Source organism: Panthera leo, chromosome E1 (genome assembly GCF_018350215.1).
Source record: "Panthera leo isolate Ple1 chromosome E1, P.leo_Ple1_pat1.1, whole genome shotgun sequence".
Taxonomy (NCBI): domain Eukaryota; kingdom Metazoa; phylum Chordata; class Mammalia; order Carnivora; family Felidae; genus Panthera; species Panthera leo.
This window is the reverse complement of record NC_056692.1, coordinates 43,968,798-44,073,198: the sequence shown is the minus strand read 5'-3', so window position 1 is coordinate 44,073,198 and position 104,401 is coordinate 43,968,798. Positions and strand designations below refer to the sequence as shown.

At 51.8% G+C, this 104,401-nt stretch overlaps 1 protein-coding gene and 1 long non-coding RNA gene across 2 annotated transcripts; one reads left to right on the top strand and one right to left on the bottom strand.

The window, feature by feature from the left end:
- Positions 1 to 2,831: 2,831 nt before the first annotated feature.
- On the bottom strand, positions 2,832 to 99,499 carry MAPT (microtubule associated protein tau). Its single transcript, XM_042916189.1, is given in 17 exon segments — positions 2,832 to 3,041; positions 3,043 to 3,132; positions 6,273 to 6,385; positions 7,840 to 7,921; positions 11,309 to 11,401; positions 21,100 to 21,365; positions 23,669 to 23,722; positions 25,244 to 25,376; positions 26,383 to 26,580; positions 29,183 to 29,238; positions 31,905 to 32,694; positions 36,438 to 36,439; positions 37,440 to 37,505; positions 41,277 to 41,363; positions 43,883 to 43,969; positions 48,303 to 48,461; positions 99,428 to 99,499. Coding segments are annotated over 16 exon segments (2,385 nt in total). The 5' UTR covers positions 48,445 to 48,461; positions 99,428 to 99,499; the 3' UTR covers positions 2,832 to 2,915.
- Positions 73,186 to 76,741, top strand: LOC122206736. Its single transcript, XR_006196566.1, has 2 exons — positions 73,186 to 73,354; positions 76,343 to 76,741. It is a non-coding gene; the product is annotated as an uncharacterized LOC122206736 (long non-coding RNA).
- Positions 99,500 to 104,401: the final 4,902 nt, after the last annotated feature.

Here is a 104,401-nt window from a genome sequence, read left to right as displayed (position 1 = left end):
GGCAAGTGCAGACAGAGGCGCAGCCGGAGTCCGTGGCAACGCTGCGGGGCCGCGTCTCTAAGAGCTACCAACTTCGAACCACAGTTCCCTTCCCTTCCTCAGAACCCTTCTAAGCAGCTGGGACTCCAAGCGGCAGAGAGCCTCACGGCGGGTTAGTTCTGGGCCCGGATGACTCCTTGCACGGAAAGCTCGAGCTGCAAACGAAGCCGCCAGCCCTAGAGAGGCGGCCTGGACGCCCACCAGCCCGCAGGGGTGCCTTAAACGGTGCCCAAACTGGAAGTGGCAGAACTGGGCCTGAGGTCGCTGAATTTCTTTAAAATGGCGATTTTCCACAAAGGCTGTCTCCTCTCCCCGTGGCAGCAGACGGGGCTTGTGCAAGGTCGGCGGGGGTCCCCACCAAGGCTCTGGGAACGGCGTCTCCTGACTTGTCACCCTGCTGCAGTCAGGCAGCGCGGGCCCCCGGGGCTCATCCGGGGCGGCCAGTCCATCCAAGCCCTGCTGTGGCTGGAGGGCGCTTGGTAGGGAGGCTGGGGCTCCCCTTCCAGGGGGACAGCTTGCAGTGGGACCCCAGGCCTCTCCCTGGCTGGTCCTGGGTTCCTTTCTCTTGTGACACAGGGTGTCGTAAGACCCTCGTGGCTGCTGGGGGCTTCTGGCTGTGACTGAGAGGGCCATCTCCTCGCTGCAGACCAGGCCGGCCACAAGATCCACCTCTCTCTGCCCCCACAAAGGGAAGTCCCAGCGGGGTGGCAAGGGGGCGCCGTAGCTTCTGCCCCAGGATCCTGTCCCAGTCCTGTGCTCTGGGCCTTCCTCCAAGCTGAAGGTTCTCCAATGTCAGAACCTGGTCCCAGATGCCCCGGAAGCCTTTCAGATCAGGAGGCTGTGACCAGGTAGAGCCACACCGGCCACCCAGAGCCAAGCCCCCCGTGTGGGAGGGAGAGACATCTAGGACCCCCGTGGGGTGGGTTAGAAACCTCTTCACAAGCATTTCAAGATACATGCGTCCTTTTTTTTTTTTTTTTTAAACCTTTTCATTATCAAAGTCACTCTGGTGAATCCAAGCATAAACAGACAAATCAGACTACAACGCGACAGGGTGCAGACGGGGAGGGAAAGGTGACGTCTATGTATATGTTCAGCTGCTCCAGCAGGACAGACAGCACTGCTTCCAGCTGGGACGGGGGGTGGCGGGGGAGGGGTGGGGGGGGGGGGGAACCATTTCCGAGGGGCGTGCTCCCCTCCCGGGGTATGCAGGGCTGAGCGCTGGCGGGGCTCTCGGAGAGGCTGGCAGTCACAAGCTCGGGTGGAATCGGGGCACAGAGTGTGGCCCTGCCCCAGGGGCCTTGCCTGCCTGACCTGCTGCCGCCTCTGGACCCAGGACGGCCGACCTGCTGCCAGCTCAACTCAGGAAGGGGACCAGGCCTTCTGGGAGGAAAAGGCTCTCCAAGTAGAAACAAGGCCAAAACATCCCGGGTCATTGCTGAGCCCACCCTGGCTCACGTCTGCGAGGAGAGGTGGGGGTAAGGGACGGAGTACGGTCATCAGGTTCATCGTGAGGGGACACACCGGTCGGGTGAGTTATAACTTAAACCAAGGGACCGAGATCTCACCTTGTGCCTGGGTTTTGCCTTCGCTCAGACACCCCTCTATTTGAGAGCAGGTGCCTCCTGCGTCTGAACAACGTCCAGTGCTGAGAAAGGGGCGTGGTGAGGCTGGGAACTTGGGACAGTGTGACATCGTGAGGGGGACAGGCAGTGACTGGGCTCCGCACAGCAGACACATGGGCATGGTGGGGGGAGGGAGGACAGGTGGCTGCAGTGGCCACGGGAGGGACAGGAGGCTCAGGACCCACCTCCCAGACCCCAGCACGCTCCAGGGATGCCAGAGGCCCAGGCTTGGGAACAGGCGGATGCCCCCAAGAGGCACGAGTCCTTACAAAGAGAACTGGTTTAGCCCTAAAGTCCCAGAACTGTGAGGTGGCCAAAATCGTGGCTGCAGTTCCAACCTTGAGAACTCAGTAAAACAGGGTTTCCGTGGGGCCCCCACCCTGCGGGGAGGGAGAAAGAGGCCAGCGCTCGGGACGTCAAGGTCAGTCTTCTCCGAGGAAGCGATCCACAGGGTGCCCCCCTCCCGCCAACCGACCACCTCCTCCCGCCAACCGGAGCCTTTCTCCCACGGGCCGCCCGCGGGGACGGTGGCACACGGGCCCCGCGGCGGACCCCGGGCCACCGAGCACGGGGAGGCCGCCTGGCACGAGCGAGCTGTGGGCGGCCGAGGCGGTCTGCCCTTCCCGCTGTCCTTCCAGGCAGAGAGCAGTGGCTCCCCGCCCACCCCCCATCACCCACTCCCACACTGTCCCTTCTGCCCTCTCCCTCCCCCCCTTCCCCTGCCTCAGCCTCTCCCGGGCTCCTCCCCCAACCCCCACCACAAAGTTGACATCCGCCCCCCGCGGCTCCCACACGGCACCCGGTTTCAAATCCGTTGCTGCTGCCGCTGCCTCTGTGACACCCCCAGGACAGGGCAGAGCAGGGGCGCCCGCAGTCCCTTGAGATAACCCAGAAGCAGCTCGCAGAGCCTCTCCTCCCTCTTCTAGGCGGAGGGGGAAAAAAAAAGAATCAAAAGTAATTGCCCGAGGAAATGGTGGGTGTGGTCGTCTTTTTAAACGTTTTTAAAAATATTTTATTATCGCCAGCCCACGCATCAATTTGGAAAGCTGGAATTTGCTCTTTTTCCCGTCACTGATTTTGAAGTCCCGAGCCAGGGCCGAGCGACAAAAGCAGGTTAAAGTGATTAACCGATTAACCGATCTGTGAGGAGCAGCTGGGGGAGGGCAGAGGGCGAAGGGCCAGATCATTATTCTTTTTTTTTCCACACTCTCTCTCTTCTCTCCACGATTACTGACCGCCCCGGGGGCCTGATCACAAACCCTGCTTGGCCAGGGAGGCGGACACTTCGTCGGCTAGCGTGGCGAGCTGGGGCGAGTCTACCATGTCGATGCTGCCCGTGGAGGACACGTTGCTGAGGTGCCGCGGAGACGTGTCCCCCGGACACCACGGGCGACTTGTACACGATCTCCGCCCCGTGGTCTGTCTTGGCTTTGGCGTTCTCGCGGAAGGTCAGCTTGTGGGTTTCGATCTGCGAGAGAGGAGGTAGTTGGGGGGGAGGGGAGGAGGGGTGGATTAAGCCATAGGAAGGGGAGCAAGCCCTGCCTGCCCCCCCCCCCCAACCACCGGGGGCTGCGGGGACCGTGGTCTGGTCTGGCCACCGTCCCGGAGTGAACACCTGCACGCAGGTCCTCCAGTGCCTGCCTGCCGGTCACCCGCGTCCCTTCTCCAGACACAGTGAGCATCGCTCGTTTCCTGTGCACCCTTGCAGAGATAGCCCACACGTGTGGGATAGAAATGTATATTTAATAGGCGCTTCACACTTTGGTTCTTAGACTTAATACCTTCCGTTACCAGTACTTGCTTCCCTGATGCTTGTTGAGGGCTGTGTGGTACTTCATCGCCATGCACCAAAATGTATCTATTCCCCTATCGATGGAAACTCAGGGTGTTCTAGCATGTGCTATCACAAATGACGCCGTGTATGAATATAGCCCTGTGTGCACGTCATTTCACACACGTGTAACCGTATCCTAGGAGCGGAATGGCTGGTAGGTCAAAAGACATGTGCGTTTTATCTTAATAGATATCATCAAACTGCACGGGGCGCCTGGGTGGCTCAGTCATTAAGCATCTGACTTCGGCTCAAGTCATGAGCTCACAGTCCATGAGTTCGAGTCACGCATGGGGTGAGCTCGAGCCCCGCTCCGGGTAACACATGAGCCCGGGGGAGGCCCCGCTTCTCTCTCTGTCTCTGCCCCTCGCTTACTGGTGCCCTCTCTCTAAAAAAAAAAATATTACCCAATTGCAAAGTAAAGCATGAGGGAGAAGCTGGAGATGATTAAGGGACATCCCCAGAGCCACTGCCGTCCAGCCGTGAGCCACACACACTCCTCCCCTTCGCCTTTGACTGAGGGCTTTGGAGGTGGCAGCAAAGCGTGAACCGCCCTGGAAGGTGTGCTAGAAACGATGGTGCCATAAAGTCCTTTTTCAAGGAGAGAAACAATGACCGGGCCAGGAGCCCAGAGGCACTTAGCTCCAGAGGATGCCCACGACACTCAGAAAGCCTGTGTCGCAGATGTGAGCAGTTCATAAGAGCTCCTGACGAGCCCGGAAGTGACGGGCAGGAATTCTCTCCTTTTTTTGGGTCCTAAGACCTTTGTGCATCTGGCGAAGCCAGAAAGATAGACACAAGAGGGCATGCGCTCAGCGACCCACAAGCGTTCTGCACAAACTCGGGAGTCCGTGGACCCCGGCTGAGAAGCCCCCGTTGCGGTGGGGGGGGGGGGGGCTTGGACGTGGCTATAAGTCCCCAAATCTCCCAAACTGAAGGGCGCTCTGGAGACGGGGGTCCTGCACTCCACCGCTTGTTAGAGCTTCCTGCCCATCACGGAGGAAGTGGGGGACTAGATAGGCGGGGACACTCTGGGGTCAGGACAGTGTCTTCTGAGTGGTGGGCAGGGCCAGGCCCACCCTTTCTCAGCCAGCACAGAGGTGAATTAAAACAGAAGTTCACACTCTGGCTTGACTCTAAGTCACGTTCTTAGCTGGTTACAAAGTACCAGGAACCTTCCAGAACACCATCTCCTTTGGGTTTCAGCACCACCCGGGGATGTGGATATTTCGGTCCCATGTTGCTGAGGGAGAAACGAGCTGAGAGCACTTGCCCGGCCTGCCCAGGTCCCACCTCCAAGCAGAGTCAAGCCCAGAGCTTTGCTCAGGACATAGAAGCTTCCAGAGACGGGCAGAGACCTTCCTTCACCCAGGGAATTGCCGATGCCCAGGCCTTAAACCAGGGAGGCGGTCAGGTGACAGAAGCTAGAAGAGCCACCGGGCTTTTGCAGAGAACCTTCTCCACAACCTCAGAGAACTGGGCCCTGCCTCACTTCCCTTGAAGCGCGCGGCCTCCCGGCCCCTCTTTTACCAGGGACCAGGCACTGAGATGATATTTCTGCACCTTGGAAGCCCAGTCTGGGGAACCGGGTCCACCCTGCTGTCCGGGGTGGGGGTGGGGGGGGGTGACAGGGGGTGCTGCGGGGAGCCAGAGAGCGCAAGGCCATCCAAGGGCGTGAGTACCCCGCCCTCCGCGCCCCGGCCTTCGGGGAGCTCGTCCGTGGTCAGGTTTGTCCTGAGGTCTCAGTCTGCGGCCTCTGCTTGAAGTAAGACCACACCAGCCAGTGCTTCTCCAGAACCGCCCCCTTGGGCTTTGGCCTCACACGCGGCACGGGGCCTGTCCGTTCAGAATGAACGGTGTGACGGCTGCCACTTCCAACCAGCTGGGCCACTTTGGCCAGTGCCCTTTCTCACGCTGGGTCGGGTCTCAGAGTCTGTGCCCATTCTGGGACGCCCCTTCTCCTTCCACCACCCCTCTGTCAGCTGCTGGGGGGCACTGCAAACTGGAAAATGAGCCACTTCCAGAAGTTCACGGCCGCTGGAGTGGGTGGGAACCCCCCAGAGAGCGCTTTGGCTGTGTTTCTGCAGAAAAGAAGTACGGCCCTAAGACCACATCCTGTGATGCGCCCGGAGGGAGCCTGCTCAGGGCCACAAGCCCCGGCTTCCCCTTCCCCCAGCTCCCACGGCGAGACCCGAGGACTCCAGAGACCGCCCGGATCGCCGAGGCCCGGGGTCCAGCAGCCGTCCCCGTGGACGATTCTGTGACCGACAGGCAGGGGCTCTGCGGGAATCTGGATTTCAGCATGACCGTTTTGCTCTGGCTGCCTGGTGACCCACTTACAAAATCAGGTTACGCTCCCTTTACTCGCTCTGGCACGCTGGGGCTGGCTTTGGGGATGGATGGCCACTTCCTTCCGTGGACGCTTGCCAACCACAGGGCCGACCGCCGTCACGGAGGACAGCAGCGCTCACCTTTCCGGGCATGAAAGCATCACCTGGGGGCTTTACAAACTCCAGGTGCCCAGGCTGCACCTGAGACCAATCAGAATCTCCAGGTGGGGTCTGGGCATCAAATCTGGCAAGGCTCCCAGGTGACAGCAACGGCCGGCGAAGGTGGCTCACCCGATGAGTCCTGGGGGTCGCTGAGAATCCACAGGAAGCCAATTAGTTCGGGCCCCTCAGCTTTCCTTCTCTGGAAAACCGGACCGGGTTCGTGCACCCCACTCCATTAACAGCCGTGTCTAAATGCGGCCTCCTCCCCACCCCGCCCCCTTGTACCTTTTTATTCCCTCCACCAGGGACGTGGGTGATGTTATCCAGGGACCCGATCTTCGACTGGACTCTGTCCTTGAAGTCCAGCTTCTCAGATTTTACCTCCACCTGGCCGCCTCCTGGAACACAACACACACGGGGGCACCAGGCCTTGAAGGAGGGCCAAGCAAGCCATTCCAAGTAGACCCCAATCCTTCGGAGTAGACGAGACGGTCCTTCATTTAGAAGGTAGTCTGGGCCCAGGTAAGAGCCCTTCCCAAGGGCTGGACAACAGTTTGCTCTCTAACCAAGGTGTGCGTCAGTATTGGCTCAACAAATCCTTCCTCCTTCGTTCATGCAAAGGTCAATGACAACTCAGGGTAGGAGAAAAGATTCTAAATTCTAAAGTGGTCGGCTTCCAAAGAGTGAAGTCTCTCTCGGTCAACATCCTGTAAAGCCACAGCCCTGCAAGGCCTCGGAACGAAACTAAATGGCAAAATGCACCCTAACGAAGGAAGGGCCCTGACCCCTCCCCCTCCTCGGACACTAGGTGCCGCACCCGAGCGTGGGAGCCGCGGCCAGAGAGGGAGACAGACAGACATCCTTCCCTTCTGGGGAAGGATAAGGCCGCCCAAGAAAGCTGCTCATGGCGGGAATGGTGGCACAGCTGAGGGACGGTTTTCGCTGGGAGAGACCAGACTCCCACAACAAGTGTAAGGGAAGCCGGAACGGGATGAGAGACGATCCGGACTACGTCTCTGCCAGCCCTGTCTCCCCACAGGAATGCTTGAGCAAGTACGGATTCAGCTCCGAACCGGGCCCACGGCAGAAGTCCCCACTCTGGACCCCTGGACAGGAGTTAGAATCTAGATCTACGCTGGCCGCCTCCTGGAACAGTGCGGTAGCCACCAGCCCCATGCGGCTACTTAAATTTTAATTAGGTACAATTAGCTCATTTTGTCCACTGCGCTGGCCACATTTTCAGGGCTCAGTAGCCACGTGTGGTTGGGGGCCACCACACTGGACGGAGCAGGTCTAGAACATTTCCATCAGCGCAGAGAGATCTCCAGATAGCTCTGATTTTCTTGTGGTGTGGGAAGGGGAGCGGGGAGGGAAGCATGGCAGAGCTCCAACGGCATTTACTGTCGAAACAAAGTCACGGCCGGAGCTTGGCAATGGCTGGCGCAGGCGGTGACGTGTCCCCTGTGTGGGCTGGGAACCAAACTGGAACATCCACAAGCCAGCCTTCGGGAGCCAGATCAGGCCTGTCCCCGGCTCTAGAGGCTCTGTGCAGCCTGCTTGGAGAACCAGGTTAGGGCTTAGGACCCGCCCCCCCTCCCCTCCCCCTCCCCGCCCCCCCCTCCCCTCCCCCTCCCCCCCCCCCCCCCCCGTCACGTTGGCTGGGCCAGCATGGCGCCCTGCTCAGGAGTGAGATGGGACAGCCACCCCTCCCAGGGCCCAGCAAGTTCCACCTTCGATGCTCCCCTCGTCAGCCCATCCCATCAATCCTTCCCAGCCACTTCAGGAGAAGGCACCACCCAGTCCCGTCCCGCACCTCCCCCCGCCGACCTTCCCCGCCTTCTGCAAGGGCTACCTGGCTTATGATGGATGTTGCCTAGCGAGCCACACTTGGAGGTCACCTTGCTCAGGTCCACTGGTTTGTACACTATTTGCACCTGGAGGCGGGAGAGGACGAGGGAGAGACAGAGAATAAAACAGGATGATTTAATTACGGGTGTAACCCCACGAAGAGCAGCCGTGTAAGTCCAGGCCCTGCTTGGACGGTGTTTCCTGTCCGCCGCGAGGAAGGCACCCGGTCATGGTGGGAAAATGTGTTGTTGGACTTCCGCCAGCCCTGCCCCAGGGGAGGTGGGTCTTCAGAGAATGACTGTGGGATTGAAGTGCCCTCGGTCCCACAGGGGGAAAACAGGGATATTTGTCACTGTGCAGGGCCCACACCGTTCGTTTAAAAGAGTCACTGTTTCCTGAGCTGAAAGTGACACTGCATTCGGTGGGGACAAAGAAAGGAGGGATCCATAGGATCCATTTGTACCGCACTTGGACAATCTTGTTGGACAAGCCAGAAAGCCACATCTGCTGGTCCTCAAAGAGGAGCGGGCAGAGTGGGGTCGGTGGGGGCGCTTCCTCCCAGGAGAGGCTCCCACAAAGCCCAGCACCGCAGCAAGTGTGGGGACCTTCGGCAAGCAGCACCCACAGCGGTTTGGCAGCTTGGAGGTAAGAGCCAGCTGGCACCTGGACAACACAGCGTCCTAGACATTTCGGTTCTCGAGCTCAAGGAGCAAAGCGACAGCAGGAGACGGGCAGACGGCACAGAGGACCCAGCAGGTCAGTCCCCGAGAGATGGAGCACAGCTCGGACACACACAGGGCTCAGAACCGGCCCGGGGCCCAGCACGCAGCTTGGCCACACTGCCCACTGCCCACCCTCCCGAGGGGAATGACAGCCGCTGAGCGCCCCACCGATCTCAGCTCAAGAACCGACTCCCTGGAGGGGATCCCCCACAGGGACCCCTGCATCGGCAGACGGGTTTTCTGGAGGAAGCCTCTAGAAAGCCGTGTCTGTGAGGGGGTCCCTGGATGGTCACTGAGGGACGCTTCCCAGGGCCTCCAGCAACCACCCGTGTGAGGCCACAAGAGGCCAGTCACCACGGAGTGGGAGCCCGGAGTTACCCAGGAGAGAGATGGCCTCCAGCCAGAGAGCCAGACAAAAAAGGAGGGAGATCTACTTCTGTCTAAATCACCTGGAACAATTCCAAATGATTTTAGTTAATTAAAATCATGCTGGCGTTTGCCACTTCTTGATGGAGAGTTGACCGAGGTCAACAGGCGCCCTTGGCCTGTGTCTGTGGAGTGAGGCAAGGGGAGCGCCCACGTGTGGCAGCCGGCGCCCGTGCAGGTGGACGGGACAGGGGTGAACGGTCCTGAGGGAACAGGGTCTGGGAGACAGCGCGCTGAGAGGCAGGGAAGGGGCCACGGGAGCTCCTCCTGGCACGAGAGAGAGGGAAGTAAATTCTGTGACCCAGACTTCCCTCTTTCCCCTCAGCCCGGATGAGGTAACCTGGGGAAAGGAGGGTGTGCAGAAGGAGGCAGAGGGGACAGGACTGCCTGAGGGTAGGAGCCAGGGCAGGGGCGGCAGGAGGAGTGGAGGCCCGGGGAGGGAGGAGGCCAGGCCTGGAGTGGAGCCCAGAGCCCGCGGGAGGCAGGGAGGATCCCAAGGTGGACAAGGGAGCTGGGCCTGCCAGCTGGGACATCCCCTCCAGGCTAGGGAAGGGAGGGCCACAAGCCAGAGGCCGGAGGGCCCAGGCCAGGGGTCTAGCACCCCCAAAACACCTGGCTCAAGTGCCCAGAACCCCCAGCCGCCTTCCACCAGGAGAAGAGCTTTCTGTGAAGGTTCCTACTGCAAACCAGCAGTGGCCACGCTCCAAGGACAATGCTCAGGGCCAGCCTGAGATATCCCGCGGCTCTTTGCCAGGTCACATAGGTTAGCCGGAGGCGGGCAGAGAGGGCGGGAGCACAGGAGGTGCCCTCGAGGAAGTCCCCTCATGTCCTGGGCACTGCCATCAGCAGTGGGAATGTACTGTCTGCCCCGAGCTCACGCCTGAAGCTACCTCTGGACCCCACAGCCCAGGCCCCACCAGCACGGCCTCCTGCCGGCCGACCAGACAGGAGTTAAACCAGAGAACAGGCCTTGCTCCTCCGGCCAGAGCCAAGGTCTGCAATAGTGATACCAGAGATCCAGGCGGAGCTAACACAGCAACCAGCACTCTGCGCGGAGCCCACGGTTGTGGGTCAGGGTGGGGGGTGGTCCCCACACCTTCCCCTTCCTTCTGGTAGCAGCGGGACAGGAGAGCAGGGTTGGGGACACAGAGGAAAACGCTGAGCAGACACTGGTGAGGAAGCGTTACGGAAGCGCCATGCAGCTCAGGGCGGGAGACAGACTCACATTGCAAGAATAAACCTCGGGGCTGGGCGCAGAGGTGCGGGCCCAGGCTGGGCACGTTCTGGAGAGACAGCCCGCCTGGGGCTACCACTGTCCCCCGCCCCCTGCCACCCTCCTGGCTGCCAGCCAGGAGCAAGGCACCTGCTCTCAGAAACCGTCCCCCCAGCCGGGGGTGGACCTCAAAGGGCTCGACCCTCCCACTTTGATGCGTTTAAATGTGGTTTCCAGTCAACCCAGAGGCTGGGGTAGGGGCCGCAGAGAAGGGGGGCCCGGCCGCAGGAGGCCCAGTCCGTACCCACGGTGAGTGACCACGGAGTGGCCGGGAGGGGAACAGCAGAGCTGATGGAGTGGGTAGGTGAGAGGTGAGGATGCCAGCCCCAAACCTCAAGGACTCCCCCACTAGGGACACCAGGCGTCCCCACGACATTTGGAGGGAGCCTAACGTAAAAGGGTCCAAGGCAGCATTTCTCTGTCAACTCCCAAGCGCCGCAGGCAGGGTCCCCTGTGCACTTTTGGGGGCTATTTTTCCCCTGAAGCCTCTGCCAGGAGAGGGGCCGGTTTTACACCTGAGCCGAGGCTTGGGGATCTGCTCGTCCCTCGCAGATGCAGGAGACAAACACGAGCAGGGACTGGACTTTTCCTGCTCTGAGTGAGGACAGCAAAACATCGCGTCTGCTCATCAGAACGGACGTGCCAGCCGTCCACAGGGCTGTCCGTCCACGGGGGATGAGGGGACAGAGCCCAGTCTCAGACGCTGCCCCTTTCCTCCCAACCTCAAACGGGCGGCGGGGCTCCCAGGAGCCCGTGCCGGGCGGTGGGGGGGGGGTGGACCCCGGGTATTATGCCGTGAGGACCTGGCCTCCAGGTTTGGGCCAGAGAGAGGCTCAGCCATCCTCCTGTTCTGCAGAGGCCGGGGGCCCCACAGGTGCTGGGGTCCCACCCCTCCTAGAACCGTGGACACGGGTGCAGGGAGCCTGGGGGGCACAGACTCTGCCCCCGAGGACGGTTTATTCTCTGCAATGTCTCGCAAGTATATATTCTCATGCCGCTTGTTACAAACCAGAACCACGGAACGGGCCCAGGGAAAGTGTGACGATACTCACACTGCCGCCTCCTGGCACGTGTTTGATATTATCCTTTGAGCCACACTTGGACTGGACGTTGCTAAGATCCAGCTTCTTATTAATTATCTGCACCTTTGACAGCCAGAAAAAAGGATGAATGTCACATCAGGCCCAGATGCACCTGCTCTGCCCTGACACACTCCGCTTCCTGCCTTGAGGGCGGGGACCAGGCTCCAGGCGGAGGGCAGGAGGTCTGAGTCACAGCTTCCAGGCAGCCCCCCCCCAGGAAGGCGGTTCCGGAACCGTGAGTGACTGCGGGCAGGGCCGGGCTCCACCTCACCGAGCTGGGTTTGCAAAGCACAGCCACTGGGAGGCAGCTCTTCCCTTCACCAAAGGGCTGCACCACGGAGGCCCCCCAGAGGGCACATCTGAGGCCTGGAAACTGCAGCTGAGCGGCCGCCAGGCTGGGCCGGAGCGAGGTGTGCTCGATGACGTGTTTAAATGAATGAATAAAAAGTGCCATCTGTGTCCTCGTTCGCACACCCACCAGGCCCGCCAGAACGTCCGCGAGACCTTTCTGTGGCTGTGCTCAAGCCTGTGGGCACTGCAATTACATACAGCTAGATCTCCCTCTATTTTAATCCCAGACCCCACCCAGACCTAGAATTAGAATCTCGGTCTCCCCTTGGTGCTTCGGCCGCACGGCGAGGTTTGGGGATCGCTGCCATCACGGGGAAGAGACACAGATGACTCTGGAGAAGAAGGATCCAGACACCCCTCCACGTGAGGGCTTTGCCACCTGGAAGGCAGGGTAGGTGCCTGACCTTCTATCCATCGGCTCGCCCTTGTCCACAAGGCCGCCAGGGGCTTAAAGGGAAGCGGGCACATGTTCCTGAGGAGCTGTGGTCCAGAAAGCTGTGGTCCCCCTGTGTTTCTAAGAGGCTTCTCTCTCCAGGCACCAGGGAGGCGGTGCGGGGTATCACTGTTTTAGCGGTGATTTTTTACCCCATTTGTCTAACAACGGAAATGCACAGACGACCGCGGCACAGAGGAGAGCTGAAAAACCTCCCGGTTACCTCTGCTGGGGCTGGGCGACCTCTTTATCACAGGTGTCTTGCCCCCAGGTGCTCCCTGCTTGTAAACTGTGCCTTAGTTTCCCATTCATCGCTGATAACAGCGGCCAACTGGATTTCCCGATTAAGAGCCAGCGTTGCTCTCTGAAATTGTGGCAATGGCACCGAGATCTCAGTGTGGCCAGGCGGGGCCGTTGCTCCAGAGATGCAGGATCCGTGAGGACGGCTGTGGCTGGGGGTCGGAGCCCTGGCCCGGCTCCTGCGGGTAGAAGGGTCCCAAACTCTGACCCAGGAGCCACAGTCAGCCATCAAGGGTGCCACAGGTCCTCGCAAAATGGGGAAATGAGGACGTGATAGCAAAATTTTGTCCATCCTACTTTTTGGTGTGAAAATGGCCTTTCCTTTATTAAATTATTAGTTATTAAGTTACATTGATAGTAGGCCATATTTAGCATTTTAAGATGTCCTTAGCCTGACGGAATAAAGACAGAGTAATCTTCTCTCAGACCCCATCCCTTTTTTTTTCCCTTCGTTTTACTGGTCTGGATCTAAAAACCTGGTAAGCACATATCTAACCCCCCATTTTTTCTTTCCTTCTTTTAAAATTTTTAATGTTTATTTTTTGAGAGAGAGAAAGAGACAGCACGAGCAGGGGAGGGGCAGAGAGAGAGGGAGACAGAGAATCCGAAGCAGGCTCCAGGCTCTGAGCTCTCAGCACAGAGCCCAGCGTGGGGATCTCACTCACAGACTGTGAGATCATGACTTGAGCTGAAGTCAGACACTCAACCCACTGAGCCACCCAGGTGCCCCCTAACCTCCCTTTTCCATTTTCTTTTATGTTCCTTTAAAATAAAAAGCTATGGGGGAGCCTAGGTGGCTCAGTGGGTTGAGTGTCTGGGTCTTGATTTCAGCTCTGGTCATGATCCCAGGGTCGTGGGATCGAGCCCTGCCTCAGTGTGGACCCTGCTTGGGATCCTTGGGATTCTCTCTCTCCTTCTCTCTCTGCCCTTCTCCCCTACTCTCATGTTCTCTCTCTCTCTCTCTCTCAAAAAATAAAAATAAATAAAATGAAAAGCTATGTATTTTTCATTAGAAAAGTAACATAACATTATGATTTTGAAAAATAGTTTAAACAAAGCAAAAAACGGTTTTCCTGCCACCCTACCACAACCACAATTTCATTTTGTGATATTCCCTTGAAGTCACACATATATAAATAAAACTACCATCATGTACATATAAATGGTGGTAATTACTTACATACAATAATGTATCTTGCTTTATCAAGTAACATCCATCTCCTAAGCATCTGCCTTGTCTACAGTCATCAGAAGGATTATTCTGGGCACCTGGGTGGCTCAGCCGGTTAAGCGTCTCACTTCCACTCAGGTCATGATCTCACGGTTCATGGGTCCGAGCCCTGCGTCAGGCTCCATGCTGACAGCTCAGAGCCTGGAGCTGCTTTGGATTGATTCTATGTCTCCCTCTCTCTCTGCCCCTTCCCCGCCTGTGCTGTCTCTCTCTCTCTCTCTCTGTCTCAAAAATAAGTAAATATTTTAAAAACTTTGTTACGAAATAATAGGTCCTATTCCATTTTGTGATATCTGTGTGATCAGACATTTGTATCGATTCCATTTTAAATAGCAGAAACAGCCTCACCACAAATATCCTTCTGCAAGGAGCTCTTTCCATATTATGGATTATTTCATAGCAGAGTCCCAGAAGTAGAATTTCTGGGTCAAAGTAATAAATACTCTAAAAATTCTCCGTACACCTCTGCAAGCAGCTTCCTGAAGGGGCTGGATCACTCTACCCTGTGAGCACCGCTGAGAAAGTCCGTTTCACTGCACAGCTCCCAGCATCAGGCATGTAAAGAATCGGTTTGCTTTCTTTGACTTAAATAAATGGGGTTGCATCGTTGGCTTATTCTGCATTTTTTTTTTTTATTACAGAGTTGCTCCTTTGCCCCCCTTTTGCTCATAGGTGACTTTTTTCCTACAAATGTTTACATCTTTATATATTCAAAGTCTTCCTTTGTCTTCTCTTCTCTGTTGTTTGTTTTAAAGTATACGTATTTTGAGGAGGAGACAGAGCACTGCGAGCAGGGGAGGGGCAGAGAGAGAAGGAGACAGAATCCCAAGCAGGCTCCGCCCTGTCAGTGCAGAGCCCGATGTGGGGCTCGAACTCTGGAACCGTGAGATCATGGCCTGAGATCGCGAGTGGGATGTGCAAGTGACTGAGCCACCCAGGGGCCCCTCTTCTGTGTTTTTAAACGTAAACACCACCCTCATCTGGGGTGAACGCGTTGGGAGAATATCTAACTCCACCTCATCCTTCGCACCTGCCGTGCCCCTAACTTAGTGACGAGGAGGCCATTTGAGGCCCCGGGAGGTTAAGTAACCTTCTCAACTCAGTGGTACAACCACAGGCTACCTACCTACCTTCGTGACAACAAAGTTTCGCCCCAGCGGTCCTTAAGCCGGGGTTCTCATACACCAAGTACAAACAACACTCTCTTGTGAGCCTCAAAATTCTCTCCTGCCAGCAAGGGGCTGCAGGGACAGTGCCTCGGCCCCGGCCTGTGCTGGGGCAGCAAATGGAACAGGCTTTCCCACACTGCTTCTTAAGGAGCTACCGCCGCCCTCTGCATAGTATCTTTGAATCCCGTCGGGCCACCCTCAGATTTTAAGGAGTGGGACATGAACTCCTTCTGTGGGGATCATTTTTTACTCATCACTTTCCACTGGATAAGTCCCAGAAGCAGACTTTGCCTTTCACAAAGGAATTGGAGCTGTTTAGTATTAGAAAACACACGCAAACACACGAAATAGTAGAACAACAAAATTAAAAGGATAATGGTAAAAGAAGCAGAGGTCATCAGGACTGACAATTAGACACCATTACATTTAACTCCGAGCTTCCTGGAAGCCAAAGCAAAAAGGGAAACTCGATGGGCTACCTAACTCTCCTTATCTGACAATAAAAACCAGTTTTTCAAGGAAGATAACATTATTTTCTGAACTAATCCATTTAAAGAAATTCATCAAATGAAGCAAGTGACATTAAGCAATAATAAGATCTGCAATATACACACAATTTTTTTTTTAATGTGGCTTTTTCTTATTCCAGTCCCACACCAAAAGAAAAAAAGGGCAGCAAGTTTTTTTGTGGGATTTGGCAATAGACGAAGCAGACCTGAATTACTGTTAGTCGTCAAATTAAGTCAACACCCTTTACAGAATGTTAGATTTACGGAAGGGGGATAAAACAATTGGCATTACGAAACTGAAATCCTGAAACTTAATTTCTCAGCTAGAACAATATGTGTGATATTGACCCTCAGCCCTGGGCAGACACTGAAAATCCTCATCAAAGGACAGAACAATGTTTTCGAGGCTCCAAATTTTGATCTCGGGGACTCACAGTCAAGGGAGAATTTCCTGTGGTCAGGGTTTGATCCTAGAGGAGAGGCTGGGGTGGAGGGTGACTAAAGGACATGAAGCTGTCCCAAACCCTCACTGGGCCTTGATCTGATTCCGTCTGAGCTCAGAGCTCTCAAGATGCTCCAGATGGCCCAGTCCTCCCCCAGGAGCTCCCAGGCTGGCCCAGTGTCCACTGGCTGCCCCCGGAAAGGCCTGTCTCCAGCATGGCCTGGTGCTTGCTGGGCCCATCTTGGCTCCACTAGGGTCAACATACCCAGTGCATCTTTAAAATGATGGGATTTATACAAGATTGTTCAGAAAGATGCCATGTGCAGGGGGAGATGCCCAGAAGGTCAGGAAATTGCAGGGCTGTCCCAGGGGAGGGTCCCAGCCCTGTTCTGCAGGACCTGGCACCCTAGCTCAGGTTTAGCTTAGTTATAGCTGGTCCTGACCCAGGAGAGGCAGACTACCCCAGGTACAAATTGACTTAATTTAGTCCACGTAAAGGTCTGACATGTCTGTTTTTTTTAAAAACAACAAAAAATTTTTTTTAAACATTTGTTCATTTTTTGAGAGAGAGAGTGAGACACAGAGTATGAGCTGGGGAGGGGCAGAGAGAGAGGGAGACAGAATCTGAAGCAGGCTCCAGGCTCTCAGCTGTCAGCACAGAGCCCGAGGTGGGGCCCGAACCCACGAACTGTGAGATGATGACCTGAGCCGAAGTCGGACGCTTAACGGACTGAGCCACCCTTGTGCCCCTAGACGTGTCTGCTTTTTAAAATGAGAACTGGGGCTTTGTCACTGACTATAATGAATTTTAAAGATACAGACTTCAGTTCTCCAGGATGGAGACAGACACAGCATTCTGTCGTCATCTTGTGGTTGCCTGGAATATTGCAGCCCAAGGCTTGCAAGGCCCTTCAGCTCCTGCAGGTTTCGGTCCTGCCTGGCCGATCCCAGCCACTGGCCTGAACATCCTCAGAGAACGTGACTTTAGCTCCATCTGCTCAGAACCAACCAGACCACCCCATGTTCGGGCCCCCGTGCCCTTTTCCTGCCATGGCTTTGTAATCCTTTCCCACCCTTGGCAGCCACGGGCACTGCCTTGGTTCTCCAGAGCAGGCAGCCTTGGCCCTGAGTGAGCTCCTCCTCTCCCACCCTGGGCGGTCCCTGGGGCCCCTGTGCTTCCCACTGACACAGAAGGGCTGCTGAGGGCTCTCCGCGGTGTTGCCTTAACCTTGCTGGGCCCTCACCCGCCCGGTTATTCAACTCTGATTCTCCCAACCTCAGTCCCCAGGACCCACTGACCATGGAGCCTGAGGCTGGCTCCCTGCGGGCAGTGCCCTCCTCCTTCTCTGTCCTCTCCTGTCCTGTCAGGGCAAACTCCCAGCTGGTTCACCGCAGACCCAGCAGGGACCTCCCTCTATCGGCTGGCAACCCCCCTTAGCTCTTGTGTAAAGGAACAAAACTCCAGCCTAAACCCATGTGCCCCTGGCCACCCCAGCCCTGTCACTTCTAGTTTTATTCTGCTTTTGGTCTGAACATCTCCAGGGTGTAGTTTCTCACTGTCTTCCTTCGGCCCATGTGCCTGGCACTCAAAGACCAAAACGGGCCTGTCCTGTCTTTTCTGACTTGCTGGTGACATATCACATTGCGGGGGACAGTCCATAACACAGGTGACCCTCAGTGATGCTGGTCAAGTGACCCTCAGTGTGGTGACATTCAACCCTCACTGTGGGGGACCCTCAGTGGTGTGGGTTTAATTTAATTCCTGGTATTTAAAAATTTCCCCTTTCAGTTACATGGACTTTCTATGTCCTTCTGTTTTTCTTTTAATGTGGGCTGGGACAAACAGGGCTGGGACAAACCCAGGGCGGGGCTGCAGGACACAGGGGCTGGCCTGGGTGGGGAACAAGCCTACCGAGGCAGGTGAAGGGAATCTGAAAACAGGGTCAGGACTGAAAGGAAAACCCAGCCATCAGATCCAGGGTGCACAGGAGACCCTAGTAGTGGGGGTTGAGGCCAGAGGCCTGCAGGTTAAGAATCTGGGGACACTGGGCCTCAGCTTGCACATTGGGAACATCTGGGGAGACTCCCCGGGAGATTCTAATGGGGCGGGGGAAGGCTCTGGCACCAAGATTTTTCAAACAACCGACCCTCCAGCCCTCAGGTGATCCTCTGGCAGTCAGGCGGATGGGCTGCTCCCCCAGGGAGCTCTATGCTTGTCTGCGTGGCTGGCCTGCCTTCCCTTCTCCCCCAGCCCCTGGTGGATTCAGCTGGTTCTGTTAAAGTGGCCAAGTGCTTAACTGCGATTTCAAAAATAATTTCGTTCTGGGGCGACTGGGTGGCTCAGTCCATGGAGTGTCCGACTTCAGCTCAGGTCACGATCTCACAGTCCGTGAGTTTGAGCCCCATGTCTGGCTCTGCGCTGACAGCTCAGAGCCTGGAACCTGCTTCAGATTCTGTGTCTCCCTCTCTCTCTGCCTCTCCCGGGCCTGTGCTCTCACGCACACGCTCTCAATAAATAAACGTTAAAAAAAATAATTCCATTCCGGACTCTTCAAGCAATACCTGCTCACAACAGCAAATCGTGAAAACAGAGCAAAGTACAGAGCAGTAAACAGGTGTTTTGCATTTTTTTTCCAACCACTGATTTACATCAATCCTCTGCGGTTTTCAGTCTCTGCAGGTTTACAAACTGAACCCTTTACCTCCTCCTCCTTCGGTGTGAGCATCTATGCAGGGAGCTGCGTTGTTCTTCAGACTCACAGCGCTGACCTTTTTGCAGCGTAAACACCCACAGAACTTGCTGCATGCAGGACACTGTGGGACGCCACAGGGCCCCCAAAGGTCTCAAGGAGACCTCAGGAGACCTGCAGTCGGGGCCTTTTAGAGGCCTTCTCCGTGGATCCCATGTGCCTTCTTCTTTCCTGTTTCTTTTCCCTTCATTTCCCCGGGAGATTAGTGTTGCTCTTTGTCATGGCTGAAGGTTTCTTTGTTTCAGAAAAATTTCCGGGTTTTCCATGGGATTTAAGAGAAGCTGTTACTCCTCCCTTTGCCACTTTCCTGCCTCCTCCCCCAAAGAGTCCTGGATAGTTGCCCTCTCCCCTTTAACCCTTCGGTAGACGTGGACAGCTTGGTGCCTGCGCCCCAAATTGGGAGCATTTCCACCCTGAGCATTGGTCGCTGGCTCCCTTCCACTAGACTCCTCTTCCCCCACAGACGGGGCAGTCCTGGGTGCAAGGGGCAGATTCCGGCCCTGGAAGGGTCTCGAGTGGGACATGCTCAGCCCCGGCCCCGAGTTCTCTGCAGAGCTGCTGGAGCCAGGCCAGGAGCACCCACGCTTTCCAAGCCCATGTCGGAGGAACTCAGGGCTGGTGGGGGTGCAGCCTGAGCTGGTGGGGGTACAGCCTGGGCTGATGCAGGTGCAGCCTGGGGCCAGCAGGAAGAGGTGAGTGTTTGCTGCTGTGTGACAGCCCTCAGGCTGGAGATGCTGATGGTGACAGTTTCTCTCTTGCAGTGACGAGTCATTGTGAGATGCTGGTCACAGCCACCATCTTCTTGTAGGTGCAGGACTGGCCGTGTGGGTGTTTTGTTTTTCCTTTTTCAAAGCGAGGAGCAAACGGTCACTTTATGCCGTGAGAACAGGGCACACACACCAGACGCTGTCGGCGCTGAGGGGCCTGTGCGACCACCAGTGGCCAACACCCCACCACCTCGGAAACACTGTTCCTGCAGATCCCTCTGCCGAGAACCTCCCGGAGGGGCCAACTTCAAGTCAACACCCCGGCTGCCCCAGCTTCCAGCCCCTTCTGGAAGGAGATGGGCATCTTTACAAGGAGCAGCCAAGGCAAACACTGCAGAAAAGTAAACACGGGAAGTAAACAAGGCCAACTCTGTGGACCAAAGACCAGTGGCCATGAGACCCAGGGCTTTACCCGGGGAGGCACCCAGGCCTCCCCACTGGGCAGGACTCTACAGCCCCGGCATGGGAAAGGCCAGGGGGAGGCCCTCAGGCTCCATGGGGACCAAGGCACAGGATTTCAATTAAGGCACCAACATGGACAGAAAGCCCTGAGACGCCCTCCCCTCACGGTGACCCAGACGCCAGCCAAGAGCGATAAATAACGTCAATACTGCAAAGGCCCCCGCTGTGGGGGAGGCGCATGGTTCTAACTAAAAGGGAAACATTGGTTCCGGATGCCGTAATGCTCCCCCAGCACAACCAGAGGCTCGTCACCCCCAAGACGGCCCAAGCCCAGGAGGCCAAACACATCTGTGCTCCTAAGAGCGGAGTCGTGGTCCTCTGTCCCCCATACGTGCCACCTCTTCTCCCTTCTCCACTCCCCTTCCTGGTGCTGGAGGGGGAGACAGGCTGTTACGGGCCGACCCGTGTCCCCCAAAATTCATATGCTGATGTCTTAACTCACAGTGCCTCAGAATGCGACTGTATTTGGAGATGACGTCTTTAAAGAGATGGGCCCCTATCCAATATGACTGGTGTCCTTCCAGGAAGGAGAGACTGGGACACAGAGGCACCAGAGAAAAGACCACGTGAGGACACGAGAAGGCGGCCATCCACCAGCCAAGCAGAGACCTCATAAAACACCGGTCCTGCCGATAACCTTGATCTTGGTATTCTGGCCTCCAGAACTGTGAGGAAATAAACCTCTGTTATATAAGCTGCCCAGCCTGTGGTATTTTCTACGTCAGCCTTAGGACACTCATACAATGGGGGGCAGGGACATGAAGAGGAGGAAGGGGGTCCAGGTCAGTCCCTATCTCCCACCACCTCACGCCCTTGGACGCTCACGTCTCTCCACCTTTAGGAAACCCAAAGATTTCATGAGCGCCCACTGGCTCTGAAGAATTGCTTGTTCCAAATGGCACTCCAAATTTCCTCAGAACTGAGGATTTGAGAGAAACCTAACCTAACGTCTAACGGATGCCAGAGGCACTCACCTGTAGACTGCTTGCATCATGTTCTAAATATAAGGTTGGGGAACCTCTGCGGGTGCCTCCACTTTGAGAACCCCCAGGCTTTACCCCATGGAGAGACAACCAACCCTGTCGTCTCAGATACTGTCCTGTCAGCACAGACCCAAACAGGAAAGGAAAGAACCAGTACTTTCCCTCCCCTGAGCAGGGAGAGCACTCACGGCTTGGTGGGGACGCCCAAACAGAATGGAACCATGACGTGCCGTCTTTCCTTGAAGAGATCCGGGAGGGATTGGGGTGCCATGTGAGGTGAGAGTCACTGTGGGGGGCACCCACACACCTTCTCCTGGTTGTCCTGGGACGGGCACACACCCAGCCGGCCTCTGAGCGCCCTTACCTTCCCGCCTCCTGGCTGGTGCTTCAGGTTTTCGGTGGAGCCGATCTTGGATCTGACATTCTTCAGGTCTGGCATGGGGACGGGGGCCGTCTGCAGGCGGCTCTTGGCTGAAGATGGCGACTTGGGTGGAGTGCGGACCACCGCCACCTTCTTGGGCTCCCGGGTCGGCGGGGTCGGCAGGGACGGGGTGCGGGAGCGGCTGCCGGGGGTGCCCGGGGAGCCGGGGCTGCTGTAGCCGCTGCGATCCCCAGATTTCCCAGATTCACCTGGAGAGAGAGGAGGGGGTGAGCCCAGTGCTTGGGGTGGGTGGGAGCCAGCAAAGGCCCGGGGAGGGGGGGCTGCCTGTCCTGAGGGCCCACTCCCAGACTCAGAGCCAGTTAGGCAGGTGGGAACAAGGCCAGAAGCTCAGCTAAACCAGCAGGAGGCTGTCCTTGCTCTCATTTCTAGAGAAATGTCTCTTCCTCTGGGCCTTGTTGCTTAGGGACCGAGATTCCCTGTTTCCCAGAGAAGCAAGAGAGTGGTCACCAAGGACCACCCAGTAGCCTTCCCCGAGGGGACCATCTCTGCCCCACGGCCCTGGAGTCAAGAGATAGATTCCAACACGCTGTGTGGTCCCAGACAAGTCATGTTCCCTCTCAGAGCTCAGGGGCCTCGACTCAAACAGGGAGAGAATTATAATGCCGCAGTGAGGGGCGCCAGGCACGGATGCCTGTAGATGTGCTTTGTAAAACTAGCACAATTCTACATGGCCCTTCCCTGAGTAAGGGTGACACGGTGACAGGACCAGGGGGGTGCCCTTGTCTGGGTCTATTAGACCCTTTGCCCACTGGGTGGCTTCTAAGCTGTTCAGCAAGTTCAAAGCCTCTATCCCAGCAGGCCCCTGTGCACACTCCCTGACTCCTCTGTGGTGAGTGGGGTCGATGAATGTACGCCTGCTTCGTGGCCACCCATCTCTAGCTCTCCAGACAAGCCATGCTGCCTCGTGCCGCCGTGCCCTCCCCAACAGCTCCTTCCCGCGCTGCGCCCATGCACGGTGATCCCTGCACCTTTGCAAACTTTTAGGAAGGCTGCTGGGACTGTTCTCTCCCCGACAGACTCAGTCCCGGGCTCCCTAGCAGCTTCCCCCCTGCACTTCCCATGCCCCTGTCCATTCCATAGTTACTATTCCCCCTGCCCCATGAAGCAGTGGTTCTCCAAGTGTGGCCCAGGGGCCCCTGCATCAGAACGTCCAGAGCCTCGAGTCAGAAATGAGACCCGTAGGATGCAGATCCCTGGGCCCGTCCAGACCTGGCATGACGGAGCCTCCTGGGCTGAAGGCCTGCACTATGGGTTCTTCCCAAGCTCCCAGGAGAATTCCTTCTTCTTCTTCTTCTTCTTTTTTTTTAATGTTTAGTTATTTTTGAGAGACAGAGAGAGCCCCCACTCGTGGGGGAGGGGCAGAGAGAGGGAGACAGAATCCGAAGCAGGCTCCAGGCTCTGAGCTGTCAGCACAGGGCCACACATGGGGCTTGAACTCGTGAACCACGAGATCATGACCTGAACTGAAGTGGGACGCTCAACCCAGTGAGCCACCCACCCAGGTGTCCCCCAAGCTCCCTGGGGACTCCTGAGCACAATGGAGTCTGACAGCCATGGGGCTGAATGCTGTGCCGGTGTGAGGGCCCGGCTCCCCTCAGCTTTGGGGGTGTCTGGGCTCTACGGCCGCCTCCAAGCTTCCCAGATCCCTTGGCCCCTTGCGCCAGGAACCTTCTGTACCAAACAGGGACCTGTAGGCTCCAGCCTGGAGAAGGACGGCTCTTGGTTGGAAGCACCATGTGGCAGCAAAAAGGCGACTTCTCCCATCAAAAGGACAGCCACCCCCATTTTTTTGAGTTTGAATTTCCACATCTGTTGGATGTTCCTAACGTCGTCAAGCTCTGGCAACAGGACAGATGAAGCTTTTTTTTTCTCCTTTTCCACATGGGGAAACAACAGACAGGGCCTCCGCTCCAGGTTCAGCCCCCTGCCCCGCCCCCCGCCCCCCAACCCGGCCTCCAGGCACACAGGCTGATCACTGGGCTTGGTGTTAGTTACAAACCCTTTCTGCGCCACGTAATTGCACATTGACCCTGAGCAAGCCACTCAGCCTCCTAAACCTGTATTCCCATCTGGAAAATGGGGAGAGCAGTCACAGCCCACAGTGCTGATTCGAAGGCTGGATGTAGTAACAGGGGGGAGTGTTTAATACATGTGTGTTTAATAAATGCCCGCAGGAATTTCACACCTAAACCTTGGTCCAAGCTTCCAGCACCCACCAGCAGCTGGAGACACATGCTCCCTGCCCCCACCAAAGCCTTAGCTGGAGTAAACGAGAACACGCAGGAATAAAAAGGCCCATCAGACAGACACGTCTGCATATGCCACACACGAGGAGCAGGAGCTCTGACGGTTCTGCGTTCAGGTTCAACGTGTGAAACGCACGTTTCAGAAGCAGGTCCTCTCCCCTCCGCTCTAATAACCTAAGCCAGCAAATGGCCACACACGAAAAGCAAAGTGCCCCACGGGGCACTCAAAGCGGCCTCAGAATTACCTCGCTCAGATTTTGCCCCTGCAGGGGGTGGTTTTCTCTGCACTTGCTTGGTAGCTTAAAAAGAAAAATCCACAGGAAGCCTCATTATAATGAAGCTTAAACAGGGCCTCAGTGAGCTCTTCATGCTGTAGGCACCAGCCATGCCCAGCCAGGCCAGACGGCGGAAGCGACCCGGGCAGGGAATGTGTTCAGGGAGCAGGGGTCCCCACTGGCAGGAGACAGGGCGAGGTGGCCCGCAGGGGAGATGTGCGCACCAGGAAGCTGCCACCCAAAAGCAGGTAAGACCCGAAGAGAAATGCATGTTCCCAGCTGTGTGAGTCAACTAGTTTAAGGCCAAGTAAAGAAAAGCAGGATCAAAATCACTTTCAAAATCCAATCACAATTCTGTGAATTACCCTTGTTATCAAATGAATTACATCCAAGGAGAAACAACCAATGCATGTTAATGAGCAGCCGTCCTCTTAGGCACCACCCCAGGGCAAAGCAGGCAAACACCACAGCAAAAACACACACACACACACACACCGAGGGCTCCGAGCTCCCTGCCTGGGCCAGCGCAGGGCGGAGAGACCACTGACCAGTCCAGGCCTCTCGAGACCCGTACAACATCCACAGGCCCCTGAGCACCTCCCTAAAGCCAACGCAGGCCAGATGCCCCTTGAATTGTGCAGAATCCAAACCCAGTTGCCTGGGACAGACCCCCGGGGGCTGGGGGAGAGGGGGGCTCAGCCTGGCTGTCTCCCATCCCCCAAAGAAGGCAACTCTACACTTTATAGCACCACTAGGAGCAGAATCGCTCCCTGCCTGGTTCCCCAAACTAACTGGGTTTACTCACACGGGCACGGGGGATCGGGCAGCGGGCAGGTGCGCTGCCAAAGGGCCCACCCCCAGCAAGTTCAAGTGTAAAAGGGCCACACCCAATGTGAGGTCACCCATAGTGGGCTATCCAACCTATCCAGAGACACGGAGCCACACGTCTCACTAGGGGGCTGAAAAACACCTCCTGGGGGCCCGGGACTTGGGGGTTAGAGAACCTTAGCCAATCTCCTTTCCTGCCACTGTTTTATTTTTTTAATTTTTTTTGACGTTTATTCATTTTTTGGTAGAGACAGAGCATGAGTGCAGGAGGGGCAGAGAGAGAGGGAGACACAGGATCCGAAGCAGGCTCCAGGCTCTGAACTGATAGCACAGAGCCCGACGCGGGGCTCAAACTCACAAACCTCGAGATCATGACCTGAACCGAAGTCGGACGCCCAACCGACCGAGCCACCCAGGTGTCCCATTGTGCCACTGTTAATCACACGGCTGCATTCTCCTCATGCTTAAAGTGAGCTGCTTAGACTTATTCATGCAAATTCTTAGGGTCTTGATTTCTTCACTGATCAAAAGTGGGGATTCAATGATCTACCTCGGAAAATTGTCAAAAGGATTACAAAGAAAATGAGCATCTGGCGGTTAGTGAACTGTAGGTGCCCGTCAGCTACCAGAAGTGGCTAACTGTCAGGGGCCTTCGGAGAGGAGGAGGGCACGTGCTGACAGCTGCCCCTGACGTGGATTCCAGAATGTTCTTCTTACCGGTGCCCGGTGGGGTCTTTGGGGAGGGCGTGGTTTTCGCTGGAATCCTGGTGGCATTGGCCTGGCCTTTCTGGCCTGGAGGGGCCGCTCCCCGGGGTGTGGCGATCTTCGTTCCAGCTTTACCGTCCGCCCCCTGTGAACCGAAGCACGGCACAGTGGTTTTTACGATCGGGGAAGGTTACTATCACCTAGAGTCAGTGCCAGTCCCACTCAACCTCCTCGATTCAAAATGAGGCTAAGATCCAAAACGACCCTTCGCCTACTAGGATGCGACAAATGTCTTCTACAGTCTCATGGGTTTGCCGGTACACCAACCCACAGCCCCACCCAAACGCCACATGCCCTGACTACCATTTTCCACAACAGGCATCAGCATGAGTTGTGCTAATGTGTTCTATAAAAAACACAACAGGGCTTATAGTGAGGATCAAGCTCTTTATCCGCCCAGGGCCCATCATGGGCAGGACACTCCTATATGGACAGCCACTTTCTGATTCTCCGTAGGGATTTATTTATCTGACTGATGGTGGTTGGTTTCACCAGAGAGCCGCGGAGACACCGATGAACCTGACCTCGAGCGCTAACAGAGCTAGGTCATTGTTTTCTTCTCTCCCAAACAGCCCTCAGGTTTCAGTGACTCCTGAGTGTGCTGAGAGCCTTTGGCGGGGTGAACCCCAGCACCAATCAGCCCACCGGCCAAAGGTCGAGAGCCCCCAGGCACAGCCTGCTGACTGCGGGCAGTTACTGGCTTTGACCTTGACACATAACGCAAACTCAAAAAAGAAATGGACATTCACCAAAGACCACAAGACGGTTCAGCAGAGGAGTGACCTTGTGGGACAGGCATTGCTGTGTCCAACCCAAATGCGGGCAATCTGGAAGCTCTCTCCGGTGCCAAAGGGTGGGGATTTTCAAATCAGGGTCCCATGGGGTGCTGTGGGGGCTGCTCTGAGGGACTAACGGAAGCGGAGAAAAATGGTGCCACGCCCCCCTTTCCCCTTTCAACCAGACTTGTCTTTGCTCTACACGGTGCTTCCAGGTAAGAGTTTATCCGAAGGAAGGTCTTTGTGGCTAAAAACAACACACATCTGAAAACCATATGAGAGCAGCCTGATTCTTTTCAAAGGCGGTTTCCTTACCTTGACTTTCATCTCCTTTGCTCCAGAACTGCCAGTTCGGGGTGTGACAGAAGAGACGTGTTTAGGAGAGGAAGATGACTCTGGGCACACGGCAGGGCTGGAGGGTTTGATCAAAGGGTCTGAGCTACCAGGAGTGGGGCGTTTGGGGCTAAGGCAAGGCCTATTTTTCAGGGTTTTAGCAGAGGAAGGTGTGGATGTCTTAAACATAAACATAAATAAAATCAAAATAAAAGTCAGCACATGGGGGAGGGGAACAAACTGAAAAAGGACAGTAACTAAAAATAAACATGGCAGGTCATGGTTTAAAGCAGTGATCTCCAAACTGTGTGGATCACGTACCCTTATCCACCCTTCTCGTCCCTAAGAACAGAAAGCGGCCACACACCCTAACGTCCTCATACTTATTTATCGATGAAATATGTATACTATGATGCCAACACAGGATGTACATTAAAAAACTTATGTATGACAGAACTTTTAAACGAGAAGAGGAGAAAAAAAAACTCAATGGAAGTTCTAGAATGTTCTTTAGCCCACTGGATCTTCTTGGGCCGCCCCCCACCACCCCCACTTTGGAGACCACTGGTTTAAAGGTGTTTCATGCCCAAAGAGTTAATGGAGATTGCCAAAGCATATGATTCTTAGGGTGTTTTTCAAGAAAACATCCCCAATGTGTCATAGGTCAGAAGGGCCCCACTTTCTGCTAAATTCCAGGTGAGGAACTCATGCCGGCCTGCTAACCCTTGGCCGCCTTCTGCCACACTGAGAGTATCATGCTTGCTAAAATCACGATTGTGCTTGCTCCAAGTCTTAAAGATTCTGTCTCATACCTCAGGTCACACACACACACACACACACACACACACACACACACTTTCTGATTAACGACTCAAACAAAACGTATCTTAACACTATCTGGCGAATCTTCATCTGGCCAGTGTTCACTCTTGAACACACTCTACCTAAGGATACAGCCTGGTCAGTGGAGCAGATGACCTCACGGACGGAGCTGCCCCTTGGAGGAGAGGGAAACTGATTGACGATTGCTTGTCCTAACTGGCTCTGGGGTACTCTGACTGGGAAGCTTGGTCGCCTGGAGGAGGTGAGCTGGGAGGAGGAGGGGTCACACCTTCAGGCATAAAACCCAGAGGCCTAGTCCAGATGTGTTTCAGAGAGGAAGTCAGAACTACCAAGCAGGGTCCTGACCACAGACCTCATTAGGCTTCTCGGTTGTGTTTCCTCATTGGCCTTGGACCCCCATCCCCCCAAATGGCTGAGGCCCTCTGTGCCAGCCAGCCATGGTGAGGAGGCGGCCTGAGGGGTGGGGAAAGGTGTGGGGGGAGGGACACAGGCCGAGGTCCTGGAGCTGGTGACAAGGAAGGTTGCGTACTCCTCCTTCTCCAGCTGCACAAGCCCCCTTCTGCCAACAGCACTCCCCACCTGGCCAAGGTTCCTGAAAGAACTGACCCTTCGGTGTCCAGGGTGGGGATGTCTTACCCAAGTGTGCAAATGCATGAAGAAAGGAACGCATGCACGCATGAGGCTGGGATTCCCCTAATGTGCATCACGACTGCCTAAGAGCTACGGCCTAGGGCAGCACCCAGCTGCCTCATCAGGGGGTCTGGTGATGGCAAACCCTGACTTCCTACAGGGCAGGCAAAACACATGCCACCCAACTCCCAGGGCTACACTCGGCATCTGAAGACCCCATCGAGGCTCTGGGACAAGTTAGGACTCAGACGCTTCAGGCAGAATTTATACTGGAAATTTTAGATGCCTTTAAGAAAACTAAGTCTTCACCCAGAGCCACAGGGGGATTTTCCTGGGGAAACCTTACTGTCCAGTGACAGGAGAATTTTCCAGGATGCAAAGTCATTAAGGGAGGAAACTACAACTGACAGAAAGCCCTGAGAAAGCCAGCATGGCCGTGGATGCATTTTTGGTGGGAGCAGGAGCTTCATTCACGGTTCCTCGGGTTGGTTTCTGAAGACCGACCAAAGCTTACGTCAAACTGGCCCCATGGCAAGATTTCAAGATGGCGTCTACTGCACCACGTGTCCACTTAGCATTTAGGGCGTGTATCGGGTTTCCCTCTTCGACTATCCTTCCCAGCGTCCGTCAGCCCCTCCTGGCACTCCACACCAACCAACCAACCCATCTGCTTAGAGTTCTGAAAGCATGCATCATTTCCTCATGCTTCCGGGTTTTGCTGTGCTGTTCCCACTCCTCAGAATGCTGCTCCCACCTCTGCCTTGGCAACCCTCCTTTACCTTTCCTTCACGGCCTACCTCACTGGTCCTCTTTTCTTGGGCTTTTCCAGAACCCTCCACCTTAGGTGAGAGGTCACTTCCTTGATCAACACTCCCTCAGCCACCTGAGTAAATGATATTCTCTATACACCTTAAATATGTGTGTGTGTGTGTGTGTGTGTGTGTGTGTGTGTGTACATATATGTTTGCTGATCCTAGATTTGCAGTGGGTAGTGTAAGATTCAAACTTTACTGCAGAAAATTCAAATGTATCTTCGTTTACTGTGAACATCGCATTTCAATTCTGCTAATAGCATTGCAGTTAGGAGCTCTTACTCATGAACCTGCCGACCGCCCTTCCCTGGCAGAAGCATCAAAATGGATAAATGCTGGACCTTGAAAAGTTTGCATGAAACTACAAAGCACTTTTAATGACAGTCATCCTTCAGCGGCAGATGCTCTGTACGTGTTACATATACAAATTAATTCAGACAAGCATGGCTTCTCGATAGACTGGATGTTGGCAGAGGCTCACGGTTTCATCAGCTTACCTTGGCTTTTTTGTCATCAGCTCCCGTCCCATCTCTGCCTTTACTGACCATGCGAGCTGATAAGATACAAAATGAGAATGTAAGTTACCCCCATTTGCACAGCTCCCAGAAAGAGCCGGACGTAGTCAACGCTGATTTCTTGGGATCAGTGCCACGTGTTTGGTTCAGCTGGGCTTGGTGGGCATTCAGTTGATTTTCTTTCCCCTTCAATCTGCCTCTCGTTGTTAGTATCAACACAGCGCACTGGGGTCATTGCTTGGAGCAGGCTGGCCGAGGGTGGGGACATGCAGAGGGGGCGCAGTGAAAACTTGTTCCAGGCACACGCGGACACGGGGGCAATCAGGATCGGAGACAGCGCAGACCCATCTCACGGGCTCCTTTCCTGTCTTAGCCGGGGTCAACCTCCTCCAGCGGGGACCACCTCCATGCCAAGGAGGGGCATGTGGAGGCCCCAGGGCCACAGATGGGGAAGCTCAGCTATGCTCCGACCCCCACACACTCATGCTGTCACCCAAGGGTCAGGGTAAGTGAGTTGTCTGCCCAGAGCCTGTCCCTCACTAATGGAGGCTACAGTCGCCAGCCCCAGCTGCCCCCTGACAAGCCCACTCCACACCAGCCCGGGAAGGTCTTACTGCCACCTACAGGCCCTCCCAAGGGGAGGAAAATTTCCATTGTCCAATGGAAATCCTTGCCATTTCCCCAAATTAGCTACAAACTAGTTACTGTCGAACATCTTAGCAGATCATCTCTGGAGTTTGGAAACAAACCACTGCCGGCTTCTGTGTGTAAAAGCCGCACCCCTTGGTGAAACCACACGTCCACCAGCACCATCTCTAACCCATCTTTTCCTTCGGTTGACGTTCTTTGTTGACAATTGATGATAGATTTTCATCTTTGGTTTCAATATCATAGTCCCCCTGCCAAAAGGTCAATGGGGTCTCTTGGAGGTTCACACTGGCTACTGGAGCCTGGATTTCTAGAGTGACCCGAACCGATGATCTAGCCCAGAGATGTGCACAACGTACTGCTCAGCAGCACCACTGGGACAGGTTGAAAAAACACAGATTCCTGGGCCCACCCAAGACTCGTAAGCTTAAGGCGGGGCTTAGGAATATTCGTTTTCATAAGAGACCCAGGTAGACCGGATTCACACTTTTGCCCAAATCAACCACGGCCACCATGTCACAACAAAAGCAGCTGCTAGATATGCACTTCCCAAATTGGGTGCTACTGAACGGGTCCTCTTCCAGGAGATGTTAGCAGGTGGGATCACATAAATTTGGGAAATCCATACTCTGTATCTTTCTCAGAGGGTCATAATGTGCAACTGAGTATTAAAGGTTCTGACAAGTCCTGTAGCAGCAAACCTCGCTTCACTTGGCTTAGCCTGTTTTTCCCAGACTAATTGGACCATGGAACTCTTTTTCCCCTGGATACATCTATCGATAGCCAGTGTTCATAAAACACCATTTCAGGAAACGCTCTTATAATCTGCCGCATCACAGGTATTTGTCCCCTAGTATTTTGGAATTTAGGATATTTTAAAATAAGATATATGATTTCTTTTTTTGGTCTTCAACTTTAACACAGGTTCCTTTATCTACAACATTTCTAAGTTCTCTTGACAAGTAAAATCTAATAAAAATCGAATAGAAGTTTGCAATGGATGGCTCAAGTAACACCCATTTCTGAGCCCTCCAAACACGCGAGAGGTCCTAAAGGTATGAATGCGCCCAACTTGTAGCCTGGAGGCCTCCTCTGGCCTCCTTGTCTTCCTGACAGGACACATAGACCCCAACATGGGGGAACCTCCCCTCCCACCTCTCCGGCTCCCCAAGGGCTGCTCTGGTAGAGTGGGCTGGGGCTGAGGCCCCTGAAATCCCAGCACAGGGTTCCCTGGGCTCTGCTGAGGGCGGGGGAGGAAAAGAAGATTCGGGACAGGGTTCCCGGGACAGGTTGTTTCTGCTCATTGTCTCCCCTGCCACAAGGCAGGGCGGGTAGAGGTGGGGGCTGTTAAACCGAAGGCTCAGCACAGGCTCTCGGCTGCCCCCAAATCCTCATACGTGTGTCATGTGCTGTATGTGATGTGTTGTCCGCTGACAAGAGCAGCACAGGCCAGGCTCAAGGCCTCTGTGCCTCTGGGCTCAGAGAACCTTCCAGAAGGTGCTGTGCTGACCAGGGAAGAGTGTGACGTGCACAGCAGACCCGCCCGGATTGTGAATGTGGCTCTGTCACTTACTGCTTGGTGGCCCTCAGCAAGTTACGTTCCCTCTCTGAGCCTCACTTTCCTCATTTGCAGAGCGGGGCTCCTTATGCCCCCTTGGAAGGGCTGGGAGGGTTCTAGACAACGAATTTAGGGCACATAAGTGAACCGGCTGTTATCCGCCCTGGGGAGGGCGGCATGCCGACCAGCTGGGGGCTGGAGGACCGTTGTAATTCAAGTGGCCAGAGAAACGAACGGGGCGGAAAGCGCTGGGCGGGTGTTGGTGACATGCAACATGGCGGGCAAGCGTGAGAGCAGCACGTGCTACCAGAGCCTGAGGGGCAGGAGGAGGCCACGGGAGGGTGCGCAGCAGTGCCCGGCTGGTCGGTTGAGTGGTTCTCTCTGGGAACCTCGGAAGCAGCAGGACTCAAGGAAGGGCCGGAAGCTTGGTGGCAGTGCCCGCAGCCTGGGTGGCACACGAGGTCACCAGGAAGGAGCGAAGGAGCCCAAGACACAGACCTTTGAGTTGAGGGACCCGGCTGATGGGCTTCCCTGGCAGAACAGCTGCAGGCTGCTTTTCGGACGGTTCTGGAAGGTCCGACTTTTTTGTGTCCTCTCCCTCAGAAGGGCCCTGGGGCTCTTCCTCCTCTCCAGGGGGGCCGGGAAGTGCAGCCCCTTCCAAATCCACCTCTGAACGTGCCTGTTCCTTCTGCACGTTGGCTTTGATTTCCACGTGGAAGGTGAACCCGGGGGGCGTGTCCTGCCCTTCCGCCGTGGGCCCTGCACCGGGCCTGGGGGGCTCTGAGGCCTCGATCTCTGTGGAAACTTGGGAGAGGAAATCGACAGGGAGGCGGATGGCACCCTCAGCTGCGAAGCCGGACAAGCCAGTGGCTCCTCTGGAAACTGTCTGGGGGGGTGGCCCGCCTCGGACTGGGGAGCTCTGCAGACCTGGGGCGACGTGGGAGCGAGGGGAGTCCTGGGGCGAGGACTCGTCCACATCGCGGTCTTCATCGACATCCTTGCCCCCCCGCCTCTCTTTGCCATGGTCCCCCTTCAGAGGTGGCCCCTCCTGGCGCAGATCTCCCACAAGCTGGTACTCCAGTGGTTCCACGTCATGACGACTTCCCTCTGTGTCCTCTGGTTCTGTCCCTGAAGGCTGCTGTGTGGCCTCCCTTGGGCCATGAGGCAGGATGGGGGCCCCAGGCACGTGCTGGCGGGGCAGACCTGGGGTGCCCAGGTCGGCGGCCTCACCTCTCTGGTGCCCTGGCTCCCCAAGGAGGATCTCCTGCACAACCTTGACACTCCCAGGCTCCGTCTGGAGATACCCAGGGGAGGCGGGCTTCGGAAAGGCCAGACCCTCCTCGACCCCATCCCCTGGTTTTGGTCCCCACTCCTGGTGGGGCTCCTGAGGGCCACCTGTTGGCGAAGGCGGTTGGCAGACGGGATGATGCTGGGAATGGTGGGAGACCACTAGGACAGGGGCCTCTGGCTGTTTCTCCCCCACAGGCAGCACGGAGGCCCCGGAAGCTTCTCTGCCGTGGTCAGGCTGATCCTGAGAGCTAAACACATTGGCCAAGGGCCTCGAAGGTACCTCCCTCTGCTGGCTGGAAACTCTCAACTCCTCTGGGTTTGAAGAGGCAGCAATGGCAAATGGTTGGCAAGGATGCATTAATTGTTTAAGAGAAGGAACGCGCTCTTGAAATAAGAAAAGGACGTTTAAACAGCATCACGAGGCCAACTAACAAAGAACGAGGAATGCGGGCTCTGGGCTCATCTTTGTTGTTTTTCTTTGCTCAGAATGAAAGCTCTATTGGCTTACCTAACACTGACTCATTGGGTGACACTGGGTGAGCACCTCCCCTCTCTGCGCCTCAGTTTTCTCATCTGCAATAGGGGTGCTGGACCTGGTGACCTCTACGGCCCCGCTGACACCAGCATTATCCCTCTGTCGCCGGCTCTGGGCGGCCTCGGAGCACGTCAGCATCCAGGGCTGCCTTGTGCTGAATCCACTAGGCCACAGAAGCTTCTCCTTCTCTCCAGGGACACTGAGCTTCCTGAAGATTCTGGCCTCTAGACAGGACCTGGCTTGAGTGCCCCAAGGATCTCTTTTTCCTCCCTCTCTCTGTGTTTCCCCTTTTTGCACAATGAAACCAGCGGGTGCCCCTAAACCAACCCAGCCTCAAGCTCCACGCTCTGATAGATTTGGAAAATCCAAAATTTATCATCGTCAGGAACCGTAAGTTTCCTATACACAGAAGCACAATTCAGATTTATCTGGCTCGTGGGTCAAGTACGGGCCTTTTGCATAAGGTGCAGCAGACCACTGTGGCCGTAAAGGGTCCTGCGTGACAAAGACATCGCCAGCCCGTGAGACCACCGCATTCACATGGTCACACAGCTGGCGGTTGGTGGAGGTCACGTCACCCTTTCTGGCTCATCCCGGTGGCGTTCACGCGAACCCTCCTTAAAGAACCTGACCGTGTACTAAGGACAGGAGAGTCATGCTCTGTGGTACTCCTAATAAACATCCTTTTTTTTTTTAATTCCCACCCTTTAATCCTCCCATCTGGTTCCAGCAGGACAAGCCATACAATTCCTCTAAACGAAACCTAGAACCCCAAAGATTCGGGGGACTGGAAGAGCTGAGGGGAGGGTGGTGGAGAATACATGTGCGCACACAGGCGTGCGGTTGTGGACGCACTGCTAACACATGCCCGCCTTCTCTCCCCACCCGGGCAGAGTCTGTAGCTGCCTGTTGGCTCGCCTCCACCCCCACCCTGACACCAGGGCCTCGTGATCACGATCTCATTCATTTCCTGTTCCTGCCATCAACCACGGTGCCTGCCACATAGCGATGACCAACAACGGAATGCTGCCTGGTGAACTGCTGTCAGGAAAATAGGCTCATTTCTGCTTTCTGCAGGGTCTGCAGCACCTCACTGGGACCGTTGGTCAGCCGCTGGGAAGAAGAGCCCAAATGACAGAGACGCAGGGACCAGACAACCTGAGCAGGTGCCTCAGCACCATGGCTTCTCAGCAACCAACCAGCTCAACAGACCAGAGGCCGAGGCAGATGCTAGTCTTTACACCTCCTAGACGAGCCATGCATCCTTGCCTTCTGGAAAAAGCTTTCCTCCCAGAGCTTTCTAGAAGTTGCTCTCGGTCAGGACGTTACTGTACTCTAACAGACTGTAAGACCTGGAATGACCTTCATTAAAAAAGAGACAAAGGAGGGGGGTGCCTGGGTGGCTCAGTCGGTTGCACGTCTGACTCTTGGTTTCCGCTCAGGTCACGATCTCATGGTTCATGGGATTGAGCCCCGAATCGGGCTCCGTGCTGACAGTGCTTGGAGCCTGCTTGGGAGTCTCTCTCTCTCTCTCTCTCTCTCTCCCCCTCTATCTCTGACCTTCCTCCATTCACGTGCTCTCTCTCTCAAAATAAATGAATAAACATTAAAAAAATAGAAAAAGGCCCCCAAACATAAATAGTGAACACGTCTTGAAAAGTCATCAATATTTGATTGTACCGTGTGTGCGTATTGACTGAACCGATCATCGTGCAACTTATATTTCTGGAGGAAGGAGTGAGGCTGGGAGAATATTCTATTCAGTTCCTAGAATACTATGAAGTGCTCAGTAAGTAATAAACATAGCAATCATCTTGCAGCGGGGGGGGGGGGGGCGGTGGTCCAAGGTAAATAATATTGGGCAAACAGTGTGCAGGCCTCAGGACTCTGGATAAACTTTCCCCCCACATCCCTGTCAGGAGGCCTGGTCTTCATGACACAGGAGAAAGGTCTACCCCTCCGTGTGACAGGACGTGGGTAAGGCCTTCCCTTATCTGATACTCTGCTTCCTGCAGTGCCGTCCTAAAACGTCCTTGTCTGGCAGGTATTCATGAACATGGGCTACCAGAGGCCTTCTTTCTGCAGCAGAAACTGCAAGGATAAGATGTAATAACTATGCTTTTGTTAGATGGCTCTTTCTAAATCTGAAAATCGACTACAGGCCTTTAGCAAATAAAGTGTGTTTGTGGATCACGAGCATGTCCGATTTCGCTGGAGGGAACAGGGCTCATCAATTTGGACCAGTAGTCCTAAGGTAGAAACCACGTTTTCCAGATCTGGTGCTAACTTCCCACTGCAAATGTCTACCTGGTGTTCATCTTCATAGCTACATGATTCTAGGCCACTGATGGGAAAAAATGTAAAAATTGAGTGAGCACAGGGGCACCTGAGTGGCTCAGCTGGTTAAACATCTCACTTTGGCTCAGGTCATGACCTCGTGGTTCATGGGTTTGAGCCCTGTGTCGAGCTCTATGCTGACAGCTCAGAGCCTGGAGCCTGCTTCAGATTCTGTGTCTCCCTCTCTCTGCCCCTCCCCCCCCTTCTCACACTCTGTCTGTCTCTCTCTCAAAAATAAATCAACATTTAAAAATTTTTTTTAAAAATTTGAGTGAGCATGAAAACAAAGTTTCCACAAAAGATGTTGGCCTGATCTTTTCATCGCATGGAATATGTTGCAGGGACATGAAGACCTAGCCTGTAATAAATATTTGTAGAAAAAACTCAAATCCACTTCTATGGAAATAAATGGTCATTTCCAGTGGTTATAAAAGCCTCTCATTTCACCTAAGCTTGAAAATCATGACCTGAAAGAAACAGGTGGCAGGGTTCTAGTTATTTAACACACAGACTGGGGTTCTTCCTTACACTGATTATCCCTTCTAATATTTTCTGAAGCTCTCTGTGAGTCTAAGAGTGAAAACACACCTCTCCATGCTATGAGAAATGAGGTTAGCCCACTATGGGGCAATGAACAGGCGCCTGAGTGGCTCAGGGGGTTAAGTGTCTGACTTTGGCTCAGATCATGATATCATGGCTCGTGGGTTCGAGCTCTGTGCTGACAGCTCGACCCTGGAGCCCGCCAGAGCCCGGAGCTTGCTTCAGATTCTGTCTTTCTCTGCCCCTCCCCTGCTCATGCATACTAGTATTCTCTCTCAAAAATAAATACACATTAAAAAAAAAAAAACCAACAACCCTCAATGAAACACTTCTTTGGGCCCAGAGTCTTCCTAAAGCCAGATGGCCCCAATGCCAGCACTAGATGTTGGACAAATCCCGTATCACTTTCTGGAGAGAAAAAAAGTGTCTTTCTAGCTCTCTGGCAGTCTAGAAAGTTCCACATGATACAGTAGACTCTCCAGTTCATCGATGCAGCAGGTGATAGAAAATGAACCTAGTGCCATATTATATCAGAGGTCTCTATTTCCTGAGATAAGGAATTTTTTCTTTTTAAGTTTTTTTTAATGTTTATTTATTTTCGAGAGAGAGAGAAATAGAGAGTGAGTGGGGGCAGAGAGAGAGGGAGACACAGAATCTGAAGTAGGCTCCAGGCTCTGAGCTGTCAGCACAGATCCCGATGTGGGCTCGAACTCACAGACCAAGAGATCATAACCTGAGCTGAAGTCGGATGCTTAACCCACTGAGCCACCCAGGCACCCTGATAAGGAATCTTTAATATAAAATTAAGTTCTTAAAACATTTGGGCTAAATGATTACAGAAAGTTGGTTTCCTTGAACACAGTTTTGGTCCCTGAGAAGAAAATCATAATAAGGTCTGAATGTTGCACAGGAGAAAGTTAAAAAGAAATTGCTTGGTGGAGATATGGTTGAGGCCTTGCTCCTGGGACAGGGCCAGAGGGCAGCCTGAGGAGAAAATCACCTATCATTCACATGTGAGTTTCTGTTGGACACTCTTTCTTGACTCCCCAGGCTGGACAGGGCCAGCCTCTCTCAGGACACTAAATACCTTAGGAATAACTCAGAAACAGTGTTAGGAAAAAAAAAAAAAACAGAGGTGTGTGTGTGTGTGTGTGTGTGTGTGTGTCTAGAGTTCTTTCTATGTCTGATTAGCCCATCTTTGATAAGAACCTCCTGGACCCATGAATTAGGGCCCAGGTGCGAGTTTTCTTTGCAGGGTAGAACCCATCTGAATGCTGCCATCTCCCTTCTCCTGACCCCCAGGTTGTGGCAGGCGATTCTAGCCCACTGACCTTGAGTCACATGTCCGGCAGCTTGGTCTTCCAGGTTGGGGGTGTCTCCAATGCCTGCTTCTTCAGCTGGTTTATGTGTCAACAAATGAAGAAGATATAAGCAAAAACAGTTATTGTTTGCCAGAAACCAAGTTCTTTGCATCTTCCAGTATTTTTCTGAAAACATTCAGGAAAGGCACATCTTACGAGTAAGTACCAAGGGGCTGAACCTCTGGCTTTTTGCAAATATTATTGCTGGGGATGTCTACAAAAGCAGGTTACTAAATGAACCCCACCGTACCCACACACTTTGCAGGTGACCATGATCCTGTAGGAAAGACCTTCTCCACAGTGGGCCCAGGGTCCTGAGTGCCCCACTCAACAAAGACACGCAGGGTGGGTGAGGTCAGAGAAGCAGTTTACCGCTCAACCATCACCATGGGAACCACCACCGAACGGCAGGTGCACTCCCAGCCCAGCCAGTGCTCTGGGGGCGCTCAGGGTGCAGGAAAGCACTAGGCATGCGCTGTGGAGTCAGGCTGGGGTTCGCATCCAGGCACTGCCATTTACTTAACCTCTCAGAGCCTCTGTTTCCTCACCTAGACCCCCAAGGTGATGAAAACGGCTTGTCTCGGAGGATGACGGTGAAAACGAGAATTTGAATGACTGTGTTTAGTGAGATGCCGGGCGTATGGGAAGTGCCCCACAGCTGTGCAGGTTCTTTTCTCCAAACTACTGGGCAAACCCCTGTAACCACCTGCCAGGAGTAGTTGCCACCTGGTTAGGAGGAGGCCGGGAGTGAGCAGCGTCTAGGGTGTCTTGGGCTCACCCCAAATGAAGAAGATCACATCATCAACAGTGACAAAATCAGTAAGCTTTACTGCAATGCCAATTTCTGCGCAGTGAAAAATCAGGACATTGCTCCAGGACAACAGATACAATTGTGTAGAAGAGAGTTTATAAAGCAAGTTGGTGCACACATTGACGTGCACTTGCCTCACGATGCCAGAAGAACCAACATGCATGCCCTGATGGATGGAGACAGGGAAACCACCACCCCTAAGAAATGCCTACAAGTTGCTGGCTGGGCCACGAGTCTTTTCTCCCAGACCTGAGATGGTTACGATTTCATGCCTAAAACAGAAATGCCAAGTCACCAGCTCAGGCCTGCCGTGGAGGGCATGGAGGAGGGAAAAGAAAGATTCTCTGGGTCGCTGGACAGCTGCACGATGGCCTTATAAACACCTGGCCCTCTGGCTGTCCTAGAACAGCGGCTGTGAGGGCCGTGAGGGGACTGGCAGTGGGCTCCCCAACTACCAGATCATAAACACGACCTTGCTCTGGGGCCCCCGCAAGCTGACACTGTGCCACCCACGAGGTCAAACAGTGACAGCTTCAAGCACAGATTTTGTCTGAGTTTCTGACGAGGCTGCGGTAGAAAGGTTCAGAGTGACAGCAGGTCCAGCTAAGTGGCATAGAGTCCTGGAGACGGAGAACACGGGGAAGGGGTGGGGGACACATGGGAATGACATCACTGCCGTGGCACTGGGAGGTCACTGCACTCACACGCGGGTGCAGAATTGCAATATCCTGGCCCCGGTGCATGTCAGACACTGGAGGCTGCTGATAACCCTGATGCCCCCTCACTCCCCAGTTCCCAGCAAGGGAAGTGCTCAGAGAGGCCAAAGGGAGGAGGTAGGGTGTGTGGCCGTGGCTGGACCATCACATCACTACACGGGCTTTCCGCATCCCTGAAGCCCCAAGAGGCAGGGGCTCCCATCCCAGCAAGGCAAGGATTCCTGCTGTGGGGCGGCCACACTGCATCCCCAGTAGGCCTCAAAGGAGAAGTTTCAAGAATGTAAGACACCTAACCAAGGACGACACTAGGTTACACATCATCCAGGTCAACAGCTGAAAAAAAGCCCCCCGAATCTAAATCCTCCCTATCTCGTTGAGGATGTAAAGGGTGGAGAGGGTGGCTTGGGAGCGTGGAGGACGGGCTGCATGGCCACCACCCACCTCAGCCCCAAAGGGAGGGTTTCAAGGCACCACTCGGAGACACTTGGTGCGTATCCCCTGTGGTTAGCGACACGGCGGACCGCTGTCAGAATCCCACCTGGGAAAACCAGAGGAGAGATGGGCTGGCCCCGCTTTGGGGGCGGAGCGAAGGGTGTGGCTGCAGCCCTGTGGTCAGTCTGCACACCCCAAGTTTGCTTGGGCAAAGCATGCCCTTGTGTTTCCCACGGACCCGATATGGACACAGGGAGGCAGCAGCGTGGAGGCGCCTTGGACCATGGCCGGTGGGCTGCCCATAGAAACAAGCCAACTTCAGCAGAAGGCTGGAGGGGATCTGCAGATTCCAAGGGGCTGAAGAGAGCAAAGTGCCTGCTGGAATCAAGGACAGAGGGAGGGACTTTTGGGGGATGACTGGGATGGAGGAGTCTGGAAGGATTCCAAACAGGTGCCCACAAAAGAAAGAGTCGACGTTAAACGCTGCAGAGAGCGTGAAGCCGTGCCCAGTAGTGCTGATCCAGGACGAACTTTCCTGCCTCCCGTCCCCTCCACCTCCCCAGCCCCAAAGTGGGGGGCTGCAACCCTGAATGAGCTTGGGCTACTGGATGGGACCAGACATTCTAACCGGCACTCGCAAACTGTGTTTTGCGACGAGACTAAGGTACTTTTGATCGCCTAGCAGTGATGAAAAAGTCAGAAGCGGGCTACAGTTTTCACCCTGGAGGGGAAGGGCTCTCCCACTGAGTAAACTATACAGGCACAGGGGTGGGGGTGGGGTACAAAAATCAGGTTATCCAAGAACTCATCGTTGTTCAGCCTTCAAACGACCTTCACTGTCAAGGACGAGGGCCATCCAGCTTCAAGAACACGCCTCCAAGACCAACTCACAAAGCAGAAACAGTTCTGAGGAGTGGAGGGAGGGGCGGTTGCCGCTGGACCTCTGCATGGGGGTTCTCAACGAATGGAGCCCCGAGAAAAAGCTGCAGTTTCCCAAAAAGCTGCCGTGAGCACCGTCTTCAGGAAGGAAACAAGACTCCTGTCTGGGGATGTTTTCCCCATTCTCCAGTGCTGGTGACATCCTGTCTGGAACTCTTCTGCACATCTTCTTCAGTGCCCTCCCAATCCAGAAGCCAACAGCTGAGCGTTTACATAAGCGCAAAGAACGCTACCAGAAGGGGACGGCGGCCAGAGCTCTGGGCTGAGCGAGCCGTTTCCTAAGGGTCCCAGGGGGCTGGAGGCCACCACCATTTCTGGTAGGTGCCCTGTCTGTGCGACCCCCATCATCTGTGCTGACAGGACAGTCTCGTCACGCCTCTTCGATGCAGATACGTTGAAAAAGCTAGTTCTAGAAATGGATGCTAGGTCACACTGCTGAGCTCCCTAGGGGCTGTCCCATTAAGATCCTCCAAAGGCGTGGGTCAGTCATGAGACCTTGCCACACGCTTGGGTGCCCCAGGCGGTAAACTGTCTGTTAGGAGGTGACCCTGTCACTGGGCAGAGCCCCAGCAGGAAGGTGGACTGAGCCCAGGGATGATCTACCACCAGCCTGCCTCGGAGGACCCTGCAGAGAGCTTGGAGCTGTTGTGCCGGCTGAGATGGAGGGAGAAGCTAGACGGAATCCAGAAGATCCTCCCTCCTCTGGGAGGCTGGCGGGCAGCCACGGAAGCCATCGGCCATCAAGGCACCAAGATTGGAATGACCCAAGATTCCCAGAAACCGGGAGTCCTCCCACGTTGCTGCCTCGCTGGGAGACAGCATAACCCCTATTCGCACCCACTCCTCCTTGCAGGGCGGCCGGGCACCCGGCCAGGGCCGCCTCCACCCAGCCATGAGAGTCACCCTCACCTGTGGTTCCTTCTGGGATCTCCGTGTGGGGCTGAGCGGCCGCCTGCTCGCCGGGGGCTCCCTCATCCACTAAGGGCGCTGTCGCGTCTGGAAACCGAGAGTTGCCTTAAGGAGGCTAGGAAAGCCAGGCCAAGCCCCTCACCTTACTTCTCGAGTGGGAGCAGGCAGGGGCGGGGAGGCAGGAGGGGACTCGGCGGCATGCAAAAAGCAACACCACAAAGCAACACCCAGAGCCGCGCCCCTGCCTGATGTTTCCCCAGGAAGCACATGAATATCTTGCTTGGTGGCACCGCCTCATGAGATGCCCAGGCCATCTGCCGGGGACAGCCCCCGTGTGGACGCTGCAGCAGAAGAGACTGCCGGGGACGGGCCCAGGTGTTTTAAAGAGGAAATGTCTAAAATCAGATGGCCGTGAGGCTTTGAGCAAGACCTTTGCCTTTTGGGCCTCAGTTTCCTCATCTGCAAAATGGGAATATCATTGCCAGGTGACCTTCAAGTTCTCGTCCAGCTCTAAGCCCCCTGTCCTGTGAGTCCGTGACCCACGGTTAAAAGCACAGACTCCCCCAGGTGGCAATGAACAGGCTGGTCCCGTCCAGAGCTGGGTGCTTGACAACAGGCTTAACAGATGGTCCACCTGCAGAGCAGAGGCCACAGGTAAAAACCCACCACCAGGAGCTGCTGTCAGCCTCTCATCAAGGTGAGCACCTTCCAATTCAGCACTCCTCCCCAAGCAGTGCCCTGGCATACGCCCAGGCTGTTCCAGGCAGACATAAGGAGTTGTCAGCTTTGAAAGCTTTCCAAGAGTCCGAGTCAATTTAGTCAAATGGAATCCATTTTAATCACGGTCGTCTCGGGAGCAGGCGGAGCCGCCTGGCCAAGCCCAGCCCCAGCAGAGTCCCCTTCCTCGTGGGGAGGGAGTGGAAACTCTCGGGGCCCACACATGTACAGGATCCAGAGTGCAGCAAGCCTTGGTTGGAAGATTCTTCCAGAATAATGTTGACGGGGCCACTGACAACCATGATTTAGGAGGCTGCTATGAAGTCTGGCATTAGTGTTTGACGACCTCAGGGAGGTAGCAACTTGCAAAACTGTCCTAACCAGATCAGCGGGAAATGTCTTGCATCAGCAGCTCTAAGAAGGAGCACAAAGAGCCCTTGGCCTGGGTATTCTCTTCACTGGGCTGAGAACCTGGGGGGGGGGGGGGGGCGCCGGGGTGGGGGCAGGGCCACACCTACTTTCTCCCCCACAGATGGTCCCTTACACCAAGCAATTGGCAGGCACTTTCTCAATTCATTCAAAGGTGGACACTTGGGGAGATGCCGGGACACGTTCTCGTCTTGTGACAGCCTCCAAAGTCATGGGCAGAGCCAGGAGGAGGAGAGTACTGAGAAGAGAACCATGAACCTCCCTGGGGATGAATGGGGGGGGGGGGAATGGAAGGGCAGATACCTCAGACTGGTTACTTAAGAGCCATTCTCAATGCCCTTATCCCTTGATTTCTCCTACTTATGAGTCTGGAAAGCAAAACGCTCCATGTTCCGGCCTCCCCCTTATAGCCAGGCGTGGCCATGAGACTCAGCTCTGGCCAATGAGACATAAGCAGAAGTCGGCTAGGCGGGGCTTGCAGGAAAACTGCTTTCCTAATAAAAAGGAAACACATTTGATTTCAGGGCCCTTTTAGCCATGCTTTGCTACTTTCCTCTTGCTTGGAAGGCAGATGTGATGCTTGGAAGTGCAGCAGCCATCTTGTAACCACGAGGCAATAAGCCAACCATTACAGATGGCAGAAGATAAAGACAGAAGAGCACTGATCACGCTGGAGACCTGCTGCCATCCAGACATGTTATTAAGTGAGACCAACAAACCTCTTCATATCTGGGCCCCAGCTAGTTTGGTTTTCCATTACCTAAAACCAAATGCAGTGTTGACTGACTCAGAAGGGAAGCAAGAAAAGGTGGTCAAAATCAGGACCAAGGAGCAATTCAGGAAATACATGAGGAGCTTTGTAATAACCTAGACACCAAACGTCTAGAGAGGACAGGTCAGAAGGCGTGCTGGAACGCACACCTCGGCCAAGGTCCAGAGTCCTGGACCATGCCGAGAGCCCAAGAAATGAAGGATACTAAACCAGATCAGTCCCAAAGTATGAGCTTGGAGATGTGCACCGACCCGCCCCCTCTCTCACCCAAATGGCTGCACTGGGACCTGGTGGCTCATGAGAGAAGAGCAAGGGGGGCGGGGGCTTCTGAAGGAGTGTGGGGTGGGGGGACAGCTGCCACGGAGCAGGGGCTTTGTGGAGCTCTGCTCGGGCCCCGCTCGGCCACAGACCCAGCCTCTCCAAACGCGGCTGCCTCAAAGCACACACACGATGAAGGTGCCCAAACACGGCACTGGAGAGCGAGGCACCAAAGCAGGGCTTGGCTCCCGTGACATTCCCGGGCCTGAGCCCGTCCTGCAAAGCACCGAACAAGCATGGCCGTCAGCCAGCGGGAGAGGCAGCAGCGGACGCAGCCGGGAAGGGTGGCACGCGGGGCTCAAAGCACGGCTAAGCGCAGGCTGGAGGCACGGAGGAGCTGTGTCAGTGAGGCAAGGAGAGGAGGGCCCACCTTCTGCCGTCGGCGTGCTCTTAGCATCCGAGGTTTCAGAGCCCGGTTCCTCAGATCCATCATCAGCGGGGGTCTGCAGGGGAGACTCTGGAACATACACAATGAGCCCCTCAGAACGGCTGCCGCTCCCCACCCCTCCTTCCGCCTGCAGGAGGAAATGGGGAGCAGTGTCTTTCGGAGCCGAAAACCACCCAGCGCGGGACCCAGATGGATGGGGCGTGGCCACGTGATAAAGTCACAAGGGGGACCAACCCCACCCCCATCCCAACACGACGGTGTCCCCACAGCAGGGTCATCAGGCCAAGATGCAGGTGCTCGTTCCCGGACAAGAGGAGAAACTGCCTTTTAATCAGCCCGCGGTTTCAGCAGAGGCTCGGCTCTCATGCCGACAAAAGGGCAGCTGACACTACGAAGCCCGCTGCTGCGTCTTTCCTGACCGAGAGAGGCTCATGGGAGAGCGCAACCCTTCATCGACGACAGGTAGAACGCCCGGAAACCCACTCCGATCCAACTCCTTCCTCTGAAAAGGGCAGACGCAGTGCCTTCTAACTGGACGTCGGATCGTGTGTCTGGACTTCACCCAGCTCGTTTCCTAGAAAGATCTCCAAGTACTGACCAGCAGGACTGGAGTCGCACCTGAAACGTCAGCCACAGTTACCTACGGAGACAACTGCCCTTTCAGAATCCGAAGCCAAGGAGGCTCTGATGGAGCCCGGGAAAGCCACTCCACCTGGGGGTGAGGGCAGGGTCTGCGGGGCTGGCCTGTGTACAAAGCAGAACCCCAAGACGAGAAAGGGCAAGCGGTGTGCCACTGCACTGAGAGATCCGACACCCACTGCTAAAATGCCGCCAGTGGATACCCAGCCCTGGGGGCGACCATCCGGCCAAAGAAGGACTAATTCTAAACAGATTTCCAGCACACGCACAGCTCCCTGGTCCTGGGGCTTACACAAACCTGCAAACTGCCTCAAGAAGGCTTTGGACAAATGGCGAGAAAGCATCTGCAGACTGTGTGCTGGGTCTTGTTATTACTAACCAGGCTTGACTGTCAGAGCACAAGAGCATATGGAGAGCGCCCCAAGCATGCTTGTCTCCCTAGCAGCCCCTCCCCCACTCTGTCCTGGGGCCTGCCATCCTTATCATTTGAATTAGCCTTATTAAATTTCTTGGAGGGACAGAAAGAAGGAGGAAGAAGCCTTTTCCAAACGTCTTATCTAGAAGATCTAACAAGTTAACCCTTAAACACCTTTTAATTCCTTAGGGTGCATTCCTCTATCAGTTAACCACCTGTCACCTCACCCACCTGGAAGCTCTTGGCTGTATCCAGTCCTTGTCCAACTTTGAGCCTCCACATAGATACTCTTTGTTCTAGTATTTTCTACGTGGTTTCTTGTCATGATTCCAAATAGTCTGTCACTTATCTAAAATGTTGCTAGTAAAGTGACACAGCTTCTGCCAAGTTATACCGCTCACGCCCCATGTAGAAATACCTCCTAAATCCTTAGAAGCAAGAACAAATTTGATGGGAGTGATGGAAATCTCTTAAGTATCACTTGCTTTCTTGGGAAGTATACTCTTTAGGTAAGCAAACTATCTACAAATGTTTCCCTTTCACAGCAGTGACAAAAAGGCTAGCAACTTAAAATCTGCGCACACACACACACACACACACATATCATATATCATATATTTGTTTTAGCACAGAACTTCTGATCGTGTTTTATGTTAAAGAATTGAGCAGTTTTAGCAAACATACCTTAGACAACTCTGAGACACAAAATAACTTGCAAACTCGTTCTAACTTTACAAATTGAATTTCATTTCTCCCCCCAAAAATATGAATGGTAAAAAACACTTTTTTTTCCTTTTTTTTTTAACGAACTTTTTACTTAAGAACAGTTTTAGATTTATAGAAAAAAAATTGCAAAGCTACTACAGAGAATATACCCCACACCAAGTTTCCCCAGTTATTAACATCCTATACTATTAGGTATATTTGTGGCAACACTGTATGTATTTTAAATTTAATTTTTAATACCAGCCTACCCTAAACAGAATGTCACTGGCATAATTCACACCAGGCAGAATTCTAAGTTGGATTCCACCCATGAGGGTTTAATAACGGAAGTTCCAAGGGGACCTGGCTGAGTGACAAGGGGCAAAACAGATGACAAGGAGCTGAAGATGTCCCTCTGATGGGGCAGCACCGCCTATCAGCCCTTGACCTCAGAGAGGAAACTCCACTTGTCATCTGTCAACCGGGGAAAGTGACATCTGCCCTCAGCAGTTGTGAGCATCGCCTGAGACGCTGGTGGTGAAGGCCTTTGCAATCCTAGAGTTCTAGAAAAATGCCCCGATTACCATTTTAAGGAAGTTCCCTTATAAGCAGGGTGGCCATAAACTTTATCACCCAAATTGGGACACTTGACCGTGGAAGCGGCAATGGTCATCATGACCCAGAACAGAGACTTGCACGTGGATGTGTGGGCTCAGGTCCTCAGAAGAAGGAGCTCTCAGGGCCCCAATGAGGGGGTCAAGGGGTCAGGGGATCAGGGAACAAGGCAAATGTTGGCTCCCACCCCAAGCTGCCTCAGCCAGGTAGGGCTGCAGGGAGAAAGCGGAGTGCCACTAACCTTTGGGATCGAGGTCCTGGGGGCCAGTACCCTTCATTCCATATGGCTGGGGTCGGGGTGGGGAGAGGAAATGGAAAGGGGCTGTAGAGCCACGGGGGTGGAGGGGGACAGCAGGGGAAAGAAAATCAAGGCAAGAAGAGAAAGAGGGAAGGAGGAAAAGGAGACCGTGGGAGAGGAGGAGACGGTGTGCGGGGGTGGGGGGAACGGAGTGGGGGACAAAGGGAGGAAGGGCAGCCAGCAGGACTCAAAGGAGAAAGCAGATTTCCTCACTGCCCTCCATGGGAGCTGCACCTTAGCAGCTCTGGCTGGAGCCAGGCTATGGCCTGGGAGAGGTAAGGACGAACATTTCTCACCACCATTTGGAGCCTGACACCCAGAGGGCAGATCTGGCCCCCTGGGCCACTTGGCTGGTGTGGGTATTTCCCCCCACTCCCCTCCCCCAGCACCTGGGGCTGGGAGGCCCCAAGAAGGCCAGAGGGCAGCCTCTGAGCTCCCCAGGACAGTATATCCACTCTTCCTTTACCAGCCAGGAGCCCACCTGTCTGATTCCCAGGTTTCTCTGACTCCTACGCTCTCTGCTTCAACAGAGAGACAGAAGTTGCCTTTGAAACCAGGCCCCACAATGAGTCCTACGAGCAGGGACTATCATTCCTCCTGCTCCCCCAACCCAGGGGTCCTCCTGGTGACCCTACCTCCTGCAGGGAACCTTCCCAGACAGATGCACCCAGAAGAGCACCCTTCCCACTTTGGAGCCCCACCGCCTCCAGCCACTGCTCCACACCTCAGGGTGCAAAGTATTTTTTATTATTTTTAGCACTGAAAGAGAATAGCAGGCTGTTTGCTATTTTGTCTCCTCAGGAATGGGTCTGGAGGGCAGGAATGGAGGTCTTCTTACACTGGGTACCACTTGGCAATGACAGAGAGGACAGCATGAGAAGCAGTAGAGAGGGCTTGGTGCCCTCCATGGGACTTCCCAAACTCCGTGGACATGAAACACAGGTGTTTGGTGGGGGAGAGGAGGAGGTCGAGAAAACTTGGCCCAAAGACTGTATTATAGAATATCTAGGGGTTTAGGGGCGCCCGGGTGGCTCAGTCGGTTAAGGGCCCGGCTCAGGTCACGATCTCACAGTTCATCAGTTCAAGCCCTGTGTCGGGCTCTGCGCTGACAGCAAGGAGCCTGCGTGGCATTCTCTCCTTCTCCCTCTCTCTTTATGCCCCTCCCCGACTTGTGCACTCTTGCGCTCTCTCTCTGAAAATAAATAACTAAACTTAAAAATAAAACAAAGAATATTTAGAGGTTTAGAGGATCCAGTTTGTTAGTATAGGTACAGCAGGAATCTCAGCGCTGACCTTGCTGAAAGAGGGCCCAGACAGGCTCTTAAGGAGGAGATAAAAATAACATACAAAGCCCAGTATTTTTCATGTTCATGAATGCTGCTGATCTAAAGGTGAGTAGATTGGGCTAAAGACTCAAGAGAGCACCGGGTATAAATCAGACTGACAGGCCCCTTGCAATCTTGGTCATGCCACTGTCCACACACGTGTCAGACTCTTCTTTGGAAGGGTACATTTTCAAACGGCCTCACATTTTGAGTTATCTTGGCCCTTTCAAATTATGAGGCTTCACTCTACTGACAACCCAACACAATCAAGTATTTAAAATCCCTTTCAAGAGCTTGTTGTTTCGGGCCAGCCCCTTCCTGACAAGCAGGTTGGCGGCCACCCACCCACGCCAACCCCGCCCCGCCCCCCAGGCACCTGTTGCGCATGCGTGGCTGCGCACTCACCTTTCAAGCCCTGGTCCACGTCACCCTCGTGGTCTTGCATTAGGGTGTAGCTCCCCTGAGAGGGGAGGTCTTTCCTCTCCCCCATCCCGTACGTCCCAGCGTGATCATCCATCACGGTGAAGTCCTGGCGGGGTTCAGCCATCCTGGGTCAAGGCCCACCTGGGGAAGGGAGATGGGAGGATGAGGGCGGGCAAGCTGAGCTGAGGGGTCGAAGCGCTAGGGGGATGGGGGTAGGGGCGGGGAGAGAGGGCCCACCTCCCGGGGCAGACAGATCTCCGCCCCCCATCCCCTCCCCGAGGGATGCCAACCTCATCCGCCGCGCCCGTTACGCGTATGTGCACTTTTAATTCACCTGCATCACATCAGTTCATACTCAGAACCACCAGGTGGGCAGGTTCCCGGGCCTGGCTCGTGATGCCCAGCACTCTTTCCACTTCATTAAAATACAAATGCTGCCCACTAGTAGCTTGCTTACTTATTTATTTTTCTTCCCATTAAAATGTAAGGCCCATCAGGAGAGGGGCGCCATCAGCAAGTGAGGAAAATGACGCACAGAGACGCAATGGGATCATTCCATCACGAGGCAACAGCGAGGCAAACCGACTCTTGACCCTTGTCCAGCCTCCCCCACCCGGAGGTCAGGGCTGGGCCTCCACTCACCTCAGGGTCCCCCACCAGACCTCTCGGGTGTGCGTTCTTGGGGGTCGGGCTCAGAAGTCCCTAACAGCACCATGCACACACATGCACACATCGCCCCCTAGAGCCCCAGCAGGAGACAGTACTTCACGTCCACAGAACCGCACTAGAAAGTCATTTGCTCATACTCTGTTCTCATCTTTATTGAGAATATTTAGTTCTTTATTTTAAAAGTAATTCATAACTGTGAATTCTAGATTTTTGAGTATGCCATTTTGTTCTGGTTCATCCATCCTACTTTGGCTTATTCCATTTTTTTTTTTTCATCTTTATCTCTGTAATTTGAGTCTCCTCTTTTTGTGATCTTCCTTTTAAACTTTTTATTTTTAGGTGATCTCTACGCTTAACATGGGGCTTGAATTCATGACTCCGAGATCAAGAGTCACATGCTCTAGTGACTGAGCCAGCCAGGTGCCCCGATATTGTTCTTTTAAATTACTTATGCTATTATTATTTTTTAAATGTTATTTATTTTGAGAGAGAGAGAGATAGTGCACAGCCCAAACTCACCAACCATGAGATCATGACCTGAGCCGAAGTCAGACTCTTAACCACTGAGCCACCCAGGTGCCCACAAAATGAATTCTTTAAAAAAAAAAAAAAAAGAATGAGCTTAGCAGGACCTCTGCTGGGGGTGGGGAGAGGGTGGGTGGCCTGGCCCCACTTAGGCAGCTACCTCCTGTAGAAAAGGGGCATCTTTTCTTTCCATTCTGACTGGGGACACTGTCCCTCAGACAGCTCATGGCAAAGGCTTCCAAGACTGAGGTTCTCCAAATCTCTGGTGTCTCCCCAAGGGTGAGCAGGACTTTAGTTTGGGGAGATCAAAGTCCCTGTTCATCCTTCAAGGCTTAGGATTTAGGGGTGATATTTTCCACCCTTAGATATCCTAATGGTCTGTTTCCCTTAGAAAGCCTCCAAACATCAGAACCCCTCTTCTAAGAGGGACTAGTTCCATTATCTGAGGAAACTATTGCTCCTCACTCAGCTCTAGGAAATAGCATCTTCCTCCCTGGTGGAGCCTCTCGGAGCGTCCCCGGTCACCGCCCAATGGCTCATCCCCAAGACTGGTCCATGAGTCACTCCATCTGGCTGAGTCACCAGATGCCTCACCCTGGAGCAGTGGGATCGCCCCAGAAGCTCAAGGCCTCCCAGACTGGCTAGAGACACTGGCCCAGGTGAGCCAGGCCAGCCAACTCAGGGCACCTTGTTCAACCTGCAGCTAAAGATTTAGGGAAGGCTGAGAAGTTAAGTGAGCTTCATGGTTTTGCTCTTTAGATTTGATCAATTCCTTTCAATGACCAAGCTTCCCCTCCTGAAACATGGTGGATGGAGGTATACAAGTAAAACTCTGATGTATTGGTTTCCTCTTTTTTTCTTTTTTTAATATTTATTTATTATTGAGAGACAGAGAGACACAGAGCGTGAGCAGGGGAGGGGCAGAGAGGGGGGAGACACAGAATCCGAAGCAGGCTCCAGGCTCTGAGCTGTCAGCACAGAGCCTGACGCAGGGCTCAAACCCACGAGCTGTGAGATCATGACCTGAGCCGAAGTCGGACACAACCAACTGAGCCTCCCAAGTGCCCCTGTTTGACCTTCTTGCATGTTTTCTCTTCCAGGTGTCCTTTAGAACATTTTTTCTCAAATTCTCAAAATTCCATTGGGATTTGGGGCTTATATTTTGTGCCAAAATGATAACAATTGCTCTCTTCAGAATATTTAGCGTTCCTACCCAAAAGCATAGTGTTTGTCTTCCCGATTATTCTGGTTCCCAAATCTCTCTGGGTGGAGGTAAGGGGGTGTCATTTGCATTTTTCTGGTGCTGAGCTCACTCTCGACGTCTTGCTGTCCTTTGTGCTGCCTTTGTGAACAGGACCCTTGCCCTCATTGTGCTGACAACTCATGAAGGGCTCTGGGTTTCCTCAGTGGAGGTGACCAGGCCACCGTTCCAATGCTGGAACTGGCCCCGAAGTGATGGGTTCCCCTCGACGTCTCCAGGGGAATAAACGGGAGAAGCATTTTCTGGGCCTCGATCAGACAGATGCCATCTCTTAGCAGAAAATCTCTCATCAATGAGCTTGTGAAAAGAAGCTGGAAGAATTCAGCAGGGTTTGCAGGAGAAGAATGCAAGGGTGAGGGAGGGCATTCTACTCTTTTCCCTACTCTTGAGGTCAGTTTGCCCCCAATTCAGTGGCTGCTCATATTTTAATGTTTATTGTGTATTTATTTTTGAGAGAGAGCGTGGGGGAGGGGCAGAGAGAGAGGGAGACAGTGGATCTGAAGCAGGCTTTGCGCTGACAGCAGAGAGCCCGATGCGGGGCTCAAACCCACGAACTGTCAGATAGTGAGCCATCATCGAGCTGAAGCCGGACACTCAACCGACTGAGACACCCAGGTGGTCCTGTTGCTCATATTTTAAAATCACAGGTTTTAGAGAAAGCGGTTCTTTCAAAGGAGCCTGGGAGGCGTGAGACACCAGGGACCCACACGCACTAGAGCTCGCCACATTCAGCTCCTGGCTAAGTCGAGAAGTCCCAAAGCCCACCTTCCACTTATGCCCTGAACAGACGGGCTCGCTGACTAAAGTTCTCTTCTTCCAATAAATGGTACCGCCACACATCCCAGCCCTAAGACTTGCAGCCAAGGACAGCAGACTGAAAACACGAAAATAAGCACAACCCCCGAGGTGGGGACACAGCCCAGACGAGACATGGTCACCACCCCACGGATCCCTGTAATCTAAGAGGGACACACAGACAGGAAAATAAACACACTGGGAGCTGTTTTCTTAAGGCTGCACTCTGCTTTCTTATTCTTCTAAATCAACCAATTCCCACCACCCCACCACCCCCGCCCTCATTTCCTACCTCCTGTTTTCCCCGGCAGTGACTTAAAGGCAGTGGGGTGGGAGGTAGGGAAGAAATTGTAGGAAAGGCACAAATGTTGAGTTAAACCTGGAAACTAAAAGGGGCCACTTTTTTTTTTTAAGTTGATTTATTTTGAGAGAGAGAGGGAGGCGCAGCAAGAGAAGGAGAAAGAGAATCCCAGAATCCCTGAATCCAATCAGGGCTGCGGTTACTCAGTCTTTTTTTTTCTGTTTTCTTTTGATTGAGGAGAAAGTCACACAACAGAAAATTAACCATTATATATATATATATACTTTAATTTGTTTAATGTTTATTTTTAACAGAGAGAGAAACAGAATGCAAGCAGGGGAGGGACAGAGAGAGAGAGACACACACACACACAGAATCCAAAGCAGGCTCCAGGCTCTGAGCTGTCAGCACAGAGCCCGACGCAGGGCTTGAGCTCACGAACCACAAGATCATGACCTGAGCCGAAGTCAGACGCTGAACCGACTGAGCCACCCAGGCGCCCCCCAAATTAACCATTTTAAAGTGAACAGTCCAGTGGCATTTAGTACATTCACAGGGTTGTGCAACCATCATCTCTTACTAGCTGTGCCCACGAAGCGGTTTCTCTTGAACCCCCTACCCCCACCCCCTGCCAGGCACCAATCTGCTTTCTGTCTCCATGGATTACCCTTGTTGGATATTTCAGATAACTGAAATCATTTAATATGTGGCCTTTTTGTGACAGGTTTCTTCCACTTAGCCTAATGTTTTCAGGACGCCTTCATGTTGTGGCTCGTGCTGGGGCTTCATTCCTTAATAAGATTCCGTTGTACGGACATAACACATTGTGTTTACCCATTTATCCTTTGATGGATGCTTGCAGTCTTTTAATAAATTACAAGTTCGGAAACAAGCTAACACGGAATTTTTGTTGTGACTTTTATCGGATAATGGTGAAATTGGGGTGGAGGGAGGAGAAGGGTGTGGGCAGGAAGGGGGGATGGTAGAAGAAAGAGAAGGGCAGGGCCCCCCAGGCAATCTTCAACTTCTTCCTCATTTCACCAAGGCTGGGCCCCCATGGGGCACAGGGATGTGTAGGTGAGACCCCGGGTCCCTTTTGCTCCCAAAGAATAGGGCCTCCGCAGGCCGCAAGACGGAGCAAATTTTCTGCCCGGCAGAATTCACGTCTTCTATGCAGCTTACCTGAAGAGGTACCTTTGTTTTCTGAGCCTCCTAGGCTGCCCTTTGAGGTGTCCGGTGGTGGATGAGGGAACCCCAGGCACCTAGTCCAGATGAAAGGTGACCTCTGAAACACCGCCAGGGGGCCCTGCTCACTATTTGGAGCTCATCTGCTGTCTTCCTGGACATTTCTCCATGACGACATCGAGGCTCGCTACAAACCTGAGAGGTGGGCAGGACCCAAATCCGAGACAGGTAAAGGGCCCCCAGAGACTAAATGACTTGCCCAAGACCACTGAGGCAGCCTGGGACCTTACTTAGATTCGAATACCGCTCCCTCAGCCCTGCTGCCCTCTGGGACGTGGACTCCTGGCAGTTCTGATGCCTCCTTCCGCTCCCCACCCAGGTCTTTCCTCCTGTACGGTTCCCCCGGGGGTCTGTAGGTTTCTTCTGACCTAGGGTAGTCTTCACCTGATGTAGAGGAGGACGAAATGGCCTTCCTGTGCCTACTGCCATCCTTCCTATTCTTCCTCATTTTCTTACCCACAGCAATGCAGTTTGGTTATCAGCAACTCAGGTTCTAGAAAGCTCCTTGGATAAGCCAGGGCCACACTGGACACCCTTGTGGCAGCTTTGGAGTATTAATAGCATCTATTTATGTGAGCCCTGTCTATAAGCCAGTCACAGGGGCTTCAGAGAGAGGGAGAGTTTCTCTGTAATACAACCACCTCATGAGAGGAATCATTGTCTCCACTCCCTGGACGAGGAAGCAGGCTCAGAGGTTCTGTAACCTGTTGAGGGTCACACAGCAAGCAAGGGGCAGAGCAGGGTCTGAACTTTGATCTTTTGATGATAAAGCCCATCTCGAGGCTACTATATCTTACTGGTTCCTACTGGTGCCTTCCCAAGTCTAAAGAGCACAACCCTTTTCTCCTCCCCTCCAGGACTGGGCGAAATGACGCTGTCCGGGCTGGAGTAAGAGCAGAGGGCAGCCCTGGCTCTCCATGTTCAGGGCTGGCAGACTCACTACCCGATCCCAACCGAGCTTTGAGTCTGAATCTCACCTCCGCGAGCGCACCTCAAGGGCAGGGGTGTTTCAGGCCAAGCAGCAGCCTCGCTAGGGGGCAGCAGACGCCTGGCGGGCGGCGGGCTTCTCCCGGAGCAATGACCGCAGGCCCCGCCGGGGTGCCTGCCGTGACTCAGCGGAAAGCGGAATCGCCCGTCCTGTTCCCTGGCTCCGTTCAGACAAAGGGTGATAGCCCCTGGACCCCCTCGGCTTAAAAATCCCACACTGCCATTAGAGAGTGGTGACAATGCACAATTTTGCAAATATGCTGAAAACACTGAATTGTACGTTTTAAAGGGGGAATTTCACCGCGGCACCGTAGGTATTTCAATAAAGCTGCCATTAAAAAAACAAATACCCTAAATGGACCTCTTCTCTCAGATAGCTGAAAGATCAAGTAGAGATAATTTAGAATCTAAAAATAACCTTCCAGTGAACTTTGTTCCTCAAGGTTATTTTTGGCTCCTGCATCCCATTTTTCCTTTGCTCTGGTCCCTTTTTTGTACCATCAGGAAGGAGCCAGTGCACTAGGGTGGAAAACAGGATCCCTCATAATGACAGGAGCCGTGTTTCAAGTGTCTCCAGGTATTGACTTATTTAATTCATACACCCGTCTCTTATTACGCCTACTTCTGCAGATGGGGAAATTAAGGCACAGGGAGGTTGAGTAAGTTGCCTAAGGTCTCAGAGTAGGCATGTAATGGAGTCAGGGTTCAAAGCCCAGGTGGCCTGGCACGGAGTCTCACCTCCTTAAGCGGTCTGTTAACGGAGACTAAATCCAGCAGTGATTGAGATCCCAGATTAGGAATACCAGGACACTCGCTCAACTAAATTAAACCTTTCACTTCCCTTGAAAATTGCCTCTTTGGGGGGGGGGTGCCTGGGTGGCTCAGTCAGTTAAGTGTCTGCCTCTCGATCTCGGCTCAGGTCACGATCTCACCGTTTGTGAGTTCAAGCCCTGCATCAGGCTGATAGCACATTGCCTGCTTGGAATTCTCTCTCCTTCTCTCCTTCTCTCTCTGTCCTTCCCCCTCCTGTGCTGTCTCTCAAAATAAATAAATAAGCTCTTAAAAATTAAAATAAACATTTTTTTTAAAAGAAAATTTCCTCTTTGCATTTACACTCTATTCTTTAGTGCTTATGGTCCAACTGTTTTACTTTAAGACAGAGATTAGTGAAAGGGCAATGCATCCCCATCTCATGGGTTGAGTGAGGTGAAGTCTGGGTCCCAAGTCATTAGGAAATCCCTCTACTCAGGAAGCAAGGAGCCAACTGTACCCAAAGGAAGAGAAAGAGTCTCAAGGGCTTGAATCAACGCGCCCTTCAGGCTGACTCCTGGCAACCATGATGCTTCAGAGGCCCTTCGCTAACAGCCAGTCCCAACTGTGAGGGTCTGAGGGGCCGCGTCTCCTTTTGTGTCGCCTTCACCTCCCCTGCCCCCCATGGGTGGTGCCCAGCACAGAGACAGGCACAGGGAAGTCCTCACTTGCAGGAGGGTAAGACGACATGGCTCCTCCCTCAGAGAAGCGCTAAAATGTGAGCTCATGGTCACATCATAGCACAGCGTGCCACAGAATGTTCTAGAACCAAATTTGAACAATAGTAAAAAATACCCAGATTTTAAGCATAACTGCCAAATTAAGAGGAGAGAGGATAAAGGAGCTCACAGTGAGGGAAGACTTAGGTTGGTAAGAAGAAAATGGAATAATCCTGGGCGTCCATCCAAAGAGAACAATCAACAGTTGTATGAAAGCATGAATGAAGGCTGCTTTCTGGGGGGTGGTGGTGCTGCTGTGCACACACAATGTGTCATGGCTGATGTCAGCTGGCTAATGTCCACCATCGTAAGAAAATTCACAGATTGTCTGAGAGGACAATCTTAGTGTTAAGCTTAAGGCTTCTGTTTTATTTCATTTTATTTTGCTCACTAAAGCCTTCTCTCCTCCTTTGTAACGGCTGGTATAGTGAAATGGGGCTGTAACATCTGGCTGGGTGATGTGTCAGGCTTGGGTGGCCTTTGTTTACAGAAACGCAGTCTCTTTCCCTCCAACCCCCTTTCTGGTAAGTTTTCGATCAGCCTTCAATGAGGACAGTGCTGTCGTGTGACATCCCAATGGGTGGTAGAGACAGGCTGCTGAGCCTCTGTCCTGTTCAGGAACTGCCAGTGTCCCTGGCCACCACTTTAATTCTACCTGAGATGAATCCCCTGAACTCAGAGCACCAAATGGATAAGGAAGAGTTTCTTCTGATGTCAGAGCCAAAAAAATCAGAGCAAAAAAAATTGTTTTTCTTGGGAAAACCACTCAATCTTTAGAGAGAGAGAGAGAGGGAGAGAGAGAATGCATTGTTTTATAAAAGTGATTCATAGTCATCATTAAAAAGTTAAATACAAGAATGTAAAAGAATAAAGCAAAATAGCCACTTTTAACATTGTTAGGGAACTTCCTTGCGGACACCTCTCCTGTGCATACATAGAATTTTCCCTAAATGAGACTATGCTCTATAGCCTATTTTATTCACTTAATATGCTGTATTAATAAGCTTTATTTCTGGTTGATCTTTAGTGGATATAATCTGTAGCATCACAGCTGTGTCTGCCTCCCAGCTCCAACAGGCAGCAAACAGTCTACAAACCAACACAAGATTACACTTAAAAAGTGCTGAGGCGGGGGAAACTTTGACCCCCCCCCCCCCACTTTTTTTAGCCATCCATAATCATCCCTTAGGAAGAATGGGTATTTCTAGAGCCAGGCACTGTTTACACATTTTTATCTCATTTAGTCCTCCCCACAACCTATGTGAAGTAGGGAACGTTATTATCTTATCTCCCTTTTACGTATTGAGGCTCAGTTGCTCAGGCTGGGGAGTAGGGGAGGCCGCACGTGGCTTTGAATGTGTAGTCCTAGCCCTCACTGGGTGGGTATGACATTGGGTGGGTCTCTGGAGACCTCCACCAGGAACCATGAAGCTCCACCGCACAGTCCTGATGTAGGAGGAACCGCCCCAACTACACCTTTGCGAGGTGCACGCGTCCAATCTTAGCTCCATTTTGCAGCTGGGGAAACTGAGACACAGAGAGGCTGAGGCTGAGGGACCTCCAATGGACCTAGAAATCGTGGCAGAGCTGGGGACAGACAGAGTCTGGTGTGTGGCCATTTGCTGGAAAGCTCAGCTCAGGAATGGGAAGTCGGCTGGTATCGAGCACCAGAACTGACCCCAGGCAGGGTAGAGTGGTGTCTCAGACAGGAAGACGTGGCCACATCTGATGAATGGGACTCCTCAGTCAGGCTCTTGCCTCAGCAGCGCCTCGGGTGCCAGGAAGCCTCTCAGAGGCACCCTGGGGCCATGTGCCAAAGAGCATCATGGGTTCTGAAATGCACCTGCTGCACCATTAGCCATTACTGGCACTGATGGATGGCACTCTGGCTGCCCCTTTCTCAAGGCGCTTTGAGAACACTGCCCGGCCTCACCCTCACAGCAGGGTTTGGGGAGGCAGCCTCCACCCTGCCCCCTCTACTCTAAGCCCAAATGTGAGCCTGGAGGATGCTTTGCTTCGCCGCCCACCCTGGGGCTCTCCATGAAGCAAGGTCTCCCGATCTTAAGATGCTATCTTTGTGTCTCCCCGACAGGTGCACCTAGAGGCCGCTCAACCCCAACTCCTTTTGTGACACACACCGAGTCCAACTTGATCAGTTGAATGAATGGCTGGACTCCCTGAGCCCATGGCTTCTGAGATGCAGGCATCAGCTCCAATCTTCTTGAGGGACGCTTGTTCTCAGCTGAGAGCTCTCCATGGATTTGGGTGGAAAGGACACCTGGTGTGGAGTCAAAAGCCCTGGGTTCGAGGCTGAGTAGGGACCACTAGCTGGTTGACACTGGGCCAGTCATTTGCCCTCTCGGTACCACGGCTTCTTCATTTGGAACGTGGGTATGATGATACCTGTCTCACAGGGTGGCTGTGAAGGTCAATGGAAACATGCCTGAGAGAGAGCACTTTAGTGAACTGTTCTGGACTCATGTAAGATGCTGTTGTCATGACAGGTGAGTTATGAACAGGAGAAGGTACCTGAAGACCTGAGAAAGAGGAGGCTTAGCCTGAAGGGATAAGATAAGGGGCCAATGTGAGGGCCTTGGGCCGTGCCTCTGCCCTGAAGGAGGGGGAATAATGGCCCAAAGAGGGGAGAGGCAGTGTCGGAGCAGCCCGGGGAGAAGAGGAAGAACGAAGGAGGCCTTCCGGAAAGGTCTCAGAAGTGGTGGAGAGAAGGTAAATGTCAAAAGTAGAACGAGGGGGTCTGTGCCCCCCACTCCTCCCCGTGCAGGTGCCCCGACAATGACAGACAGGCTCAGAGAGGGCGTGCAAACCCTTCGGCACCAAGTCTCAGCTTGCTGGGAGCAGGGTCCAGGGGTGGGGTGGGAGGCCGGAGTTTGCCGGGACATTTCATTAGATGGGAGCCACAGAGGAGAAAGGGAGGCAAGAGAAGAATGAAGGAGGAAAGGCAGTCGTTTTTAAGATATTTTCATCTCTACTGCTTGAGTCTGAGGACATCTCTGAAAGACGCGGGGGAGAGGAAGGTGGCGGGAGGCTGTTGCTAATTAGCAGTTGTCCCTCAGTAATGAGCAGCCTGAGCTCAGCGCCGTCCCGGAAGGGCGCAAGAACCACACGCTAGAAATGCCACACCTGGGCAGGCACGCCATCCCTGACTTCCTCCCTTGACAAAGGTGCCCTGACACGGCATCAGGGCCAGAGTCAACGACAGTGTGGTACAGGGGCGTCAAGCACGAGCACACACACTAGGGCCAGGCTGCCACTTACCAGCTGGGTGGCCTTGGATGAGTCACTCAACCTCTCAGAGCCTCCACTGCCTTGTCCATGAAATGTGGGGTTTAAGTGAGTTAATGTGTCAGGTGCTTAGGACCATCACTGGCTCCTGGACAACACTACGTAAGCTCCACCTGTGGTTATTATCATGACAACCTTATCACCCATTAATTTAGCCAAACCTTTCTGTATCCTGTTTGTATTTTCAGACTAAACAGTCTTCATAGGGCACAGAGCCCCACCCCACTTTAGATCTAACGACACGTGGTGCCCCTTGGCCCTCCCGATGCAGCCTCTGGCCAGCCAGGGCAGATGGCGTACCCAGTGAGATCATCCCCTGGTCCCGTGACGCCTGGAGACAGGGCCAAAATCATGTCCTGGAGCACCCTGCATGAAGCTGACTCCTTTGTAAGAGGGATGGGGGAGAGGAACACAGAGGCATGGAGAGAATTCCACCTTGTAATACCAAGTAAAAAAAAGTAGCTTTAGAAATGTGCTTGTGCAGAATTTTTACAAACAACAACAACAAAAATAACACACACACACACACACACACACACATATATATGCATACAAGAAGTCCTAAAGGCTATGTGCTGAACAGAGGTCTTCTCTGGAAAGGGAAGTGGAATTAGGGAGACTTTCTCTCATTGGTCTACATTTGTGTTTTATTTTTTATTTTTTTAACATTTATTTATTTTTGAGAGACAGAGTGTGAGTAGGGGAAGGGCAGAGAGAGAAGGAAACACAGAATCTGAAGCAGGCTCCCAGCTCTGCACTGACAGCAGCGAGCCTGGTGCGCGGCTCAAACCCGCGAACTGTGCGATGGTGACCTGAGCTGAAGTCGGACGCTTAACCGACTGGGCCACCCAGGCACCCCTACATTTGTGTTTTATTATACTGTTTTATAGACGTATATTAGGTTTATAATCTGATAAAAAGCAACAAATACCATCCCATTTTGGCAATGCAAACCATCCTTGTAACAGCCAAGGATTTTCCCACAGTGCACTTCTCCTTCGATTCAAATATCACGAATTGCCTGCAGCCACGGGCAAGGCTGGAAGGATGAGGTAGCCAAGACACTTAACATTGATTCTAGGCATTGGGGCCACTTTGTGATCGATCATGGAGACAGAGGCTGTTGAGGGTGACATGTGCATGTGGGGCTCTGACTTGAGGCCGTAGAAGCATCACCAAAGGCGCCTGACAGGGGTGAAGGCCTATGGGGCCAGTGGGGACCCCTGGATGGGAAAGGCTAATCAATGCTGGGAGGAAGGTAATGAGACCAAGAGGTCAGGTTTGCTAACAGCTGATGTGTAGTCTTTCAGGGACACTTTTTTTTTTTTAATGTTTATTTATTTTTGAGAGAGAGAGAGAGAGAGAGAATCCCAAGCAGGCAAGCAGGCTCTGAGCTGTCAGCACAGAGCCTGACACGGGACTCAAACCCACGAACTGTGAGATCATGACCTGAGCCAAAGTCAGACACGTAACCGACTAAGCCACCCAGGCGCCCCTGAGGTACGCACTTAATGCGTATGACTCCATGTTATCAGCGTGAAGCAAGAAAGAAGTACAAAAAACTTAGACACATAATGGGAAATAAATTCTACATGGGAAATGAGGAAACACCATACCTTGGGGGTGTAAGCCAAGGGGAGACCCTGAACGCCTGTTGGTCATAAGCGGGAGGCATTCATGTGACTCAGTGCTGTCTCCCCTGCCTGTATCTGAGCTGCTGTTGGGTCTTCCCAGGGTCTCAGGAATTACCATCAGCATCAACATCTTAAAGGAATACCGTAAACCACTGAATTGTAACTTTCAATAGGCAAATTTTATGGTCTGTGAGTTATTATCTTAATAAAGATGTTTTTAAAACATTGCAAAAGAGGCTCGAAATTAAGCTTATTTTCTTTTCCTAAATCGAAAAATACAGATGCCCTTCTGCTGTGGGCGGGGAGTTGGAGCCCTGGGCCTGAACGGCTCGAAAGTGGTTCACTCCGAGGACCGAGGACCGTCTGAGATTAAGACGCTTGCACACAAACCTCTTCTCTTCTGGGCAATCTGGCTTTGGCTCAGATCCAACCCCCGGGGCAAGTTTTTCTGTGATAAAACAAACCACAGAGGTGGCTTTGCAATCAGAAGCTTTCACTTCTTCTGTGGGAAGAGCAGAGGTCCTGGCCTTGGTCGGAGCAGGGGTTGTGGCTCCCCACAGTGCAGAGGGGGGGCCCAGGAAAAAAACGCTGGGCCACAGGGCACCGCCCCAGGTGGGTGGGCCAGCAGGGCGTGGCAGGTGAAGACACCTTAGCGGGGGAGGCGCAAGGTCACATCCATTAAAACACAGAACTGGCTACGCGCAGGGAAAGGAGGGAAAATGGATGGGAAGAAACAGACTGCTCACCCGGAAGGCTGTTTTGCCACAGAGATGGGCCTGTCAGAGGCCCTCCGAGCCAGCAGGCCCGGGCTGTATTCACCATTTTGTCCTCCCAAAGCTCAGGGTGTGCAGATGCCGACAGAGGCAGGGATCGCTGAGGAGGGGCTCGTGCACGCACGTGCACGTACACACACACACACACACACACACACACACACACACACACATCCGATGTCTTGGGGAAGGGGAAACACCACGACGCCCTCACTTCTGAAGCCTTCACCACACATGTCCCTGACCCCACATCTGTGGGATTAAGCTGGAAACCTCCACGTTCCTGAGACACAGGTAGGGATCCTATGACCTCCCTCCACTCCACATTTGGTCCGGCATTCACCGTCATACTTGTCCCCTCATACTCTAATTGTACCCTGTTAGACTCCCCATTAGAGGTTCTCGGAGGGTGGAGACTCCTGCACTTGTCTTTTTAAACCACGGTAAACAGCTCAGTTCTTAGTGCGGTGCTCGGTATACGGGCTAGGTGCTCCACATACCTTCACAGATCGACGTAGGAAAGAATGCGCACTGAAACCCACACGGCACACTTTGTCAAACGGCATGTGCCGCCCTCACCACGCCACTCTCTCTCATGTCCGGGCCTTTGTGCGTGCTCGTCTCCCAGCCAGGAAAGCCTTCTACTTGCCCTCCCCTGCGTCTGGCTAACTCCCACTCAAGCTCTAGAAGCCCTTCCTGGCGCCGCCAGATGCCCTCAAGTGTGCCCCAGTAAACGCCTGTTGCACGGTGTTGTGATTCTCTGGTTATTTGGCACTGGTCCAGGAGGGTTAATGCCTTGAGGGTGGGAGGGCTGTGCCACCTTCTTCACCACTGTGGCTTCAGCGCCTGGCCCACACCCGGCCCAAAGAAGGTCCTCACTAAACTGGAGAACCAATGAGTGTGTGGGGCAGGGAGATGGGTTTTGGTGGGATGGAGGGGGGAGATGGGGCAACATGAACTGCTTCTCAAGCTCACAGCTCATGCTGTCTTGCAAATCTGACAGCCAGCCTGTTCCCTCGTACGGGCCACCCAGCCCCCTAACAGCCGTACCTCTGACAGCCCCCAGGAGAGAATGTTCCCCTGTGATCGTGATCGGGGAAGGAACTCAAAATCTCCCCACCCCTTTGTAAACCTCAAGTGACCAAAATGAATGGGATATAACTGCTATGTCAGCTGGGTGTCGGGCTTAACCAGGAATGACCTTAAGTTTGTCATCGTTGTCATCAAGGTCTCTCCTATTTTTGTTCCTTCTCCCCCTCCCCCCAAAGCAGACCTTGTTCTCCAGGCATTTGTCTGGGAGCCCCTGCTTGGCCAGGACAGATTCATATAATTCTGGGTTCTCAAGCTTGGAATGGACCTTAAAAAAGAGGCCCTCGGGACACCTGGGTGGCTCAGTCGGTTAAGCGGCCGACTTCGGCTCAGGTCATGATCTCAGGGTTCGTGAGTTCAAGTCCACGTCGGGCTCTGTGCTGACAGCTCGGAGCCTGGAGCCTGCTTCGGATTCTGTGTCTCCCCCTCTCTGCCCCTCCCCAGCTGGCACTCTGTCTCTGTCTCTCTAAAAAATAAATAAATGTTAAAGAAAAATTTAAAAAAGAAAGGAAGGAAGGAAGAAGAAAGAAAGAGCCCCTCTATGGCACAGAGAGGTGAAGTGACTTGCCCAAGGTCACACAGCTAGTCAGCACTGAAGCCAGGATACAAACCTAAGTCAGGGGGACATTTCAATGAGGATACCCCAAGTAAGGCAGAAAACCACTGTTTTCCATAACATCAAACCCATGTGTTTGATACTACAGGTCAGATGCTATTCTGTTTACTTAAAAAATACCACGTCTTTGCTATACAGGCTATCTTTGCCCATGTCATAGATTTTACTTTTCACTGTTCTCTTTGAATCCCCGTCACAATTCTAGGACATCAATCTGTGTTTCCTGTCAGGGAGGAGAGAGATGATCTGATTCCTTCAGGCTATACCAACAACGAACAAAAATACGACAAAGTAAGTTCACTGCATACAGATCACTGAATGTGCTTCTTTTTACCGAAGAGAGATAAGGACATCAGAATCCGAAATATGCTCAGAGGGAACATGTCATGTCAAGAGAAGCTGTCACCAATGCAGGCCATGCATGAAGTCCACAGCTCTTCTCACATGTGGCCCTGGGGACATTTTGGGAGTAGATGCTCTGTCACTGGGTGCCTGGGGGCTCAGGATGAAGCCACATCATATGATTATCTAAGAACTTGTCACCCTGTCACCCACAGTTCTCAGTTCAAGAGAAAGAGCAGAGTAATTAGAAACCATGTAGAAGACTGTTTACGATTAAACAGCTCTGTGATTTCCTTTTCATTCTTGTGGCTTATTGTGTGGACAGCATTTTCCAGGGAGCCATGAAATGTGCACTTGTAAGTAATATCCAAGGGATCAAGAGTGTCTAAACACCTGAAGCCAGTGATTAAAGGCTTGTTTTAGGTGAAAAAAATATAAAATTAGTTAAGATGCTGTAACAGGATACAAACGGAACTGATTTTACTTAGAAAAACCTCGTTAAAAAAAAAAGTACAATGTGACCAAAGGTATTATCAAGTATAATTTGGATTATTTGTACCCTAATTTAGATACTTATCCCTAGGGGCGGTGGTTCAGTCAGTTAAGCCACCAACTCCAACTCTGACCAACTTCGGCTCAGGTCACGATCTCGAGGTTCATGGGTTCGAGCCCTGCATCGGCTCTGTGCTGACAGCTCAGAGCCTGGAGCCTGCTTCGGATTCTGTGTCTCCTTCTCTCTCTCTGCCCCTCCTCTGCTCTCTCTCTCTCTCTCAAAAATAAACATTAAAAAAACTAAAAAAAAAGATACTTATCCCACGTCTTCCAGATCTGGTTTGAAAAGATTAATTATTAAATCTTTTTCTCTTAGGTAAAATTATGCATTTGCCTTTAGTTAATGTGGTAGGCAATAATGGCCTCTCAAAGATGTTCAATGTCCTAATCCCCGGAACCTACGAATCTGTTAATTTTACGTGGCAAAAGGGAAGTAAGAAGGTAGATGGAATTAAGATTGTTGCCCAGCTGAGCTTAAAATAGAGCGCTGATCCTAGATTATCCGGGTGGGCCCAGTGTAATCGCAAGGGTCCTTCCTCGTGGAAGATGGAGGGAGGAGAGTCGGCGTCAGAGTGATGTGACATGAGAAAGACTCAGCTGGTCGTCACCAGCTTTGAAGATGGATGGGGCCATGAGCCAAGAAATGTAAACAGCTCCAGGAGCTGGGAAAGGCAAGAAAGCAAACCTCCCCTAGATTCTCCAGAAAGGTGTGCAGTGCCGTCAACACCTTGATTTTAGCCCAGTGAGAGCTGCGTCAGACTTCTGACCTCCAGAACCGTCAGATAAACGTCTGTGTTGGTTTAAGGCACTATGTTGGTAGCAGTCAGTTACCCGAGCAAACAGACAAGTAAGTCTGCTCACTCATATGGACTGGTACTTTAACGACAACTGGATTTGGGGGAAAGGAAGGAAAGAAATGGACTGGGACAGCCCATCTGCCATGTGCCGGCATCATGGGAGACCCTGAAGTACGTGCCACACTCAGTCTCCCCCAGCCTCCAGTGAGGTAGGTATTAACAGCGCCATTGTTGACGGCTCTGAATCTCCAAGAGGTTAAGGCGCTTGTCTGAGGCTCCCCCTGCTACAGTGGCAAAGCCTGGGTGTGAACAAGTCTGCTTGCCTCCAAATCAGTTTCTATTTGATGGCATGGCCTTCCTCCACTCAAGCTTAATGATGCAAAAAGCCCACAGGGCTTGCTCTGTCCCACTGAGCACCAGGAGAACCCCAGAATGGTGGCTCTCCACCTGCCCTGCCGGGCCCCCTCCTCCCTTCTCTCCCATATGCCAGCAGGGTTGGGGAGCAGGCCAGAGGTGCAAGAGAGCTCCTCCCCACAGCTCTGGCCCTTCTATGGCCCCAGCCTCTGGACCATCCATTGGAGGGGCCACAAACAAAGTAGTACATTGCCTCTTGGTCTGTGGTGGAGGAAGGAAATAAATCAGGCGGGGAGTCTGACCCAGGAACTGCACTGATGACGGCTAACCAATGTGCTCTCATATCCCGTATGTATCTGCAGACTAGGAGTGGGCCCTTGCAGGAGGAGGGATCTTTTCCCACTGTGGATGGTGAGATGTATGGAAGAGACCTCTTCTCCCAGGTGGGAGGAAATGGGGTGGGAGTCACCCCTCTGGGCTTCTCACACTGATTGCCACACAGCCCAGGCTTGCATATTCTGTGTGCTGAAATGGCACTCGTGGCTCTCACAGCGTTCTGGGTGTTCCGTGAACACACCTGGGCTTAGTTCAAAACAGGAGTCTGCTTTGGGAGCTGTCCAGATGTGGGTAGCTAATGATGTGATGGGGGGGAGGGCCTTTTCCTAATCAAAGGATAGAATCCTGTTAATTAAGAGTAATGCTTTGTGCTTAAAAGGCGCAAGTTCAGACACACCCATTAGTCTCTTCGCTTAAGATCACTTTTAAATCAAAGCAGCCACACTGAGGTTGTAGGAAGCCTCTATTATTAACAGGCAGAGAGAAATGGGCTCCTAAGTGAGAGGCTCGCCAATCACCGCACCGTGGAGGGAGGCTTGGGGGCTGATTGAGGCATGTCAGCTGTGTACTGAAGTTTATAGCAGCTTTCTGTGCACACATGCATTACTGATGCTGTGCTTAGAGGCTGTATGTGTGTGTGGTGGGGTACCATGCCCATGCCTGTGCACACATGCCCTCCATTACTGAAGGCAGCCCCAGGATACCTTATGGGCAGCAGAACAGGCCAGGCAGGGAGAGGATGATATAAACAGGACAGAGCAACCCCGGTGGCCTGGCCTTGGCTGAGCAGCTGGGGGGACTGCAGGGACTAGGTCAGCCAGCAGATTATGGGGAAGGCACGTACCAGCCCCCACCAGAGACCCAGAAAAAGGAGCAGATGTGGTTCCTGCCCTTTGGTGTATTCAGTCTGGCCAAGGAGAAACATATACAAATACCAAACGACACAGGGATAGTTTCAGAGCAAAGCGACCCCATGCGCAACTCCATTCTCGGAATGCTGCCTACCACGTGCAAAGGCTCCAGGCTGGACAAAGGGATGGACGGCGTGCTCCCTGCTCTCTCAGATGTGGTTTGGGAGGGAAGACAAAAAGATAACCACAGTCTCAGACCAGAAGAGAGAAGGCAGATTGGCTTGTCCCCCAAGAGTCGGATTCTGTGAGCTAAGTATGGCGAACTTGGGCTAAGACTTGAAAGGAGAGCAGGCCCAGAGCAACAAACCCCTTCTTCTTGGCTGGAGAGGGTGGTGACAGGGTCATTATCAGTCAAAGGGATCATCTCCAGGCAAAGGGGCACCTCTGGTCAAGAGGGTGATGGTTGAGAGGCAAGACGTTTTGGAGAAGCCCAGATCAGAAAGACTTAAGGCCAGGTGCCAGCTAAAGGCCCCGAGCCAACGTCCAGGAGAACAGTTCCCTGTGCAGCCAGAGCACCCAACAAGCTCTCTCTGTGACGGTCCTGTTTGCTGGAAATTAACAAAGAATGAAGAGCGTTCTTCCTGCAGGTTTGGTTCCGGGGCTGGTAGTGGAGCTGCTAATTCTTGCAGAGTGCAAATTCCTGCACTGCCTGAGTTCCGGGGGGTAAGTAAACTGGCCCTGGCCGTGTGCCCTCCTCTGACCGCCTTTCAAGGGTGATCCTTGAACCAGAAGCAGTGGCAGGTTACATAATTAAGCTTGAAGAGGTCCTGGCCAGAGCTTCCTCATTAGAAAAGGTTGCAGCAGCATAAAGCCTTGCGAGGGAAAGGAGGGCTTGGGGAGGGAAGAAGAGGGGAACAGATGGGGTGGGGACTGAGGGAGGAGGCAGCATCACAGCACCCAGGAGGGGATGCCTGGCATCTCCTGAGGCAATGGAAAGGCCTCTTTGGAGGGATAATTCTCAGTACACCATTAGCTGTCAGAGTCAGCAGACAGACCACAGTCAATTTTCAAATGCCAGTGACAGGCTCCTGGATACAGCAGCCCTCTCCAGAGACGTCTGCCCTAGAAGGCTGTAACTGCAGGCAGTTCCTTCCGCAGTCACTGTCCAGCCAGAGGACAAAAATGTGCATGCTTATCTGAACAGAAGTGTTCCCTTTGCTTTTCCCAATTATTAACCCGTGGTTGTTAAACAGCTTGAAGGATCAGAGGTCCTTCTAGGAGGAGAGAAACTCAAAAAGGCGTTCCGCTCAGAGTCCACCTTCTGTCTGGTAAGAAGGTTATTCGACTCTGCAGATGAGGCAACAGAGAAGCTACGCAAGTTGCCCAAAGACACCCAGCTAGTCGACAGCAAAGGAAGACAAGAAATCAGCCTCCTAGAGCAGATGGAGGCACATGGTGCCAGAAAGCAGGTTTCCATTCTCCAGAGAACTGATGACTTTACAACAGTGTGGTCACATGCTCAAGTCCCTGCCTGCTCATAGGCTGACCAGTCTCTAGCCAATGGCGGTCAGCCAGCAAAAGTCTAGTGACCGAAGCACCAGCAGGGGGCACACTCTCAACCGTATGGCTGATGGTATCATTTGGGCAACTGTCCAAGAAAAGTGTTCTTTTAAATTAATTTAAAACCCACAGTATAAACTACTCTCGGAAAAGAAGAATAAATTCATGCATCATTTAGATCCAACACACTCCTTTTAAATATTCTAATGACCACTAATGACTGTATTTTAAGGAAACAAACCAATAATGCAAAATGTAAACCAATAATGACTGAATTTCTGAATTCAGTCAATTGATTGTGAATGGCTGGAGAGATCATTCCTCCTAAGAAAAACCTGCAGGAATGTAGTTCAAACCCATTGCTCACTTCAACCTTCTCAAACCTAACCTGTTCTGGTTTATCTATTCGTTTTTTTGTTTTTTTTTTTTTAAGGCAGTAAATATAACAGAGCAAAAGTTCCACGAGAAGACATTTTAAGGTGCAGATACACTTGAGAGCACTGGGAGAGGGAACCCTCAAGCCAGAGTGGCTTCTTCCTGTCCAGGAAGAAGGTCAAGGGACCTGGGATCTGGCAAGTGGCCTTATCTTCCCCAAACAAACAAGGCTTTGCCTCAGTTTCCTCAGTCCTAGGAGGACTGTCCGCAAAGTTCTATAATCTCCCTTTGGCTCCACCAGGACAAGGGGCTGGAGTACAATGTGGGGACCAAGGGTGAGGTGGAGAAAGTGGCTGCCACACGGCAAGGTAATAAAGGGGTGGACTGTCTGTAGAGAATCCAAAATCAATAATAAAACCGACTAACAGCCAGCCTGGTTTTATGAGCGTCATGTGCCTAGAATCCTAAACGGTATTTGTGCTAAAATACTCCTCCTCAAAAATGTGTTCTTGGTCTCTAAGTTATAAACAATCGGTGTCATTGCCGGTGAGTGTTAATAACACGTATGTAAGGTTTACATTAGCACTTTAAAAAACGTACCCTTTAGGAAACCTGGTTTTCTCCATAGAAGTCACTTGGAGAACTCCCAGGTACATAATTGGCCCCAACATATGTGGAGTTGGCTCCACACGGTTGTTGCAAGAGAAAGTTCTTAACAGTTCAGAATTGTGAGCTTGCTTCAGGCACCATTTGTAGCTTCAGTCTCAGTGAGACAGCACGTTCCTGCATTTAGGAAGTAGGTTGTAAGCGTGAACCAAGGTAGTTTGGCCACCTAGGAGCTCACTTACTTTAATGCTGTCCTTTCGTGGGGCCACATGGAGATTTTTATTTGTGTTTAAAATTTAAAAGAGCGACACTGAGTGTGAACTGCCAAGTGTAATATTTGTGCTTGGTAAGTACAACTTTTACTCACACGTGATATATTTTACTGAGTCTGAATAATATATTTCAAATGGAAATGTCTTCTTTTTTAATTGTTGAGTTATCGTGTTTAAAACTAAAAAAATTAAGCAGTAAAGCAGTACATCCGTGGTATGATTTAGTGGTTGCTAAATTACAGGCAACTTCTGTAGATGTCTCACTTTCATGAAAATTCACTTATTAGTAACTGAACAGTGATTTACATAAATTATCATTATATCAGGCTGCAACCAACAATCAAACTTCCGTAGATATAATAACAGTTTAATAAGTACTTGTGCTTTTTTTCCTATTTTGTACCATAATATTTACTTTTCTTTTTTCTAATTGTGGCATAATTATATGTATGGAGTTCAGTCAGAGAAACAATTTCTTATTTCTGTTTCTTTTCTGGCCATTATTACTACCATTTCATTTCAGGGTTATTTCTGAAGATCATTCTGTGATATAAAGGAGGGGAAAGTGAAGTGACAAGGTGCCTAGCAGCTCATACCACCGTTCTGCAAAGTGGCTTGTGATGGGTGAGCAAACCCCTTCCACAATCGGCCAGGCTCAACCATCCACAGATCTGCAAGAGAATGAAGGTTAATTTTTCCCTGAACCACCAATTTCCCTGCTAATGTGCAATACTCCATGTAAAACTCAACGATGTGAAGGTTCATGAAGACTTCTCAGGGCCAGGGATGAGAAACCTGAGCAGGGCCCACAGAGGGTGGTGCTGCATTGGGGTCTGGCCCTTGCCCAGCCCCGAAACCAGAGGCCACCCTCACAGCAGCCAGAGCATGTGCTCCCTGTAGCCATGACCTACTTCCCGGTCTCCCAGCGGGGGAACCGGGCAGGCATGACAAAGCAAAATTAAGCAAATTTGGAGTGGGCTCATGCCAGAAAAGCTTCTAACAGTATTTACCTTTTTCTAGGGACAGGAGGCAGGTGTCCCAAAAAGAGGAAGAGTCTGATCTTGGAAATTAAAAAATTGACCAGAGGGAAATGGAAAGAACACAGGCTTTGAAGATGAAAGACCTGGGTTCAAATTCTGATTCTGCAATTTACTGGCTGTGTGATCTTGGGCAAGCGACTTAACCATTCTGAGCCTCAGTTTCCTCATTTGTAATGTGAGTCTATAACCCCACCTTTAAAGGCTGTGCTGAGATGAAGCAAAATTGTGTCTGTCTTCTGATACCTGAGACCATCTCAGCTCTCCTACGTAGTTTTCAACAATGACATAAAATACTCTCCAGGGACAGAGCCAAAACCTCATGGGGCTTAGGCGCCCCTCTGCCTGCCCTGCCTCAGGGCTGCCTTGGTGGTCAGGCACAAGGATTTCTCTATGCAGAGTACGCCACACTTTTTCCAGAAAGGAACTTAGCTTGCCAGAGGGTGGACAGCTTGCCAGCAGGGGCTGGGCACCCATTACCAGTTCCCCTGGGAGTGTGTGCTTCAGAGATCTGTAGCAGCCAACATTGGCCAGGTATTCCTGACATTTAAATAAACACGTGCAGGGTGCCTGGGTGGCTCAGTCAGTTGGGCGTCCGACTCCTGATTTCGGCTCAGGTCACGATCTCACGGTCATGGGATCTAGCCCTACATTAGGCTCCGTGGTGACAGTATGGAACCTGCTTAGGATTCTCTCCCTCTCCCTCTCCCCCACTCATGTTCTCTCTCTCTGAAAATAAAATAAATAAACATAAAAACTTTTTAATAAACACATGCAAACTGTGGGTAGTGAAGAATAAGTCATCTTAACCCCCTGTACTTAGAAGTAAGGGGACCGGATGGCAGGTAGGAGAGAGTAATAAGGAAAGAAGAAAGGCCTAAGCAGTGATTTAAAAAGTAATGGAGATTTTGTTTTTGACTGATGGTGGAGCTAATATTTATTGCAATCCTTTACTGCTTATTTGTGCCCCACTCACCTACAGTAACTTTCCTGGTCTGTACAATGGGTATAATCATACCCTTCCCAGGCACTGAGCCTGCCCCATGTAAGGTGCATAATAAAGCTTGGCTGAAGCGAAATATGAAATTAACATATTGTTACCTAGGAAAATATCTTTCCCATCCTGGTTTTTTTGTTTGTTTTATTTTAGAGAGTGGGGGAAGAGGGGCAAAGGGAGAGAGAATCTTAAATGGGCTCCTCATGGAGCATGGAGCCTGACACGGGGCTCAATCCCATGACTCTGGGATCATAACCTAAGCTGAAATCGAGTCAGATGCTCAACCAACTGAGCAGAGGATTCCCTACAGTGCTTTAAAAATATACCTGCTAATGGCTGGACCCACCCTAGTGATTAGGATTCAACTGGCCTGGGGTAGGGCCTGGGCATCATGTTTTAAAAGCTCCTCAGATGAATCTCATGTGTAGTTAGGTTGGCAACCAGGGTGCAGGTGCTGGGGCCACAGCCCTGAGTGACACAGACACGTCCTTGCTCTTGTGAAGGCACCATTGAGGGAGACAGTGGACAATCAAGTGAGACAAGTGTCACAAGAAAGGCCAGAAGGTCACAGGAGCATAGAAGGGGCACCTGGGTGGCCTGGGGGGTGGGAGAAAACTTCCCTGAGGAAGCGATGCATATGCAGAGGCCTGAGGGATACGGGTAACTTAGCAAGGTGAAGAGAGTGCCAGGGAAGAACATTCCACACAGAGGGGAGACGAGATGCAAAGGCCCCAAGGCAGGAGGCTGCAGAAAATTTTCAATTACCTAAAAGATGACCCATAAGGCTGGAAGATGAGGGAAGCAGTGGCGCCTAATGTGTGAAGCTACTGGAATTTGGGACTTGTTTGTCACTGCAGCATCATCCTGGCCTTGCTGACTGATACAGAGGTTATAACAGAAAGACAGAGGGCCAAGTCCAGCCTGGATTCAGCTAGGAGGGTGGGCACGTTGGGAGAATGTGGAGGTGCCAACCATGTTGAGGATGCTTTAAGAACAATCTGGCTGGAAGAGGAGAAGCCAGCTAGGATGGCCAGCCAGGCACCCCTGGATAGCAGTATTTTTAAGCCTCTCTATACAGCCTGCCAAACTGCCTCCTGCCACTAGCATCGTATGGGGCAGACCTGAGTAAATGCTATCTCTGAACGGGGGCAGGGACCGAGGGCCGCAGGCAGAGGGAGGTGCGGCCCTGGAGGAGAGGATCCCCACCTCTCAGAGCTTCTCGTTCTGCCTGGCCCACGGCAGGCACTGAAATGGTCACTGCATGCATAAACAAATCTACAAACATGTATGTCTGCACTCCTATCACATGTCCAACACAAGGGACAAGGAGAGAGGAGGAAAAGAAAAAGCAAGGCATCATGGGATGAAAGGCACTAATGGGGTGTGCAGGAGTCACAATTAAATTCGCCCACATACAACGCAGCAAGTTTTCTTAGGAAAATCTGACCCCCTCTTGCACTGAGGTCTGGAGATCGGCCTCCTCTGCAGGCCAGTCTCGATCTGATTCAATTCCAAAATCCAGGCAGCTAGGAAGATGCAGGGGGGACACTGGGTGTGTTATGAAGTGCCGGTCCCCAAGTGTTGCCCAGGGAAGGGCGGCAACATTACCTAAGGAAACAGGGAGGGCTCTCGCAGCTGCTTCTCTGCCCAGGAGCCGGTGGACAAAGAGCGGACCTCTGCCACAGAGATGAAGGCAGTTCCCGGGCCCAGCAGTGGGACGTGCTGTCACTCCATTGGGATGATTTTCCATAAGCGACTCCTGGTTGTTACTTGGATTCTAAACCGGCAGGAGCAGCCCCTACGGGCAGGGATGGGCTGAGCGGGGGCTGCAAGGGGGCTATGGGTGCACAAAGGTCTACAGGCGGGATGGAACTGACACATCCGTCCTGCGGGCCCCAGGGGCTGTGTGGCCAGGGATGGAGGGAGGGCATGACGTCACAGTCACCCTGGCAGAAAAGCCAGGTCTGTGAGGTCATGGAGCTCTGGGGCCCTTCTCCCCTGCCTTGGGCACTGTGTTTTGTTTTGTTTTGTTTTTGCTTTTGCTTTTTGGTGTTTTTTGCCTTCAAAGAGGAAGGAATGGATGAACAGGCAAGAGAAGAACAGAGGGGAGGAGGCTGGGAAGCCAGCCCACCACTCTCCCCGTATTTGGGAGTCGATACGCCCTCCTCCACTCCCCGTGACCCTTGCTAGTGAGGATGGACTGAGCAAAGGAGCCTTCAGAGTCACAGGTGACTGAAGCTCATGTGGCCCTGTACTGGCATCTGAAGGGGCTTTGGAGATTCCAGACTTTGTGCACTTGATGGGGCCACAGAGGAGGCTATGTCTTGAGGTCACTGTCAAGGACTGGGGCGGGGTGGGGCGGGGGGTGTTCTCTCTCCTCTTCCTGCAGATTTGCATAGGCCTGTCTCACACTGGATTTCAAGGCAGACAGGGCTTAGTTGTGAAATGCAAAAAAGGGGACTTGTGAATTCCAGAGAATGTACTGAAGGATCTTTTAAATCCAAACACTCAGCTACCACTTGCTATGTACAAGTCTCTTTTCTAAGCACATTATAAACCCAAATTCACTTAATTCTTTTCACAGCCCTATGAAGTGGGTATTGTTATTTTTACACCAATTTTATAAATAAGGAAACTCAGGCACAGAGAGGTCGAGCAACCTGCCCAAGCTCATACATACAGCTAGGACATAGCAGGGCTGGGATTTGAACCCAGGCATTCGGCTCAAGTGTGTGCGTAAAAGCTCACTGCCATGTGAGAAGAACTGTAGGACAAGTTGTTTCCCAGAAGTGAGAGTGGAGTTCCACTTCCTCACCGGTTTGTATCATTCAAGAAGAGGACTATTCCTAAAGACTAAAGTGGGTAGGTCAATGTTCCACGCGGTGGTGACAGTGGCTGAGTCAATGAACAGCTGCGGTTTCCTTAGGTGCTGCAGAGGTGAGAGAAGATTTTAATGAGAAAAACTCAGATTCCCTTTTATGAGAGGAAACCAGAACCACACAGAGCCCTGGAGGTAGGTTGGCCCCCAGCATTCCCTCAGTGCCCATAAGCAAAGCTGCGACAGTCAGACCACATCCAGCTGCCTGTCCCCTGGAGCTGTCTCAAGAGTAAACACTATGGAACTTCTGGGCTAAATCGGCCACAGAGGGGCAATTCTCTCCTGATGGCTCTGGGGACCAGTCCTAGCCTGGTCTGACATCCTGGTGGGGATCCAGTCCCAACATCATTCTCATCTCTGACCCACATTCCCATCCCATGCTCAGTGAAAATCCCTGAGTCATGATAGAGGACAACCAATGCTGGAGAGAAGCCTTCAGGTAACACCTGCTCCAGGCGTCCTCTCTTGTAAGAGAACAGTATGTCAAGACGCCTCAATATAATAACACCTTTACCATACATATAAAACTAATTTATAAAACCCCTGTGTGTGTGTGTGTGTGTGTGTGTGTTTCTTCCCTAGCCAGACTCAGTTTCTCATGGGCCAGGACTGAGTGGTTCCAAGTAGCCTAGTGCCTGGCACATAGTAGGCCTTCAACTGGACGTGCTGAACGTTTTTAGACTTTTAGACACCTTGGCTGGGAGTTTTGATAAAACGTCCCTTAGTTAAAAGACAGCATCCAACAAGTATCAGATCAATGGAACCCTCGAAGAGCAAAACATAAGGCCTTCGGATCGGGAGGCTGAGTCGTCCAGGGTCAGTCATGATATTGCCCAGAGACAGGACTCGGGAGTATCCGTCAGCAAAAACCATTTGCTGAGGGTCATGGGCTCAGGTGCTTTGGACCTCCTTAAGGGGAATCTTCAGTCCCTGCTCCTCCCTTCCAATAGAATGGCACCAGAATACCCCAAAGTAGACAAAGGGCTGGCCTCTGCCACAGAGATGAAGGCAGTTCCCAGCCCCAGCACTCTGCAGTGGGATCTGCTGTCACTCCTTTGGAAATGACTTTCCATAAGCGACTCCTGGTTGTCACCCCAATTCCAAACTGGCAGGAGCAGGACCATATGATATGCTTCTCCCAAGCTCTCAAAATCCCCATCTCAGGAAGTTCTTCCTGCTGTCTAGCTTGAATCCTTCCAGATACAGTTTAAACCAGACAAACATCCCATGAGTATATTAGTTTTAAATCTTCTAAGTTAGTAACTCACACTTGAAAATGTGACATTCAATTGAAATACAGTTTCTTTTTTGACATTTATTCATTTTTGAGAGATAGAGAGAGCTTGAGTGGGAGAGGGGCAGAGAGAGAGAGAAAGAGAGAGAGAGAATCTGAAGCAGGCTCCAGGCTCTGAGTTGTCAGCACAGAGCCTGAAGAGGGGCTTGAACCCATGAACTGTAAGATCATGACCTGAGCTGAAGTCAGATGCTTAATTGACTGAGCCACCCAGGTGCCCTTCTTCTTCTTCTTCTTCTTCTTCTTCTTCTTCTTCTTCTTCTTCTTCTTCTTTTTGTTAAAGTTGCTAAGAGAGTAGATCTTTTTTTTTTTTTTAAGATTTTATTTCTAGGTAATCTCCACCCCCAACGTGGGTCTTGAACTCACAATCCCAAGATCAAGAGTCACATGCTCTACTGACTGAGCCAGCCACGTGCCCTGATATCTTCCTCCAAAGTACAATTTCTGATTTATCTTGAGAAGTTGGAATGATCTGGCCATACTGGAGGCGCACTCCCACACGACACTATCATTGGCTGAGGCCTCCCGAGTGCCACTCCTGTGTGGGCATTTGGTGACCTGCTTCTTGTCTGGGCTCTTCACACCTTGTCCCTCGGGGCACCAAGCAATTCATTGTCACCCACTTACCTAAGCAATCATGGACCCCCTCTGATTTCCCTCCAAGCCCAGTGACCCCAGGCCAGGCACAGTGCTTCCTCCAAGGTCTTCCGTCCAGAGGGGGTTGCTTTTTTTCGTTTTAATGTTTTTATTTATTGTTGAGAGACAGACAAGAGACAGAGTGCGAGCAGAGGAGGGGCAGAGAAAGAGGGAGACAGAGAATCCGAAGCAGGCTCCAGCCTCTGAGCTGTCAGCACAGAGCCCGACGCGGTCATGACCTGAGCTAAAGTTGGGTGCTTCCCCGACTAAGCCACCCAGGCGCTGCCCAGAGGGGGTTGTTACGGGAAGGAGGGCTGAGTGTCCTGAACTCTCAGAGCTGGCTGGTGTGCACTGAGAAGAGTAAGCGGCCTCCATGCTCTGACCCAGCTGACCCAGTTTGTCTTACAGGACACACTCCCAAAACGGATGCCAGGGCATCAGCTCTGGGTCTGGAGAAGAGGACTTTCCTGCAAGGGACACTGGTTGTCCATTCCGGAAGAGAAGACTCCCCACGGCCTGTTCTGCGCTGGCTCTCACCGACTGAGAAACACTCCAAATCTGTGCCCAAGTCTATACGGAGAAGCACGTAAAAGTTCTTGTCCCTGTTCTTTTCATCATAAATCCTACTACAAGGACAACCGAAGGGAAATTATCCTACATTTTCATTTAAAAATCTGGGGAGGGGAGGAAAGAGGAAACTCCTTTGCAATCAGATTTTCCCACATTCACATTTATCCCTTATTAACCATTAATGGCTCATTCATCACACTGTAGAACTATTGTGCAAAGATGCATACATTTACCCCATGCCGGCCTTTTTGACGTTCATTATGAATTTAATTAGTATTAAGTACCCACAGTGTGCCAGGTGCTAAACAGCAGATGAGGGGCAGACGCGATGAAGGCTCCGCGTCGCCAGTCAGCTGTCTCTCTAACTGCTGAGGTCTGCAGCTTGCATTCCCTGCAGAGCCGCCCCACTGTCTCAGGACTTCAGATATGTCCTCTGCGGGTTGGTGGGGAGCTGAGGAGTGTGTCTGTGGACTTCCAGGCACCGGGAGGCATTTGCAGGTGACGGGCCCTGTGTAGCCACCCCATACTTTGCCAGAGCACTCCAGTCTGGTGTCCTTGAAGGACAGAGAAGGGTCAGGGGGGCAGAGCTGAGCCCCTGAAATCAGGCCCAGTGCTGGAGAGCCAGGCAGGAGGTATACAGCCTGGGGAGAGGAGGCCCCTTGAGGCAGCAATGCTCAGGCTGGAGTGTCCTCCAGGCAGAGGAGGAGGAAGGGGCCACTGTACTGCTGAGCGTCACCCCTAAGGGCTGAGGGACCACGGGAAGGTTACCTAGCCACCCTGAGCCTCAGTTTCCCCCGGTGAAAAAATGGATAGAATCTGCAAATTCAGTGGGGCGATATAGTGATGACTGTTTAGTCATTACTGTTTTTGTTTTGTTGCTACTGTGAACTCCAGCCAGGCGGCTGGTCAACAGCGTCAGGGCACAGGAGAGCAGACAGCTTGGGGGAAAGCCCAATCCATCACCGAAACAAACAAAAACAAAAACAAAAACAGGAGGCCTAGGATCTGTACAAAGCATGTGCATTGCAGGTGCATATAGAGCCCAGGAAAAACACTTCCAGCACCTACATTTTCTACCTACAGCCCATCTGGAAGGTTCTCTGGTCTAAGGCATCCAGGTGCCCAGGCTAGCCCACAGAGGCCTAGTAACAGAGTCTATGTCTGCGATAGACCTCAGCAGCTTTGAGCTGCCAGGCCCACCTTGAAACCTTTGAATCTTTCTGAGCTGTGAGCCCACTGACCTCCGCTAGAGCCCAGAAGTGGAGGACAGGGGTAAAGGGAAGGGAAGGGAAGAAACGCGAACAAGGCAGAGTAATTAAGAGTCAGCTCTGGCTAGAACCCACAGGTTCCCACAAGCTCGTCTGTGAGTGTGGCCACAGGAACTAACCCGAGCGGAGCCCTCTGCACCGGTCTGAGGAAACCTCCAGGGTCCTCCGCAGGGTAGGGGCAGGTGAGGGGCCAGGATGAGGGGCTCTGGCCTCAGCAGGGGTGAGGGTGCATTGGGAGGAGGGCAACAGGGGCAGCCCTTTCCTCCAGTTCCACCTTGCCCGGGTGGAGGGGAGCGTGGCTGGGGTGAGGGTGGAGAGGTGATGACAGGCAGGGCTGGAGAGGTTAGCACCGCTGGAAAGTGGACAGAGCAGCAAAGACTCAAAAACACCAGAAGAGTGGAAAATGGAGTCACTGAGGTGAATTTTTTCAAAAATTTTCAAAAATTTTTTCAAAATATTTCTTTTTGATTATAAAAGTAATTCATGCTGCCGTTGGAAGTTTTGATAATGAGAATCATTACTAATATGATAAATTTTTAGCCACACACACACACACACACACACACACACAAAAGAAATACAGACCTATTGGATTTGGGAAAATATGCAGTGCAGAAGGTAGAAAGTGACAGTCCCTCTGTAACCCATCTTCAGTTCCACAACCTGGCCTCCGAGAGCTTAATAACACAGGGGCATGTTTGCAGATTATCACGGTAGGTGTTCAGGAGTGTAACTAAGAGCTGGTCGCTCACTGTGTCCCGTCATTTATATGAATCATTGCCGCTCCTTACCACAGCCCGGAGAGAGAGGAGCTAGTATTCCCATTTTTCAGATGTGGAACCAGGCTCAGAGAGGTCAAGCTACTTACCCAACGTCACACAGCCAGGAGGGGACAGCCAAGCGTCAAGCCTGGTCTGCCCTCCTCCCAGGCGTTCACCCTTGCCACCACACCTCATCTGCAATTCAGGAGGGCGGGAAGAAGTAGGTAAATAAATAGCATCTCATGTCCGTTTCTTGAGTACGACATGGTAACGATAAATGATTGAAACAATACTTGGGGAAAACTGAGCTGCTAAGAATAGGCCAGGCAGGTGCAGGGAGGGCTGACCTTCCAGGAGCCCCCAGAGCAGCTTTTGTGCTAACAGGGGATGCACAGACTTTGGAAATGACAGCAAGGTGGCTCCAGGAGACAGCAAGGGAGCAAATGGCCAAAGTGGACAGAAAAATGAATGAGCCCACTCCACTCGCGGGGCTTACCACGTGGGTGGGCGAAATGGAATGGCGGTTCTGAAGTTCTTGTTCACACCGCAACGTGTCCAACTGCAGTATGCCCACTGCTGGGAAGTGCTTCATCTCCGTGGGCAGAAAAATCTCATTAACCTAATGGATATTTTCCAGCAACAAATGTTGCTTCTGTTATTTAAGCACACCAGAGGGGAAAGCCATTCCACCTGGGACACCCAGGCATCCTCCAGGAATTGTGGACTTTCTCTAGGAAAATTAGCAGGCGTTTTTAAGCAGGGTGTATGCTTCTCCTTTCAAAAGGAGTAAAGCCAGTTCAGCCTGGCTGCTGTAGCGAAAGGTGACGCCCACGACTGGCCAGGTGGGTCTGAGAGTCCCCCTCTGGCACTCCAGCCATTGCCGGGGAAGCCACGTGGAGCCTGGGAGGGGATGTGCAAGGGGAGGAAGGAGACCTGTGCTAGCTGAGATTTGCCATGGATGTGCTGTGTGGCTCTGGGGAGGTCACTTTCCCTCTTTGGGCTGTTACCTCATTTCTCAAGTGGCTCTGGCTTCTGTTAAAATGCCAAACTCGTGGGCCTTAACACCCTGCACTGGCACCTCTGTGGATTTTTCTCAGTATAACCTCAGAGAGCAGGAGAGGTGTGGGGGGAAAGGTCCCTTGAGAAGGAAAAAAGGCACTGAAGGGAAAGTGGTGATCCATTCTAAGGATGTCACACATCTGGGGCACCTCCCAACACTTCCACCTGCTGGCCCCTTCTTCATCCTCCCTCCATGCCCCCCCCACCCCCCATCTCATCGTCGACAGAGGCCACAAGCCACCATCATGAGAGCACTGGGTGACTCTGTCAGGAAGGCAGCAGGGGAGGTCTGGGCAGTGGCTAGTTGCTGGGGCCAGGTGGCCCCTGGGGGTCCTTCCACCTCCACGGTTCTGAGAGTTCAGGGTCCTATAGGCCAAGCAGAGTGACCCTTAACTAACAAACAGTGGGAGATGCTCAGGGCCGGGGGGCACGAACTTCTAGCCGTGGCCGTGCCTGTCAGCCTCTCTGGAGAGAGCCAACGGGCAACACGATAATTAAAACTGAAATGAGGCCCTCTGAGGATTGGAAGGTCTCTGAGAATTGCTCTGTTGTACCCGAAAGAGGAGACTAGAAGTGTCTTTCTGCTTCTCTGGGTGCAGGAGACCCCAAAGAGCAGGGTCTCGGGGCCACATTCTATGTCCTTCGAGGAACATGGGGGATTCTGGAGGGACTCTGGCAAGGCCTTGGAGCAGAGTGTGGAGCTGCTCACGAAAGTTACTCCACGGGAGACAGGCCGCGGTGCCAGGTCCCCTGAGGCAGGGCTGCGGCCAGAAAGCCCCTCACCTTTGTCCCCACTGCTGAGGTTCTAGAATGGCAGCTTCCGTTTTTTTCCCCCCTTCCAAACAGTAAGTGCCACCCGGCTAGCAGTGGGTGGATGAGGTCATTTGTGTGAAAGCAAGAAGATAGAAAACAGCACTGAAGTTGTTTTTGATATAAAAGGATTGGGCATAAAAATTGTAAAGTGGTGCATCATCCAGCCTCGCCCCAGAGAACTCATCCATGGGCGGCTCACCTGGAACGCAGGCTACCACGCACTCTGGGGACCAGGGTGGCTCGTGGGGCTAGTTTGGGTTGTCCCAAAGCACAACCAGGCTTGGGCACTTAAATAACACGGTAGCTCACCTCCCCTGTCCTCCTGCCCCATCCACCTCTATCTCAAGGGAGTGCTCCAGCAGGTGCTCTGTGTGTTCAATTACACACTTCAGATATGCTGCACACACACACACACACACACACACACACACACACACCCCACAGTGTGTGTGCTCCTGGTAAGTCGGATTCCTGTAACTCATCCGGAAGGCCCTTCGTCGAAGACAATGATGCGCCCAGGCTAGCCCACAAATGTCACAGAGGTTCCATCTCTCTGAAATTAGAGGATGAAGAGTTTTTCCACCAGGGATGTCATGCCTGTCAGCTTCCCCTGGGGGGGCCTTTGAAAGAACCGTCCTTCCAGAGATTTTCATCCGTCTGAAGTGAGCATATATATGAGCCTGAGCATATCTATGAATTTAGCTTAAAAAAAATACACACGATGTAAAACATCAACAGTTGAAAAGAGTTCAGAGTGAGTGACAATGACGTTCCCTGCCAGCACCCACAATCTCTCTCCCCAGAGGCTACATCGAAACCTGATTTTCATTTTCCTCCCAGCCAGGCTCCACATACACGGCCTCATTGACAGGCATCCTCCCTCTTTTTTATTCAAGCGGGAACACAGGACAGCTCCTCCTTGTCGACCACAGCAGTGCATTTCGGGAGGATGGGGGGGACCACACTTTAATTAACCAGTTCCATATCCATTATTTCCAGACTTTTGCATAACAGACGGCTCCCCAGTGCATCCTCCCACAGATGCCTTTGCTCACATACCGAGGATAAATTCTTAGAAGTGGCAATGCTCTGTCAAAGGGCATCTGATGGATCAGCCACATTTCTCTCCAGAGGAGGTGACAGCATACGCCAGCCAGCTGCAGGGTTACCTCCCCTCCAGATCTCTGCTACCTGATCCACGGGACAGTGGCATCTCTCTGTGGCTTTATCAGTGGTCCTTTATAACTGGTGAAGTCGAGCATCTTTTCAGTCCCCACCCTTTTTTTTTCTTGCTTTTTTCCTGTAAACTATCTGTTTTTCTCTTTTCCCAGGCTTGGTATTTTGGTAAGATGTCTGGGGCAATTCTGAGGTGTCCCAGGACCCCCTGCCTGTTCTGGATGACCCAAGGTCCCTTAAAGCTCTAACAACGTGGATTCTGCGAGCAGGATTCACAACCCGAGGGCCCGGGGACCGCCCGGGTTCTGCGTGGGCCCCGCCACCCCGCAGGAAGGGTGCGGGACTCCCAGGGGCAGCTCAGGTATCAGAAACATGCCGTGGAATCACCCGAGCTCGGGTGTTATCAATATTTCACGGGATTTATCTGGCAGGATTCATCAGGTATTGGATCAATTCATGTCCTACCCCTCTGCCCTCACACAGAGCTGCTGCTTTATAGGAAGTTGCTCAAGTGACTGTTGAAAGAATAAATCATTAACACCTGTCTAATTGCCCCCCTTTTTTGTCCAGAGTAAAGTTCAAACGGGTTCAGTGGAACTGTGTTCACAAATGCTCACAAAGACTCCTAGTGTAAGGATGTCCACTTCCTGAGAGCCTCAACCAGCTTCCCTGCAAATTACTAAAGCCCCTTTCTTTGGCCCTGGCAATCAGGGTTGCCAGATAAAATAGAGGGCAACCAGTTAAATCTGAACTTTGGATAAACAACAACTGTTTAAATGTAAGTATGTCCCAAAGACTGCGTGGGACATACTTTGTGTGTGAGTTTTCTGGGGCCACTGCAATAAATTGCAGACTGAGTGGCTTAAAGCAATAGGTATTTATTCTGTCACTGTTGTGGAGTCCAGAGTTCCAAAATCAGATCATTGGGACAAAACCATGGTGTTGGCAAGAAGTTCTAGGAGAACATCCTTTGTTTCCCTCTTCCGACTTCTGATGGCTGCTGCGATCGACATCACTCCACGTCGCTCCAACCTGTGCCTCCATCATCAATCACGGGGTCTTCTCATCTCCCTGCCTCCTTCTTGTAAGGACACTGCATTTACCACCCGCCCAGACAATGCAGTAGAATCTCTCCTCAAGATCCCTCACTGAATGACATCTGCAAAGATCCTTTTTGCCAAATAAGGTCATAGTCACAGGTTCTGGGAATTAGGATCCGATATCCTTGGGGAGCATTTATGTAGCCCATCACACTTATACTTAAAAAAAAACACACAAAAACTGTTGTTTATCTGAAGTCCAAATTTAACCAGGCATCCAGGGTTTTAATTCGCTAATTCTGACAGCCCTCCCTGGGCCTGAGCCTCTCCCCAGGAGGCAGGGACTTAAGCCGCTCACCTTTACCTGCTCACCACCCCTCCCAGTATGAGCTTAGGGACCAGGCCTCACACCCAGTCCTGCCCATCAACATCTTTGGTCTTTGAAGCAGGGCTCATTCTGGTTTTCGGGAGAATCTTAAGGCTTAGACCAATACAAAGTCTTAGCTTTTTAAAAGATTCTGGCAAGTAGTGTACATATTTCCCCTTCTAACACTCAAAATGCTGACCTGCACCCCTCCCCACTCCAGGTCATTTGTGTGAAAGCATTAAGAGAAAAAATAGTGTTGGAATTGTTTTGTTGTTGTTAAAGATTTAATTTTTAGGTAATCTCTACACCCAACGGGGGGCTCGAACTCACAACCCCAAGATCAAGAATTGCACACTCCTGGGTTAAATGAGTGATGGGTATTAAGGAGGGCACTTGTGATGAGCACTGGGTGTTGTATGTAAGTGATGAATCACTAAATTCTATTCCGGAAACTAATATTACACTATATATTAATTAACTGCAATTTAAATAAAAACATGAAAACTACCAAAAAAAAAAAAAAAAAAGAGTTGCATGCTCCACCAACTGAGCCAGCCAGGTGCCCCAGAATTGTTTTGATATAAAATGATTGGGTATTAAAATCATAAAGTGGCACATCACTCACAAATATATGAGTTACATACCTGCAAGTCTCTTTAAGAAAGGCCTTAAGTTTTGGGGTGCCTGGGTGACTCAGTCGGTTAAGCATCAGACTCTTGGTTTCAGCTCAGGTCATGATCTCACGGTTTTGTGAGTTCAAGCCCTGCATCGGGCTCTGTGCTGACAGTACGGAGCCTGCTTGGGCTTCTCTCCTTCCCTCTGTCTCTGCCCCTCCCTCGCTTGCTCTTTCTCTCTCTCAAAATAAATACATAAACTTAAAAAATATTCAAAAAATAAAAGAAAGGCCTTAGGTTTTCATCAGTACTGAATTCACTCCCTCATCCATTCATTCATTCACCAATTACCGAGCCTTTATTCTCTGCCACGTGCACAGAATTCATGTGCTAGGCACTGAGGATACAAAGATGAACAAAACATTGGCCAACAGACGGATGTGTTAGGGAGCCTCATTCCCTGGGGGAAGCCCAAAAAAAGTGGAATGAGACAACGTTGTGGAAATTAAACACCAAATAATGGACACTAGTAATGTGAAGGAGGAGGGTTTTAATCAATTTGCTTTGAAACTAGTCGTATAGAGAGAAACCCCATTAATTTACTAATTACCTTTAAATTCTAGCAACCACTTTTAGCCTTTAGTTATGAAAAAAAACTTGTATTACAGGATGTGTTACTTAGGCAGGTCTGTGTTAATTAACACCGTGGAGGTTTTCCCCTCTTTCCGGGTCTTCTGCATCCCTGGAAATGTGGGTGATGACCACGAAGCAAACCATCAGGGCATCCCTACCAGTTTGACCCAGAACGGGGTTACTTGGACTTTCATCTTCTCCCTTCACCTGCACTGCTCCTTGCTCCCCACTGCTGGGGTGCAGGGAGCACTTTTGGGGGGACACAAATTATGACCACACACCAAACATATCTTATGCCGAATAGACTTTTTTTTTTAAAAAGGAAAAGCCATCTTTTCATTTATTTATTATAATGTACAAATCCTCAGGCTAAAATTCCAGGTCACTGCCATATATATATATATATATATGTATATATATATATATATATATATATATATATTGTATATATATATATATATATATATGTATATGTATGTATATATATATATGTATATGTATGTTAATACGTATGTATGTGTGTGTGTGTGTATATATTGTGTGTGTGTGTATATATATATATATATATATATACACACACACACATACATATAAAAAACTTTTTTTTTTTTTTTTGTCCTGGGGAGGTGTGTGGGAAGCAGTGAGGTCTCCTCTCCCCTACCCTCTACTCAGGAACCGGCAGTTGGTAGGATCCCTCAGGCTAAAACAATGAGTGGAGAGCCACGGACGGAAAAGCCAGGGGTGAGGTCTGCTCTTGAGAAGCAGAAGTCCTGGGTTCAAATCCTCTGTCGGTCTAAAACTAGCCATGTGATCTGAAGTACCACTTAGCTTTCCTGAACCCCACTTAACCTCCTTGAACCTCAGTTTCATGATTTGTGAAAGGGAAAAGAATTTTTACAGGCTCACATCAAGAACTAAATAAGATCTGGGGCACCTGGGTGGCTCAGTGGTTAAGTGTCCCACTTCAGCTCAGGTCATGATCTCATGGTTTGTGAGTTCGAGCCCCGTGTCGGGTTCTATGCTGACAGCTCGGAGCCTGGAGCCTGCTTCATATTTTATCTTCCTCTCTCTCTACCCCTCCCCTGCTCACTCCCTGTCTCTCAAAAATAATAAATAAACGTTAAAAAAAAAAAAAGAGAACTAAATGAGATCATATCAACTGTAAAGTACTATCTGCTTATTAGCAATTTGGGGAATGGGGAGTCCTGACATGACATCACGTAGGCCACCCAGACGTGAGCTCTTCCTCATGCCTATGTGTTAAAAAATGTTCCTACGCTACTTCCCTCTCCCAAATACCTAGATAAGAGTGTTAAAGTAACTCAGGTTTTTATTATTTTTTTTTTTTAATTTTTTTTTTTTCAACGTTTTTTATTTATTTTTGGGACAGAGAGAGACAGAGCATGAACGGGGGAGGGGCAGAGAGAGAGGGAGACACAGAATCGGAAACAGGCTCCAGGCTCCGAGCCATCAGCCCAGAGCCTGACGCGGGTCTCGAACTCACGGACCGCGAGATCGTGACCTGGCTGAAGTCGGACGCTTAACCGACTGCGCCACCCAGGCGCCCCTCAGGTTTTTAAATGAGACTGACCATTCCCTAATTAGTCCAAACTAGAAAGATATTAGGGCATCCAGAAAGCCTCATCATCCTAAGTGTTCTTTGCAAACTTGGGCCCACGGGGGACAGGGTCTGTTCTACTGGAAGTTCTGGTATCTATTATGTGGCCATAGCCTTTGATGATGAGGTCCCTGCACCCAGAGGCACAGATGCGGCCAGCACACTCTGGCCTGTCCAAAGGGTGACCAGGAGAGCTGCCCTCTGCCCAGTGTTCTCATGCTCCTGACTTTGCTTCCAGGGCTGTGTGCAAACCTGCAGCTCCCACCGGGGTCCACGAGAGCTAAGCAGGCCTGTGCTCAGTGCTAAGACTGACAGTGTTCTTCCAGGTGGCCCCATTTTGGGGTGCTTTTAAGAATTTTCTTAAAAAAAAAAAAAAAAAAAAAAAAAAAGTAAAAAGGGGCGCCTGGGTGGCGCAGTCGGTTAAGCGTCCGACTTCAGCCAGGTCACGATCTCGCGGTCCGTGAGTTCGAGCCCCGCGTCAGGCTCTGGGCTGATGGCTCGGAGCCTGGAGCCTGTTTCCGATTCTGTGTCTCCCTCTCTCTCTGCCCCTCCCCCGTTCATGCTCTGTCTCTCTCTGTCCCAAAAAAAAAAAAAAAAAAAAAAAAAAGAATTTTCTTGAAGAGCAACTCGTATTACTCACCCTGAATAAAATTTGTAGACTGAAATGATTACTGCTCTGTCTTTCCCCCCAGAAAAATCCAACAAAACAGAAACTAGGGTGGGATCTCACATATGGTATAGGGTTGCCTTTATAGCCAGTGGATTTAAAAAAAAAAAAACAAAAAAAACAAAAACTTGGGGAGGGCGCCTGGGTGGCTCAGTTGGTTGAACATCTGACTCCTGATTTCGACTCAGGTCATGATCTCATGGTGCATGAGTTTGAGCCCCTCCATTGGGCTCTGTGCTGACAGTGTGGAGCCTGCTTGGGATTCTCTCTCTCTTCCTCTCTCTCTGCCCCTCCCCCAACTCTCTGCCCCTCCCCCCCAAATAAAAAAAATAAACTTAAAACAAATTTGCAGAGTAGGTGGGAGGCAAGAACAGAACTGAGAAATAGCTTGCTGCAGATGCAAGAGTGGCTGTGGGAAATGTATTTCAATACCATTAAAAGTACCTGGTGAGGTTGCAAATCCTAAATATGTAATATGTGTGACCCAACCCCATCTGTGTGAGCCCCCCTTTTCTGTTCCCCATCACTCCCCCTTTTCCTGGTCCTAGAGCATGAACCACAGTGGTGTAGACATGGGGGAAATCAAGTGGATGGTTGTATGAAGGGGATCAGACGGTACACCAGGAGGCTGGGTATTGCAACCCATCCTCCCTCCCTCCCTCCCTCCCTCCCACCTGGACCCTTTCCTACAACAACCTGAGTTGTTTCCTACAACAACCTGAGCAACCTGAGTTGCTTTAACACTTTCCTAACAACAGCCGTCTGCCTGGTCCAGGGAAAATGCCCACTTTCAATGAAATTTCTCCCTGTAGACACTGCCCAGGAACCTGAATGTCATCTCCCCTGAGTTTACACACCGGACCCCTCCTGGCCACCTGTGCCAGCCTTGGGTCACACATACCCCTCCACGGAAGTGTGGCAGGGGTGGAGATTTTTCATGCTTTATGTGAACTGGAAGAAAAACGAGCTGTTCTGTTTGATAACTGTCGACCTGCCCACGACACTAAATTTGGTTCTGCCGTCACCGGCAACATGAAACAACAGCCCAGTTTAGAGGCTAGCTTTCGGTTTAAGATACCTTCTCCAGGCTCAGGTTACATACGACCCATTCAGGGAGGCTGGAGGGCACAGTTTCTCTGGTCATTAGCACTAAAGACATGCCTGTTGGCCTGGAGAGCGGACCCGGAGGGGAGGCACTGAAGGCAGGAGGCACAGGAGCTGCAGAGAAGTGCGATCTGGCTGTCTCCCCGGCCGAGATCTCTCTGGGCCTCAGTCTGCTGCCCCGCAAAATGGGGATGATGATCCCTGCCTCAGAGGGCGGGGGTTGTGTAGTGAGGGTTAAATAAGGCAATGTTTTTAGTAAAATAAATGCAACTGGCTGGTACCGTTATTATCAGCATCTCCATACAATAAAACCAACTTGGACCAGTAGGGAGTGCATTAAGTTGGTCTGAAGTAGGGAAGTCGGGCTGGGGTTACACACCTGCCCTGAAATACTACCCACCATGCACACGCCTGAGAAACCGGGTTTCTCCGTTCCCTGGGCAAAGACAGCTAGACGGCAGCCCAGCTCCACTCAATTCAAATCCCAACAGCAAGCGCTTCCATGAATGAGACTTCACTGAGTTCTTGCCACCAAAGAGCCAACGGAATATTATACCCCCTTGTCAACTCCAACCTTTAATTCAATCACTCTTGCCTTAATCGGTTCCCGACCCGGGCTAACCACCCGGTAGCCGGAAGAGGCTGCTCCCAGGCCTCATTAGAAATAGAAGGTTCTGTAGCAAGTCCCTGTCTGATTAGGAGGAAACTGAAAACCCCCAGGGAAAATGGAAGGGCTCCTAGGATGTTCCATCTGGGGGTGTCAGGAAAGCTCCAGCCCCTCTCCAGAGAAGTCGGCACTGGCAGGGGCAGGATATCACCTGAGGTTATGCTACGGGCACTTCCACCCACTGTCCTGTCCTGCACCCTGGCTTTAGGCCTCCTCTGGGAAGAGGGGGACAGATACAACCGTAGAGGCTGGATTGCAGCCGCCTGTCCATCCATCCTGGGCGCAGGCCCTGCTGACGGGTGCTCACCCCTGGGAATGAGCCTGCACCGTCTGGCCCGCAAGAGGGGGGGCAAGGGGGCCGCAGGTGTACTATTTCAGGCATCAGGCTCCACTCAACCCACGAGAGACTTCAGGTCTGGCGCCTGACTCTGGCTCCCGGGAGGGATCCCCACTCCCTGTGGTACCTGTCTTCTGAGAAGCTCAAATGAATTCTCATAGATGGTTTTATTTCAGTTCTGCAACTACCCAGTGAGAAGGGAGCCCACATTATCATCCACTTGGGGCTGGGGGACTGCACAATCCCCATTTTACAGATACAAAAATGGAGGTACAGGAAATCTTTAACTTCCTCACAAGTCTCTCAGTTGGTAAGTAGGAAAGGCTGCAATTAAATTCAGGGTTTGGCAAGCCCACACAGCGGGTGACAACGGGTCCACAAAATGAGGTGATGGTTAACTTCTGGAATTCATTTTTGCCAGCAATAAATGATAAGGAGATCTTTTTTTTTTTTTTTAAGTTCTTTTTCACTTGGCCCAGATTATCAACTTATAACATGAATCCTGCCAGTTAAAAAAATTTTTTTTCCCGTGCATTTCCCATCAGGCATCAAGCATTGGTTCATAATTATTTATAGCACTTTAGTGACACTGAAAGGGATTTATTTCAATTTATTCAGTCTTTATTAACACTCTGCAGGGAACAGAGTGCAGCCATCACTCCCTGCAGTGTTAAAAAGGGAGGGACTTCAGAACGACAGGAGGCAGAACTGAACCCAGTAGAGATGCCCAGGAGGCACATCCCACAGGATTAACCCTGGGGAAAGATTAAATAGGGTTAAAGCAGGTTCAGGTGAGTCTGTCACTGATAGCTTCTTTATTCAAGCAGATTTAGGGATGTTCTGCGAAATCCTTCATTTCTAAACTGGGCTTGTGGTGACAGCACCAGCTGAAACTCAGCTGCTGCATGCGGGTTGGGGCCAGTGTGGAGTTTCCCTGTTCTTAAGGAAAAGACAAGATGAAAGTGGATGGCAGAAGGGCTGGTGACTTCCAAACTGCTATTCTTGGCAACGGGCAACTTTGAAAGGGACAGGTTCACATGAATCTACACCACAATTATTACTGAACCCCAATACAGCAAATTATATACAACTATCTTACTTGTATATACATCCTTTGCTTGGCTTATTAACATACTTCGACTTAAAAATTTTTTTTTAATGTTTATTTATTTTTGAGAGAGAGAGAGAGGGAGCGAGCGCACATGAGTGAGAGAGGGGCGTGAGACACAGAATCTGAAGCAGGCTCCAGGCTCTGAGTTGTCAGCACAGAGCCCGATGCGGGGTAAGAACCCACGAACAGAGAGATCATAAGCTGAGCTGAAGTCAAACACTCAACTGACTGAGCCACCCAGGTGCCCCAATATACCTTGACTTAAATTCGGATGCGTTACTAATACTAAAGTTGAAAGCTGTTCAGGTGTTCGGCAAACCCAATATATAAAGTCTAGACATACAACAAATAAGGGAGTGAATATTCACAGTTAAATATATAATTATAATATTTATATGTCTATATACTTTAAACCAAAGAGATTTTTTACATTGTCAACTTCCCTTGGGCATGAAAGCACTTGGTTTTAGATTATTAATTATCCAATAAGCCTCTTTTTTGAGGGGTAGGCTGTGAGAGGGAGCGTGAGTTAAGATAATGGTTTGGAAAAAAGCATCTCTGAAATGACCTTCAAATATACGGCTGAACTGGACAATTCGGCTGACACACAATTTAGAACACTGGTCCTAACTCAGATCCTTTGCCATGCAGGAGGGAAACAGTTGCGCGTTTCCATGAATTAGTCTTTCCCAGCACTTCCTTCTTGGCATTATGTGTCGGCTAGAGATGACATGACAGCAATTATGGACCCAGGGGTCTTCTAATCCCCTTGGTGTCCTGGGGAGGAGGGCATATAGATGAAAGCGCATCCTGGCCTTTCTGTGCTACAACTGCAGACTAATCCTAAAACAATATCATCCAGCCTTCCTCGAAATATAGAAAACCAGGCCACAGGTGGGTAGGAAAACCAGAAGCTGGGACCAGAGATAATTGTGTCCCTCTTCTATTGGATGCCTGATTGAGCAGGACAGCGGACAAGAGCAAAGGAAGGACCATGAATGGAACACTATTTTCACCAGCTTCAGATTTAATTCTAACGTGCTGATTTACAATGGTTTTTAATTGTTGGACCTTGATCTAAAATTCCTTCACTATGGAGAATTAATATAGTAAGAGGGATTTATGTTTATTTTGAGTCTTATGGGGAGAGTTTTGCAACACTCCCTTAAACCAGGATTCTATGTGAATGGACTCAAAGTGCTGAGCTAGTCCTGGTGGGCAGGGAAAAGATGTGGGGAGAGGGTGGGGGACTGCCCACCATTCACTTAATACCAAAGTCTCCACAGTAGGTCCTGTCCTAGCTGTCACCATGTAAGAAGCAGGAAGGAAGGACTGTAAATATTCAAGGCTGGGTCCACAGGGCCTGATGTCCACAGCCAAGGCCTCCTCCTACCACAGCCAATCTTTCACACTTGTTACAATAACTCCATCATTTAAATAAGATGCAAGCTAATGAGATTCAAGTGCAAAATGAAAGGCAAACTCTTAAAACCATTAACTTGTTTTAGGAAAATCCAGTTGAAGGCTTTGGAAAAATTTCATAAAGATGAGTAATTCTGGGGGCACCTGGGTGGCTCAGTTGGTTAAGAGTCCAACTTCGGCTCAGGTCGTGATCTCGCAGTTCATGAATTTGAGCCCCAAGTTTGAGCCTCGCATCCCGTGTGGGACTCTGTGCTGACAGCTCAGAGTCTGGAGTCTGCTTCCGATTCTGTGTCTCCCTCTCTCTCTGCCCCTCCACAGCTCACGGTGTCTCTCTCTCTCAAAAATAAACATTAAAAAAAAATTTTTTTTAAGAAATTAAAAAAAAGATGAGTAATTCTGGAGGCGCCTGTGTGGCTCACTCTGTTAAGTGTCTGACTCTTGATTTCAGCTCAGGTCATGGTCCCACAGTTCATGAGTTCAAGCCCTGAATCTGGCTCCCTGCTGACACTGCAGAGCCTGCTTGGGATTCTCTCCCTCTGCCCTTCCCCCTCCCCTCGCGGGCAGTCTCTCTCTCTCTCTCTCTCTCTCTCTCTCTCTCTCTCTCTCAAAATAAATAAATAAAGATTAAAAAAAAAAAAGATGAGTAATTTTTTACTGTCAAACAAAATGTTACAGACTGTGAACAAAATAGTAAAATGCTAGAGAGATTCTGCATTCAGATTCCTCTGTAGTGTAAGCCCTTTTTCCAAGGAACTAAAATCTGAAGTCCTAACCAACGTATTATGAGTGTGGCTTAGGTGAAAAAAGACAAGAAATTCCAACCAGCTGATCCAAACACCAAGAGCATCATTTTGTAATGGTTTTTCTGATGTAATGGCTTTGAAAAACTAACGTATTCTGACCCTCAGTTTTCATTTCATAGATAAGAAGGCTTGTTAAACCAGATTTAGTAATTCAGATATGAACATGCTTATCAGATGCTTGGGAGTTCCCCGGATTCAGAACATGTCCATTTTGTTTTGTCTAACATTTCCTGCTTGACCATGAAGCCTGCTTACCAGTTTACCAAGTTCAACGCATTTGTAAATCGTCTCCTCCACTGCCTTCCATTACCTTCCCAAGCCCATCCTCGCTCACTTTTTATTCAGTGAGTTACAAGTAAGAGCTCTGAACCCGTGCATTAGCTAAGCCAGGTCACCGTTCCCGGGATGGTGGGAGGGCGTGGTCCGGCTCAGGCTGGCATGTTGATTACACAGTCTATTCCTGGCGTGGAGTGGATTTCAGGAAGGAAGAGGACAGAAGCACGGACAACAGATGACAAGTCATTCTGCTTGCCTGTGGCAAGAGTTCTGTCTGCACATTTAAACAGGGGTGTGTGTGAAGTCGGGGAACCCACTTCCAGCCTCCAGGGGTAGCTGGGCAGGTGCCTACTTGTAGCTCGAGCCTTACTCAGTGTAACAATTTATCTGTTACAAGTGATTCCATCAGTAGGGTCGGTAGATGCCTTTGAACATTCATCCAGTCACCAGCGTTGATCCAGAGGCTGCTGCCCTTGAGACCATTCACTGAGCAATTTACTAGGTGCCAAGCCCTGGGCTAAGCACTGCATCACCCCCCACCCCCTTTTAAACCTCACAGCAACCAGTGAGATAGGTACTGGCATACCCCAGTTTGGGGACAACACCAAATTCTTGGGGGACAATACAGCTCGGGTCCCACAGTGAGTGGGGGAGCCGGGATTTGCACCCAAGAGGTCTGATCAGAGTCCACACCCTTAAACAACTGACCAAAAGTAATACCTCTCTCTGCCGCCGGCCAGTGCCCTGCACTGAGGGCCTGTTGAGGAAGAAACGGTGTCTGCCTGCAAGGTATTCACAAACCTTCCTTCAACAGCTGAGGCACAAAATACATTTTGGGGGGATTCTTTCAATAGCGTCCCTGATTGGAGCAAGTACAGAACCCGCTAAAATGTCAACAAAGCAAAAACAAATTCAGATAATCCACCTGGAAGTCATTCAAATTTGTATTCTGTGGAAGCCGATTCTAGCCCACATGGCTGCACACCTGCAGAATGCTTCCGAATCAGAGAACTCAAAAAGCTCAAAACCCATCCGAGCTGGCCTCACACTGCTTCCCCACACTCAGGCAGAGGCCATCTGTGCAGAAAAGAAACCTGGAGGTGGCAGGAACATGGCGCCTGGAGAAGGAAACGCATTCTTGGACAGTAACCCTTTTGGCGAGGTAATTGGGGTGAGATTGATGGGTATGGTATATGTCTGACTGCCCACACAGGGTACAGGGGAGGCTGTGGGATTACAGTGGCCTCCAAACTTCTCCCAGGGTGGAGCGGCAGTGAGTCCTGGGGATGAAGGATTCTAGGCAGTCCCTCTAAGTCACAGCATAAAGGAATACTTCCTGCAGAGCTTGGGCCCCAGGAAGCAAGAAGCAGGTAGCACCTTTGCCAAGGGAGCCCCGAGATTCTTGCGTGAGGCCCTTTCCATGCCCATCCAACTCAACTCACAGCCACAGGCTCAGAGCTGGTCCCACTGGTTGGTGCCAAAGCTTCAATCTCTCACAGGGGCAGGACCTAAGATGAGAATCTGCCGTCCCTAAAACTTCAGTGATTTGACCCTGACCATAGCGGAATCTATGTCATGAGCCCCCAGTCTTGATTTCTAGCCTCATCTGAGTCAATCAGACCCAGCTGCTCTTTTGTATGATAGAGCGGTCTTGAAAACCTGGGTTTGGGGCTTCCTGGGTTTAAGGTCCCTGGGATATTTTCTCTTTGTTTTATAAACAGAGGCACAGAGGCTGAGTGAAATCCCTTGCTCCACGTGTCAAGGCTAGATCAGAAATTGTGAGCTTTAGATTGTGTTCCAATTACAGACTCTCTCAAAAGCTCATTTTGTGAATCAGTGGCTCTGGAACTTGAATACTCTCACTGGGTCAATGTTACAGAGCATGCTTGGGTTTCCAGGCTAGCCCACAAAGGCCTACTAAAGCCATGTGTAGCTGAGAAGGGGAGGTGGCTAGTGTCAGACATCCCAGCTCTACCATTCACTGGCTGTGTGACCTTTAGTGAGTTACTAAACCTCTCTGTACATCAGCTTCTCCATATGTAACAGAGACAGTAACAGCACCTACTACCAAAGGGGGCTGCCGAGAGGACTAAATGAGATCATCTCTGGGGAGCACTTAGAACAATGCCTCCTTAAAGGCACTTGAGGAACATAAGCTGCCACGTTAAGAGGACCAGAGTAACAATGTTTCAAGTACTAGTGACATTTGGGGTCGGATACCTTGTGATGTGGCAGACTGTCCTGTGGCTTGCAGGACCTTTGGCAACATTCCTGGCCTCTACCCACTAGATGCCACAACTCTTCCCGAGCTGTGAAAATAAAAAATGTCTCTAGAAATGTCAGTGGCCCCGGGAGCTGAGACCCACTGTTTTACAGGAAAACAGCGGAGAGTCCCGGCTGGAAGATCAGGTTTCTCTCTCTGCTGCAGCCCGGTTGGTGAGGCAGGAGTCTTCTCCTCTCACCACTTGCTCAGGTGCCCCTCCATGCGAGTGTTCCTGCAAGGCACTGGCAGAAGCACCTAGGGTGGTGAGTTGGGGGTGACTAGTCAGGTGGATATTTCTGGGGCTGTAGAGGTGTCGGAGGGCAGTTTTTGAAGCGGGATCATGAAAAGGGCTGGGTGGGAGGACGGGGAGCGGCAGAGGCCAATGGGGTTTCCCACCTCCGTCCTTCTGACCTCGGGTACCGGGAGCGCCTACAGTCCCAGAGATGGCAGGGCGGGATTGTGTGGTCTCTCTCCCTTCCTCCCTCCTCAGCACTCTTCTGGCCAACCAGGGTGACATGAGCCGGGAAGTGCTGTACCGAGAAGGGGGGTGGCTCAGAAGCAGGGGAGGGAGGGTGTGGAGGTGCACCAAAGGGCAGAAGCAGGTTGAGGGGTGCCATTTGGACACTGAGCAAGGGACAAACTGGACTGGATTTGTTCCCAAACCTTCCTGATGCCATGACCTTGAGTAGGCACCCCCCTCCCATTCTACTTTCTCTTTGCCACCTTTTTGACCTGCATTTTCCCATTTTACCCATTGATTTGTTAAATGGGTATGGACCAAATACCTATTGGATGTCCAGCACTGTATTAAGCCCCTGGGCATGTTTTTATTTGTTTTTGAGTGATTCTTTTTTCAAGGTGGGAGTAAGGACAAAACTATCTAGTTGGAAAACTATTACACGTTTCACTAGAAAACTAACATCCTTTCACACACACAAGCTGTGAAGCCACTCAGACCATATACGTAAATGCTGAAGGAAGGGGGAATAAAACACAATTTCTTAAAGTGGTCAACAAATGGGCTTCATGAACTGATGTTAAAAGGGCAGAAAGGAAATCCAACCTAAACAAAGGTCACCACAATCCTGTCATACCTCCAGGCTGGCACTGCCCTCAAAGGGCATGGGGGTCAAAGGTCATGTTCAGTAGAAGGAGCTCTTCTCCAAATAGAATAGATCTGACCCTTTCTCAGTCTAACTGATTCTAAGTTTTCTTCTTGCAATTTATGGGAATAATCCATTTCTTTTGTTCCTGTCAAGGATGCTGAGCCTAATACCAGAAACCAGTTAAAAGCCACGCCCTTCCATCACGGGCAGGTGCGGACGAGGTCTGTGTAGGGCAGGCACACAGTCATGGACTGTCACTCGTCCAAAAAACAGCAAAGCCAACAAAACTCTCCTGCAAACTATCCAAAGGCAACCCCAAGAGTCAAGCCAGGTTACTGCAGTAAACACAACCCGTTACAGAAGCAACTACTGGTCAAGGAATTGATTAGCTCCAGGAGTGACTCCAGACCAGGCACTGGGATGGGGGTGGGGTGGGGTGGGGTGGCAATTTGTTTATTGTTTGGGGATGGAGGAATGGATAAGCAATTCTTCCCTAGCAAACCTAAGTAGCATCATAAAATGCAAAATAATACCTTAATTAATTATGGACATGTCATTTGAAGGGATGGGGATTAAAAAAAAAAAAAAAAAAAAGCCACCCTACTGAGCCTGAGCACAGGCAAGGTGGCTTGGAGAGCCAGGCGGCTGTGGCAGGTTCCATCATCCATCCCAACTCAGCCCAGCTGGAGCCGGGGGCCTGAAGGTTCCTGGGTGCCAGAGGCTAAGTGAGGTCTCCAGGGACGTAAAGGAGCTCCCGCCGGATGGGGATCGGGGACAGGAGTTGATGGCCCTCGGATCGGTGCATGGACATTTCCTGTCGCAGCGTGGGCACACATGCTGCATCCCTTGAGATCCTGGGGTGGGGAAGCCGTTTAGTTCAAGCACGCTCAGAGCCGCGCTCAGAGCTGGGATGGTGTTTCCCGATCTGCGCATGAACACCCAGCCCCTGGCCCCGGTATTTCCTCCATTTGCAGCCCCCCAGGCCTTGCCTACCGACAGCCCCACCAAAGCGCCAACACATTTCAAAATGGAGCAAAATCACGGACGTCTGGACTTCGCTTTGTTCCTAAGCATTGAGCTAAATGTGCTCGCTCCCGGCAAAGCTCCCTTTCCCCCAACCGACAGGAGGCGACCTCTCCGCCCGGGGTCCGCCCTGGGCAACCTTGGCCATGGACTACCAGTTCTCAGGGCGGCTACGAGACCCTCGCTCTGCAAACAACCAGAATTCCGAGCCCAGCTCTAAGGTAGCGGGGGTGGAGGAGGTGGAGGGGGGCGAGCCGAGAAGAGCCTGGAAGCGATCCTTGAGCCTCTACTGCAACCCGCCCGGGGCGGACCCAACTCTGCAGGGAGGCCGGGCACTACCCGGGCTCCGATCTCCGACGCCACAGCGGGAAGGTGCGGCCTGGCCCCAGGTGGACTCTCGACCCTGAGCCGGGCCATTTCCCGGACATTCAGATCAATCTGTGCAGCTCGTGTGGATGATTCGGTTTCAGAGATGCTCATCCCTCTCGGAACTGCGCCCCCGCATCAGTTTTCAGCGATAGAATTAACCAGAAAACCGGGCGGACGAGGCTCTACGCAGGAGGGCGAGGCTCGGACTCCTTTGCCGGAGGTCCGTGCTCCCCTTTCCCGCTCCCCGCTCCCCCGCTTCGTTTCAAGGGTCGCGGTGAACTCGGGCTTTTAAGTTAAAATCTTGCACGTTTCCAAAATAATATTCGCCCACAATAATAAAAAATACATGAGGGACGCTGATTTGGGTGGCTGCGGCCGCCGGAGGCCAATGAGGAAGAGCCACCGGCTCAGTCAGGGATGCGTGTGTGTGTCGGGGGAGGGGGGGTGTCTCCCTCCTGCCGCCTCCGGAAGATGGAGGGGCCGCGGCCTCGCCAGTCCCTAGGGTTCTCAATCTCTGCTGGGAAGGGGCGGGGCCACGCCCCAGGGTCCTTTCTCGGGACGCGTGTGGTTTCCATAGCAACCTCCCCTCCGTGCCCCCTTCCCCCAGTCATCTCTGGAAAAAATGGGTGTGGCCCGAAGCACCCGACGAACCCTTTTGCCCCCTCCTCACATTCTCCCGCGTGGGAAGCAACAGGGCATGAAGCGGAGAGGGTCTCCGACTGCGCGCTGTCCCCGCCACCTCCTGAGTGTCGCCAGTGCCCCTTGGTGGGCAGCCTGGTGGAGTGTGGCCCCCCCCCCAGGCCTCTTGGGGTGTAGGGACCCCGCAGAGGGTCCCCTCGCGGCCACCCGCAGAGATCTCGGAGACCTCCAATCCCAGCCCCTCGGCTCGGTGGACGCTTCCTGGCGCGCGGCCCGGCTCCAGGAGGGGGCCGCGCGGGGTCACGCCCGTTCCAGGCATGCCCTCGGGGCTGTGACTCGAGTTCCTTGACCCCAGCAAGCCCGAGATCTAACAAAGGGCTCGAAAATGAAGGGCGGAAAATAGGGGGAGGGGCGGGAGCCTTGGTTAAACACCCTCATCGATAAGAGCCAAAAAACTAGGGCTGGCAACGCAGATCACGTAAGCCCTACAAACAAAGCAGCTAGTCCCCGAGAAAGATTCCGGGTGAACGCCCCCAGAGCTCAAGCCCACAGCAAAACACCAAGATTCCAGCTCTGATTACCCCTCTCCCCCTTTAATTACAGTCCTCGCCCTGTCCTCCAAAGCCCAGCCACCCGGCTTGGCACGGAACCGTAAAGACGTGACACGCCGCAAAAAGATGGCACCTCGCGTTTGGAGGGGAAAAAAAAGCAGGGGTGGGAGTGGGAGGAGGCACAGCCTACTCCCCCCCCCCCTCCTTGCCCACCCGGGTCCACACCCACTGCCGCAGTGAGGGGCGAGCCCTGCGCGCCAGCCCCGCGCCTCCGACAGGGAGCGCACACGCTGGACGCCAGGCGCAGAGCGCAGAGAAAGGGGCCCGCCCCGAAATGCACCTGCAGCCCCCGCGCGCGTCTGTGCCGGGCTGCGGCTGCTAGCGCGAGCGAGCGGGGATCCGCCGATGCCGAGTCTTTCCACATTGCAAGGCCAGGTGACTCCAGCCTTTCGCCTTTCCGAGCCTCCACATCGGGATCCGCGCACTACCTTCTCTCGGGCACGGCGCTGCTCGCGTCTCGGTGCCAGGCGCGCGCAGGGGGAAGGGCGACTAAAGTGACAGCGCCTGGACCCCTCCCCATCTCCCCGATTCCACTCCCAGCCCCCAAATGTCCCCTGCGGGTTTTTGAAGGAGGAAAACGGGGAGGGGGTGGGCCACCGCCTTAAATCAGGGGCAGCGAAAGCCCCAATGGAATTGCTGCCGGGGAGGTGTAGGGAGGGGCAGGCAGGGAGTCATCTTTTCTAGAACCGGATCCATACCTTCCTGAAGGGCTTATAGCAAACCGAAGCAGAGAAATTGGATTACAGGTTCGGTTTCGGGGGTCGTCATTGGACACCCTCAACACACACACATAGACACACGCCCATTGCGGCAAAAGGTGACGATCCAGAGTGCACAGCAGCCCCCTCCCCCAGGTCACCACCATCCGCGCCCCACCCTTCGCGCACAACCTCTGCCGGGTGTCGCATGGACACCCCCTCAGCACACATACACACACACACACACACACACACACACACACACACACACGCATACGTGCATCCCTTGCATGGGTCCTCTTTCCAAGACGCCCCGGTCCCAGCTCCAGGGCGCACAGGGCGCCAAGGAGGGGCCCCCGCTGTTGCCTCGGACCTATGCTTACCTCATGAAACCCATCTCTGCGCAGGGGGCGAGGAGCTGGCAGCATGGGGTGCAAGGGGGCGGACGGGGAGGCAGATTTAGGAGCTACGCGCTTACCTGATAGTCGACAGAGGGCGAGGACAGTAGAGGAAAGAGAGGAGAAAGTGGCTGTGGTGGCGGCGGCAGAAGGTGGGCGGCGGCGGCGGCGGCGCTGCTGCTGCTGGTGCCGGAGCTGGTGGGTGGCGGAGGTTGCGAGCGCGCGCACCAGGGAGAGGGCGCGCTCCCGAGGCCGACGGGCAGCGCAGGCGCGAGCAGCGGGAGCGCGAGCCTCCCCAAGGGAGGGGTGGGCATCGAGCGCTCCGTGGGCGTTCTCTCCTCCGGCCACCAGTGGGCGCGCGCGAGCGCCCCACCACTCGGCCCTCCCCCGCCGCCTGGCTCACTGCTCTTGACGCCTCCCTTCCCTTGTCTCCCTGCCCCCCCGCACCTCGGGCCGCGGCGCTAGCCGCCAAGCGCACGCGCGTTCTGTGGCGCACGCGCACCTTGGGTCTCCTCCCGCGGCTGGAGCCTTTGTCTTGTCTGAGGGGTCTCCGCCCTTGGGAGAGTCACTCGGTTGCCCCCTGGGTTCGCCAAGGGGCTGGTGCTCTGTCCCCAGATCCGCTGCCCCTTATCCTTCCTGTCCCGGGGGGTGATGTCCTATTTCAGAAATGTCCTGGGCGTGTTTCCACGTAGCTCCGCGGTCCGTCCAGCCTGGACCTCAAGGCCTCCCCCTGGGCTCGCCCTGCTTTTCTCTGGCCGGGCATCCCGACCCCCCGAGTTTCTCTGAAATGGTCTCCCTCTTGGAGATTTGTTTCCCTGAGTCCGCTTCCTTTCCACCTGCCTTCTTTCCGCCTTTTTTGTTACTGACCAACGTGAATTCCTAGTAAATCCATTTTAAACAGGCTAATTCAGCCTGGAGCCTGCTTCGGATTCTGTGTCTCTCTCTCTCTGCCCCTCCCCCGCTCATGCTCTGTCTCTATGCCTCTCAAAAATAAATTATAAGGCATTAGAAAATTTTTAAACAGGCTAATGTAGTTGTAATACAGTAGTGTAGGGTTTGTTTTTTTTTTTAATAAGGAGTACTCAAGTCTATTATTTACATAACCTGGATCCTAGAATAAAATTTTAAATTAGACGAAGTTTCCAATGGCGCTTACCACGTTACAAAGCATTTTCACATACACAGTTATTTTTATCTTGTTGGTTGGGACACCATTATACTGTAAGTAGAGCTTAGGGTCTGAATTTCCCAAATGCCTGCTGGAGACTCTCACCTGGATAGCACACCTCAAATTGAAACTGACCAGTGGCTTTTATTCATCCAGTCCCCCAGTCCCCCGACTTTGTTTGGCCTTATTTGGTCTATCAAAACATTTAATTTAACGCCCCCCCTTCCCCGGCAGAGGAGGGCTTGGTATGTTTGGGGCTTGGGTGGCAACCATCTTGTATAGGGGTATGGGAACTTGTCTTGAAGCTTTAATTCACATAGCACTCATATTTTCTTCTTAAAAGCCCAATAGTGTATATTACCCATTAATACAAAAAGTAGGCTGTTAAAAATGCTTTATTCACACAAGATTAATATGTTGTTATTAGGAGCACTGGTAGATGATGGGGTGGGGGGGGGCTAATTTCTTAAACCACTGGTTCTGAGTCTCCAGAACTGACCTTTTGTTGTTGCAACTGCTACCATTCTAGTTAAACGCTGCTACTTTGTTTCTGGAAATGTAGTCACCTTACTGGTCTCCCTGTTCTGTTTCTCCCTGTATAGCCCACCCTGCACCCCCTAATCAGATCAGTCTTTAGAAGCAATCATTTCAATCATGGTGCTCTCTTGCTCAAAAATATCTAAAGTTTTCTAACTGCCCCCTAAATGAAATTAAACTCCTTAGCCTTCAATTCCCATTATTCAAGGAGCCCATGTCTGTCCAGTTTTCTTTACTCTGTGGCAAACGGATCTTGTTTGGCATTTCCCCACCTCTACTCTGGGGTTTTCCTTTGCCTAACAAAGTCCTTGCTCTTTCTCCCCTCCTCTTTCTCCCCACCCTGCCCCCAATGTCCTACGTAACCTTCAAACCTTAGCTCAAATTTTACCAAAGCCTCCCTTAGTCACCCTAACTGAAAGGGATATTTCCAACCCCTAGAAGGAGCTTAGAAGAGTTATTCATCTTTCCCAAAGTGAAGAGGGGAGTGGAATTAATAGCTCTCTTGTAGCACTGAAGTTGTGTTATTGTAGCCAATTGTTTTCTTTCCCTTTTTCCCCTATGGGGTTTATTATATGTCCTTGCCTGTTACTGTGTGATCTGCACTGCCTCCGCCTTCTACTTCCCCATTGATGTTTGACTCGGCCATTTGATGGTTTTTGGCTACTAGAATTAATGGACATTAGGTAAATTTGTCCCAAAAGAAGCTTTAAGAGGCATTGCAAATTTCTACTACTTTTGCTCTTTCTTTCACCACCAGAATGGCATGTCCTGTAGAGCTGCACCTTCAGCCTAGGTCCCAGAATGGAAAAAACACACAAGGAAGTACATATAACATGAGTAAGAAATGCACATTTATTGTGTGAATCACTGAGATTTTGAGAGCTGTCATCACAGCAAAGCTGATGATACAGAAATTCAATGAGAATCTATATATATAGGGGCGCCTGGGTGGCTCTGTCGGTTAAGCGACTGACTTTGGCTCAGGTCATGATCTCACAGTTTGTGAGTTCAAGGCCCGCATTGGGCTCCATACTGACAGCTCAGACTGTGGACCCTACTTCGAATTCTGTGTCTCCCTCTCCCTCTGCCCCTCCCCTGCTCATGTTCTATCTCTGTCTTTCAAAAATAAAAAAATAAACATTAAAAAATTTTAATGAGAATATATATATATATTAATATATAGTCTTATATATAAATATAAATTTCTTTATAAAAATCTATATAATATATATATTATTAAATATATATATTTATATATATATAAATCTATATTTTATATAATATATATATATATATATATATATATATATATATATATATATTCTTACACAGTGTGTTTGTGTGTGTGTGTGCATATGGGTAAAGTTCCACATGCAGAGCCAACAAATAGTGGCCATTTTATCATCATGTTCATTATCAATGCTTTTGCTACACATGATTTTATTTCTATACGTAAAATAAAATGTAGCAGTCAAATTAACGGTCATCCTCACTCAAATTTCCTGTTTCCTTTAAGATTTAGGTAATTGTGAACTGACAGGGGCCTGATGACACTGTGGTGCCAAGATACTGAATGATCACATTTGTCTACGTTGAACTGAAGTAATGAGTGCTCAAAACAACCCTAAACAGGGGCGCCTGGGTGGCGCAGTCGGTTAAGCGTCCGACTTCAGCCAGGTCACGATCTCGCGGTCCGTGAGTTCGAGCCCCGCGTCAGGCTCTGGGCTGATGGCTCGGAGCCTGGAGCCTGTTTCCGATTCTGTGTCTCCCTCTCTCTGCCCCTCCCCCGTTCATGCTCTGTCTCTCTCTGTCCCAAAAATAAATTAAAAAAAAAAAAAAAAAAAAAAACAACAACCCTAAACAGATCTGTCATTCTGTCATTTAACTGTATGTGATGTGGAGTTGGGTATTCTTTCCAGATAATTTAATCACCATAGGTAGCTAATGGCTGACTAATTCAGGCCAAGAAATACATCCCGTCCCTTTCTCCCTGCCCTTCCCTCTTGCTGAAATAGAAATCTCATGGCCACAGGGGACCTGGGTGGCTCAGTCCATCGAGCGTCTGACTCTTGATTTCAGCTTGGGTGCTGAACTCATGGTTCGTGGGGTGGAGCCCCACATTGGGCTCCCCGCTGACAGTGCAGAGCCTGCTTGGGATTGTCTCTGCCCCTCCCCTGCTCATGCACTCTGCCTCTCTCTGTCTCTCTCTCTCTGTCTCTCTCTCAGAAATAAATAAATAAATAAACCTAACAACAACAAAAAAGAAATCTCATGGCCACATTCAGCATTCTATGCCCTCCCTACAGAACCATAGAAGGGGAATGACATAGGGATTAGGTTTCAGAAGAGTTAGGTCCTACTCTCAGCCATCTTGTATGATTTAGGTAAATTCATTAACTTCTCTGGACTTCAATTTCGTTGTGTAATAGTGTCCCACGTGGGATTGGAACTAAGCTCCAGATACGCATAGAATTTGGGCAGTCTGCTACCGAATCTTTTCATATACTATTTCAGTCAAGGTAGGCTAAACTGTTGTGATAAACAGACCCCAAAATGTAATGGCTCAAACAGCACTTCCTTCGCAGCCTAGGGGGCAGTGTTCCAAGTCGGTGGGTGGCCTTCTCCACATGAGGCCCAGGAACCCAGACTCCCTGCATCTTGAGTCTCTGCCATTCCTTAGAGTCTTGTGTGGCTTGTTTGAGGCTGGGTCATCGTGTGCTGGGTCCAGCTGGCAGAAGGAGAAGGAGCAAATGGAGGAAGCACACTGGCTGTCTTAGAGGCTGGACATAGCGTCTAATCACATTTGTAATTTAGCGTCTAATCACAGTGTTGTAATTTAATCACATGGCCACCCCTAGCTGCCAGGCACACCAATAAATGTAGAAGAGTTGTGTACCCAAGAAGAAGAGAAAGGATTAGGGTGGAAGTTTCTGCCATGCACACCTTGACTTACATTCAGGATGAAAAAGACCCTTGGGAAAAGAACCTGAACTTGGTCTATCATAAGATTCTCACACATGTGACTATGTCAGCGGACCTGGTGGTAGGTAGTAGATAACTAGAGAAAGATGACAGCCAAATTTCAAATTAAGTTCCAAAGAGAGAAGGCATCATTGGATATCTTTCTATCGGGGCATCTGGGTGGCTCAGTTGGTTAAGTGTCTGACTTTGGCTCAGGTCGTGATCTCACCATTCGAGGGTTCAAGCCCTGCGTTGGGCTCTGTGCTGACAGCTCAGAGCCTGGAGCCTGTTTCCGATTCTGTGTCTCCCTGTCTCTCTGCCCCTACCCTACTTGTGCTCTGTATCTCTCTCTCTCTCTCTCTCTCTCTCTCTCTCTCTCTCTCTCTCT